A 144,179-nucleotide genomic window follows, 5' to 3' on the forward strand; every position below is an offset into this window, starting at 1 on the left:
ACAAGAGCGATGAATTAAGAAATTCCTGGGTGATAGAGGCAGAATTCACCTTTTACATCAGAATTTGGTATGAAAACTGTAAGAATGTGTTTATTTAGTCACTCGGCAAACATTGATTGAGCATCTACTAAGAGCCAGGCCCCGTGTCAAATTCTACAAACACAAAGATAACAAGCCTCGCCCTTTAGGAGTTACAGGAGAAAACATTTTGACAAGCAGGTAATAAAACATGGTAGGCACTGATATGGAAACAAACCAAGAATTTGGGAGCTTAAATAATCACTGTAAGAAGTGTTCTTCTCTCTCAAAATTTTACCTATTAACAATGCTTAAAATATAATTATATTTGCTTTCATTGCATTCTTTGGGAAAAAAGAAAATCCATCTGCTGTTAATGTTAATGAGATCAATATTCACATTTTAAATAGACTTACATTCAATTTAAAACAAGCAAAATTCAAAATCATAGAGCACTTTCTAAAAAGTTCAGTATAAACAGAATTAAATAAATATTAATTTCAAATAGCCCATCCTAGGAGATATTTACTCTTAAGGAGAATACTACATTTAATCCTTTATTTAAATAAAGAAACTTGTAGTCAATACAATATCCATATTTACTTATAGCATATTCCTGGATTTTCATATATTAGATTTGAATAGCAAAACCTTAGTGATAGGTCCCTAAGCAACATGAATTGTCTTTGTAGGCCCTGATTGCATGTGCTAGCATGATTAGAACAAAAGCCATTAAAAGCACTAATCCCTCTTGCCCTTGGGATCTGGTGCAACCTTTCATGGATCTGATCCCTGCTTAATCTGTCATCCTGGCTCCTGAGTAACTACATGGAACAGAAACACTGAGCACACATAGCCCCCTCTAGTTGTGTGGAACATATAATGTGAGCCTATAAGTCAATAATTTTCTTAAGTCCCTAGATTTGGGCTTCTTGTTACAGCAGCATAGCTTAAACTTCCATCAGCCACAGTACAATGTTGTCTAGAGCAATATTTCCTTGCTCCAGACACACTTGAGCATTCAAATATCATCTTCACAATCTAATTTTAATTAATTTAATTTATTTAAAATAAGTGTATTGATTTTTGAATGAAACTACACAACACATTTCCAATAAGTAGAAAATAACTGCAAAGCTATAACTCTCAGCACAAGGTGTTTCTTTATATACACATTCTTTACTATACCACCAGTATTGATCTAATGCAATTTTAGAAATACAAGTACAAAAAAGAAAGGCCTGGGCTTTGAAGTCCAATAAAATTCAGTTTGAGTTTCAGCTCTATCACCTAATTTATGTCCTCATGTAAGTACCTAAACTCTTTGAGCCTCAAATATCTGTTTTATATAATGGAAAACTATTACATAAAAAGAATTTAATTATTAAATGATAAATGGATATGAAATGCCTGGCCCATATTTTTAAGTGCATAATTCTGTGGATTTTAGTATCCTGACACACTTTTAATGTTCAGAGATACTAGATGTTGTTATTATTGATGCCAAAGTATCACTAGATTGTGAGCTCCCTAAGGTATTGTGTGTATTCATCTGTGAATACCTGTATCTTCCAGTGTGGTCCTTTGTACAACAGAAGTGAAGTAAATGCTCATTTAAATGTTCTGCATTATCAAAAGTTTCTCACCTTATCTGTAGAGTTTATTTCCATCCCTAATTGCATATAATCAACCAGTTTGTTGGTTGTCGTGGTTCTGCTATAAATCCACTGTGACTAGACTTTGGTCTGCTTCCAACTCATAGGCTAATCTTTACAAACTGCTGTCTTTCTTCAAAACAAAAGGAATACATATCTTTTCTTTTAGCTTGAAAATTTACTAATGATTAGCTGAATCTCAAATTTGAAGGTTTCATGAATGTAATTAGAAGAAAACTCCAGGTTTTGTTTTCAGAAACCACAAGATCATACAGTGTGAATTATAGCTCACTTTTTGTGAATACATTAGGAAACTATTTTGAGGTGTTTAAGCACTGAAAAATCTAAAATCAAGCCAACATGGTTTCAACCTTGAATCCACAATGAACAAGTTACTAAACCTCTTTAGTCCTTTGTTTGCTCATCTGTAACATGACCTTGTTAATGGCAGTCTCTACTTAGGGTTGTCACAAGGCAAATTAGAGAATGAACAGAGATTAGGTGGGTTTAGAAGAGGCCCTGGCATACAAGAAGAACTTAATATAATAAGTAGAAATGTTAGCTATTATTTCTATTTTGTACATCTAATAATTGTGATTATAAACATGTACATTCTAAGTATAAAGATTCATACTTTGAATTACTATAAACATTCAAAAAACTAAAGAGAAATCTTTAGGCATTCTATAAGTACCTCTGTTTACATTTTAATATTTCAATTCAATTTTTTGACTACCCAGGATAAGCAAAATTTTGCTGTGGTTAAAAAAAAAGAAAGTCCAACAAAAGTTTTGTAATAGGACTTACATGCTGCTTTTATTAAAAACACTGACCCTTCACTTGATCCTGCAGACATCCAATGGGTAACTAAAAGCAGGTGGCAAAACTGTCTACCTCTGCCTTTATTTTATATCTATCACCTTTTTACTTTAAACTTTGGGGCAGATTCCTGCTCAACTCTGTACATAGACATCTAAAGCTGATAATTTTTCCCTTCGAGCTAAAGGCATGAACACAAGAGTAATTAAGATGTTTTCATGATTGACAGGGACATTTTAATCAACAGATTGTCAACTACCAGCACTTACATGTCCTGTCACAGACCATTGGAACCTAGAAGTCTCCCGTCATTTCCCTAAACCTAAAGGAACTTGAACTTAGATTTCCATTTTTCCTCTTCTTCTGAGTCTTTCTCCCCTGCAGTTAACTGAGGTTCTAGGGACAGTAAGCCTTGCTGGCAGATTGTTCCATGATGAAACTGCCACCCAACCCAAAATAGGACCAGTTTGCACTACAACAGTAAATGAGGTTGCTCTGCAGATGAAGAACAATCATCTCATGATGGGGAATCAAATTGTCCCTCAAGCAATAGCAACTTTCCCAGAGCCAGCAGAAGTGACAAGAACCAGATCTGAGATAATGATCAACCAGACCAGGGCCTGACCAAGATGCCCACCTTGCCAGCTATTCAGAGCCCCAGGCATCCTGGCCTTTGTTCCCCTTTCTATAAAACACCAAAGTTCTTGTCAAACCCTAGAAGAGAGATCTTAGGTCACTATACCTCTCTAATTTTTCTGGTAGATCTTTTCCTACTTTGGCCACTCTTCATACCTTCCATTGGCTGTTGGGGCAAGTAGTCATAGTTGGTCCATTGGGACCCCCAGACCCAGGGCTTTTGCCCTAACTTTAGTAACAATTTTTCACTCTCCCAGGTCTGTTGTGGGTCCAGATAACAGACAGCAGGGCAGCTGATCTCCACAGGCTGGCTTCTCCCTCACCTGCTTCAGTTTCAGGGAACCTCCAGGTGACATGTCCACAGTCAATCACCATGGGAAGAAGAAGATAGAGTATTGAATCATCACTACTATGTAGTATTTCACTCAGTCACCATGGCCAAAGCATATTGCAAAGCATGCCCCCCTTAGGGCCCACAAGTGGGGAAAGCAGCCCACTCATCTGCTAGAAGAGGAGGGAAGTAGACACTGAGGAGAAAAAGCAATGTCTGACCCAATACTAAATTATTGTAATAATCACTCATGCAGTCTTTCAAGTTATAATTTTTCAAAACTCTTAATAAGAAGCTTTCATCAGGGAAATAGAAATGTAGCTCAATGGTGAAGCACTTGCCTTAGCATGCAAGAGGCCTTGAATTTGATCCTCAGAACCGCAAAAAAAAAAAAAAAAAAATGCAAAAAAGCTGTCATTGCATTACAAATCAATAGAGCACACATACAAAAACCCTTAGTAGGTGCTAAATGTCTTAAGAGAAGAATCCTACAAAAATATATTTTTTTAATTTAGTTGTACAAGATCATGGCATTTGCAGGGAAATGGATGGCATTAGAGCAGATTATGCTAAGTGAAGTTAGCCAATCCCTAAAAAACAAATGCCGAATGTCTTCTCTGATATAAGGGGGGTGACTCAAAATAGAGTAGGGAGGAAGAGTATGAGAGGAAGATTACCACTAAATAGGGAAGAGAGGTGGGAGGGAATGGGAGAGAGAAGGGAAATTGCACGGAAGATAGAAGGAGACCCTCATCGTTATACAAAATACATGTATGATGATGTGAGGTGGAGAAAAAAAAAGAGAAATGTGTCACATTAGATTGGGTAGACAGAGGTGATGGGAGGGGAGGGGAGGAGAAGGGGGGATAGGAAGGGCAATAGAATAAAATAGACACTAGTATTGCTGTATGTATATACGTGGCTGTATAACCAATGTGATTTTGCAACCTGTACACTTGGAAAAATTAGAAATTATACCCCATTTGATTCAAATGTATGATATGTCAAGATCATTGTATTGTCATGAGCAAATAATAATTTTAAAAAGATGAATGTAGAAACAAAAAAAAAATTAGTTGTAGATGGACAGAATACCTTTATTTTATTTGCTTATTTATATGTGGTGCTAAGGATCAAACCCAGTGCTTCACACATGCTAGGCAAGTGCTCTGTCACTTGTCTAAAGCCCCAGACTCAAAAACATTTTTAATTTACCCACAATTTCAGGGATTTATGGTGGCTTCTTCCCCTCATCTCCACAGCTCTGTTCCTTCCATCCTACATCTCTGTTCCCAGAAAATTTTTTTAAAAAGAAACTAATCAATGTGGGATTTAAACTCTAATTGATATGATCATATGGCTTGTTTTAGGCAGTGGAACAACCCAATAGGAAATCGCCTTCCCACAGGAAATAGGTGTCTCTATTTTACTGATTCCTTCCAACTTTCCTCCCTTTTCTTGAAAAATAAAAACTCTCCTTAATTTTCCTACTGCTTAAGCTACTTTGTAGCTTGTTTCTTCTTTCGCCGTCAAACTATTGGAGTGAATTCCAACCCCTGAGTCTTTTTGATCATTTTCTAATTTGTCCTTCCATGTGACTTTCATATCTCATCTCTAAATCTGTACCTCCCATCTCACTGACCCCCGCTATAGACACACTGAATTATTTGAATTTCTTACTTCACATATCAAAACTGCATATTATTATTCACATATTATAATCCCCCCAAGCCAATTATGTTCCATAGCTTAGTTAATATTTTGCCCGCATTTAAAACACCAATGAACTTTGAAATCTTCTCTTCTCCTAGGCCCAAATTTTATCTGACTTCAAGTTCTTTTAATTATTTTTATGAAATGTTCCTTTTGTGTATTCTTTTTTTCAAATTTTCATCACCATCATGTTTGGTGTTATGTTTAGGACCTCACACCTGGACCATTGACACTGTCTTCTAACTGGACTCCCTTTCTCTAGGTTTTTCTGCATCTTACAGTTTCGGCATGCCACCTGTATAATCATCCTAAAATACAACTTTTATTGTGTTAGTCTGTTACAGCTTGCCACTAGGACCATAGAGCATCAACACAAATTCCTTTTATTCATTAGAACTTTTATCTTTTGCATGAACTTCCTCCTAAATAAAATCAGGTTTTAGTCATTGATTTTAAGAAAGATCATCTGCTTTCTCTTTCTCTCTTTCCCCATCCATTGCCTCTACCTGGTACATGATCTCTGGTCTTATTTTAGATAAATCCCATCTGCCATTTGCAGCCTCTTATCAGTACCTCCAAAATCCTCAGAACCATGCCTGGCTCTGTAAATACAATAATATTTGTGTGTAAGAACTCACAAAACAGGGTTCCACAAAAATCACATTCATGTTTGGGTGATTTTTTATTGTTGTTTTGTTTGGATGCTTGTTGTTGTTTTTGTGGTACTAGGGATTGAACCCTGGGGTACCCTACTACTGAACTACATTCCCAGATCTTTTATTATTTTGAAATTGGGTCTTGCTAAGTTACTGATGCTGGCCTTGGTCTTGTAATCCTCCTGTCTCAGCCTCCCAAGTCATTGGGAGTACAGGAATGTGCCACTGAACCTGGCCCAGATGTATTTTGACAGTCAATATCATGGTACTTTTGAACTGTTGAAACTAAATTTCAGAGCTTTGAGGGGCCACATATACTCTTTACTTCCTTTAGCACTTGAGCTTGAAAACCCCACTCTGTGACATAGCTTGCTGATAACATAGTTTGTCTCATAATCGTTACCTATATATATTTTTTTAAATATCTTTATTTTATTTTTAGAGAGGAGAGAGAGAGAATTTTTTAATATTTATTTTTTAGTTCTTGGCGGACACAACATCTTTGTTTGTATGTGGTGCTGAGGATCAAACCCGGGACGCACGCATGCCAGGCAAGCGCGTTACCGCTTGAGCCACATCCCCAGCCCAACCTATATTTTTTTAACAAATATGTTTTGTTTATTTTTTCAACTAACTTGTGAATTTCCTAAGGTCAGCAAAATGTTAGATACAATTAAAAATTTAAATAGGGAAGGAAGAGTGGAAAACACTTTGTAAGTATAATTAGCCACAGAATTTTGAAAGTCATGGGTCTTTTCCCCCAAGTCCTGCCAGCACCAAGAGCAGGAAGATATCTTAAAGCAACTCGGGTACAGAAATGGTTTTATTCACTGGAGAAAATTTATAAACATTTTCTGTCCTCTTTTTCCCCCACTTCCACCAAATGGACAGCTTTTATTTTCATATTAATTGATGGATTCCTTCGGTTTTTTTACCTCAACTTAATCTGAATAGTCAAACAAAAAAAATCTATATGCAAAAGCATGCATTTGAAAGATCTTCAAATCCTAAATAAAAGAAGTAGTTGAAATAGGTAGGTCAATAGAGAAAAATGAGGAATGATGGTTTCAAAGAAAAAAATACCAAACTCAGTAGAGGACACAAAAAAGAATTTCAGTTGTTTATAATGGTTTGGAGATGGGAGAGGAAAAATGCCAGTATATTTTGAGAAAAGAGAAGGAATAGGAACATAGAAGTGATTGATTGAATGAATAAATTAAATACTATTATTGGGTGCTGACTGCCAGCCAAAATTTTATGCACCTTACATCACAGGAACTATTCGAGGCTGGTACAGTTGTTCTTATCTGAAAGATAGGAATCAAAGTTCATGGAATGTACCTGAGGTTACACAGCTTGTAAACAATAGCATCAGGATTCAAACTCCGATCTGAGTGTAAAATCTATATCCTTGGAACTAGCCTAACTAAGCTTAACAGAATACAATAAAAATAGTATTCTTGGTAGATGACAATTGGTATCATGCTTTAATTAATAAAGACTTGTAACTTTATTCAATGAGAAATAGAACAATTCTAACAATGTCACGAGACAAACAGAGTGGAATTATTCTAATGTGAAATGAACAAGAAGAGGGATGAGTGTCAGGCTGAGAACTGCAAGACCCTGGTAGAATTTTCAACCTGAGTCCTGACTTGAGATGATACCACAAAGGCAGGAAATGCTAGCTAGCATGAGCAACACTGGAGAGGGCTGTGGCCACAGTTGACGTTGTAGGGCAGCTCAGTCTTTTGGGATGATGATTCTACAATATAATTTAAAATCCATACAGTGTCTAGGCCATGCAACACAGGAACCTCGCCTCCAAAACCTAACTCAGAGGACTACAAAGGGTAGGGGTAGCTAGGAAGGAAGCTTGAATGAACAAAATAAAGATAAGTGCATTTACTTATAAAAGAATAAAAGGAAGGACTGGGAAATGTTGCTCAGTGGTAGAGCTTTTGCCTAGCATGCATAAGCACTGCCTAAGGGGAGGAAAACTTTGGAAAAGAATCAAAAACTAGTAATAATATAAATGGTTGGGGAAATACTAGGTAAACTATGGAACAGTATACAATACCATTAAAATGTAAATATAATTGCTTAGAAAAGGATTTAAAAATTGGTCAAATGCAAAAGTAATACATTATATGATAATTGTTTGAAGGGATAGCTATGCTTAACCTGATTTGAACATTACACTATGCACACATGGATCAAAACATCACATAGTACACTATAAATAAGCACAATTTTATGTATTAATTAAAAATTAAGAAAATCTTTAAAATTTTCAGAGTAATACATTAATCCTGAAAACACAATAGTAATACTACTAGTTTTGAGCAAATTCTGTTCTAAAAAACATGTGCTAACTAATTTAGAGCTACTCTGTGAGGTATCCTTATCATCGTTTTTATGTAGAAGAGAAATTTGATGGAGCTCACAGCACAGATGCCCAGCTACTACTACAGACATTAGGCAGGACTTGAACCCATAGATTCCTGCTCAAAAACCCAAATTATTAGCTTCAGTGGTGATGCTACAGCCATGATTATAAAATCCATACATAACCAATACAACAATGAAATGTATGTAAATAAAAATAAGAAATCTTCCTGAAGAGGAATTACCACAATTTGTAAGTGTAATGAAAGTAGACTAGAATATTAATTAATTTTGTTCTTACTCTATATAAGGCTCTGTACTAAGAGTTTTATTAAGTAATTCTCTGATAATGGTTATCCTTGGAGTGGGTTGTGAGGGTTTTTTTTCTAGATTTTTGGTTAGAGACACAAAGATAATTAATATTTACCCAACCACTATTATTCATATGTAAAAAGTAAAATTTGTACTATAGGCTCATAGAGACCATCATTCACAAACTAAGAAATTTAAATGACATAAAAGTAGTGAAGCATAAACACCATGTAGTGGTAGTAAAATTATTCCCCTGGACGTTGAAAAACAAAAAAATTCAACTCTTAAATTCATCACATATGTTTTAAAGTAGTAAGCAATTCATTCCATAATCTAACCTCTGTGGACTAAAATGGGATGAAGCATTTTAAGAGACTTGTGGACACTCAAATTTTCAAGTTAGATTTAGTTCCTCAGCATCTTAGTGGGTTGTGACAAAAAGACACATTGTTTTCTTTAGGATATGAACGTAGAAAATGAAACTTAAATATATACATGCTACATATTTGCGTGTATACACATTCGCATATTTTCCAATTAATCCACTTCATATGACCTACTAAAAACAAATCCCAAAGGAATAAGGCAATAAATGATGCCACTTCCAACTTTTGCAAACCACAGACTGTCACTGTAATGTCACATTTCATTTTAACCCAATTTCAAGATTATCACCCTCAATTCTCAAAGGTGATTTAAGCCATATTCATCCTTAAAAGGTTTCAACTTTAGTTAATGCCAACTTGGTTGATGCTTGAACATCACATACCTAAAATATTAGAAATGAATTAATGCAGCAGAGCAGCCAAAGGTATTGTTTTAAACAAAAGACATTTTCTTGTGTGACTTCTAAAAACTGACTTTTGTCTATAGACATGCTACATTATTGTGGTAATGGGCATCAAGAAAGTACCAAGCTAATGCCTTTAAAAATAAAATAGTTTAGGTGTCTTTATAACAAACACTGGCCTGGGTTGTGCATATTACACATACAAATTTTCAAAACATTCATATTACATACTATTTAAACAGAGCTTCTGTGATGGAGTATTGTAAGCAACAAAATTTTATCCATTGTTTCTAATACTATTTCAAATGGAATCATTTGAAACCTTGATTAAAAATGTATACCAGTATGTCAGGTCAGGTATTAAGGAATAGGAATATGCGTTTTATGACCCATTATGCAATTTTTGTTATTTAAGAAAGAGAAGGTAAGAAAAAAAATAGCTCATAGGTTTTAATATGACATAAAGCTTGCCACAACACCCATCCTTAAATTTCTTCTACCAAAAGGTTATATAAAGAAATAAAATTATGAAAAAAAATGCAAGAGCACATGGAGGCATACACCAGCATTATGAAAATCAATTTAAGAAGTGCAACTACAGTTGTCTTTCCTGGGTTTTTAATTATGTGTTTGTTTGCCATGGTGGCCTAATTTAGTCCAGAAGATGAGCCAACATTAAAAGCTGGTAGGAGAGGTAAGTAATCCCCAGGGTGGGCTGCTTGTGCTCAAGAGTTTAAAAGCTACATAGACAGAGGCAGGAGCCAAGGCACATTTGAGAAGGGGGTCCACATGACAAACAGTGAAGGGCGAGCAAATCAAATTTTTCACAATTAGTTGAACAACAACTGTGACAGGTTTAGCGCTTAGCATTTTCATTTGTGTGCTCAAATTTGGTTATCTGTCCTCTTTTATGCAAATGCGATGTGACAGGAGAAGCTGGGAGCACTGGAGCAGGCCAATCACTCACAACAGGGGCTAGGGCTGCTCGGCTGAGAGGCTGGGATTAAATGGACTGAATGCTGATGGATAAATGACATGAGCCGCGCTGAAAGCCTCATGAACTGATTTAAAACTTCTAAGGGAGGATGCTAAGAATATAATTATGCTTTATGCTCCAGCCTAAACTGTCAAAAATAAAAAGATAAAAGAAGAATATAAATTGTACCAAATGAATATTATCAGCATTCATAATTTAGCCAAACCCAATATGTTTATCCTACATTGGAAAATAGATAAGATTGCAAAGCCGTGTCCTTACACCACAGGCCTTAGAACCGAAGGAAAGTTTAAACATTTACAAGCAAGCACAACAGAAAGGAATTCAAGTCACCACAGGCCTCTTTTTAAAGGGTGCCATCTCCAATAAGACAGACATCCCCTCTGCAAAGTTGGCACAGCCAGTTCATTGTCAAAAGTATCTTTACTCCACTGTATTAAGAAGCCTCTATAACAAGAAACAGGTACAAAGGAGTGGCTCCTTTGATCACAGAGTCTTGAAACACAATCACCAGTACCTAAGAGACCAGAGGGACCATTTCTATGAATTTGCCTCCTGTTCCACCCACCTCTAACATTCTGTAATTGAATCAAATGCAAAGGGTCAAAACATGCTGGACCCTATTATCTTGTTTGCTTCACCTAGGTCTTATGATTCTATTATTGCAACAATTTCTTAATAGAATGCTTTACAGTGCTAGATTTCTTACTGGAGTCTCCTTCTGAAAACAGATATCTAAACTATTCTCAGTTCTTTTCAATATGACTTTACAATTTCTTTGTTATCACTATGTATGCACATATGCATGTGGCTTTCTGAGAAAACATCAGTGATATTAGACAAAAAGAAAAGGCCCATATATAAATATAAATATATATACACACATATATATACACAACACACACACACATATAAAATCATATACATAAAAGAGAGAATATAATCTTAAATCCGTTTTAGTAAAGGCAGGATACCAAACAGTACAATACAATAGGAGGAGAGGCAGAAAGCAAAGGTGGCAGCAAAGGCAAACCATGCATTTTGAATTATTGTGTTGTACCCACATTCAATAAAATAAAATAAAGACATTAATGTTAAGATAATTTTCCCAGTAGTTGATGTTAATAGATGTTAATGTTAATAGTTAATAGAATTTTTTTCATTCTATAAGATCTTTGACAAGATTTTCTACTGTAGACTATCTCTTAAAATTCATAATTGTTTACCACAATATTAACCACTATCGCGAGACTGTCATAAAATTCACAAAATACTTATTAGTGTAAATATGTATATAAAGAAAAAGAAAAATATTAATTCCTAATGAAAGATATTTGACCTTAATGTGCTGATATGTAAGAAATAATCAAACTTATCCTTACAAGACTAGAATATTATAAATAAAATGTCTGCTACTAAACCATTCTTATTTTATAGAAATATACATGTCTGTGTGTGTGTTTGTTATATACACCCATTTTATACAAAAATAGTGCACAAACCATAAGTGTGAACACTGGTGAAAGTTTATAATGTAAACAAACCTGTGTAACCATTATCCCTATGAAGAAATGGAGTGTGACCAACACCACACAAGAGTGTGACAGGCCCCTTTCCAGGCACTGAGCCCTCCAATTGTAAGCATCGTTCCAAGTTTCATCACAGCAGTGTGGCTCTGCCTGGTTTTTTAAGATTCATACCAATTGACTCACAAAATCTATATTCTATTGTCTGAATTGTTTTGGAGAGGCGTGTTTAATTTCTTTACTCAATATTACTAAGCCTTTATCTATATTGTTGTGTAAGCAATAGTTTCTTCTTTTTCATTGTATGATAGTTCATAGTGTGTACAGAATGTTCTACCATTGATGAACATTTGGGTTTCTTTCAGTTTGGGACTATTACAAATATTCTTGTATATTTCCTTTGTTTTTGCAAATATATTTTCATATCTATGGAATATTTATATACCTATGAGTGCCATTTCTGAGTCTTTGGATATATATATATATATATATATATATATATAATGCATATATTATATATATATATATATAATGCAATATATATATAATGCATATATTATATATATATAATGCATTATATATATATATAATGCAAATTTTAATGAACATGATCAGTAGATCCTCCTTAACAGTCTTCTAAAGTGCTTTTTATATAGTAAAGGAGTCTCACTATTCCCTATAAATTTTCCCTTTAGGATACAAAAAAAGAAAGAAAAGAAAAGAAACCAGCAAGGAAAAAAATGGCCAAAATTAAATATATATACTACACACATAACTGTAAGCAAAAAAAAAAAAAAACTGTAGTTAAATTGAAATTTTATGTATCCTAGCCCTGCCCCTTTGTATATGAAAAGAAAGAAGTGGAGGTTTTAACTGTGGACTCTGATGCAACCCGCTGAAGGAGTTCATTAATTGTACTGGAAAATTATCATTTATTTAATGACTTCCTAAAAAATGTGTCAGACTAAAACTAGATACATCCACCCACAAATCTTAACCTTATTTGGCAGACACAGCACTCATGCTATATCACTCAGAATATGAGTTACATTTTTATTCAGGATATGAGCCATGTTTTTATTCCTCTAACACATCTGGGGTTTTTGTTTGTTTGTTTGTTTGTGTGTGTGTGTGTGTGTGTGTGTGTTTAGGACAGAAGACTGATTGAGCTTCTAGTTTGTAACTGTGATTTTCCCGAGAAATATATGGACAGATACTTCACTGCTTAGCCAAAAGATGATCCAGGCTGATCTATAAGCTAATCATTGCCCTCTGACTCATCTGCTGCCAAAATAAATATACATAGTTTTAGAAGAAAATTCAGCTGCAACTCTTATCTACTGGACATGCCAACACATAGAACTCAAAGCATGAGCAACGAAACCCTCTGAGCGATGTCCAGGTCTATGCCAAAGAGATTTGCAATTACATCCAACCCTCTCCTTCCTTCCCTTCCCTTTCCTTCCTCCCTCCTTCCATTCTTTTCCTTCCCTCCCTCCCTTCCTTCCTTCCTTCCTTCCTTCCCTCTCTTTCTTTCTTTTTTGAAAATTTACCGGTTTTATTATCCTGGAATTTGAGAAAAGCAAAGATAAAAACAGTTGTTAGAGCAAACAATATCTGCCATACCTATCTAAACACACACACACACACACACACACACAAATACACAGCATTGTCAAATAGCACAGCATTGAAGCAACATTTTTTAAAAAGTAAGGACTCCTTTCAAAAATTATCTAAGAATATATCCAAAAGCACTGAAGCTAACAGATTATTAGAGCGACAAAAGGAAACATATACTAATCTGGGAAGAGAATAATCTAGTTATTTTACAAAAAAGGACCTAAATTCTAATTATATTCCTTTTTTACATTAATCATATAATAATTTGGAGTTAGAGAATTTATTAATATTTTTATATGTATATATTTAGTTATATGTGGAAATATAAAGGTACAGTACACAATAACTATAAAGTTTGGGGATATTGTTTCAAAGCACAATTAATATGTCAAACAAAACAATTTATGTATTATTATAGTATTACTTTCTTAATAGGCTATGATAACTTTTTAATAAGCAAATTAGGATTATATCCATCATCATGTGTCCATATTCATATTGGTAGTTTCATTTAATATAATTAACCACTTAATATTAGTCAGTACAAATAAAAGCTGTATAAGTCCATTTTTATGAAATGCTAGAATAGATGAAACTAATACATGGAGACAAAATCAGAGCAGTGACTGCTCCTGGTCCCCAATATCTTGTAAGAGCTCCCCGGGGAAAAGGAGTTGATTGTGGATCTCTTCCCTCCAAAAAGGTCCCAGTTCTGAGATTTTTCCTACTTCTCCCCAGAAATCCACATGTTATACACAAGGAGGGTTTTTTGTTTTCTCCTTTTTTTTTCCCTTTCATTATTTCATCACACACATTAATAGCAGTGTTTCAAATGACTAGCACACAGTCGCCTTGTCACTCAGTGGCTTCCATATGACCTTTCTTCTGGTGACAGGCTCCTCATGCTACTTTTACTCTGGCAGGCCCCTCTCATGGCAACTTCCTGTCATTCTCCAGCATAAAATTTATTTTTTTTAATTTTTTATTTGTACTTTGATATACATACATGGAGTATAACTTCTCATTCTTGTGGTTGTACATGATGTGGAGTTACGATGGTCATGTATTCATGTATGAACTTAGGAAAGTTATGTCTGATTCATTCTTCTTTCCTATTCCCATCCCCTCTCCCTTCCCTTCATTCCCCTTTGTCTAATCCACTGAGCTTCTATTCTTCCCTCCCCAACCACTTGTTGTGGGTTAGCATCCACATATCAGAGAGAATATTCGGTCTTTAGTTTTTTGGGATTGGCTTATTTCACTTAGCATGATAATCTCCAGTTCCATCCATCTACAGCAAATGCCATAATTTCATTCTTCTTTATGTCTGAGTAATATTCCTTTGTGTATATATACTACATTTTCTTTATCCATTTATCTGTTGAAGGGTACCTAGCTGGTTCCATAGTTCAGCTATTGTGAATTGAGCTGCTATAAACATTGATGTGGCCAAGTCACTATAGTATGCTGGTCTTAAGTCCTTTGGGTACATCCAGCATGAGATTTTTGTTTCAATCTCTATATCCCTGGAGAAGCTAGGTCCTCTCCTGAAAGACTCCTGACTTCTGGACCCCTTTCCAAAGCCTCACATGAATTCCAAAATGGGCCCTCTAGCACCCCTGTCTCAGCCAGTACACCCTCCTTCTCTCCCTCTGAGATTCCACTTTTGGTCAGCATAGTACAGTCACTTTCCTTCAAAACTCTCCCCTGAGGTCAACATCCGGGGACATATAAGTTTCCATTTGAAATGTCTCATCTCCTGTCCCAGGCAGTCAACTCACATTTCCAGACTCACATCATCTGACCACAGTTTCTCAAACAAATATTAGAATAATCATTAACACTGATACTTTCATTTTCTAGGTTCCAACTTAACCAAAATAACCATCCAAAATATAAATAAACTGTAGGTAGACATTCTGTTTTCAATAGTGTCAAAATGTTTAAATTATCTCTCAAGAACACATTTTTATTCATTATTGAACCCTCAGCTCAGCTGTCACCTCCTCTGAGGAATCTGCAGCAAACTCCTTGAGACAAGTTAGTCATTTCATTTTCTGGGTTTCACAAAGCATGGTAACATTTAACAGGTTGTATTATAATTACCTGCCCACACGTCTTCCTTCCCCACTGGCCATGAACTCCACAAGAGCAAGGACTATAACTTACTCACCTTTCAATTCCCTATTTCAATTCAATTCAGCAAATATTCAACACTCAGCACTGTGTTAATTTTAAAGTTACCACTTAGTAAATATTTCATGATAGAATGAAAGTACCAAGGAAGATAAATTTACATTATCTGAAGATACTTCCAAGGACACCCAGCTCTGGGGCCCCTTCTATTCAGTGAAGTCTGTCTCTGTTCTACTCATTTTAAAAAAAAAAAAAAAAAAAAAAACTTGCTTTCTATGCTTGCTTCAGCATTTCTCAGATGTTCAATTTTCACATAGGGATATGGGACTTGGCTCTGATTCTTATCCCAGATACCATATTTAGATGTCCCACCAAGATCGTTGCTGAGGTAAGCTCCTTCACAAAACACACCCCACATCTTTCTGAGGTGCATCTTTTTCTTTCTGAAGGACAATAATGGGTACCTGTCAGCTAATTAAATGCAATTAGTGCAAGTCACCATTTACAAGACACAGGTAAAAGGATTCGCAGCCTAGGCAGTTCCAAATCACCTGTCCTGGTGGGTCAGACATGTTGAGTTCCACCAACGCTGTTTCTCACTGTCCTATCCAAGCTCTGAGCACATTTGGTGTGAGAACATAGTGTCTCTAAACCAGGTCTGCCTTTGGATTCATGGAGACTTATAGATCAATGAGCAACCATAAATTAAAATTTAAATGAGACATGGATACAAATACCTTTTAGTTAATGTGACTTTTAAAAAGGGGTTCAATTAGATAACAGATGAAAATAAAGATGCCTTTAAAATTACTAACTCACAAGTTTTTCTCTGTGGTCAGATAATTTAATAGAGTGTTGGTTTCTATAAACTGTCTTGAATATAATATCCATTGTTTCCAGGATTTTTATTCAACAAGGAAAAGATGGCTAGTACTGTTAACTACACTTGTCTGATATCTTGTTTTTTATAGTTAAAAATGAGTAAATTAGATTTAACATCAACGGGATTATGTATGTGTTAGAGACATCTGATTAATTTACAAAGTTAAAGTGCTAAAACATCAACTGCTAAGTATAAAATCAAGTATCTTAACTTCTTAAATTCCACAATATATTTAAACATTAAATGTGTTTTCATAAATTGGTAAATGGAAAAAGATTTGAGATTGTTTTGTGTCTATGTCTTCACTAAAACAAGGTTACTGAGAGTTAAGATTCTATCAGGTATAATTTATATACAAAGAGTATAAGAGGTTTCAGTTGGGATTCAATTAAAGTACTGCAAAAACAAAGTATTCTATATTATTAAAGTGGAGTAATTTGTCTAAATTTAGACATTTCATAAGGGTTGTTTCAGAATGTGATTTTAAAAAGGGTCAACAGCTAGGAAAGAGCACAAGAAGGTTCTAAGTAAGGAAATATATTTTAATATGAAAAGTAGAAGAAAAAAGAAATGTTTCTGGATGAGAAAGTCTTTTATGTGATAAAGTAAAAAGTTGTAGAAAATCTAAGCAAGTTACAGAAGGTTTGTGGAGGGAAAATTTCAATAAGTGTGTGTGACTAAATTGGTTATTTATAATTAGCATAATTGGTTAAAGTTATTCAAGATTAATATTAATGTACTGATAAAAAAAATCTTAATTCTCTATGGTTAAAGTAACAAAGATTTCTTAAAATATTAACCTGCTCTTATCTATCAAGATAATCTCTTGTGTCTGTTAAGTTTTATTCTTTAGAGAAACTAGTCTTAAAGGAATTAGAGTTTGTACAACTCTGGTTAAACAACAACTTTTATTTTAGAGTGTTACACTACATTTCTGAGTCTGAATTTTTCTTTAAAAGCTAAACTTGGTAAATATAAAAACATCAGTGTAATTATAGTGCTACTACTGGCTTCTTGGTATAATAAATATATTCATATCTTCCAAGTATACAAGTCTTTAAAGTATAAGATTTAGAAGAACATTTTACCAAGCTAGTGTTCTATAAACTAAGGTTTAAAGTAAAGGTTTGGGATTATATTTCTTGGTTCATAGCTATTATAAAAACTCAATATGTTTTTATTCTTGTTAATTTAATTTTGTATTTTCCTTGTAAACTTTAACTGCTGTATTACAGAAGTACAACTTCTAATATAACAGCTGAGTTAATTTAAGATAATAGGCCATCATCTGTAGGACAGAGAATATGTAAGGCTAAATGCCAGTACTAATACAGACCCCAATTAAATAGAGGGGTTAAGTAAATGTAATGTTGTAGACATTGAAGTTAAAACCCAGTACTCATACTTTAAGACTGGCTTGTTGGATGTTTAAGACGAAAGCTTAGAGACTAAAGTTAAGGAAGTAAAGGGCCAAGAAGAAAATAGCCAATATTTGGCTCTTTCTCTCTGAGTCAGCTTGAACCCAGGGAACAAGGGGACTTTTCTAAGGGTTCTGTGACTCTGGGGCACATGACCTTCCAATCAGAGGGGTCACTGAGACCCTGAACACAGAAAGGCAACCAATGAATATGTTGCAAAAAAAGAGGAGATATTGGATATTGGAGAAGGGAGATATCTCTGATGCTTCCAAGGGAAGCCACATGGTCAAGGAGATGCTGGCTCACCCTGGCAGATGACACTAAAGGAGCTAAAAGGCTGCTCTCAAGTTCCCAAAAGTGACCGCCCTGAAGGAACTCAGCGACTCTTAACAATAGATAGGTACAAGGTCAATTGTTATAAAAGCAAAATATATATATATATATATATATATATATATAAAATCAAAGTACAGCCATATCTGGACTTTTAAAAGAAAAAGAGAAAAAGACAATAATTCTTTTAATGTAACTTAAGATACACACTTGTGTTAGGCCCACCAAGATAAGTAAGATTGGAGGCTACAAAAGAGAGATTTCTAGATGAGAGTGCCAGATAACTATCAAAAGAGACTATCAGAGTCAGAAGGGTTTTGTTTTTGTTTTTTATTTTAGTCAATTTAAGGCCTACAAATCTTCCTAACCTCCTACACACATAGACTTGATCTTTGCTTGCTAGTATGATCTAGTCCTATGTGACAAAAATAAAGAGATCTTTACTAAACATAGAGGTTATGCCAATAAAAAATATTTTACAAAAATCAGATGACATTAGCTATCTTAACTACATATTATGGGGACATCTGTGACATTATAAAAACTAAATGATAGGTTTACATTTCTGATAACTCTGGCAATGTAACTAATAGCCTTAAAGGTTTACAGTCCCAAATCCAGGCCACATCCTCCTGACCTTATTATGGATACAATTTCTTCGCTCTTGCACTTCCTGGTGAGAGATAACTGATATTCATTTATATGTTTCAGATGCTGTAACATTTATTTTAAATTAATCTTATTCCGGTATTTGTGTCTTTTTGTTTCTCTCATAGAAGCACTCACATCTCAAATGACTTTACAATCTGTTCTTTTCAAACCAGACTTTTGCCATGACCCCTTGTCTGATCCAAAATATTTCTAAGAAAGAAACCCAAACTGCTTGCCCCACATGGCCCCCTCTCAGCTCAAAACAGCAAGAACAGTAATCCTAATCATCCATTTGCTCCTACAGCAGTAAGGATTTCCTTTGGGGCGGGGTGGGGGTGGTGGGGGGGTGAGGTGGGAGGAGAGGGGCTAAAGCATGGTGGGAAGGGACAAAAGAGCAGTCAGGTAGGTAATGAATGTTTGGTTCAGGAAGATAGAGCTGATTCAAGAGGAAATAAAATGCTAATACCTCCAGAGCCCTTCCCTCTCTTCTTCCACCCTTTTGTCAAGATTACCTGCCTCCAGGGAATCTTCCCCCTTGCAAGTGGTTGTTAATAAATGAACACCTCCTAGGCTGCTCCCTTCCTACCTGTACCCCTGGGTGACTTTATTCCTGCCCTTAGATCACTCCATTTTTGGCCCACCTTTTGGTCACTAGTCACATAGGCAGAATGGGGGAGGAGAGAGCATGAGAACAAAGGGAATCTAAAATGTATAAAAGGGGCAGGACACCTCCACTTCTTTGGACACCCAGTTCTGGGGCCCATTCTCTTCAGAGAAGTCTATCTCTATTCTATCTTTAAAATAACATTTGCTTTCTACACTTTCAAAAAAAAAAAAAAAAGTCAATACTTCCAAAAAAGTTTTGGAAAAAAACTCCCCTTTTCATTCCTACTTCCAAAATCCATACTTAGATCAGAAAACTTCCAAGATTTTTTTCCAGTTAATTTTGTTTGTAAATTTAAAGGATAAATAATTTGAATTAGATAACACAGCACAAGTGACCTTAGAGGTAATCTAGTCTAGGGAGACAGACAATATATGGCACATGTAACCTCCTCTCTACCTCCTGCCCCCATACCAGACAGCACTAGCCGATCATGGTGTTCTTTCTCATTTAGCCCCACCTCAGATTTAGAATCCTCAGCACTCAACAGGCTGCTTTCAGGAGTTTCTGATAAAGATGAATTCTGCTTGCCAACCTTGATCTGGTTTCTTCTTTTTATTGCAGATAAGCAAGGTAAGATTCTGAGTGTTTTAATGACCTTGCTTAGGTGACAGAGCTAATTAGTACCAGATTGAGAAACTGATATAACTCCATTTTTGAAAATAAATAAATAACAGCAGCTTCTACCTCAAGGCCTGTCCTAAGGAAGGGGGCATGATCCTTGTCCTTGTAAAAACCCACAGATCACACCTAGGCACATACCCACCCTGCTGAGTTGTTGTCTGCAAATAACAGGAGAGATCTATAGTGCCAGGTGTCCCAACTCTGTTAGGCTAGGTGAGGACCCATAGCAACCCCCTAGCAACCACCAATCAGCATAAGACAAGAAAAATACCTGGGATACCAGATGACCCCCCAGTAGTTTACGGTGGGTTCAGCACATAAACTCCTCGTGGCTTAAACCAATCAGTTCAAAGACATCCCCCTCGTGCACTAACCAATCACCCCTACCCAACTTGTTCTCACCAGTGAATGTGCTAATCAATGTTAAGAGTTGTTGTTTGATTTTCCCCATTATGGAATGATTTGCTGTGTGACGTTGTGATGCATAGAGTATCCCCCCAAAACCTATAAAATCTCACTGAACAAAGGCTCACTCCCTGGGACCGCTACGACGACAGGAACAGTTGTGAGTCCAGGCTCGAGCTTGCAATAAAGACTCTTGTGTGATTGCCTCGGATTCGGCTCCTGGAGGTCTATTGGGGTCTCACAAATCTGGCATTACAAGATCACCTAAGATTCCTTCCACCAGAAAACACTTTAATTTTACAGCTGGCTAATAGGAATGAATACTTTAGGGAAAACACTAGTTTTGTTCATTATATGTATTTATGCTTTTTGTTCATTATATGAATTTATACATAAATGAATACGTTGTTATTATATGTAAACATATACTTTACTATATTTATATCATAAATATATTTATATATACATACATATAATAAAAATCATACTTTATATGAAGTATTCGTTCCTTTTAACCAGCTATAGGTTATTATAGATATATCCCTGTGTAATATATTTTTTGTGTTATGTAATACATACATATGTATTTTTAAGTCAAAGTCACATACTTCTGAAAGTGTGTCATAAAAAATAGTAAATTGCAGAAAAAAAAAAAAAACAGCCTGAAAATAGACAAAAGAAGACAAGCAAAGACCTTGGACATGGAATCACACAAAGTTTAGCCATTTGAGTGAGGATAAGAAATAAAATGAACTATTAGCAAATAACAATGACAGACCTTGAGAAAAGATGTCTGATTTCTGTGGACCAAATAAAAAGAGTTGCCACTGACTTCTGGTTTCTATTTGGGCTAGTTGTGTTCATTTATATCACTGCATGGTTTACAAGGGTTTACATGGTTTACAAAAATATGAAAACTAAGCACTGGCTCTTGTAACTTATATCTTTCATTTAGCTTCTTAGCATAACCAAGTCATGTCTAAAAAAATAAGTCATGGTAATTATAATATAAGCAAAACTCATTTTCTATATTATGTTTGTAACTTGGCTATTGACTAATTTTTATAAATTTTCACTGTATAGATTAAAATGATATTCCTCCACTGAAGCAGCACTGCCACCACACCAGTACAAAAGAAACAGGGAGGATTTCAGAATATAATGGTGGAATTTTTTAGACTGCTCAAATGCTATAGATAGTTATCTCTATCATTCACAATGTTGATGTATAAAAGAATATCTGTAAAAGAAAACAAGAGTTATATTAAGAAGTAAGTGTAAGCTTCTGTTTTCCTTTTCAGACCATGAGCTTAAAATTCTCCAAAGAGATGGACTTGTTTCTTCCAGCTGGGTATGAGAAAGAAACAGAGAAAGCTGAAATAAATTAAAGTCTCAGATTCCTTAGCCTCCTTTTCTTTGAGAAGAGAAACTGAAAGATATTCTCAAAGAATCAACACCCAGGATACCTCATTACCAGAAATAGACAGGCAAATGAGAAAAAGAGTAAAGAGAAAGCAACCCCACAGTCTGAAAATAGATAAAAGAAGACAAGCAAAGGCCTTGGACATGGAATCACACAAAGTTTAGCCATTTGAGGATAAAAAATAAAATGAACTATTAGCAAATAACAATAACAGACTTTGAGAAAAGATGTCTGATTTCTGTGGACCAAGAAAAAATAGTTGCCACTGACCTCTGGTTTATATTTGGGCTAGTTGTGTTCATTTGTATCACTGCATGGTTTACAAGGGTAGTAGACTCACAACAGCGGCACTGTAGATGTCCCTCTTTGGAGACAGGGGTACCAGAGCAAGGCATTAACAATCCTCTTTTGGCAACAATCACTGAGAGAAATGATGATGGCAGCCAAAGCAGTTATTTATCTAGTATCTCTCACACCCAGTAGGTGTCTGCAAACTATATTTCCCAGACTAACTTGACAGCTAGCTTCCAATTAACTTCTGCCAATGGAAAGCACTATTGGGAGATCTTAAGGTGGGACAGGGAAGAAAGGGAGGAAAGATGCTCCTACTTCCAGCTCTTGTGTGTATCCTTCCAGCATCTTTTATCACTTTCAGAACAACCACGTTTTGTCCCCTTAGAAGTCCAGGTACCAGTTGTGAATAGGTCCCTTTTCTATGACAGCTGTCTTCTATTCTTAGATTTTGAGAAAGCAGCAACCTCCCTCAATTACTTCTAAGCTGTTGTAAGTAACACTTATTATCCATTTAGGTAAAATGTTACATGAATTTATCACTGGGAGACAAGAAAGTAACACATATACATGCTTTGTTGTATGTGCATAAACTGAATAAAACATGCACAACAACCAATCACTGACAGACTGAAAGAAGAAATGAAATTGTTCACAGATGCTGATGCACATCTCTTATTTACACAGTGGTTTTTGGACTAAAGAGCTACAGAGAAGAGTGTTCTTTACACAATTAATTACAATTGATTTATGTGGCAACTAATTTTTGAACCATGGTATTGGAGTGCTGGTGTTAAGTAAGGAAACTATGGTAACTAAAATTCACAAAATCACAACAGTGTAATGCAAGGACTGCCCATATTTACTTCTATTGACTCAACTATTTGGGGGTTCAAAATTTCCTTTTGAATCATAATTCATTTCTTTCAATAAATGCATTTCCAGACAGACCTGATGAATCTTTTCCTTTTTCAAACAAACTCATAATAAAGATTTTCAAGGGGCTGGAGCTGTGGCTCAATTGTAGAGTGCTTGCCTAGCATGTGTGAGGCACTGGGTTTGATTCCCAGCATCACATAAAATAAATAAATAAATTAAATAAAGGTATTGAGTCCATCTACAACTAAAAAAAAATTTTTAAAAAAGATTTTCAAATAAGAAGAGCAATATGTTCCCCTCTGTTTCTCTCTTTCCTTGAACTGTTTACACCTTTGTTGGCACTCACTAAGTAAGTCAAGACCATTGACCCATTTATTTTTTAATTGTGGGCTACTCTACTTAACTGCCTTTGTTCAAGGATATACAGCCAAAGAATAGAGGTGAGTTGAGGGATCTGTAGATTGCAGTTGGTCTGGCACAACGTTTGGATGATTATTTGCAATTCTTAACCACATCCTCCTCCAGCCCTTGTAAATATGAGAATTCATCTGGATTCCATCCTTGGCTTTTGCTCTTTGCAAGCTACATGTGCTTAGTGTGGAATCTCATCTATACATATAGTTCCCAGATCTATATCTGCAGCCTAGACATCTCCCCGGGCTTCAGAAAGCACACATCTACCTGAAGGATATTTTCACTTTGATATCCCAAAAGGCCATGAAGATCAACATTTCAGAAATAAATTCAACTCATCCTCTTATTCTACAAATCCTTTCCTAACCCTGATTTCAGGATATCTATTACATGTCCATCAACTTGATTGTTCATCACAAAGACCTAGCACTTTTAAAATACCCAATGTCCTCCCTGTACCAATTCATACTCTTTATCATCACAATGATTGTTAAAACCTGAAAATATAATCAGTCCATACTTCCTCACTCTTATTCCTATCCTTCTGCCATTCCATTCCCTTTCTCCTTCTAACCTTTCAATGATTTCCCAATACTTCAAGATAAAGTTCAAACATTTAGCCATGCTCTGAACCTTCTTTCCAGACTCCTAATCTAGTTTCTTCTGTTTTTTAAAACACTTTACATTCTGATCTCTTCATGCTCCTTTGCCACTCCTCTGAATAATTATTTGCATAAATTAGTATTCATGAGAAATGTTTTTCCTAAATAAGATAGTAGAAAAGAGAATGGAATAGAGCAGAAAAGGAAAATTATGGAAGCGACAGCAAGATGTTTGTCTACCCATGAGCTTCAGAAGTTTAGGCAGAAAATAGAGTTGTGTTGAAAAGACAGATTCTGAACAGATGCTATCAATTGGATCCCAGAAACAAGAAACAAAGATTCACAGAGCTGGGGATAGGTCATTAACTTCTAAGATTACAGTACAGCTTTGGTGAACAGAAAATGTAGGCTAGGAAGGAACGTAGACACTAGAAGGACTGGGTGTACCCAGTAAAGCAGTGTTCATACTGAGGCCACTATGATTGGCCAGAAAGGCCAAAAGAAGGATCCTGATGAGATTGGAAAGAAGAATGTTAGGGGCATCCTTGAAACTAGATATTCTAGGGAATTCCCAAGTAAAACTTGGAAAAATGGTAAAAGGTAGGTGATATTCAGGACTTATGCAGATGAAGATTATGCAGCAAATTATATTCTCACTAGTTGAATGGAAAACTGAAACACTCTGATGAAAATTGTCTTGCTTCAATTGTCAAAATTAAAAATAGAAGGAAATGTTTTTCCTTGTCTTGCCTCTAGTTACAATGGAGGATGTGTCTTCAGTCCTATCTAAGGGCAAACCCACTAATTGTACTTTGAGCCTTTTCTCATCCATCTTTTTGGGTACTTTAAACTATAAATATTGTCCACTCCTCATAATGGCACACATTTCAGATGGGAGACACAAACATGATTAAGGCTGGTCTCTCTTTACCCTACCTGACTTGCAAACTATTACCCTCTCTCTCTACTACCCTTAAAAACCTTCTCAAACACAGGAAATAAAAGGGATACAAATAGGAAAGGAAGAAGTCAAATTATCACTGTTTTCAGGTAATATAATCCTATATCTAAAAGATTAAAAAAAAAACTCCATCAAAAGACTGCTAAAGCCAATAAACAAATTTGGCAAAGTAGCAAGTTACAAAATCAACATACAAAAATCAAACAATAACTTTCCTATATATCAACAATGAATCTGCTGAAATAGAAATCAGGAAAATAATCCCATTCACAACAGCCTCAATAAATACATACATACATACATACATACATACCTAAGAACAAATCTAACCTAGGAAGTGAAAGACCTCTACAATAAAAACTATAGAACATTAAAGAAATAAACTGAAGAATACCTCAGATGATGTAAACACTTCCCATGTTCATGGATAGGCAGAATTAATATTGTTAAAATGGCTATACTACAAAAAGCAATATACAAATTCAATGCAATCCCCATCAAAATACCAATGACATTCTTCACAGAATGAGAAAATATAGTCCTAAAATTCATTTGAAAGAATAAGAGACCCAGAATAGCCAAAGCAATTTTAAGCCAAAAAAGCAATTCTGGAGGCATCACAATATCTGACTTCATATTATACTACAGAGCTATAGTAACAAAAACTGCATGGTACTGGCATAAAAACAGACCTACAGACCAATGGTACAGAAAATAAGATGCAGAGACAAACCCAAACAAATACAGTAATCTGATCCTTGACAAAGGTGCCAAAAACATACATTGGAGGAAAGACAGTCTTTTGAACAAATGTGCTGGGACAACTGGTTATCTATATGTAGAAGAATGAGACTAGACCCTTAGTTTCTCTCATCTGGTGCACACACACACACACACACAATAAACTCAAAATGGATCAAAGAACTAGGAATTAGATCAGAAACTATGCAACTCCTAGAAGGATCAACACTCCAGCTTTTAGGCACAGCAATGACTTTCTTAATAGGACCCCTAAAGCTCAGGAAATAATGCCAAGAATTAATAAGTGGGACTGCATCAGATTAAAAAGCTTCCACACAGAAAAGGAAACAATTAGTAATGTGAAGAAAGAACACACAGAATGGGAGAAAATCTTTGCTACCATCTCTTCTAGGATAGGATTAATATCCTAGAAGATTATTAGCTAAAATATGTAAAGAGCTCAAAAACTTTACACCAAAAAATAAATAAATAAATAAAGAGGCAAATCAACTAAAGATATTTCTTAAAATAAGAAATACAATGGTCAACAAATACATAAAAAAGTGTTCAACATTATTAGCAATCAGGGAAATGCAAATCAAAACTACACTGAGATTTCGTCTCACACCAATCAGAATGGCAGTCATCAAAAATGCTGAAGAGAAAGTGGAGAAAAAGAAACAGTTTTACACCATTGGTGGAACTGTAAATTAGTACAACTGCCATGGAACCACCATATGACCCAGCTATACTACTTCTCCATATTTACCCTAAAGAATTAAGGGTAGGGCTGTGGTTGTAGCTCAGCGGTGAGCGCTCGCCTAGCAAGTGCAAGGCCCTGGGTTTGATCCTCAGCACCACATAAAAATAAAATAAACATAAAAATAGATATTAAAAAAAGAATTAAGGGTAATTAATTCTTTAGGGTAGCTGGGGCTGAGGCTGTAGCTCAGTGGAAGAGTGCCTGCTTAGCACGTGTGAGGCGGTGGGTTCAATCCTCTGCACCACATAAAAATAAATAAATTAAGTAAAAGTATTGTGTCTATCTTCAATTAAAAAACTTTTTAAAAAAAGAATTAAAGGCATCTTACTACAGTGACAATATGCCCATGTTTATAGCAGAACAATTCTCAATAGCCAACTATGGAACAAGCCTAGGTGTCCACCAACAGGAGAATGGATAAAGAAAATGTGGCATATATACACAATGGAGTTTTATTCAATCATAAAGAAAAATGGCATTTGCAGGAAAATGGATGAAATTAAATACCACCATGTTAAGCAAAATAAGTCAAACTCAGAAGGTAAGGGTCATATGTTTTCTCTCACAAGCAAAAGCTAGAAAGAAAATGGAAAACAAATCAAGGGGAAATCAGTAAAAAAAAAGAGACCAAGGGGAGGGAAAAGGGTGGGTAAAATGCTAAAGAGTAATATTGGCCAATTTGTATTGTTATATTGTGTGCAAGTACAAATATGCAACAACAAATCCCATCTATATTACAACTATAATGCACCAATAAAAAAAATGAGGGGAAAAAATCCCCCCAAAATAAAACACCTTGCCTATATTCTGTCTCTATAACCTTAACATCTTTTGGCCCCCATAGCCATCATTTTAAAAACAAACAAGCGAGAGCTAGGGATGTGGCTCAAACATTAGCGTGATCGCCTGGTATGCGTGCAGCCCAGGTTAGATCCTCAGCATCACAAACAAACAAAGATGTGTCCACCGAAAACTAAAAAAAATAAATATTAAAAAAGCAAAACATAAATAACAACTAAAATCAATTTCTTATCCTAAAATCTAGTGGATATTTTTGACATTTCATCTTATCTTACTTACCTTGCAATAGTTGACACTGTTTATCATTCTCATTCCAAAATATTTTTTTTGTTGTTGACTTTGTCCTGTAAACTCCCCTTTCCTGCTCTTCCTCCTACTTCTTTGGCTGCCCCTTCTATTTTTCCTTTCCAAAATAGGCTTACACTAGATTAAACAGAGTTTCAAACTCTATACTTGATCTCCAGAGACTCTCATCCTAACCCATAGATTGATTTCCATACGAATACATCTCAAGCTTTATGTCTCCACACTACAGCCATACTGGCCTTCTTTCAGTGCTCCAAACACATCACATTTGATCCCTCTTTACTTTTGCACAAATTATCCATCAAGCATACAATTCCCTCATACTAAACTCTAGCTCAACTTTCACATCTCAACTGAACTTGTTATGAAAAGTCTTTCCTTACATCATTTTAGGTCATGTTAATTTGCTTTACACCCCCATTTGCCATTTTCCAGTCTGAGGTCTTTTTTATTTTTTTAATTGGTTGTTCAAAACTTTACAAAGCTCTTGACATATCATATTTCATACGTTAGATTCAAGTGGGTTATGAACTCCCATTTTTACCCCAAATACAGATTGCAGAATCACATCGGTTACACATCCACATTTTTACATAATGCCATATTAGTAACTGTTGTATTCTGCTACCTTTCCTATCCTCTACTATCCCCCCTTCCCCTCCCCTCTTCTCTCTCTACCCCATCTACTGTAATTCATTTCTCTCCTTGTTTTATTTTTCCATTCCCCTCACAACCTCTTATATGTAATTTTGTATAACAATGAGGGTCTCCTTCCATTTCCATGCAATTTCCCTTTTCTCTCCCTTTCCCTCCCACCTCATGTCTCTATTTAATGTTAATCTTTTCCTCCTGCTCTTCCTCCCTGCTCTGTTCTTAGTTGCTCTCATTATATCAAAGAAGACATTTGGCATTTGTTTTTTAGGGATTGGCTAGCTTCACTTAGCATAATCTGCTCTAATGCCATCCATTTCCCTGCAAATTCCATGATTTTGTCAGTTTTTAGTGCTGCGTAATACTCCATTGTGTATAAATGCCACATTTTTTTTTTATCCATTCATCTATTGAAGGGCATCTGGGTTGGTTCCACAGTCTAGCTATTGTGAATTGTGCTGCTATGAACATCGATGTGGCAGTATCCCTGTAGTACGCTCTTTTAAGGTCTTCAGGGAATAGTCCGAGAAGGGCAATAGCTGGGTCAAATGGTGGTTCCATTCCCAGCTTTCCCAGGAATCTCCATACTGCTTTCCAAATTGGCCTCACCAATTTGCAGTCCCACCAGCAATGTACAAGAGTACCCTTTTCCCCACATCCTTGCCAGCACTTGTTGTTGTTTGACTTCATAATGGCTGCCAATCTTACTGGAGTGAGATGGTATCATAGGGTGGTTTTGATTTGCATTTCTCTGACTGCTAGAGATGGTGAGCATTTTTTCATGTACTTGTTGATTGATTGTATGTCCTCCTCTGAGAAGTGTCTGTTCAGGTCCTTGGCCCATTTGTTGACTGGGTTATTTGTTATCTTATTGTTTAATTTTTTGAGTTCTTTGTATACTCTGGATATTAGGGCTCTATCTGAAGTGTGAGGAGTAAAAATTTGTTCCCATGATGTAGGCTCCCTTTTTACCTCTCTTATTGTTTCTCTTGCTGAGAAAAAACTTTTTAGTTTAAGTAAGTCCCATTTGTTGATTCTTGTTATTAACTCTTGTGCTATGGGTGTCCTATTAAGGAATTTGGAGCCCGACCCCACAATATGTAGATCGGAGCCAACTTTTTCTTCTATCAGACGCAGAGTCTCTGATTTAATATCAAGCTCCTTGATCCATTTTGAGTTAACTTTTGTGCATAGCGAGAGAAGGAGATTCAGTTTCATTTTGTTGCATATGGATTTCCAGTTTTCCCAGCACCATTTGTTGAAGATGCTATCCTTCCTCCATTGCATGCTTTTAGCCCCTTTATCAAATATAAGATAGTTGTAACTTTGTGGATTAGTCTCTGTGTCCTCTATTCTGTACCATTGGTCCACCCGCCTGTTTTGGTACCAGTACCATGCTGTTTTTCTTACTATTGCTCTGTAGTATAGTTTGAAATCTGATATCGCTATACTGCCTGATTCACACTTCCTGCTTAGAGTTGCTTTTGCTATTCTGGGTCTTTTATTTTTCCATATGAATTTCATGATTGCTTTATCTATTTCTACAAGAAATGCCATTGGAATTTTGATTGGCATTGCATTAAACCTATAGAGAACTTTTGGTAATATCGCCATTTTGATGATGTTAGTTCTGCCTATCCATGAACAGGGTATATTTTTCCATCTTCTAAGATCTTCTTCTATTTTTCTCTTTAGGGTTCTGTAGTTTTCATTGTATAAATCTTTCACCTCTTTTGTTAGTTTGATTCCCAAGTATTTTTTTTTTGAGGATATTGTGAATGGGGTGTTTTTCCTCATTTCCATTTCAGAAGTTTTGTCGCTGATATACAGAAATGCCTTTGATTTATATGTGTTGATTTTATATCCTGCCACTTTGCTGAATTCATTTATTAGTTCTAGTAGTTTCTTTGTATACCCTTTTGGGTCTTCGAGGTATAGAATCATGTCATCTGCAAATAGTAATAGTTTAAGTTCTTCTTTTCTTATTTTTATGCCTTTAATTTCTTTTGTCTAATTGCTCTGGCCAGTGTTTTGAGAACTATATTGAATAGAAGTGGTGATAGAGGGCATCCCTGTCTTGTTCCAGATTTTAGAGGGAATGCCTTCAATTTTTCTCCATTCAGAATGATACTAGCCTGAGGCTTAGCATAGATAGCTTTTACAATGTTGAGGTAAGTTTCTGTTATCCCTAGTTTTTCTAATGTTTTGAACATAAAGGGATGCTGTACTTTGTCGAATGCTTTTTCTGCGTCTATCGAGATGATCATATGGTTCTTATCTTTGAGTCTATTGATGTGGTGAATAACATTTATTGATTTCTGTGTATTGAACCATCCTTGCATCCCAGGGATGAATCCTACTTGATCATGGTGCACAATTTTTTTGATGTGTTTTTGTATCCAATTCGCCAGAATTTTATTGAGGATTTTTGCATCTAGGTTCATTAGAGATATTGGTCTGTAGTTTTCTTTCTTTGAGGTGTCTTTGATTTCAGAATCAGGGTGATGTTGGCCTCATAGAATGAATTTGGAAGAGCTCCCTCTTTTTCTATTTCCTGAAATAACTTGAAAAGTATTGGTATTAATTGTTCTTTAAAGGTTTTGTAAAACTCTGCTGTATACCCATCCGGTCCTGGGCTTTTCTTGGTTGGTAGTCTTTTGATTGCTTCTTCTATTTCATCCATTGATATTGGTCTGTTCAAATTGTGTGTATCCTCCCGACTCAGTCTGGGCAAATCATATGACTTAAGAAATTTATCAATGTCTTCACTATCTTCTATTTTATTGGAATATAGGTTTTTAAAATAATTTCTAATTGTCTTCTGTATTTCTGTAGCATCTGTTGTGATATTGCCTTTTTCATCCCGTATGTTAGTAATTTGAGTTCTCTCTCTTCTTCTCTTCATTAGCATGGCTAAGGGTCTGTCGATCTTATTTATTTTTTTGAAGAACCAACTTCTAGTTTTGTCAATTTTTTCAATAGTTTCTTTTGTTTCAATTTCGTTGATTTCCGCTCTGATTTTAATTATTTCTTGCCTTCTGCTACATTTGCTGTTGTTTTGCTCTTCCTTTTCTAGGGCTTTGAGATGAAGTGTGAGCTCATTTATTTGTTGGTTTTTTCTTTGAGGAATGACCTCCAGGCGATGAATTTCCCTCTTAAAACTGCTTTCATTGTGTCCCATAGATTCCGATATGTCTGTATTTTCATTTATCTCTAAGAATTTTTTGATTTCTTCCTTTATGTCTTCTGTAACCCATTGATCATTCAGTAACATATTGTTCATTTTCCATGTGATGTAGGATTTTTCCTTCCTTCTTTTATCATTGATTTCCAGTTTCATTCCATTATGATCACATAAAATGCATGGTATCACCTCCACCCCTTTGTATTTACTGAGGGTTGCCCTATGGCATAATATATGGTCTATTTTTGAGAAGGATCCATGTGCTATTTAGAAAAAGTATATCCACTTGATGATGGTTGATATATTCTATATATGTCAGTTAAGTCTAGGTTATTGATTGTGATATTGAGTTCTATAGTTTCTTTATTCAACTTTTGTTTGGAGGATCTGTCCAATGGTGAGAGAGGTGTGTTGAAGTCACCCATAATTATTGTGTTGTGGTCTATTTGATTCTTGAACTTGAGGAGAGTTTGTTTTATGAACGTCGCAGCACCCTTATTTGGTGCATAAATATTGATAATTGTTATGTTTTGTTGGTGAATGGTTCCTTTTAACAGTATATAATGTCCTTCCTTATCCCTTTTGATTAACTTAGTCTTGAAGTCGATTTTATTCGATATGAGGATGGCCACCCCTGCTTGCTTACGAGGACCGTGTGCGTGGTATATTTTTTCCCAACCTTTCACCTTCAGCCTGTGTATGTCTTTTCCAATCAGATGTGTCTCCTGGACACATATTGGTGGATTTGTTTTTTTAATCCATGTTACCAGCCTATGTCGCATTATTGGAGAATTTAAGCCATTAACATTTAGAGTTACTATTGATATATGGTTTGTACTTCCAGCCATGTTTGATTATTTATCTTTTTTTTTTTAATTTAGTTTGTTTCTCCATGATTAGCTTTCCCCTTGCCCTCTGTCTTTACTGAGGTACTTCCCACTGTTGGTTTTGGTTATTGTTTTTCATTTCTTCCTCGTGTAGTGTTTTGCTCAAGATGCTTTGCAGTGCTGGTTTTCTGGCTGCAAATTCTTTTAACTTTTGTTTATCATGAAAGATTTTTATTTTGTTGTCGTACCTGAAGCTTAATTTTGCTGGATACAAAATTCTTGTTTGGCATCCATTGTCTTTCAGTATTTGAAATACGTTGTTCCAGGATCTTCTTGCTTTCAGCGTCTGTGATGAAAAATCCGTTGTTAACCTTATTGGTTTACCCCTGAATGTAATCTGCCTCCTTTCTCTTGTAGCTTTTAATATTTTCTCTTTGTTCTGTATATTGGATGTCTTCATAACAATGTGTCTTGGCATTGGTCTACTGTGATTTTGTATGCTCTGTGTCCTGTGTGCATCGACAATTTGTATATCTGTTTTCTTTTTTATTTCTGGAAAGTTTTCTATAATTATTTCATTCAGCAGGTTTCACATTCCCTTGGTTTGAACCTCTATACCTTCCTCTACCCGATGACTCTTAAGTTTGGTTTTTTTATGTTATCCCATATCTCTTGGATGTTTTTCTCGTGATTTTTTTACCAGCCTTTCTGAGTTGGCTAGACTCTTTTCAAGATGGTATATTTTATCTTCATTATCTGACGTTCTGGCTTTTACTTGCTCCACTCTGTGATACTCTCATTTGAGTTTTTAATTTGGTTTATAGCTTCCTTCATTTCTAGGATTATTGATTTTTTTATAATCTCTATCTCCTGATAAAGATGCTTATTTGCTTCTTTTATCTGTTTATGTAATTCATTTTCAATGTGTTCTTTCACTGTTTGAATTTGCTGTCTCATATCCTCTTTAAGATTCCATTCCATCTATCTAAGGTATTCCTTGAGTTCTTTATTTGGCCATTTATCTGATGCCTCTAGGTCCTCCTGAATATTTAGGCTGTCCTGCATTGTTTGTACTCCTTTTCTTCCTTGCTTTTTCATGCTGCTCATGTTATTTCTTGTTCTGTTTGACTGCTGAGTTACTGTTTACTCCTATAAATTTATTTGATGCTGTCGCCGCCAGTTTCAATGAAGTTATCTCCTCTGCCACATTCTGGTGACGTCAGTTCTCTGCCATGGTGGTACCCCATGCAAATGGCGAAAGTTCGTTCCCTTTGCCAGGTGACCGATGCAACGGGTGGGTCCTGACCGGCTCTCCCAAGCCCCGTCTCAATCTTGTGGCCACTATCTATGAAGGCTTGGTTGGTATTAACCTCTGCAGGTTCAGAAGGGCCAACCAGTTGTTTCAGTGGGATCATTTAGTGCTGAGTCACAGTGGTTTGTCTGCGAGATGCAGACGAACGGGAGCTTGAATTCAGCTGATCTGGGCTCGGTGTGTGTTCTGAGAGGCCCAGACTGTTCGCCCCAGATCCACGTCAGCTCAGCATTGCCTAGTGATCCTGAGCAAACCGCATTTAGACGGTTTATGACTCCCTATGCCCGTGCAGCTAAAGAGGTCAGAGACTTGATCTCTCCGCGCCCGCCGCCATGTTGGATCTCCTGAGGTCTTTTTTAGGCAGCAGGTTTGTGGGACTGTTTCATTTACTGGCCATAGTTATAGTGTAACCAGTGGAATAAATGAGTCTATGGTAACTTCAGAAATTCTCAGGTATGCAAACTCAGTTTATTCCTTGTATATATTTGAAATTCTTACTCTCAAGACCACATTCTTTTCAGGGAGTACACTTCCTTCCAAGGCAATACTATATCTCCATTGTAACTACTTAGATGTCATTCTGGCTTTGTGTACTTTTTGATTTTTGTTTTTCTAAATTAAACTAATTTTGAGATCATTTTAAATTCACATGTGGTTATAAGATACAATAGATATCCCATGTTCCCTTTACCAAGTTCCCTCTGATGGTATCATCTTGCAAAACTGTAGTACCATTACCACATCCAGAATATTGTCAGTGGTAACAGTCAAGACACAGAATACCTCCATCCTCATAAAAATCTCATTACTCTTTCATAATCATGCCTTCTTCCCTCCATTCTCTATCACCTCCATAACCCCCTAAATTATCACTTCTATAATTTTGACATTTCAAGGATGTTATATGAGAACTCCAAAAATTAGACAATAAGATAACTAACAACCCAATCAACAAATGGGCCAAGGACCTGAACAGACACTTCTCAGAGGAGGACATACAATCAATCAACAAGTACATGAAAAAATGCTCACCATCTCTAGCAGTCAGAGAAATGCAAATCAAAACCACCCTAAGATACCATCTCACTCCAGTAAGATTGGCAGCCATCATGAAGTCAAACAACAAGTGCTGGCGAGGATGTGGGGAAAAGGGTACACTTGTACATTGCTGGTGGGACTGCAAATTGGTGCAGCCAATTTGGAAAGCAGTATGGAGATTTCTTGGAAAGCTGGGAATGGAGCCACCATTTGACCCAGCTATTCCCCTTCTTGGTCTATTCCCTAAAGACCTAAAAAGAGCATGCTACAGGGACACTGCTACATCGATGTTCATAGCAGCTCAATTCACAATAGCAAGACTTTGGAACCAACCCAGATGCCCTTCAATAGACGAATGGATTAAAAAAATGTGGCATTTATACACAATGGAGTATTACTCTGCATTAAAAAATGACAAAATCATAGAATTTGCAGGGAAATGGATGGCACTAGAGCAGATTATGCTAAGTGAAGCTAGCCAATCCCTAAAAAGCAAATGCCAAATGTCTCCTTTGATATAAGGAGAGTAACTAAGAACAGAGTAGGGACGAAGAGCATGAGAAGAAGATTAACATTAAACAGAGATGAGAGGTGGGAGGGAAAGGGAGAGAAAAGGGAAATTGCATGGAAATGGAAGGAGACCCTCAGGGTTATACAAAAGAACATACAAGAGGAAATGAGGGGAAAGGGAAAAATAATACAAGGGGGAGAAATGAAGGTCAATAGGGGGGGTAGAGAGAGAAGGGGGGTGGGGAGGGGAGGGGAGGGGGGATAGTAGAGGATAGGAAAGGCAGCAGAACACAACAGACACTAGTATGGCAATATGTAAATCAATGGATGTGTAATTGATGTGATTCTGCAATCTGTATATGGGCTAAAAATGGGAGTTCATAACTCACTTGAAGCAAAGTGTGAAAGATGATATATCAAGAACTATGTAATGTTTTGAACAACCAACAATAAAAAAAAATAAAAAAAATAAAAAAATAAAATGATTATATGGTTTTTGTATTTCTTTAAAAAAAAAAAAAAGGATGTTATATGAATGCAATTGCACAAGAACCATTTGAGATAGGGGTTTTTTTCACTCATTATTATTTCTGGAGTTTCTTCCAGAGTATCAGTGGTTTGTTTATTTTTACTGAAGATTATTATTTCATGAATGGATAAACTGGTTTAAACATTCACCCACTAAAAGATTATCTTCAGTGTTTTACTACTATAAATAAAGCTCCAATGAACAATTGTATATAGAAATAAGTAAATGACCAGGAGTGCAAGTTCTGATTCATACGCCAGTTGCATGTTTAGTTTAAGAACTAGGCATACTGTTTTCCAGAATAGATGTATATAACATTTTCACAAGAAATCTAGTTTCCCTGCATCCTTGTCAGCATTTGGTATTGCCACTATTTTTCCTTTAGTCGTTCTGATGGGTGTGTAGAAGCTCTTATTGTGGTCTCAACTTCTATTTCCTTAATACTAATGATGTTGAACATCTTTTTACATGCTTATTTTCCATTTGTATATATTCTTTAGTGAAAGATCTCTTTATGTCTTGTACGCATGTTCTACTTAGATCGGTTGCTCTGTTTTATTTATATATTCTAGATACTAGTATTTTAACATATACTAGATATGTGGCTTGAAAATATAATGTCCAATTCTGTAACTACTTTTTAAACAGTTTCTTTAATTGAACAAAGGTTTTTCCCTAATTTTGATTAAATTCATTTTATCATGCTTTTATGAATCATGCTTTGGTCTCAAGTCTTAAGAATTTGTTGCTTATCTCGAGATACCAAAGAGTTTTCTTTTTCTCTAAAAGTTTTATAGTTTTAAATGATTCATTTTAATTGTTGAATAAGGTGAGACTTTGGTCAATTTTGTTTTTCGCTTAGGATGCCCAATTACTCCAGCACCATTTGTTGAAGAGGCTCTTCTTTTGGTTATTTTTGTACCCTCATCAAGTCAGCTGGAGAATGAGAAGTTATACTCCATTTGTGATGCATTAAAATGCATTGTACTGTCATGTATAACTAATTAGTACAAATTTTAAAAAACTGAATAAAAGTCAGCTAGGAATTTATATGTTCATTTCTGGGCTCTGTGTTGTTGTATACCTGTGCATCTATTCCTCTATCAACAAAGAACACACTCTTGATTATAATCTGTTTTGAAATTTAATGTATTGATCCCTCCTACTTTTTGTTTTAGCTGCTATTCTAATTCTTTTGCCTTTCCACTTGTGTCTACAGAAACCCATGTGGAGTTTCCATTAGGTATTTTGTTAGACTTGTACATTTTGGGGACAAAATGTTGAGTCTTCAATCCATAATAACACATCTTTCCATTTATTTATTTTTTAATTTATTTCATCAGCAATTTATAGTTTCTACAAGTCACACGTGGCTCATTATATTTATACCTATATCAATTTTTTTGATTGTACTTTTGTCTTATGTTTATTGCTAGTACATAAAAACACAATTGATTTTAGTATGTTTACTTTTTATCTTGGAATCTTACTAAACTCATTTGCTATCTAGGATTTTGTAAACAGATGATGTTAGCTCTAAATAGGGAAAGTTTTAATTCTTCCTTTCCAATCTCTGTGGTTTTTCTTTTCCTTATTGCATTAGCTAGAATTTTTAGCACTATGCTAAATTAACCAGCTGAGAGCAGACATCTTTCCTTTGTTTTTAGTCTTGGGGTAAATAGTCATTCATCATTAAGTAGAATATTAGCTACAGTTTTGTGTGTTCTTTTTGAAGTTAAAGGATTTATCTGCTATTCCCATTGTTTTTTTCAAATCATGGATACTAAATTTTGTCCAACATTTTTTCTTTGATTGGAATGATTCTTCTTTAGCCTGTTAATATGGTGGTTGATTAAATATTAAACCAGCTTTGCACCTTTTACTGCCTCGTTTTGATTTCAGTATAAGATTCATATAATGAACTGTGTAGTATTCATTCATTCATCTTCTATTTTTTTTCTGAGATTGTATAGAATTGTTAATTTTTCTTCAAGTCTTTGGTAGAATTCTCCAGTTAAACAATCTGGATATAAACTTTTTTGCGGGGAGGGAAGGGAGTTTTTCAATTACAAATTCAATTTCCTTAATGATGCCGAGACTAACCATCTCTCACTTTTTAAAAATAACAATCAAGTATAGTCTGAGGGTGAAGAGAGGAGCCCAATAACAAAATATAATAAAAACAGCTGTGTATCTCTTCTATTGAATGCAACCTGAAAGAGAACACTAGTGCATACCAGCTGCTCTGGTTAACTGCTCAACCCCTTGTTCAGCACAGAATCTGGAAGGATGTTATGGTAGGACATTGCTCACAAGGCAGCCCAAAAAGTACAAATTTGGAAAGTTCCGAGGTCCAACTGGCAAAAGCAGTGACAAGAAAGTTATGTTTAAGCATAAGCAAAATTCTTAGAGAACACTGAACCTTGACAATATGGTTTATACCTTTGTGTGAGAAAATAACTTGTGTTGAAGTGCTCTTGTAGCTGGGAAGATAAAAAGGCAACTTGGAGCTGGGCACAGTGGTGCTTGCCTGTAGTTCTAGTTTCTGAGGCAAGAAAATCACTTTAGCTCACCATTTGAGAGAGCAACGAATGAGACCCTGTCTCAAAACAAACAATAGTACCTTGGAACTTAGATTGCTGATCACCTCTCCCTTGAGTGCTTCCCCATGAACAGGAGATCCTAAAGAGCTCTTGAATGCACCTTTTTCTATGAAGTTTTCATGTCTCCTATTGGTCAATAAAGTTTATCAATTGGGAAAAAAAAAAAAAAAGAACAAATTGTGCTACTTACTTCTAGTTAGCCTTCAATCTAAATAGAACCTTCACAATCTAAATAGAACCAACACAATCAATCACTTCCTCTCATCCTTGGCACTTAGAAAGCTGTTCTTTTGTAAGCACTTTTAAGTTGGAGGTTCTCTCCAGTGAACATCTTGACAAAAAGACCTCTTTAGGTTAACAAAAAATGGGTAAGTTTCTATAAAATGTTTAGTATATGTAGTTTTAATTCATTTAGATGCTATGAATATGGTTTGAGGACTGCCACAATTAATAAGGAAATAATCAAAGAATATTTTTGTCCAAAATTACCTTTTTGGTTTTTATTAAATTACTTCAGACATAACCATTGCCAAATGCAAGAAATTTGACCTATCATTCCTTAGTTTATTAACTAAATATCAAGTTGGTAAGAAAGTACAGTGTAAAATTGGCACATTACCCACTAGCCTACTTTTGACAGTTTTCTAACTCCCAAACTGCAAATACTTCTTATAATTTCTAAGTATTACTTCTAGACACTTCTAATATCATTTTTCAAAAATTAGGTTTGGTAATGTCTCAGACACTACAAATATCTACCTGCATTTCCAGACACACTGAAAAACTAAATGACATCTCTGTGATAAATAAAAGCATTTTAATATCAAAAATGCTTCAAGAATATCAGATACTTGAAAGGCTTACTTTTTTTGTGTGTGATCTGTACATTATCTCCCTGAAATCAGAAGTATCAGTTGATCTCATTAACTCCATGTCCTAAAATTAAAAAAAAATCCTCAAACACACTGTATACTGTAAGAATCATGGTTCTCAGAGCACTGAATATAAAATATAATACTGTGTGACACTTTAATATCAGGTTAAGACTTATAAAAAGTGAATCAAACTGTGAATTGAAGAAAATGCTGTTATTATCACTGTATACCCTCAAATACTGGAATTCATTTCATATATTGTATATTATATCTAAAATGTGCCCATTCCCATTTAGATAAAAGCATTACTATCACAAGGACAGCTTGAAAAATATAGTTTGCTGGATATTATTTTCCTATCCTTGTATTTGAATACACTATCAGGTTAATTCCGCATCACGTACGACCACAAGAATAGGATTCTAATTAGTATGTTATGCTCCATGTATGTATAATATACCAAAATGCACTCTACTGTCATGTATATCTAAAAAGAAGATATAAAAAAAAAAAAGAAAAATACGGTTTGCAAGAAATTTTTCTTTCCAATAGGGTGGATTTTCTTTTCAAAACCTTTTTTAATGAAAGGAAAGAAAAAAAAAAAAAAGGAAAACTAGGTGGAACAATTATCTTCCCATTGTCTGATTGTCTTTTATACTCCATTTCATATTTATGTGCACCAGTATGAAGAAAACACAAATAGTTTTCAGGAAAAAAAAAGCAGTTTGAAGATTAAAGTATAGAGATTTCCTGGTTATGAATTCTTAATTGGTGACCAAATTCTTATAATATGGTATTAGAAATGGGAATTACAATCCTGATATTCCCACTATTTTATCTTAATAAAGATATGCCATACCTTCAACATAGACTACTCCAAAAACATTTTCTTAAAAATAAAAATGTCATAAAAAATTATTTAAAAATATGTAGTTACAAGAAAGGACTGCTGTGGTTCACAAAATCCTGGAGACTATATGTTGTGGAAAACATCAGTAACAGTTTCAATACTACATCACAGCTTAATTATTTTACTAATAAGCATAATATGATTTGCCATAATATAAACATGGAATAAATTCAATTGAGTTCTAAAATGTGCAAACTCAACTTATGCTATTTTCAAAGTTAAATTATGATAAGTACCTACCTAGATATTTGCATGTATTATCAGCTTTGTAAATGATAAAATGCAAAATTTATCAAGTTTTAAAAATCAGTATGCTCTGACTAAGCAATTCTGAGGATATATCACAAATAATCAAAGGTACAGATTTTCAAGGATATATTCATACATTCAAGGAATGGAAAGGCCTATCTACCCAAACTAAGAATTGATTACATGATTCATCTACAAATGATGGACTCTTAAAGATGGTATTAACTCTGCAATAGGCTACAAAATAAACTGTATAGTCACATTTTAAAAATGTCTAGTGATCATTTATAAATGAAAGGCTATTATACTACATCTTGGCCTTTTAACATTTCTAGCTTCTCTACAATGACACATACTACATATGATCTTTTAAAAGAACTAAAAAGGACAAGTTTGTTCTTTGTGAAAAAAATATATTTGGGTTTAAATGAAGGCTAACACAATCTTCAAATACTCTAAAGGCATGAATATATACACATACATCTGCAAATATATGTGTATATATAAAATGATTATATTGTTAAAATAATTTTACCAAGATTAACAAAAGTTCTCCATTTCACAACCGTTATCTCTTTAGATTTTTTTTATTGAAACAGTGAGATGAAAATGCATTTTTGCAGAGTTTTTATAAAATCCTTTTGATAAAATTAAATATGAAATGAACATGCTAAATGCTGGGAAAGTAAGCCAAATCAGATCAGAAGGGAAAAAACTTCAGGTGAAAATTCAGTTAGAGAAATTTGAAAGCTTTCAATGGCCTCGGGGATTGATACTTCACTTTTAGAAATCCATGGAATTCCTCCTTTGACATAATAGTATTTCTATACTTATCACTCCTAAATTGTTGGCCATAAATGAATAGAGAAAACTTCCACCAGTGAAGAGGCAGAAACTAGAGAGGAAAAGGGTAATGAAAATTTATGTATGCATATGTGAGAGGAGTTATTAAGCTATCAACACACCAGAACCAAAATTAAATTAAAAAAAATAAGAATAAGGGTGAAGAAGCAAGAGAAAATGTGGAGCCATTTCTTTGTACAGACAATTTTCAGAATTCTCAACTGTTAATGCCCATCGGGTACATATCTTTCTAGTTCATAATAATACAGCTGATGCAAGATGTAGGACAATTCTAAACGTTAACAACTGTTTTTAGTAAGACTATTTTATTTTAAAATTTTTGAAATATAAAAATAATAAACATTATGGATATTTAACAAACAAAACATAATTCAACTATAAATAATAAAAATGTTGACAACCCCACATAAACCATGTAATACTATAAACATTCTAAGCATACAAGAGTAGTTTCTAGTTCAAGTTTTGCCTTTTTTAAGTTCAAGTTTTATTATCACTTTAAAAATAAACAAAAAGCTGCTACAGCTTAACCAATTACTTTCGCTCCACTCAAAGAGCAGGGAATATTTTTCCCCATGCCAACACACATTCATGAAATGGGATACTTATGGGCACAGGTATTAAACACTGGAACAATCCAGTCTTCAGACAAGAAAAAACTCCTTTGGTGTTTTTAGATTCAGCAGTCCACAGAAACTAAGTTAAAACAAACCACTTGTTAAAGGAAATCTTGTGCCAGACAGTATGTTCTGAAGTAGTACCACTCAAAACAAGTTCAGGATTCTGAGAATCAAAAGTAAACATATATGAATGCTTTGCTGATACTTAACAATAGTATCTTAAGAACATTCACTAAGGTGCTGGAATAAAATTTGGGGACAAAACAAAAACTCTACACATCAATGCAAAACTTGTACAATGTAATAATACATCTCTTAATAACTCATCAAGTATTCTGCAAATAGTCAAGAATTACTCTGCCTACTGTTGAGTGAAAGAAGGCAACTTGAAGCAGAGTAAGATTACATAATATTTTAGTACTAGAGACGTTTTCCAATTGACATATGAGAAAACAGCCATGCTGAATACATTTTTTAAAATTTTAGTCAAATTAATAACCTTCTTATCAAAATAATCTTTTAGGGGAAGCTGGGCACAAATAAGTGTACAGTCATTCTGTACCATTTCCTTAACTTATGAGGTGTTTCAAATAGGCTGGGCTCTTTACTTGACTCAGCGTGAACCACTTTTATAATTATGCTGCTAGATTAGAATAAATCATAAGCAATCACAGATTAAAGCCTAGCAAAGTCTAGACAACAGGTTCAAAATGATTAATGAAAGGTTTTGTAGCACCAACGACTTTTTCCTAAGACACTTGAGGGGCCTGTATCACTTTAAAGTATTATCTTGTAAACAAGACCAAAAATATTCAGTTGATCTGTACTTTGAGCATAAATATTTATAAACTCTATTAAAAAAACAAATATAGCATGACTAGAGTGGCTAATAGTGTAAAATCTAAGTATATTGAAAAATATAAAGATATATAAAAGGCTTCCATAATGCAATCATGCAGAGGTAAACCACTTCATTCATTACATAAAAGTGATTCTGTACAGTTATCTACACATAGCTCCATGAGAATCCTATTTAAGAAAATTTAAAAAATGAGAACCTATCTTTAATCAACATATGAGGATTTAAATACATAACTGACCAACTGGATCTCACAGCAATTTTCAAAAAACACAATGATCTTAATGAGAATCAAATCATCTTGACTTTTGATTCCCATTGGCATATTCAATTTGCTTTAATTTAAAAGCAAAGGGAAAAACCATGACAAAGTTGAAGGTGGTAGTAAATGGTCCACATCCATTAAAAAAAACAAAACTTAAGAGCAAGTAGGGTCTCTTCAGAAGATGTTCTTTGGGTTCTAATCTAGCAGCTGAACTACTACTTTAGGGGCAGAGAGTCTTTCCTTGAAAATCAAAAGTACCAAACTAATCTGGGAAAATGTTTTTGAATTTCCGGTAGCTAGCTACCTGCTAGTTTGTAAATGCGAATGCCCCCGGCCCCCTCAAAAAAGTCAAGTTTAAGAAAACAAATGCCTTGTTAATAACTGTCAGAAGACTTTTCACAATATGACTTTTCCCTTAACCATGCCTGTGTAACCAATGTGGATCAAAACAGATAATATTATATGTTTATTACATTCTCTTCATTTTTTATAAGACAATCACGATGCATATTCAAGGGGAAAATAATGTAGAATAGTCAGCTTTGCACACAAAAAAAGTATGTCTGGATGAACTTAAAAAAAATGGTGAATAGAATCAGTGTAACTTCACTTTCCTAATAAAGACTTGAGTGCTCAAATGCCTAAGAATCTATGAAGGAATACTGAGAAAATTTTTTTAAAAATATTGAGTGTACATGAGATTTAATCATAGTCTTGGTAATTCTAAGCCATTGTTTATAAATAATTTGTATACACATTTTTTAAAATATGGAACGCTTCACGAATTTGTGTTATCCTTGAGCATGAGCCATGCTAATCTTCTCTGTATCATTCCAATTTTAGTATATGTGCTACTGAACCAAGCACTAAGCACTTTTTAAAGCAGCTGAAACTATATAGTCTTTAACAATGTTAGACACATTATACTATTTCCCTTTGCTCATCTTTGATCATCTTTTGATGTTTGATTACAAGTGAAGAAAACAGGAAAAGCTGTGTAAACTGGACATTTAATAGATCTCTTTCAATATTTATAATCCACAGATCATCATTTATTACTCAAAAAGAAAATTATTCTCCTTGTTTTGAAGAGCTAAGAATTAAAAAAAAATAATATTTGGGTAAGCGGTGCTGGCAATGAAGTATATTCATTAAGAAATGGGCAAGCATTACAGTGTGTAAAAATATCTCATTTGTTCAAAATTATTTTAAGTGACTCTTGTAATCTCAGAAATATATCTTAAAACCAAGAAAAAATTAAAACCAAACTATGCTTAACTTTTTAATTCATTTTCTTCATTATAAATTGTTCATGCTAATGAACACACACAGTATCATGGCTTTATAGATTTCCCAGACACAATTCTCAATTTGGCTGAGGTTGAATGTACTCATATTAGGAAACTAAGAGGCCTTGTTCCTTCTTTAAGGTGTTTAAAAAAATAGTGGCTATAAAGTAAGGGGAAAAAACCTTTATGAATAAGGTCACACAGAACACACATTCAGATACTTCTGGACTCGGGTGTACTGTAAAGATAAAATGCTAATTATAGTACATGTAAACATCTATTCAATTGATAAAGGGCAACAAAATGATAGGATGATATTATCATTAACAGTCGTCTCCGGACAGGAACAGGTCTTGCTCTTGTAGTCACAAAACTAAATTCAGGCAATGATGATCTCTCTCTGCTGAAAAAAGAGAAGACTATTAAAAAAAAACTTTGCAAGAAGCAAATAATTCTAAAAATTGAGTCACACCATAAATTGATCTCCAACTTTTCTAAACATTAAAATAATCTTTTTGAGAAAGGAATCATAATCAAAGTTGCAGACAAATTACACAAAGGACTAGCTTTGGACTAAAGTGATTTTAACAAAACTTCTCTACATCATGTTTCTTTGAAACATCAAGCTTCCAAAACTCACAGCACTATAACATGGTTCTGACTGAAATTTTCAGTTAGGAAATCTAGATCCTTATCAGGTTATATATTCATAGAGATGTGGGTAGGCAGAGAAAAATTTAAAAAACATGAACTCCAAGGTATTTTAAATAAAAATAAAAATTTTCTTTAAAGTAATTGCAAGGTGTAACTAATTTCCTTAAATTCCATTCAATTACCATTTCATTCTTTAAACACTCTGTATGATATAAAATTCTATACTAAGTACTAAGGTCAAAAAGAAATGCATCAAAATGAGACAGTGTCTGGTATACCAAAAAAGACTAACTTTGGATGATGAGAAGAAAAGTGAATGGATGAAATAAAGAAACACGAAGGGAGAGACTTAGGAAGGAGTAAATATAAAAATGTGATGTGAAATTAAGAGTGCTTTCAATTAATTAAGTAATGAGCACAAAATACTAACAAAGTGCAAGATATTAGGTGTTTTTCTACTAAAGAAGTATGATGTTTTCATTTGAAATTATTGACAATGGGAGTAATGTTCACCAAAATTTCTTTCTTCCTAGGACTTTTAGGTAGCTATCTTAGAAGACTGTTTCATTTGATAAGTATATAATGTCAAAGAGAAAAAAATAGAACTATTCTTTTCTAAAAATCATATACATACCTTAGAACTAGCCAGTTCAAGATGTTAACAAAAATAAGTTTCTAATATATGGGAAAAAGAAATTTTCCTTCTGCCTTACAAATATTTTACAGTGGTGATTTAATTCTACATTAAATTTCCATTTTTAATTTATAGGATTTTAGAAGTTCTGAAAGAAAGCTCAAAAAAGTGAACTAATTTAACAATCATACAGGACATCTGTTTTAAAAGGCTAGCAAACTTTTTATAAAAGGGGGAGAGGCTCATAAATACTTAGGTAAATTCTAGGAGAACTAAATCTAATTTTCTATAATTAGTCTGTATTATGTGTAAGGGGAAAAAAGAAAATATGGATGGATAAAATCTGTATGATACTCTGATACAATCATTAATATTTCAACATACCAAACAAGCAACTGCTTTTTTTTTAAAAGACCTTTATGCCCAATAGTTAGTGTTCCAAATAAGACTGGAAATACAGTGCCCCAAAACCAGTTTTAGTAACAAGATGTTTTCTTCTATTAAGTTCAGCTATACTTGTTATAAGTAATCAGCTAAAACAGTGAAGCCTTGTCTTTACACTACTGGTTGTTACACTGGATTATATGACGATAAAACAAAAGTTATGGAATATTCTCCATTCCTGCATCATAGTTTCATTAAATGTATGGGCATCAATTAAATACTTAATTTTTATAATGTTACAATTATCCAATAACACTTAAAACAACAACTGCTCAGAGACATAAAATACTGAAATATGTAAAATGACAACTCAACCATCCCTTGAGGTAATCCTAATCAATCTTTTAACCAGTAATATATAATTTTCCTGTTTTTTCTTATAAGCAGATAACCTAAGTTGCCCTTAATCCTTTTCCCATCCCCAACTCTGCCTGCAACAGCTCATATATGCACAGTAAAGCAAAAAACTTGTTAGTTGAATTATAGAATTTAAAAATGTTTCTACTTTTAGGTAGCATATTGTAAAAAAAAGAAAGTAAACTGAAATGAACAGAGGATTTAAATCCATATTTGCATATGAAGAGACTTTCTGCATTACAGGCAGATATTTTTATTTTTAAACCTTGAGTTTAGAAACAAAAGGAAAAGTTATAATAGGGAAATGGAAGTTGCTAGTGAATAGAGAAGTTAATTTTTACTTATTAGTAGGTTGAATGGAATTTGGGAAGTCTACATATAAAACGGTACCAAGAGATATTATATGTATTATCAAAACGACATCTAAGTTGTTTCCACTGATAAGATGATAGAAACAACAGCAACAACAGACATAAAGAATTGATTTATATATATTAAATTGTTTTGGAACACTAAAATAGCACCAAAGAAACTATACGTTTGAAAGGGATCTTAGAGATCATCTAGTCCAACCCCTTTCATTTTACAGACAAGGAAACAACCCTGGATAAGGTAAGAGACTTGTCTAAGGCCACAGTTAGTTGCAGAGCTGAGACCAAAAACTGTTATCTCTTAACACTTGTCCAGTTTTCTATACTAGGTCACCTTTGGATATAAAAAATTAGTGGGATGGACTAGATTGGTGATTCTCAGTATTTGCAATCACATTCTCTAATAGAAACTCAAAGGCTATATTACCTCTGATATTACAACATTTAACACTCCCAAATATTAATGCCTTACTAATTATTGTGGAAATTTCACTAAGACTGTAAGTATAAACCCTCTAAAGAGAAGTTTAACTGTATCCACTGTTTAGCAAAATGGTCTCAGTGACTGAAAAGACCATCAAAAGAAATTTTTGTAAAATTGATAAGAATTAACAAGGGAGGTAATTGTCACCCCATTACTGGAGATTTAAATATGCATTCATTCACTATATTATCCAACAAACATTTGAGTGCCCACATGAGCCAGGCTTTATGATAAGCAGTAGAGATAAAAAGATGAATAAGACATGGTCCCCTTCCTAGAGGAGCTTGTAACATATAACCAGATAAATTATATTACAACGTAAGTATTGTAACAAAGATATGAACAAAGTGCTGCATTAAAAGGGAGGGTAAAAGTATGAACTTCCTGATGACAAATAAATATATTAATTTTGTGCAGTATCTCTGAGATAAGAACTACCACATTTACTATAAACACAATCTCATGACTTATCAATAATTAGGAAAGAAGTAGTAATGTAGTTTAATTTTTTTTTTTTGGGGGGGGGGGGGCTGGCACAAGTGGGGACGCCTGTAATCCCAGTTACTCGTGAGGTTGAGGCAAAAGGATCCCAAGTTTAAGGCCAGTTTCAGCAACTTAGTTTGGCCTTCAGCAACTTAGAGCTAGTCTCAAAAACAAAACAAAACAAAACAAATAAACAAAAAAAAAGGTAGGGGGTGGGGGTTGGGAGGAATCTGGGGATGTAGCTCAGTGGTGAAGCACTCCTGGGTTCAATCCCCAGTACCAAAAACAAAACAAAAAGTTGGCACTGAATCAGAATGCTTATATTCAAATCTAGTCCTTCCACTCATGAGCCATGACTTTGGGTAAATCACTCCATTTCTATTAGCCTAAGTTTCCTTATCTGTAAAATGGGAATTAATGACTACTTAAAATTAATGAATACTTTAAATAAAAGAACATGTAAAAAGTACAACACAGAGACTGAGTATTTATAAACATACCCATAAAAATCCATAATAAGTAATATTTATAATTAAAACCATACTAATGTCTATAAAAGTACAATTTCTGAACCTAATGAATGTTGGTAATATTTAATCTTCATACTGTCAGATCAAACTGAAACATACTTGTCTTCTGATTCATTTAAAGCAACATGGGTAAAACATTTAAAATTCTAGGTTACTAGGAAATTTAGGCTAGGTGTTTCTGGTTAGCTGTTTATGGGCTGAAATAAACACAGCAGGTAATTTCAGGTACATTATAAGGGAATTTTACAGTAATTTTTGAAACATTGGGCAAAAATTTACTAATCAAATTATAAAGCCAAAAATCAGCATGGAGATTTAACTGGCCTTCGAAAGATTTACTTTCTTTATAATACCTGTTTGGTGTAAAGAGAAGAAACGTGAGCCTCTGCCAATTTGGCACCTTTCACGACTACTAAAAAGAAAAGAAAAGAAACTTACCTAATGAATCAGAATAGCACATAGTCAACATACAAAAGACTACATAAAAGTATATCATAGATATAAGTAAAGTTTTTGGTAAAGTAAGTATTTTTGACAACTGAAATCTGAGTGTGTAATTTTAAATATAAGCAACTGCAAGTCAAAACATTCCTACAAAATAGTATTACCATCAAGAAAGTACAACTTCAACCCAAAGTGTATGGGGAAGTTTAAAAAAAAAATAGCATCCATAAATGGAATTAGTTTTTGATTATAAGGTCTCCAATATGAATGAAAGTGATTTTTTAAAATGTGATTTTTAATATTATCTCTATAATCTCAAGAGAGGCAGAAACACTTGTAATTGAAATGATGGATTTTAAAAATAAATATAATAATCTCCTACCCCCTCATTCTACAAAGAATATATTTATTTCCTGAAAACCGATATATCAACTTTCAATAATCATGTTCACTTGCCAGAGAAATCCACTTAAAAATCACAATATTGTTGCAAATTTCAAAGATTTTTATACAAGTATAGGAAATGCACACTTAAAGTATCAGACTGGAACACTTACCAAACAGTGTTTTCCTAAAGTAGTATCTATAGTACATTTCTTTATTCATACATCTTCAAATGGTCAAGTTTTCTTTCATACATCCAAAATGTAAAATGATGCTTTCTTATTCACCAAATGTTAGCTCTACTTGAAGTCTGGCTCCAAACTAATCAGCCTGCTTTTAAATTTTAAGACATCTGTTGAAAATTTATAGGATGAAACCAAACTGAAGTGGTAGAATTTTAAACATTGGATTGTACATTATTGTAAAGGTATCATTAATCATTAAGAATAAGTGATTATAGCTTCTTTTGTGATAATTGGGGGGAAGGGTAGATCACCATCTGGAATGGTCTATTTATTTTAATTTTTTATTTTCTTTTTTTTCCTTTGTTCTTTTTCTTTCTTTTCTTTTTTCTTTCTTTTTTTTCTTTTTTTTTTAATCAAGGAACATTGTCTTGGACTTTTTTTTTCTTTTTGTCACTTTTTTCTTTTCTTTTCTTTTTAAGAGACCATTCCACTTTATTTTTAACATCCAGATGCATAAGGACTCATATGTAAAGCAGTCATACACCATTATTATTAAAACCCATGTGATAAAATACATACACAAGTCCAACAAAAGGCTAATACATAGTAAAGCCTAAGCATACTACTATGTAATATTATGAGTACATAACTTGGAGACTTTAGTTAGAGTACTATGTTATCTATTCATTTTGAAAACATTCATTAAGATTTTAAATGCAAATTCATTCCTTATTTGGAGTAAAACAAAATCCTCTAAATTATAACAAGTATTGGGTCATATTTTTTCAGACCTATTCATTAAATTACAAAGAACCCAAAGAATTCTGTAATGTTCAGTAGAAGTATGTAATAAAAACATTGCATATGTTCTAGTATGATGTCTTTAGCAATTGTTTACTGAAATAAAATGCAAACATCAATCTTTCAAAATACAGGATCAGAAGGTAGTTTTCTTCTCTTTTGTCTATTTGTGAAATCCATCTTCATCACATTTTACCAAAAAATTGTTTTTACAAATATGTAAAAGTACATTAGATAATACTAATGAAACACAGGTAGAGTTCTAGCATATGCCGATCAATGATCAGTCAAATCATCTTCTCCAAGAACGAGATTCATTGTCCTCTTCTTCTTCATCATCATCTTGAAGTAATGAGTCATCCACCAAAGACTCTTCCTGAAACTTTAGGTTAAAATGTATTTAGGAATTTACCCAACAAAAAAAAAAAAGAAAAGAAAAGAAAAAAAAAAAAAAGGTGACACTTTTAAACACTGATCTCTGAGTCGAATACAATAGGTATTTTTAAAGCTAGAACATTAAAGAAACAAAAGTAACTGTTATCCACTCAATTATTTCTATTCTGTTGCTTGCAAGAAACAAGCATCAAAGAAATACCAAATTAAGACTTTGTATATGCCATTTCTCCTGCATCTAACAAATTAAACCACCATCCGTACCTTCAAAATACTACTACTTAATACTTCTTTAAAAAAAGAAAACATTAGGTTTTTGATTCTAACTCTGAACACTAAATTAACTAATGGCTTGTAAAAATTCGACTAAATTATCTATTTCTTTTCTGCTATACGTAACAAACATTTTATAGCATTCTTTTCTTTTCCCCAATCCCTTCATAAAAGTTTCTCAGACTGCTGTTCCAGACTTTTCAAAATACCTAATACCAGGAGCTCTCCTGCTTTTCTCCCCATTCAATTCAAACTCATGGAAGGACAAAGGTATAATCTAAAACATAAAATGACAAATCATGTATATGAGTTTCAAAGTATACATTTTATTCTTTCATTTGACTATGGATATGTATAACAGCCTTGAAATGCTCTTCTAACAAAATGAAGTGCCATTATGAAAATCTAACAAAGGTAAAAAAAAGAATCATTTAGTCTCCTCACCTTACCTTTATTTCTTAACCTCTTAGTTTTCCCTACAGTTTCCTTTATGACTAGGCAAAACAGAGTTGCTTACTTTTAAAATTTTTGGTTTCAAAGTGTTCTCTCACTTCCCTGTTTAAGATGCCCACACCTTTCAGTCATCATATTAATCACTATTACCCAAGAAAAATGCACTTTTCCATACCTATTCTGAAGTTTGTGGTTCTGCCTAAAATACGTTTCTCACTATATTTCCAGCTCCAGAATCTGGTTATGGAAAGCTATGTTATCACTCAGGGTCCAGCTCCACTGTCAATACCACCCTTGAATATTCTTTTGGACAGAAACAATCTCTCCTCCCTCAGGGTTTTCACAGCACGTTTTTCAAATCTTTATTCAGCATATCAGACTGCCTATTATTGTAATTAGTTTCTCAGGTATCTGCCACCACCCTCCTTTCCAGATTATAAGCTCCTTGATAGGGACCGTGTCTTATTCATTCTTGTGCCTATCACAGAATCTAGCATATAGTAGGCATTCACTAATGAACTAAAACGATATGAATTACAAGAAAGCTGAAACGTTAATACAGCAATTGAATAGAATAGATATCCTAAAACTTAAAATATTACAAATTTCCTGTGGATAAAAACTAATGAATAATTATTGTCTTCTAAGAGTAAATGAAAACTAAGTGTATGTGTGTGTGCACACATAGATATTTAAATATATGTGTGTACACATACACATAAATTTAAAATATGACTTTCATATATTCTCTCTTTGGATTAGTAATCAATAATCCTTGTCATGAATCCAGAAAATTTAAAGTCATCTGCATTTTTCTGATATCCCCTGTCTGGAATATGGCTCAAGAACAAAAGCTTTATGATGAGATCACGGCCATTTAAAAAAAAAAAAAAAAATCACACTTTATATATATACTACGAACAATAAAGGGCAAAAACAAGTGGAAAAGAAAAACATACTTCCTCTTCATCAGGTTCAACATCTTCTGTTTCCACAGCTGAAATATTAGTTATGGGTTTATTCCATGCCAGTTTTAGATCCTGCCCTTTAAAACGAGCTCCATGAACTGCAGCCTAAAAAATTAAGAACATTGGTATATAGAACATTAATAATTTCTGAAAAAAATAAATTTTGTAGTGCCTAATATTTAAATTAAAATAGCCAAATTCAACTGTAGACGACTATCTACTCATTTGCTTTTTTGGTTTTACTATTTATTATTATAATTTGCAATTTACTTTTTATGGTTATTTATTTCTAAAAATCACCAGACTTGTGATTCAATAAACTTTACAAAAGAATACAACAATAATTTTTCATAACTGAGTAAAGCTATTTTACTACTGACCAATATTTGACCAGAAGAAATATATTTACAATACAATAATATAAAACAACAATCCCAAGGCACTTCAATTTCAAATTCTTGGCTGTAGTTTCTGAATCAATGTCTAATTAAAATTAATAGGCTAAGTGAATTTTATTGCATTTCAATTGTTAATTTAAAAATGACATGTATAGTAACTACTAACTAGAAGCCTTTAACAAATACAAGAAAAAGTTTGCATGTATATTATCATCAAATTACATTAAATAATCACGACTACCATAAAAATGTTTGATGTATAACTGATATAAATATAAACATCTCGATAAATGAAGTGAAAACCCTGAACTGTTCTACTGGAAAGAGCAGTATTTCCTACAAAGCTTTTAGAACTGAATATTATAAAATTTGAACTAAGGAAACAGTCAAGACTAAGTACTTGCTACATTAAGTGACTGGTTTGGAAACAGGACATTCAAATTAAAGTAACATGAATGAACATAAATCAATGTTAGCAGCATATTGAAATAACTCATAGTCACAAGATTTATAGTACAATCTCAAAAGTACAACATAATGTGAAATGTAGAAACAATTACATGTTCTGTGACTTGTGAACAGAGTTGTGTAATATTAAAGTCCCCAGGTATAAATTTTAAATCTGCACATATAAATTTATGATAAATTTAAAAGATTTTGTGCCTATTAAAATCCAGCTGCAAGTTTTTTAGTTCATGGCCTCATAACAATGTTACAGAATTAGAATTTTTTAAAAGTTACACAGTGCAAATAACTTCTGATTTAAGATAAAATTACATTTCCTCATCCCAATGCAAATACAGTCAATCTATATAAAGATGACATTTCTTTGAAATAAACTACCAAAGTACCAAGCTAAAGTCAGAAAAGATTTTTTAAAAATCTGAAGCAATATTTCTTTTCTTTTTGGTGGTGCTGGGGATTGAACCCAGGGCCTTGTGTATGTGAGGCAAGCACTCTACCCACTGAGCTATCCCCAGCCCCCTAAAGCAATCATTTCTACAGACTTTTAAAAAAGATATGCTATAAAATTTTCTAGGTCCTAAGTTTCACAGATGAATTCTAATAAACTTTTAAGAAACATCTACCTAAATCTCAGAGCACAAAAAAAGACGGAAACTTTCCAATTACTTTTATAAAGACCAGTAATACAGATTCCTGACAAAAATAATGCTTCTCCTAAAATTTGCAATCCAATCTTACTTTTAAAACTTGATTTAAAAAGGGAAGAGCAAGAGCCAGGCGCGGTGGCACACACCTGTAATCCTAGAGTATGAGGAAGGAAGATCACTAGTTTAAAGCCAGACTCAGCAAAAGTGAAGTGCTAAGCAACTCAGTGAGACTCTGTTTCTAAATAAAATACAAAACAGGGCTGGGATGTGGCTCAGTGGCTGAGGTCCCCTGAGTACAATCCTTAATAACTCCCTAAGAAAAGGGGGGAAAGAGGTAGAAGGAGGAGGAGAAAGGAAGAGAGAAGAGCAGATTTTAATGATTTAGCAAAGAAATATAAAAATGAGATTTATAACAGAAATGGTTAGTTCAATGTTCGGGAGCAATACAAATGGAAGGGAGGGGGACCTTCATAGCTTAATAAATAAATAAGGCATGGTAAAAATCCATTTCTGATCAAAAACCTCTACAGCTTTTAATAAAACATGCAAAGTTTATATTCTATCTTAAGATAAAAATCCAGCATCATTTGGCTGGGGATGTGGCTCAAGTGGTAGCGCGCTCGCCTGGCATGCACGCAGCACTGGGTTCAATCCTCACCACCACATACAAATAAAGATGTTGTGTCTGCCGAAAACTAAAAAATAAATATTAAAAAATTCTCTCTTAAAAAAAAAAAAAATCCAGCATCACACATAGTACTAAAAATAACAAAGCATTTTCATTCATTTCATGATGAAATATTACTGCTACTAATGCTTTTAACATTTTTCTGAAGGTACTAACAACAAATAATAAAAAGGATTAACTGTAGGGATCAAGATAAAACTATCTGAAAAAACAAAAATATCAAAAGATATTATTAAGATGGTATTTATATAGATGACCAATCTTCCCACATGAGAGATGACCAATCTTCCCACATACAAAACAGCAATAAAAAGATGCATTAGTGGTAGAAAATTTTACAAATAATATGCACTACACACTGTCTCTCCCCTCCCACATATATATATACACACATAGAAAAATCTAACTTATGGGATGGTGGTATAGCTCAGTGGTAGTACATTTGCCTAGAATGTGTCTGGCCCTGAATTTGCTCTCTGAATTTGCTCTCTAAGCTGTAATTTATGAACTGATTTCCTAACACAGTCCCACCTTACGGTGGTTTTACTTTCCAAAGTTTCAGTCTAACTTGATCCAAAAATATTAATGGAAAATTCCTGATAATAAACAATTCATTGCCATTCAGAGTACCATGATGAAATCTCAATTCTACATGGAAAGTGAATTATCCACAAAGCATCCACACTATATATACTACTTGCTCCAAGAAAAATCACATTTACATAACTTATATTACAGTGTATTATTTCTAATTACTATTGTAAATCTCCTACAGTAGCTATCTCATGTTTGGGGGGTGGGGTACAGTATAAATAAGGTTTGGCACTGTCTGAACTCTCAGGCATCTACTAGGGAAGGAAGACATTGATAGGTTTGCTTTGATAAGAGAGGGACAAACACATAAAGAATACACAAAAATCAATTATGAGAAATCAGTAGACCATTCAGAAAAATAATAGGCAAATGGCATTAAGTTAACAGAAATAGAAATAAATAGCATTTAAGCATGTGAAAACAGCTCAACTTCAATCATAGGAGGAAAGTTAATCAAAACTGAAATGAAAACTGGGCATGGTATCATAACCCTGTAGTCGTAGGTTCTCAAGAGGAAGAAGCAGGACAATCCAATATTTGAGGCCAGCCTATACAACAAAGTGAGACACTGTGTTTATTCAAAACAAAACACAAAACAAACTGAATGAGTTCCCATTTTACAAGATAAAACTGTTTGATACCTCGCTGTATCAAGAATGAAGACAAAACTACATAACCATGATTTTCTGTTTTGTTTTGTCTTTGGCAAGTGGTAAAATCATTATGTAATATACACACTATGGCAAGAGCATTAAAAGTTAATGTATGCGTATATGTATGTACACATGTGTATGTATAATATGTATATTTTTTTTATTCCCAGTTTTGATCACTGAAAAGGATTAGTGACTATAACATACTTAGCATCCCTAGTACTCAGACTGTGGTTTCTTTGTTTAATTAAAAAAAGAAAAGTTCCTTAGAAAAATAATAAATTCCATGCCTGAAGAGAAAAAGTATAAAGTGAGCCAAGAATACCTTTTTAAAATTAGAAAACAAGGACACTATTTAGACCACTAGAATCCTGTCAAAAAGATTCAAGAACCAATTTATACAGTTTATTGGGCAAAAATGGGACAATTTGAACATTAATAACTGAGAACAATGGATCAATAACCATGAAATGCTTAAAAATTATTATTAAAATATCAAGGAAAGTTAAGCTCTCATTGGATATTTGATATTTAAGAAATAACATATTTAAGCATTATATTGTTCTATTTTTTTTTTTACAGTTCTATTATTGAGACGTACACATTGAAATATGAACAGATGAAATGACATAGCTCCAATATAGGAAGGGAAATGTTGTTGTAGTGAATGAGATATAAGATTGGCTAGTAGTGGATAATTGCTGAAGCTCAATGATGAGCCTGTGGGAACTCATTTTACAATTCTAATTTCTATACTATGACCTACTAAAAAAAGTGTCTTCAAGCTAAAGCATTTTATTCATAGGCTTGCCTCCAGTCCTTTGACTATTTATGCATACACACATTCATTTGAGGCTTATTGCAATGTAGAAAGGAAAGCAAGCATACACACAACAGAAAGAAAAAAGGCTGAAAATCTGACAAAGGAGAAAGAAATAACTATGAAAAGTAGTTATGAGTTCCAAGTCTTACATGGAAAAAGTTTCTGGAAAACAATTTTTTGAATGAAATTTTAAAAAAAGGTAGATTATGCAAAATTAGACAAGTTTGTTTACCTTCTCAATTCTCAAGTCCTTTAGATTGTGGTTCCATATGGATTATACAAAATGAGCCTTTCTCAAGTTTATCTGACAAGAAAATTCTTTATTATGGGAGACTGTGCCAAAGCAGAGTTCTATGGAAACTGGCAAAAATTGTTCTAAGGTATAGGTGCTTAGGGGCAGGAGTTACTTTAAATGACCACGATGAATTCCATTCCTTCAACTCTGGAACTCAAGGCACATAGCCACTTTCTCCCAAGCTTCAAACCTAATGTTAATTAATTCTGCAAGCACAGTGCCCTTCATATACCATTAATAATTGTTAAGACAATAAAAGCACACATGAAAAATACTCTACATAATTTCATTTCTTATCTACTAACATTGTTCTTGCTATAAATTTACCATTTACTTAATGAATTTCATCAACTTCTGACTATTGATACTGTATTCTCTACAAACCCAATTCTGTACTTCTAATTTTAGAAGTTCTACAGAATAAGAGTTTTGATAACATTTACTCCATCTTGCCTTTATCCTGTTCCACTGATTTGCCAATCACTCCTCATATTAAAAAAAAAAAAAAAAGCACAATAATACAATAATGGCTAATAGAGACTTTACTATATATCAGATCCTAACTTACAGGTTTTGAATCAGTAAAATCTCACAACTATTGCAAGTTGAGGGATGGGTGTCAAAATGTGTGCGTAGAACAAGGTTCTTTCTTTTTGATATGAAAAACTATACTTCTAAGTTTGGGATCATGGGCTTCATCTTTGGGACTGATTCTTCTAAGACAGTAACTTAACCATCCCTTCACCATCTCATTTTGAAAACAAGAACCTAGTATCCTAAAAAACATACTGGTAAAATTGAGAGTATGAAAAATAACATTCTATCTAATCAGTCATGTGATGAGTCTACTTTTTTCTAAATTCTATTTGGGTACTTACTCATCTTGAATACACTGGCACAGTGATAAGTAGAAAGTAAAATAAAAAATAATAGTAATCACTTTCTTACTAACCAGAATCGAAGCGTAATAACTACCTAAACTTAAAATTTAAAGTATTCTGCTTATATTCTTTAAAATACTTCAATTTTTTTCCTGGGGAAAATTTTTCTCTTCAGATATGCCTGAATGACTCAATTATATTATACCTGTACTTTCATCTAGAACTATTATGTACCTATTGGCTTACTGAAAAACAAAGAAAAATTCATTTGCTCATCAACAACAATGGTCCAGAAAATAAGAAAAGAATATCAGTTAGAAATAAACACTAGCAAAAGCTGACAATTTTCTTTTCTTGGAAAGGCCTATCTTTCATATTGAATTTACATCTGCTTATATTTTTGGTATTAGAATTTCTTACATATATGATAGCAATAGTACATAACAATCTTTTTTAATTTTTTAAGCATTCTTCCCTGTCAAAAAAAAAAAAAAAAAAAAAAAAATGGCACTCCCTACCTCAAAAGCACTAATTTTCAAATTCCTAACCACTTTTGTTCCCTAATATCAAGAAATTTCAAAATTACTTTTCTCATCTGTATTTTGCTTGTATATGATCAGCTTCAACCTTTTTATTCTTTTCAAAGAGTGTTATGAATTTTTAAGAAACTTTTTAGCTTAAGAAATGTTTATGGTTTCACAACTTTTATAACTTAATACCAAATATTTATCATAGCAGTGGGAGTTATTTCTTCCAGCCTATTAAAAAAATCCAACTAAAATGGTATTTACACTGAACAGGTAACACTCTCTAGACATATGTAACTAAAACTTACTTATTCTGTTACTTATTAAAATTTCATATAATTTAGTCCTTAAGTCTTTCTTATATATTAATTCTTGGCTTTTAAATTGTTATTCAGTTTGGAAAATAAAAATATATAAAAATACCCCAATAATTCAAATGTATGAATTGCCAAGATCATTGTAATGTCATGTGTAGCTAATAAAAAAAAATTAAATTAAATTTAAAAAAATAAATAAATAAAAAATAAACACCTAAGGTAGAAAAGGCGATATCCAAGAAAGGAGTATGTCAATAGGGCTTACCAACAGCAAAACTTCCAGAAATTATTTTAAAAGGTTTTTAGTTTTTTTCTTATCCATGCAAATATTCAGTGATTAGTATGTATATATTTGTGCATTCTAATTATACATAATAATAGGACTCATTATGTCATATTCATACACACACACATACATAACAACTTTTTCATGTTTCATTCCATAATACCTTCCCTTTCTTTACCCCCTTCCCTTTCTCTGATCTACTTTCTCCTTTACTGATCTCCCTTTTAAATTATTATTATTTGTTCTACTTTACTGATCTCCCTTTATCATCATCATCATCATCATCATCATCATTATTATTTTGACTATCAGGATTCATTGTGGTATTTTTATACAGGTTCTTACTAAATCTACAAACTTGGTAATATCATTTTTAACCTCTTGTCCAATAATAATTATCATGGTTTTATAATATCGCTATTTCCTAGAAATTAAGAAAAACATAAAGAAATGTTACTCAAACAACCTATCAATGGACTTAAAATTATCACCAAAACTGACTTTGAAAGGGAAGCTTATTACATGGCTTGTACAGACCAATATCTTTCAGAGAAAACTTGATTAAAGTTCTACATTTTTCAACAAAACAAATTTGAAAGAAAATTTTAAACTCTCACAATTATAAATAAATGACTTTTTACTTGGACAAAAGGTCTTTACATGATATAAGACTCAAAACCAGATTTTTAAGTGTTAGGTATAACTTAGTGGTAGAGTGCGTGCTTAGCATAGATGACAGACAGGTCAATCTGCAATACCACAAATCCAAAAACAAAACCTACCTGAGAGTTCCCTAGATTTTAAAGGATAAAAACTCAAGGATCAGGGATTCCTATTCTATGAAATAATACCCTAACTTAACCACCCCTACACACCCCACCAGAAACTAGATTATTCTAGGGTTCCAGTAAATACGTTTCTAAGACTTAGCAGACTCACAATCTTAACACTTGCTATAATGCCCAGAGAGTAACTCCTACCAGGTTAACCCTCAATGATGCTCCATTGTGCTGACAGGGGATACAAACAGAATAAAACAAGTTAGAAGGTTTTTCAAACTGATTATTTAGATCACCATCAACCTAAAACTTTTAAAAGGCATCTTCCAGTTAACTGTCTGGAAAACTATCTTGTGTTTTCAGTAATGCCAAAGACAAAATAGTTACATTGTCTTCCACATAAAGAATATACAGGGCTAAAAAGGCTATTATGAATCTCCCACAGGTGAAGATAACTTCTGGTCAGTCTCTGAAAAGACCACTCAACATTAACAACTATACTAAGAGTACTCTAAAAACTAGAGCTACATATCATATCTTGAGCAAAAAGAAGTACTAGTCTATTTGGGGATATGCTAAGCTAGAGGCACTTTAGAATTCAGCCTGCTAGAAACTAGGAAGCAACAGATGAGAGATAAGTATGAAGGGAAGACATGGACTGGGCTTGTGGTTCAGTGATAGAGCACTTGCCTAGCACACACAAGGCACTGGGTTCGACAAATAAAGGTATTGTGTCCATCTATAACTAAAAATGAAATAAAAAAAAAAAGGGAAGACATCAGGATTATATTCTCTGGGCTTCTATCTTAACCCTTACAACTCATTCTGTCAAAGCAGACTTTGTTCTGGGAGAGTTAAGAAAGAATAATAATGGAAAGTAGGGTAGGATCTGTATCCTTAAAAAATATTTTAAAAGATTTCATGTGTCTAAAAAATATAACTTAACATTCAACTTGGTGACTATTACACACTCTTTCACTCTCTCTACATATATGTATGCATGTTCGTGTATGTATATATCTTCTAATTGTATAACACTACATGCAGACTTGCCTAACTGCTTTAGGACATTTCTTATAGCATGAGTTCTACTTCAAATATTCTACCTATTGTCAAACATATTTATTCATTAAATTTAAACATTCATTATATTAAACCTTAAAAATTATTAATCATTTAAATCTAAATTTTTGATAAATTACTTTTAATACTTACTGCTTCTGCTTCTGCTCTTGTCTTGAATGTAATTACTGCATGAAGTGAAGAGTCATCAATCTGACAATCTTCAATTTCACCATATTGCTTTAAATTAAAAAGAAAAAAGTATTTTCACCAAATAAATATTCTGGAGCATCCACAATCCCAATGACATTAAAAACATATATATCACCCAGAATACATAACAATCCATACTGGTTAATAGAAAAGAATGGTGAATAATTTATTTTAGTACTTGGTATTATAAAATAAAGGGTAGCCCTATCTTCCAATCTCACTTCCAATTCCATACTTTCCAGAATTTGTGAACAGACTTGAGGGATATTATTCTTTAAATGAAGTAACAATGGTCAAAGTCTGAGTTCCCGAACTGACCTTCCTCTTACATTTACTACTCCAAGCCCAGAACATGCTATATTTGTTCTTAAAACAGCATACTGGATAATCAAAATACTATGAATTTTTTGTATCAATCCCAATAAATGGGGGTAAAAAAGATTCAGAGAATTTAAGCAATCTTCTGAAAGTAATTAAGTCAAATACTAAGATGCGAATCCTGGTCTTTTGATTAGAAAGTTTAACACTCCAACTAACCATGTTTTCACTTACTATACATTCTGTTATCCTCTCTTACAAGACATTTAAAAGTTAAGCACACTATATTCTGCCTATTTTGGGTTTGTGGAATTTTTTTTTACCATATATAGGAGTAACTTTTATCATATAAAATTTATGTCCCTTATATATTAAGTTCTCACCCCTAACTAAAACTATAATTATAAATTTCATTAATCATACACGTGTGCGCGCGTGTGTGTGCGCGTGCACACATACACACACACAAATTCTGTAGAGCATAAGAGAATGGACAGTAGAGCTACTCAGAAACCAGTTCTGCTAGTTACTGTGTAAACCTGAACAAGTTACTTCATCTCTTCATGTTTCATCTTCTTCATCTCAAAAATGAGCATAACAAAGGGTGATTCAAATAACTCCTAATATAATGAATTGTTTTTTAAAGCATACGGAATAATACATGCTATAAAATAAATGCTCTAAGTTTTAGCAATGATTTTTATCTCCATTATTACTGGTCTCAGCAGATAAATTAAAGAAAGTAGTCTGTTAGTCAAAATCAAAATGTGCAATAGCCAATGGTCCTTTGATTAATGTTGGCTTTCTTTTCTTCTGATATATCTCATGTGTTTCAGTTACACAAGTTATAATGGAAAAGTTCAACTTTAGACCTGTATTTCTATGTAAGATTGGTAATTTGTAATGTGAAATATCACTAACTTTTGAGTAGAATTCAAGTCTCCAAGGATATGAAAAAATTTCCATTTAGGGATTTTGAATATTTCTCAAAGCAAAATCATCTTAGTCTCAGCAAAACACAATCATAATAATAAACTGAAGTTGTTTGTTTGGATTATTTTAGCATATTCATTGCTAGTTTCCTAATTAGCTATATAACTATATGCAAGACACTTAAGTTATCTGGATCTCATTTCCCTTGTGGAAGGTATGAAAGTGATGTACATAGCCAGGAAAAATTGGGTTATATTATCTCCAAATTCTTTTCTAGTTCTCTGATTCCTTTCCTTATCCCTTTGACTCCATCAAGCACAGGACTTTCCAGACTCCTCATCCTTAAATATTAATCATCCCAGTTATTTCTTAAACATACACCATTTCTTTTATGTCCCGACAAAATATGTTAGTTGCTTCAAGGCAGGAACATGACTATCAATACTTAAATCTAAATTTCCAAAAGGTTTAAAAAAAATCATAGTATAACTATATGCAAGTTGACCTATCCTTCAATATCTAAGCTTCAGTTCTACTACCTGATTATTTTTTTTCAATATTTTTTAAAATTTATCTTTATGTGGTGCTCAGGATCGAACCCAGTGCCTTGTTGTGCTAGTCAAGTGTTCTACCACTGAGCCACAACCCCAACCCCCTGATTAACTTTTAATGTTACATTATTTTCCATCATATGCCAGTGACAAAGATACTTACTTCGCTAAGTAACTAAAGTACTTACAGTGTTTAATAAATTGCCTGAATCTATATTATATTCACACTTTAAGTGGTTTATATTAAATCAATACATATGAAATCCTTGAGGATAAGCACTGGTTACCCTATAATGCTTAGTAAAACTGATGTTTAGTAAATAATTATTGGGATACCACTAAGAATCACAACATTTAAGATTAAGCAGCACAAAGGTGGGTAAAATCTCCATTCTACACATGAGACTAATGAATTCCAGAAAGTTTTAAGTTAAATAAAGGATTAGCAGGGACTAGAATATCCTTTTCCTTTCTTTTAATTTATCTATTACCATTGTATAAAACTCTTTTAAGTAACTAAGGAAATTTAAGATCATATCAAAATTTTGCCTGCTTCAATTCTTATTAGTTTGATCAAGAATACAATATTAATAAAGAAAATTCTATTCAGAAAAAAATTTGCTATGGCCCATGTAACATGTTAAATTTTCCTTGTAAGTAAATATCAAAACTAAATTACAAGACCTGGTGCGGCAGAACATGAAGAATAAACAAACAAAACAAACTACAGGATGTCTTTGTCTGAAACAACAAAGTTTAAATCATTCATTTCATACCACCTGAAGTCCTCCTAATGTAAGAATTTTAACATTCCTTCAAGATAATTTAAAAATACTATAGTTCCCATTTTATAAATAATTAACAAAAGTATTATGGATTTAATCAAATGCTTGTTCAGATCAACTAGTTTAAATTAGTCATGTCATTTTCATAATTTTTTATTTAATTTTATCGATCATCTACAATGATGATTATCAGTAACTGTTCTCTTGGGTAGTAAAATAGTACCGCAAAATGAGGAAGAAGATCTTCTCTATCACTCTCTGTAAATGCTGAAATCTCCAATGCTCTAGGACGATGATCCACCACAGCATGACCAGGCACACCACGTCCACGACCTCGACCCCTGCCTCGGCCATGAGTGGCACCTCGACCTCTTGAATGAATTCCTCTACCCCGACCAGATGAAAGAATCCCTCGTTTCGCAGCCTACAAGAAGTCAGATGCTCAGGTTAAACAATGCAGTCGGAACACATTGAATATGTTTTATCTAAAATGTCTGGGATCGAAAACGTTTCAGATTTCAAGAGTTTATCAAATTTTGAAATATTTGCATAGACTAACACAAATCCAAAACTTTCCTTTTTGGAGCATTTGGGGTTTCAGATTAGAAACACTCAACCTGTCTTAACATAAGCCAAGTGTTATACTCTGGCAGATGAGCCAAACTTTTATGTAACTTGACATCATATTCAAATAATGTCCTATAAAAGGATCACATAATTAAATTAGAGTTTTAAACTGAAACTTTTAGGGTAGTAAGTGAATTTAGATAACAAAATAATATTAAAGGTTCTGAAATTACTAAATGTGCCTCTTTTTCTTAATTCTTGCTAAACTGTCACGATATGGTACAAAAAGATCAGCAATTTGAGATTTCTTAAATGGCATACAGTGTTGAAGATTACTTCAAAAGTCAGGTTAATACACAGACACATAATATCCACATACACAATAAATACATTTTCAATATAACATTCTATTTCTTAACCTGTTGACTCAATGGGTTAATTACTAACGGATCAGATAGGTATAGTTATCTCAAAATCATAATTTTGATCACTTATTACTAACATCATTATAGGGCCAAGGTATTATACTAATTAATATTCTACCATAACACTCTGTATGAGTAGTGTATTATTTCTTCATTCCAGAAATATTTACCAACCACTTGCACTATGCAAGTCCTTATCCTCAACAAGTTCAAAACTTAAGAGGGATAAAGAGACATCAAACAACTAAGTTATCTAGTTATATTAATGAAAAGTGACTTTAAAAAGTGATGAAATACTTTAAATATTTGAACAGAACCACCTATGATGAAGTTTCTTGAAGGTGATTTTTAATTCCCTGCTTTATCCTCAGCACCTTCAACAGTAGCTGGCAGATTGTACTTAATATTTGTTCAATGAATCAAAGAAAAAAATGCAAGTGCGACACAAGAGTTTCAATATAAGAAAAGGCACCAAAGCTGAAAGGAACACTGTTTTCCAAACAGATAAAATTCAGTGCAGTTGCATCCAGGGATCAGGATCAGCTGAATTAGGGATCAGGTTAAGGAGTTTTATAGCTAGATTTTTAGGAATACAGTAGAAGAAAGAATGAGCTGGGAAATCAGTATGTCACTATAATAGTATCAGCAAGGAAGACAGAGAAGAATAAACATTTAAATATGGAAGTTAAAATGGATAATTAAATGGATATGGACATTGAAGGAAAGGGAGGAATCAATAAAGACTCCTATACTTCTAATTTGGGTAACTGTATAAATGGGGTTTAGGAGCAAGAGAAGCACAATTCTGAATTTACTGATGAGGATATTAGACATCCAAATGGAAATGACAAGCAGGCACAACTGTCAAACTTCTATTAGTGTAAATATTTTAGTTTCTTCATCTCAAGGCAGTTAATCTTTACATTAGCCAAAATAATCATCTAAAATCCAAATAATAATGTTAAATGATATAAGTCATGCATAGAAAGACAAATATAGTATAATTTCATTCATATATAGCATCTAAAAAAACCCCCCAAACTCATAAAAGCAGAACCATGGTTAACCAAAGCCTGTACTGGCATGGAGAATGGGGAGATGTTGATCAAAGGGTACAAAGTTTCAGTTAGACAAGAAGAAGTTGTTTTGAGTATCTTGCACAGCATAGTGACTATAATTGATGATAATGTATTATATACTTCTAAGAACAGATTTTAAATGTTCTATTTTCCTAAAAAAAGTATGCGAGGTGATAGATGTTACAGCAATATCCTAAAGTATGCTCCAAGGAATACATCTCAAGATGCTCCTTGAAATATAAATTTGAGTAAACATGAATTTTTAATTGTATTTCAAGATTCACAAATTAAAAGCCTCTAAGAAACCATATAGTCAGGTTAATATATTCATGCCACCAACACTAGCATGAACGGGGACAACACAATTTCTATAACATATAATATTTTTAACATAAAACTTATTTAAAATTATCCTGGGTAGGACATGATCAAGTCCCTAGAGAATGCAAATGTCTGCATGTTTAAAACAATCCTATAGTTTCCTCTAACTCTTGACAAAATACGCCTTTAAGACAACTCTGGTAGCTGCTGTTAAGTCTTTAATACCTATACAGTAGTAACTCAATAGATTTCTACTACACTGAAACAAATACAAAAACAAAACAAAAGTGACGACATTGCCAAGAAACTGAAAACAGCATTATACTCAGATTAATCAAAATAATCTAAAACAAGAAAAATTTAAACTGTCAAATGATGAAAATAAACCTGTAAATAATATATTAATGACTCTTTCCATACATTAGAATGTAATTCTAGTTTTTAAACATTTCTGGGGAAAATATTAAAACTTATTATGTCATATAATTACGATCAATTTTGCTAGGGGTTTTTCAAAACAAACCATATAATTGGGCTGAGGATGTAGCTCAGTGGTAGAGTGCTTGCCCAGCATGTGCAAGGCCCTGGGTTTAATCCCCAGTAGCCCCCACTCCAAAAAATAACCCTATGTAACTTTATTACAAGAAAGTGGTTTATTTTCTCTTTTAAAACATCCACAGCACCATCTATAGGCAAAACTTAAGCAAGCATGTTTTTCAGTACAGTTCTACCACTAGAAGTAGGACCTTTAGAGCAAGTTAATATGCCTATATATAAAAGAATATCTCCACAAGAATGTCTGAAAAGCCTTTAATAGTTCTTAGTCCTAGGGAAAAAGAAAGGCCAAAAAGAAATAAAATTCACTAGAAATGAAGAAATCTGAGCATATAGGTAGAACCAATGCCTCACCTCATTAAATAACATTTTTCTATAATAGTTTTGAAAAAACCTGTTGTCCTCTTTCCTCTCCATTTTAATATACCAACACATATGGCAGTCAATAATTGTTGACTAGATGAAGGACATATTATTTTCAGTTAACCACTACAACTACATCTGCTTATTTTAAGTACACTGTGTAGCTGTGATAAAACATACTTCCAGCTGTAATTCTGTATACTTTCTCCTAAGTTCAGTGACTTCTTCCCCAGCTTGCATCTTCTTATATAAATCCAATTCTGTGTCAAGTAATTCTTTCTGCATCTAAAAAAAATAAATATTTTAGTTAATAATAACTAATATCCTGCATGTATACTAAACTTTAAAAAAAAAGTGAACTTCTACATAGTTTCCATTTAATCCATACATTTCTTTCCTATCTCTATTACTAATACTCCAGTCCAAGCCATGGACCACCTCTGGTTAAAAATACTGCAAGCGTTTCCTCACTTGTTGCTAATTCTACACATTTCCCTACAATTAACTTTCTGTACTACAGCCAGAGTGAGATTTCTATGGATTGATATGTAGTATTTTCAGAAAGTAACTGTGAAAAAAAAAAAAAAAAACAAAAAAAAAAGTCAAGGTGCTAATAAACAATATATAGTATGCTTTTATGTAGGTAAGAATACACATACACACACGTTTGGGTGTTTTAGACACAAACACATACATGTAGGGGTAGGGGTGTGTGTGTATTTTATGTGTTAGAAGAATAAACCAGAAATGAATGATACTGCTAGGAATGGGTCTTCTATGTGTACCTTTCTATGCAGTTTGGCTTCTGAACAATGTCACTCGTTTACTTGTTAAAAAATAATACTAAATCAACAAGAATAGGGCCAGGGAGAGGGGATCCAAACTAAATAAAATCAGAAATAAACCTGTCAAATTCACAACACAATATATACAAGGAAGAAAAGTAAACTAGACCATACTTCTAATGCTACCCTGAGTAGAATACATAGATTTTGCAAAGAAAGCAAACATATTCAAAATTTTATATTAATTAAGTTAGTTGTTGGAAGTATTATTGTTGTAACAATTTTGGAACTGTTCTGAATGTCTTACAGATTCAGAATTGTCAATGAACAATAAATTAGTATAATAAAACCAAGTCATCACTATAGAAATAGGGGATAAAATACAGAAAATGAAAAAGGGAAGCATGTGGTGTTGGATTAGAAATACCAGTATGATGATTGTAGACATATATATACTACACACATACCAAATATAAATACTTTAATCAAATCTTGCTCACTGAATTTTCCCCTTTCCAATCAATCCATTCTATATGGTACTGATAGAATGTTACTTCTCTGTCATTAACCTTTTATATCACCAACTACTTATAATATAAAACTCAAACTCCTTAGTCAATCAATCAAGTAAATATATTATTTTGTCCTCAAGCTAACTTTTCCATAATTATTTTCTAATTACTGACTTTTCAACTAAAATGCCAAAGGATTCAAAAGATCAGTTGAGTTTACTTATTTGTATTTATTTACTTATTATTGGTGGGGTGGGAGAGAATGTTACATATAATGATCAGATAGATTCTGAACAATGGACAGTACCTAAAAATAAAACAGAATCTTGATATGTTTAATGTTTTTTAATAAACAGTAATATGAATAGTGCATACAAATTAAATACCTGAGTCTTGGTTTTTATACTTTTTGGAAGACAACGTCCAGGAGAAGTAGCTTTCACCTCATCTTTCAACTTGGTAATATTTTTTGTCAAAACCTCTAAAGTCTTCATTATTTCTGCTTTATCTTCAGACTTCATTGCTTTATTTTTCTCTAACTTTGAAATCAACATCTGCCAAATTTTTAAACAGAAAAATCTTAGAATATTTGCCCCTACTACTATTTGTAAACAAATACAGCAAAGTAAATATAAAAATAAATACTACTATTCTTAATTTAGTATTCATGACTAAGCTAACAACTAGCAAGTATCTAAAGAATGATTTGGTGATGCTAACTGTATCTCCATTCAAGTCTTACTACTGGTTTACCTTGTAAAGAAATTTATTACTGTTTGGCTCTCTTAAAACATGTTCAAAGTATACAACCAAAAAAAAATTTAATTCAAATCCCGGAAAAGTTTTCAACTTGAAATAGTATAAATTTCATTTTCTCATTCATTTGTTATTATGCTTCTTCAAATATTCTCACTCTAAATATAGTCAGTGAGCTGGGGGGTGGGCAGAAAATGTATTTTATGGCCCCTTTCATACAATGAAAAACTAGGTACAATGTACAATTACTTTTCTTTGCCACAGGGAACAATAATCAGTTACCCTGAGAATGATATCCTTAACATGGAAAGGAAATAAGAAGATAAGCAAAATAACATGGGGTGAAAGAAACCACATAGTATTGCAAGTTCTATGAGTTAAGATGGATTTAGTTTTGTTTTTTTTTTTTTAATTTTAATATTTATTTCTTAGTTCTTGGCAGACACAACATCTTTGTTTTGCATGTGGTGCTGAGGATCGAACCCGGGCCGCACGCATGCCAGGCAATCGCGCTACCGCTTGAGCCACATCTCCAGCCCGGATTTAGTTTTTAATGTAAAGCACTGTGATTTCTCTTTATAAGGTATACCCAAACTTAAATTAGTAAAGACATACACTTCTAATTAAAATGTGGTTTCTATATTTTCAGATGTCCTATAGCAACCTACACATAATCAAGAACTGACACTAAATAAATGTTACAAATCAGAGAAAAACTGCCCCCAAAAATGAGCAAAATGAATTCAATAACATTTAATCTAATACATCCAAAATGGTAAATTTCGGTAAAAATTTAAAGACATCATCAAATTTTTTTCTTCTCCATCTTTGAAATTTGGTGTGTATTCTACACTTAGATTACACTCAATTGCTAGATGTCGCTACTGCACAACACAACACAGGACTAAGAGATCCCAAGCCAGTAAAAAGAGGTACAAATCAACACTGAAATAAAGCTTTCATTTCATTAACTTTTGATCAACCTACTGTGCAGTAACACAGATGAATGAATACTATACTGTTTTAACTTCATGCTGATAACCATAGTTCTGTTTAACCCACACCCATCTTTCAATGTCTATTCTTCATCCTCAACACAAAATATTAATAATACTGATGGGACAAAATCATTACAGCTATTTCACTTTTATCATTAACAATTATAATCTGTTTCTCGGGACTAGTTAAATAGTATTAAGATAAAATTCACAAAAAATCATAACATTTGTAAATACATTTTACCAAATCTAACTTTAGCATTTTACCTTCTGTGTTTCAATGTGCTTTTCTAAAATTTCTTGTTTCCTTTTCCTTACGTCCTGCTGCAGTTTCAGTGCCTCCTAGAGTCAGGTATCAAAGATATCATTAGAATATTATTAATGTGATAAAATAATTCAAGAGGAGAAAAGTGTTTATAATTGTAAAAGATTGGCAACAAAAATTATATGCAAAATTTGGCTATGTAAAACTTCTATGTGCAGATTTCAAAGATTGTAGCTTAGCGGTAGAGTGCTCGCCTAGCATGCGCAGGGCCCTGGGTTCGATCCTCAGCACCAAATATAAATAAATGAATGGAATAAAGGTATTGTGTCCAACTATGACTAAAAAAAAATAAATTAATATTTAAAAAAAAGATCAATCAGGAACCTTTTATTAAGAGACAATTTAATATTCACTGCTACACTATAGAACACAGAAGTTCAGCCACAGCCAACATACATCTTTTAATATTATTTTGTGACACTTTTCTTATATGCAAATTTTGTTCACTATACTAGATGTACTTACCTGTTTTTTTTTCTGTGCTTCATTATTATCAACTGCAGGGGTGGAAACAAGTAAGGCTTTTTGTGCAGCCTTCAAAGCAGCTGGATTATACACTGTTTTTGTTAGGCCAGTAGATGTAGACAATACCTACCAATACAAATTCAATTTCTTAAAAAAAAAAGTATAAATCTTTAATAATTTCCTAGGTTCTACCCTCTATGAAACTCAGCTTTAATTTCTAATAAAATTTAGCAAAATTAAACTAGATGCATTATATACTTTTAATAACTAAATCACATTTGATGATCTGAAAGGAAGAGTATGAATGAAGAATAAGCCCTAAATAAAAATATTTTCAAATTATCAAATACTTCTAGGGAGTGGGGAGAGCAAAGACAAACATACAAAAATATCAAATCAAGAACAATCACTGCCATTACCATATTGCTCAGAAAATACTAATTGCAGAATACATTAACTACTATCTATAGTGACTAAAGCAAAAATAACACAAAAGCATGGCACAGGAAAAAAACCTTATGTTGTTCGGCAACAATTTAACACAATCATTTGCAATTTGCAGCTCTGAAATAAATGTATTCATTCTCCATTTGTTTGCTAGCAATATTCTCTGCTTAAACTTATTCTCTTTAAACACAATTTAGGTTCAGCATAACACAATCAAGACTTTCAAAAAGTCCTGATCATTTCTCTTTATATGAAATTTTATACCTCCAGCTATCAGGTAAAAATACTACAAGCTACTTTTACCTAGCACTGGACTCAGTAAAAATGACTTGATAATATGTTGATGTGTCTTTCTTCTAGTCTATACTGTAAAGGCCTTGAAACAAATATCATGTCTTTCTCCTCTTTGTCCCTGTAGTACCTAAGTCTTACTCATCAACTCATGAATGGTGAGGCCGACCATGGCTAAGATGAGACACCTTTTTGGGCCTTAGTGCACTCATTTATAAAATGAAAAGGTTCAATTTGATCGTTATCTAAAGTCTTTACAAATCTCAAAATTTTCTCCTTGAAGAGGAATTTTCTTTCTTGGTATATTGCTATATCTTCTAGATACAGACATTATCACAACAGTGCCAGGGCACATGGTAAATACTCAAAACATTTTTGCACCCAACTAAACTGACATAGGTCAAAGAGCACAACCTTTTCCACAACAGGGTTAATTCAAAATAATAAGAGTGTTTAGGCTACATTTTTCTTTCTTTCAAAAGCGAAACAGTTAAAAGTTCCCTGGGGTGGTTCTAAGGAAAGAGCCTAGGGATCTCCTCAGGTAGATCTACAACTGCTACAAAAAATAAACATAAAACCAACTGTGTGAACACTGTAATTTTCCAGAGGAAAAAATATTGCTTATTTTAAAGTCTTAAAGGAATTCATGACCTAAAAAAGATTAAGCCATATACTCAAACGGAAGAGTATCACTGAGAAAAATCATGCTACTTTTTACCTACCAAAACATTACCATGTGGGTATATCAGAGGAGTAGCAGCAAACTGGAGACCATTTTCTAATCTTTTATCATAAAGATTAGAAACTCATCACTATTCTAAGTGTATAAGAAAGTCTAATGAGCCTCTCAAATAAAAATGAAATATAATTACCCTAACTCTATATAGCATAATTTTTGTCAATTAAAGTTCTTAATGTTTGATATACCAAAATCTGATCGGTAATTTTCTTCAATCATTAAAACTAATACTCAGATGTTACAAAAGAATATAAAACAAGAGTTAACCTCTTTAGTTTGTAGTCTAACTTTGATGACCATTCTCTATAACTTTGAAGAAAAATTTCTTCCCTGCTATCTTACCACACCAAACAATGCCAAACTCCCTGATTATACAAAGGAGACACAATAACTTGGTAAGGGGAGAAACATAAGATAATATGCTGAAAACAGAGTCTAATCAAGTATATCTTTCTTTCTTTATGAAGAATACATAACAAGTTGAAAAGTTGTGAGCAAAGATTTCTATACTCTAAGTAAATTGGAAACACTGAATATCATAACCTCATTTACCAGAGTCAAATGTTCACCTCATGCCAAAACCAGTGAGAAACCTCAAAGCAAGGAAATCCATGTAATAAATTTTATCTAGCATTTCTTTAACTTCAGCGAACAGGAAATACTTCTTTTCAAAGTGTCCTTAACATATGATATCAGAGTAAAGAGTGTTGCTTTAAAGTGAATAAAAGTATCTGACAAGAACCAGAAGACTACTAATAAAGGAATCTTCTTAGTCCTAATTGCTTTGTTTCATCCAGTAACTTTCTTCTCTAAAAATATGATATCTGAAAATGTATTTCAATGAGCACAAAACTCAAGCACTCTAAGATATATGAAGTAAAGTGCTTTCTACTGTCATATATCACTAATTTAAAAAAACCCTGTAAAGTGCAACCCAATAGCAGAGGTATTAAAAGGTAAAAAATGTGGCATAGAAATAATGAATTATGATTATAAATACTGTTCCCTAACTGAATCTATTTGAATCTAGAGTTTAGATAGTAAGATATCTATATTTTCAAAAGATAAAATCATAAACAATGGCCTTTCCAAACAACCACACTGTTATGGTTTAGATATAAAGTATTAAGTCTGCCCTAAAAGCTCATGTGTGAGACATATAGAAGTGAAATAATTGGGTTACGAGACCCTTAACTCAATCAGTGTGTTAATCCCAATAATTATTAACTGGGTGGTAACTGCAAGCAAGTAGGCTGGATCACTGGAGGTGTCCTTTGGAGTATATATTTTGTCCTTGGAGAGTGGAGCTCCCTCTGCTTCCTGGATGTCATGTTCCCAGATGCTTTCCTCAGATACTCTTCTTTAATATTTTTAAAGTTATTTTTAATTGACAAACACTGAATACATATATTGTGTACATTTTTAAAAATATGTATCTTATAAAGTGGCTCAATTGAGCTAACTGCATTGCCTTACATATTTTGCTGTAAGAACACTTAAAATCTAATTCTCAGCAATTTTAATATAATACAGTTAACTACAATCTCTCTTATACTTATCTTTTGAACTTACTCATCCTATCTGACATTTTATATCCTTTGACCAACATCTCCCCAACTCCCAACTCCAAGGTAAATCACCACCCTTTTTGAGTTCAACTATTTTATATCCCATATATCAAAAGGATTAAAAGAAGCAAAAGGCTTAACAATTTTACAAGGAAGTACTTTAATAAATATCAAAGAAAAAAATGTATATAGTCAATAGTTGATTTTTGCTACAATAGCTTATTTCCCAGAAAGTTCAGCAAATATTTCCAAATAAATCATATTTTCCTGTAAGAAAAAATAATCCAGGTAATTATCCTAAAAAGGATGATGCACTAAAAAGTTAAAATTAAAAATGGCCAGTAACAGTTATGAAAGGAAAAAACCCAACAAAACAACATAAATCTCCCTAATCTTTTCACTTAAAGTAGGAAAACTATATTAAAAATAATCAAATTTAAAAATCAAAGGGTCACCAGGCACAGTGGCGCACACCTGTAATCCCAGAGGCTCAGGAGGCTGAGGCAGGAGGATCTCAAGTTCAAAGACAGCCTCAGCAATTTAGCAAGGCACTTAGCAACTCAGCAAGACCCTTTCTCTAAAAAAAAAACATTTAAAAACGGATGGGGATTTGGCTCCATGGTTAGGCACACCTGGGTTCAATTCCCAGCACAAAAAATGAATGAATGAATGAATGAATGAATGAATGAATGAATGAATCGAAGGGTCATGAAAACAACTGAATTTTATAGTTAGGCATACAGAATAAAACTTTTTCACCATCACATATAATGCCAGTTACTAAATCAACAGCTGAACTCTTGTAATGTTCTTTCAATTATACTAGACAATTTTCCTTGATACTAATGTTAATGTATCACAATACAAAGGGATCAAGACTTATTTTTTGACTAAAAAATATACTACTAAACTTGGTATCATAAATTTGATATCTAAAACTTTAATTTGAACACTTTAAGTTTAAAAAAAAAAAACTAACAAGGATGGTAAACACCCACCAACCTTTATTCTTCATAAGTCTCTGTAGACTAAGCAGAAACACTCAAACATCACTTCAATGATCAAATCTACTCAAATAATACTTAATACCAATTGCAATATCTTTATCAATTAGGTTTAAGTTTCCTCTCTCCCAGCCTTCTCACAAAAATGTAATCTTAGAATAAATAACAATTACTAAAGGATTAATGGTTATCATTTACAAGAAGGTTGTAAAAGTTTCATTTATATATTCATTCACTTTAACAATGACAGAGGATATTGTACAAATACTAGCTTTGAACTTTCTCCTGATTTCAATTTAGGAAAAAGAAATTAAAACCTTTTAAATAATATTCGATGATGGGAAACATTCTTCTCATCTTCCTAAGATTCTCTGGATCTTTGCCCTCTAAGGATTCTGAACCAAAACCCTCTATTGGGTAGAACAGAAACAACCAAGAATACAAAAATATTATTCTGCAAATACATTCACTGAAGATGACTATATATGTTACATTCTTTTAAGTAACTGTTTTCCTTAAGATTTTTGCTATTAATAATTTTTTCCACAAATAGCCTATTCTCATTAGTGTTGTTTTTTTGTTTTTTTTTTTTTTTTTTTACAAATTCAATTAGTGGTTACTATATTAGTATAATATATATTAATATATACTCTCAAACCCAAATTTTATTCTACTGCTAAATGAAAGACCTTAAAAAATAAAGAAAACCACATCAAAGCACACTGCTAAAATTTTGTGAAAGCTTAGTATAAACTTCAATTCCAGAGTCTAAATCTTGATATAAACAGATCCTGAATACAACTGGGCATTTAAATATCTCCAGAATTGCTCATCAATAAACAAGTATAGCAGATCTTACAGTGTGTTCTTTTCAATTCCTAATATACTTATTATCAAGAAGGATAAATATAATCAAAGTAAACATTAATAGAATAGACTAAAATACACAAAAATGGAGAGGAGATACACCACATGGTGGTTTCATGGAAAATGTTAGAAGAGATTTTTAATCTCTAAAGAACAAATAGAACTTAAGTTAGAAAGGGGGAAATGTAATCCAGAAAAATTACCACCAAAAAGGGGACAGGGGAGCAGGGAGGCAGAAAAGGGCAAGGTAAGTAGAAAAGTATTCCCCAGTGTAGAAAGGAAACCCTAGAGCAAAACAGAACCACAATAACTGAAATATGGATGAGCTGTAAATCAAGTAAAGTAATTTTGCTGAGAAATTCAAAGTTTCTATAATGAATTAACATTAAGTCTGACAACAGAATGGTGACACATGTAAATAAAGAAGGGAAATTTCAAGATGCCAGCTCAGACACTACCATTAGAGGTCAGGGACTCTGCAGAGAAGAGAAAAAGAAATGAACTACAAATACGATTACATGAGTTTTGAGGAGTTCAGACTACACAGTTTAGAAAATGAAAGTATCACCTAAGTAGGGAGTAGGAGAAGTTAATTTATGTGGGAAATAGTTCATTTTAGGCATGTTATACCTGAAATAACAGTGAGATGCCCAAGAGGAAGGTCTGATGTATAGAATGATATTCAGATTTAAGTTTAACAAAGTAAATGAGGGAAATAGTATACTTAAGAATAAGTGATGACAGCAGGTTAGCTATCTCACTGGATGTTTTGTTTACCTTACTGGATGTTTTTATTTACCTTCGATGTGAATTTCCTTTGTAATCTTCAGAATGGAAAGAGCCATGGACTAGAAATAGGAGACACAAATTCTAGTCTGGCTCAGCAACTAGATCAAACTATACAACCATTGTGCCTTGGTCTACTGGGGACTTAGGACTATTCAATTCTAATATTATGAGATTTCACATACCTCAAATAAAATAAAGATCAAGGCATTCACTCACACCTAAACAGAAAAAAATATATATCTACAGCAGACAGATCCATAAATGGTCTTAACATAATCTGCATTTAACTCCTCATTCAAAAAAAAAAAGAACTAATGTATTGCAAGGCTATATCAATAGCTGTTCGTAATAAACTTTTAAAAAATTACAATTATGCCATCCCTCATCCCTTCCTGTTTACAAAATAGTTTTAAAATAAATGATTTTATTTAATCCTCAGAAAACCCGGTGAGCAAGATGAATATTACCATCACCATTTTACCAATGAGTAAAAAGATTGAGAAAGGTTAAGAGCACTGCCCAACATCATGCAGTTAGTAAGTAAAGAGCCAGGGTTCAAACTCAGGTAAAATTCCTAGTTCATGGCTCTTACTATAAGGCTGCCAGAGTTTAACTAAAATGTATCGTGTCTCTAAAGAAAATAAATATAAAGAAAAAACTAACAAAAACAATGGAGCAGATGGAAATAGAGAGGCAAGTATTAAAATGCTGATGCAAAAAGTAAAAAAACGGTAGACTAATATTTTTCATTTTCAGCAAATGGAAAGCAAAAAGGTAGGAATAAAAGATACAGATACTATTAAGAAGCAGTTTGGAACTATGAAAAAATTAAAAATTAAGATGCCACCTGAAAACATTTACAAAGCCAAGACAAACACATCATGCTATTCTTCTTACCTTTTCAGTTGCTGAAACAGATGGCTTTGATACAAAACCCAACCTGTCCTTCACAGATAACTTAGTTACATTCTAAAAAAATTAAAATGGACATATTCAGTGTTTCCCCAAACATATATAAGTCTGTTGGGATCTTGAACATTCTGGTTCTAATACATACTGAGTCTATGAGTATACAGATACTAATCATAGAAACTGAGGCCTATTTAAGGGGGGGGGGGGGAAATATGTGTAGAAAAACAAAAGTAAACAGTATACAATATTAATCATGAAAAATTATGATGTAAAATAATGAGGTCTGAACCAGGTGGTTACTGAAGTCCCTTCCACTGATAGGGTTCCCTATGTTAACAAGTAGAAAGCACATTTTAAATTAGATTTGGATAATGAAAACATGCCTGCTTCTAAAGCTTAAAAATGTGTGTCCCATACTTAGCTAAAAGATGTCATCTATTAGCTAAGTAGGATACCACATCCTAACTCTATTTATATAGCAAATCCTGAAACATGGAGAAAAAGGAAAGCCAAGTTTCACAGACTGAGAATACAGAAACAAGAAAATTCCACTTAAGGAAGTGGCAAGGAAATGATATACGGAGAAGAGCATCCCAAAGTCAGGATTAAGTGATGCAAAGTTTTGAGTGACCTGCTTTAGTATGTCAAACAGTATATCAAGCGTACTTAACCTGAGGTATTAAAAGCCTTCCCTTCCCAAAAGTTTTCAGTTCAGTACAATTATCTCTGGAACAGGATTCTAATTAAGTAAAAAGATGATGGAAAAAATAAGATTAAGTGTACTAAATTTCACTCTTCAGGCAGTTTTGCAGAAATATATCCTTCACAAAGTGAAAAAGAAATCTTTCTAATCAACAAGTGATAAATAAAGAGAAGAATTTAAGATACAAATACCAAATAGAAAAATAAAGACAGTGAAAATGTTATGGTAAAAACTTATAGGTGGGATTCTAATCTGTAAAGATCACATTTCTGTGTAAAACATATATAGTAACTATAATGCAAGTCACCGAGGGAAACTAATTTACTAGTTAATCTAATATTATAATAGATAATTTATTAATAAATAATAGATTTATATTTGATAGATAAGACCTTCCATTTACCTGAGGAAGGTCTGAACTAGCACTCTGGGCTTCTGCTGGTTCAACAGTAGTTGAAGGTACCGGGCCCAGTCGCTCTTTAACTGACTGCTTCACAACAGGCAAAATGGGCTGCTGGACTAAAGGTGGCATTACCTCAGAAGGAGAAAAAAAATTTTAAACAAGCTGATTAATTCAGGAGCTTGGAAAGTAAAACTTTGTTATAAAACTGTACTAGATTATCCGTGCATAATAAGTTTTAAAAATGTAGCTTATAATCAAAACTCAAATGCCTTTCAATTTTCTTTATGCATGCACATTTTTTTTCCATGAAATGACTTATAAACTACAGAAAAAAAATTTATGGAATACATATATAGCTACAATTTACTTAGTGCCGCCTATCTGCCAGGACTGTTCCATCTCGTTCTCTAAACTAGGAATTACCTTCACAATTAAATGAGAGAACAGGCTAGAGTGATTAAGTAACTTTCTTTAGTATATATAGTTAACAGTAGTAAAGTCAGGATCTCAACTCAAGTCCCGCCCGATTCATATATATACCTCTGTTCTTAGACAATATGCTAAGAACTCTTGGGAAAAAGCATTCAATTTCACACAAATCTCTCTCGTTACCTTTGGAGAAGTAGTTTGTAACTGCTGGGTGCTTCCTTCTCTGTGCCAATAAACCTTAATAAAGCGATTATTTAAAACTGCTTCTGTACTCGATATTGCTTTCTTTGCTTCTTCGTATGTTGCAAATTGGATAAGGGCACCTTCAGGATCACCATTATATGCAACCTATGATTTAAAATGTTAAGAAAAGTGAATTTCTAAAGGAATCTGTTTCTTCATACAGCAAAATTCCTCAAGATGTCATACACTCTTCCTTCCAAGTAAGATGCCCATCTTTGTTTACCTTATATCTAAAGTATGACCATAGTCTACTTTTATTTCAGGAGAAATAGTAAATAGCCAAGGATTGTTAGTGCATTAAAAGAGACTCTTGTTTACCAGCAAAGCTGACTGCACAAATATTATATACAGACCCTTAAAACTATTTCTCTTTTTACCTCAAATTTTAATACAGACCAAGAGAAAAAATTTCTGTACATCAATGAATGTGATGGCAAAGACTACTTTGGAAGGGGTGATTTCCAACTAAATAACATAGAAAAAAACATCTGTACAATATTTCAAATCTGTAATTTTCACAATACTTCTAAGATCAGAAGAAAATAAAAAGACCTATATAACAGCACCATCAATCACATTTGACACATAGGAAACAGATTCAAAGAATGTTTCTAGAGATAGACTCATACAACTAATAAAAAAAAAAAAAATCCAAGATCTTCACTCCCAATTTCCTATTCTTGCGTAATAGCAGTATTTTCGAAAGTGTGGTATATAAGCCACAGGCAACAGCAGTAAAGGATCGAGATTAACAGCATGGTCTGAATCTCACTGCCTGGCTCAAATCCTGATTTGACTCTCACATAAGAGCAAGTAAGTCACTTAATCTTTCTGTGCCTCAGTGTCCTCTTCTATAAATAATAACAACAATACCCACTTATTAGTGTTGTTTTAAGAATACAGCAATAACACTTAAAAAGAGCACATATTCAATAAATATTAGCTAAAACTATAAAAATAATTTTAGGTGGCATTTTAATAATTATAACATTTATTAGAATAACATCAATTTTTAATTATGATAACAAGGGTACTTTTAATGATTTTGCAAAACATGTATTTTGTAAATCATAATAATGCAAGTACTATGAAGACACAGGAAAGGAACAACAAAAATAAGATATTAACCTCATTAGTAATTACATAAATGCAAACAGAAACAATAGGGAGATACCATGTTTTGCTTTGAAACAATTTTTAAATTAATATTACCAGTGTAGTTAATTTTGTATATCTCAAAATTATCTGTTAAATGCATTCAACCACAGAAGTTTGTATGAAAAAAGGAATATTCTGAAAACTTTTTTATGTCTAGATATAAATGTGGTAGAGTAAACTGAACTGCCATAAAAAGATACTGAAATATTCCAAAGTAAATAACTATAAATAACTACAGGGTAATGTACATACTATGGACCATAAACATTTTTAAAATTTTTGCATGTACACAGCAATAGGTATATAAAAACAATCTAGAACAGCAAATGATAAATTATAACAATTATATTATTTTATATGGGTAGAGAAATGTGTGGAAAACATCAAGTTAAAAAGAAAACATTTCCTTAAAATTCTGCATTCATTTCTATTGCTCTACTCTGTACATGCATTTTTTCCCCTCCATTACTTTTATACCTGTGCTTTATAAAAGAAAAGTTTCTAAAGATCAACTCAGAATGAGCTATATCCTCTAAAATTTATTTTATTAGATTATAAAACAATTTAGTTGAAAAGTAGGCATAAGGGGGAAAACAACACTTTCAACATGTCACATAAGTTAAATAATACTTAAAAATCTCCCAAGTTTTATATACCCAAGGACAAATTTTAAGTGACATCAAACATAACTTATATTGTTGTTTTTCTTAAAGAATGTTCAAAAGTGGTAGAGAAAAGTACATGTTTAAATTAGTTACAAATTATGACACTGGTTCCCAAAATTAACTGTTAAGTGCATCCAATCACAGAAATTACAGAAATATATTTGCTCAAATGATTTTGCTGAAATGATTCTGACAATATGATCTAGAAAAACTCAGGAACTGAAAACTACTAAATTATATTTTAGTAGAGTGATTATTTAACTTTGTGTCATCCTTTATTAGGTAAAATATTTATACTAATATCATCAATCAAAATTCTTGCCCTCCAGCAACGAAGGAGACTGAGGAACTTAACTCAGTAAGGCCATATCTCAAAATAAAAAGTCCAAAAGGGCAGGAGATATAACTCAGTGTATAAATCAACAACTTATCAATCAATCTTTTTTTTTTTTTTTTTCTCTAAAAGGTAGTTTCATTTCATGTCTGCTGTGGTTTGGATATGGGATGAGTGTGTCCCTTTAAGCATTCATGTGTTAGAAGCCTATATTCTTAGTGTAATGATGTTGGGACATAGTGTAAACCTTTAAGAAGTGGGGCCTTATGGGAGTTCTTTAGGTTATCAGGGGAACAGCACTTAGAAGGGTTAAGGAATTTGTTTAGATAGTTCTTGTGGATCTCTGAGCTCTCACAATAGCAAGCACGACTGCATCAGTTCATGTTTTGAGATGTAATCACTTCTTCTCACATGTATTCCCATTTCGTAATACCATCCACCCTTAGGCCCTCATTAGAGGACAAGCCAATGGCACAACCTGATCTTTCGGCCCCCAAAACTAAGAGCTAAATATGCGTCTTTTGTTAGCCTGCATCAGGTATTTCACTACAGTAACTGAAAACAGACTATTATAATGCCCAACTTTAGAATATTAACAAATTTCCATAATATTGCTTTATAAAAGTGGTTTTCTTATTAAGGTCCCTAAATAATTAAGCAGGGACAAGAGAATCATTTTATAGCTCTTACCTGTAAGTTAACCAATGTTCCAAATCGACTAAAATGTTCATTAAGTTTGCTGATATTATTTAATTCTGGAGGAACTTTTCTAAGTTCAAGTTTGGTATTTTCATTTCCAAACTGAACCTTCTTCTGGAAGCCTGGGCTGTTTGTTCTATTAAAATTTGGCCTATAAACAAAAATCAAGCTGATCAACACATTTATAAATCCTGAGCCCTATAAGTACAAAAGAATAAAGTTTTAAATATAAAACAAAAGTCCAAATTTCCCCCCAAAACTGAAAGTACTGAAAATTAATAAAAACTGAAGTAATTATCTTCCAAACAGCTTCTAAATTAATAGTGTTATCATCTTTCATGGTTCTGTTATTATAATACTTGGTTACTTTTTCAAACTTCTGATCTGCTCTTATTTAACATGCTCTTATTTAACATTTAACTCATACCCCAATTTAGTCAGTTTTCACAGATAACTTTTGTTCCATTTCTGCCAAAGCTAGTTTACTGAAATGTATCCTATTTAAAAACTTCAGTTAAATTTTAAATTTGGTTATTATTGGTTACTGGTACAAATAATGACCACCTCAACCTCTTTCCAGGTTTGTTTTTTTAATGTACATACAATACACTTGACATTTGAAAAGGGGACAAAAGTGTGACCCAGAGTGTACTGTTGGCCTTAAATCATAGAAATAATCACAAAGCCAGAACTAGAAACTATGTGTTTTTAAATATTAAAGCTCAAAAGCATGGTCCTCATCTCAGTTCACAAATGAAAATTTATAAATGACTCATGACACCCTCCCCAACATTCTGATTCCTTATACCTTTCTCTGAACCTTTCCTACATCTTAAATCCGGTAACAACTCTTTCTAGCTCTTAAAGAGAAATGGCCTATATGCTAAGATCTTCCCAGACCTAATCCATACCTTTTTTTCCTAATGATATGGTATTCATGACCACCCTTCATATACCTAGTATTAAAATATATGTCAAGTAAAGAGTAATCTCTTTTGGAGGAAGGGGAAGTAGATAGAAGAAAAAGCAATGTGGTTCTTAGCCACTATACTGCTTTTACAAGAAAATGCCTTTCTAGTACCAAACAATGAACTTTAAAATTTCTAGAAAAAAACCTTAAATTTTATTTGGGGATTTGCTTATAGAACAGAAAAAATGTAACATATTGTGATATAGTAATAATCCCAAAAATCTGTGTACAATATAATTCTCCAATTTTTCCTGTCAGCTTACTTATCAAACCAAGTCTTCTTTGTAGGAACTCCAGGCTCTCCGGAACCTATGGTTCTTTTCCTTGATTCTGAATCCACTACTATCCTCATACTGCTTTTATTAGGAGGCTTTTCTGTGTTAAAACAAAAGAAAATGAAAGAAAGTATAGATTAATATTTCAGTTTTTTATAGCTACTTCCTTAAATTTATATTTAAAAAGTTCTGGCTTTTTGTGTGTGTGTGTGTGTGTGTGCGCGCGCGTGCACAAGAACATAATCAATAATTCTCAAAAGCCAAATAAAAACGTGATTTGTAAGCTACTTTTTTCTCTAAATGTTTTTATTACTGCCGTATAGTATACATAATAGTGGGGTGGGGTTCATTTTGGCATAATTATATATGTATGTAATATAATTTGTTCCATTTCAGTCCCTAGTGCTTCCTCTTTCCCTCCTCTCACCTTCCTCTATTCCCCTCCTCTATTCTACTAGTCTGTAGGTCACTTCATTAAGGGTAAAACCCATGTCACCACTCCCATCTGCCATCACTTTCACAATTCCATATAAAAATATACAAATAAATCACCTTGAAGCAGAAATTCAGTTTTAAAGTCAAATGTACAATCTAAGATTTTAATTTACCACTGACTGAATGACCTTTAGCAGAGTTGTGAATGAACTGAGCTGCCTATCTAAAGAGGAACATTAATATAATGAAAGTTGTCCCCACTTAAAAAGGAAAATATTTGAGACTGAAATATAGTGCAAAAGAGCTATAAATATCAGCTATTTTCAATATTTTACACATTTCCTGCTAAAAGAGCCTTGGAACAAAACTGCCTTACTTTCTTCTAGTCTGTTCTACGTGGACTTTTTGCTTCTAGATTTTTCTCGCTGTCAACTAATCTATACAGAAGGAGGCCCAAAATCAATACTCTAGAGCCCGACTGTTTTTCTTTTTATCTTCTTCTACCTTTCTCATGGCACTGGCACTTCTCATCAACACATAAACACTTAATTCCACACCTCAAATTATTCCATTTTTACAAACAAAATCCTATAAAACAAATCTCCCCTTCAGCTACTTTCTCTTCTCTCTCTGTTAGTCCCTCCATATCTCATTCCCAGCCATTTCCTAAGAGAATTCTACTCTTGGCTAACTTTATTTCCTTACTACCTACTTTTCTCACTCACTAATCCTCTGAATGTTGACAGCTGCTTCCATTATTGCACTTAACTTGCTCATACTAAGATCAATGATGTCATAACTTGTTGCTTGGTCTATGAATACTTCTCAGTCTTCCTCTTACTTGACTTTTAAGGAGCACTTGCTGTTGTTGATCACCTTCCTCTCCTTAGATATTATCCTCACTGTATTTTCAGAAATTCCTACCCATTGCTTTTATCTTGTACCCTTTGGGCTTCATTTTTTTCAGTCCCTTATGTATCTTCCCCTATTTATTTGGTCTTTCTCCTCTCACTCTATGCAGTCTCTAGGACATCTTGTATCCATTACCATGGCTTCATTCATCTTTTTCAATGATTCTTGGGAGTAGGCTGTGTATGTGCGGCTGGCATGGGGATAGTTATCAGAAACACAAAAAAAGGGTTTTAGAACTTATATTCAGCCAAACTTGCAAACTTTGTTACAGCTTCTTTGATCTTCCCTTACCTTCACACTGTTACTAATATGACAGAAGATTAAAAGCCAATGTACTACATATTTGTGACTTCAAACATCTTTATTTTCTAGTGAGCTATCTCTCATGGACCTCATACTTCTAAATCCTACCTCCTACTGAATATTTCTACTCAAATAACTGATAGGCACAATAATTAAAAACTTCCAAAACTAAATTTATCTTCCTAACAAATCCGTTCTTCTCAGTGAATGATATTATCATTTGCCTAATTATCCAGGGCAGAAATCTGGTACCTAATTTTATCCTTTCCATTTGTTCTATGTTATACCCCACACACAAGTCAGCAAGTTGTAAATGTCAATTCTATTAAACCTATTTTAGCAATTCCCACTGTTATTACCCTAACCCAGATACTATCACCTCTACTACAGAATTCTTTAAATGCCTCAACTGGCCTCTTGACTCCCTCCATATCTCTTTCTTCCTATTCCAAAAACAAATTCTTTCAGTTTCTCAAAAATATCATATAAACAGTGCACATTCTTTATCTATTTCTTTACTCTAGTTGATTTATCTTCCATCTCCACAGAAGATCAGGTGGAAATCTCTGACTTGCATTAATAATGGTCATAGCGCAAACAGCAGTTTCTACACCCACTAGAACCATGACCAATTCTGCAGTGAGATTTTTAGTCTTATTCCTGTTTCCTATCTCCGGCTCACTGGCCCTTTTGGACAATCTTTGAGCTCTCCAATATTGTTTTTTCACTTGAATATGTTCTATATCTGAAAACTCACTAAAGGAGATGGTAGTGTTTTCCTTCCAGTAACTGAAATGGGTTTGTGCCAATTCACCTTTATTCTCTCACTCAGATTCCCTTTCATTAATATTTACTTAAAAGAAAGGTGTTAAAAATAAAGATGCAAGTTCCTCTTGGTACATAGTCAGTAAATGTGTATAATCCAGAACAGTACATTTGAAACCTAAATAGGAGAAAGATGAGAACATACGGATGAAAGAGAATACTGAAAAAAGACATGAAAACAGAAGTACAGGCAATCCTCAATTTAAATGGGCTACAAAGTCAGTTGTTTGGTACATTAATAACAATGTTATTAATGTAGAATATATCCATAAATTAGCTCACAAAAATAGTGCACAATGTAAAGAAGAGTACTAAAATAATCACTATGAATTACAATGTTTATATGAGAAAAGGCATTCAAGTTTCAAAGTAATGATGCCAGACTGCAAGACATTTACCTCTCCATCACTTCCTGTAACTTATAACTATATGCATTAAGAGTTGAAATTAACAAGAAAGAAATAGTTAAAATTACCATTAACTCCAAATTCTACATAGTAAAAATTATATGCAAGTGTTCTAATGGCTCTTCCTTCTTTCAATCACAATTAGAAATCAGTCTGTCATTAGAATGGGTCTAATATATATTAATCTATAGTGGCATATATTTATGCCATTCCAAATCAACAAGGTAAGAAAGACATGACTTGAAGTATCAAGAGAGCAAGGAATATTAGCATGAAGAAAAGAAAGTAAGTGTTAAATAGTGACCTAAGGAAGGAAAGGGGATTTCTATAAACTAGTCAGACAGGAGAGGCATGCAGAAGATGGGTAAATATCACAAATAGCTACAATTTTAAATGTCTACTTTTCAATTATAACAATTTACATATTACTACACAGAAACTATCTTTAAAATCTTTTTTCTACTGTTGTTAATGGTAATGGTAATTATTGTAATGCCTTGAGGTGAATTTTAAAGACAGATGTGAGAATATAGGCATATATATTAAATATCCTCTAATCTCAAAGAGAATATAAATTTGAATTAAAATATTCCTCACACTCCCATCACAAGAGGTTCTTCAAATTTAAGAAAGATGTTCAGAATCTGATTGATAGCTGCCAATGAACAAATAAAAAGCACAGAGTATAAGTAACCACAGTTTATTAAACCACATTTTAGGCAACGATTGTTACTTAGGTTGAACTTTTATTCACAACCAATGAGCTTTGATTTTGTTTAGTCTGGCTAAGTAAGACAGAAGAAAAGCCTGGAATACACTTGAGGTTTTAAAGTTAATTCCAGGTAAACAGTCTCTATTACTTCTGGTAATTCCTTGGTTTTCCTGTATCAAATGTTATCGGTAGCAAATGTTTTTCTTTCAAATTAGTGTGAACTCTGTCCTTCCTCTAAACTTACTTAACAATTTATACCTCTAGTTTAGCACTTTTCTTGATGCCCTGGCCTGTGATGGGATCAGTCTAATTTTTAGAAATTTTATCTAAACGTTTTTAAAAATGAGTCACTTCCTAACACAATTCCTGCTGCTTAAAAATATCATAAGCAAACCTATACAGGATTTTAACATTTCAAAAGTGAACAAAAATAAAAATATACATCAGCACAAGTTTGAAAAGATAATTTCATTATCCAAGTGAGGACAGAATTAAGGAATTAAAGCATTACTGTCAGGAATTTAAATGAACCAATTAAGACTACAAATTGAATAAAATGTAAGAAACTCCCCCCCAAAAAAGCTACCTGAGAAAAACATACTTTTGGGAAATTTCCCTCTTTAACAGAATAAAGGCCCCTATAATACAGATACAAAAGTACACATTTCCTTTTTTCTCATGTGAGACCAAAGGATTCAGGCAACAAAATCACCATCCCTAACTCAACCCAAATAACTGCAGGAGTAATTGTTCTTTATAAATGATTTCCCACTTTGATATCATAAAAATAAGAAGATTCAGTACCTCTTGGTGGTAAATCCATATCCCCTGATGTTAGTCCTATCAAGTTAGGCCTTTGTGCATGCACTCTGTGTCTATACATAGGTCTGGAAGTGTTTGTTATGCTTGGGGCTTCAGGATTGTAGCCATCTGTGTCATATGTATCTGGTAATACAAAAACTGTAATTAAAAAACAATTATAAAACTCCATGTGGTAATTTTTAAAATACTGATAATAGAAAAAGTAACTGGATAACATTACTAACATAAAACTTAACATGTTTTATATTATTAAAATGAAAAGCTTTATAGAAAGTCCTAAGAAGAAAACTGGCAATTTTCTTAATAATTATACCTGAGGGATTATTTGATATATATTCACCAAGAATACATTGTATCCTATTTTATTTTAGTAAGAAAAACTGTCCTGAGACAGCATTGAACTTTCTAGAGATTTTTAAATTCCTCATCTAAAAACTCTGCTTTAAAACTATATTACACTATGAAAATAGAGGGCCAAAACTGCACCTGCAGTAAAAAGAGAGGGTGGAGCAGGAGGAGGTTGGTGATGAATGCCAGTTGTTACTACAGTAGGAACAGAACTGGTTGCAGAGTTTGGGGGAGCATCCATGCCAGATGGCTGCAAAGGAGGAAGTGGAGGTGGTGGTCCTGTCAAAACCAAAGAATAAGAAATATCATCTGGAAGCAAACAAATAAAATAAATTATTATATATCCAAACATGATATTCTCATTTATCAAACTGTAATCTTCTACAAACACCAAAATCTTACAACTAGTTTTCTATGGCACATCATCCTTTTAACGTATTCCAAAAGAGGTTTGCTTTAAACTATAAAGGACTAAAGGTAGATGGGATATATCAGTGACATACATAATTCACAAGGTCATTCCAAACCACAGAAAAGTGTTTGGCATAGGATGCAACATGTAGGTATATTCCAAATAAGAATATATTGCTTAATTTCTATTAGGCATCTATGGACATTCTTTAGATGCTTTTAACAAAAGCAAGTATCAAACTATTGACTTTATAAACAGAGTATAAACAAACAGATAATAAACACAGACAAACAAACATATCTTCTGACCTGTTACAGGTGGGAGACTGGGTGGTAATGGACCTGGAGGTGGCACTGGGGGTCTGAGATTCACAGGCGGGGGTGTAAGAATTGGTGGAGGTGGGGGGAGTCCAGGAGGAGGTGGTCCTTCAACAACAGGAGGCTGTGCTGGGAAAGGCAACATGCCAGGAAGATTGACATCTTCTACAACTACTGGGTCACTTCCATGATCAAAAGGGCACATGTCTCCTCTCATACAAAAACCCTTTTCTGTGAGGAAAGTTAAAAAGAAATGTGAAAAGCACGGGAAATATAAATTGTCTCTAAGTTAAGAAAACTAAAATACTTACAAGGTGACTGTTTTAAATATTGGGCAAAAATGTAATTAATTAACCACTTCACATGAATAATCTGCACTTTTCCAGTAATATAATCAAGTGAAAATACATCTAACATATACACTTAAAAAAATCACCAGAATTAAAATAAGTATACCCAGTTAGCAAATAACATAAAACTGATATAATTTCTAGTGTGTTTTTCTTATTAAAAACATATTCTTCATTTAAATCTCTTGTTTAAAACTAAAAGAATAGTGTGACTATGGTTTTAGCCCTACTCATAAAATTTTTACACCAAATCCTTATAAGTCTTCAATTCTCATAAAAGTCTCATATGTCAAGATCCTTTTTACATTTGAACAATCACTCATATGTAAAGAAGTCAGTTTTGCCAAAAATGTTTTAGTAGCCAATTTCTTTAAAAATAACTCAGTAGATATTTATTCTTATTTGGTAAACTTGAACAATATATTAAGACTTACATACAAATAAATACTATTTTTAAGCTGATACTAAGTTATCAGAGGTGACTGATCAAAGTACAATAATATTAGGGAACTTAAGAGATGATAAAAACTGATTTCTGACTATTTCTACTACCAGAAATTAAGTGTCTGAATAACTATACAACTGAAAGAAGTTAGGAAGCTGAAGTATTAATTTAATACTTTATGAAACAGTTGAAAAACACTTACCATCATAGTCTCTACACCTTTTCTTTGGCATTGGTGGTCTTACAAAAGAGTTATGGTCCACCTGGTCTTCATGAAATTCAGACCAACTTTCAGTAGTGTTATTACCATGATGAGTGGGTGCAATTACGGTAATGGTGCTGCTCAAAGTAGGTACAGGATAGTGGCCAGAAGAGATATTGGGTACCGAAGACACTGGAGTATAATTATTTTCTAATGGATCTGCTCTATCCAGGTCGTATTTAGGTTTTACTAGATCCCTTTCTGCAAACAAAATATAAATGACTTATAAAACTACACCCTATTAAAAAAAAAAATGTACAAGATATAAGAAATATTTTTGCTAAACATAGAGAAAGTTTAAATTTTGCACAATCCTTGTTTTATTTTAAAAACTATTCAATTAATACACACTGTTCCAAGGTAAGTTATTTCAATATGAACTAAACTATAAAACTACCTGAAAATGCAGTATTTAATGAGTTTTTCCTATGCATTTTGTTTATACAAAAAACCAAATTTGTTATTTCCTTTATTGCAATCCTAGTATGTATAATTGCAGCCTATAAAACAAAGTATTTAATAAAAAGTATGGCTATTTTTCGTGTGATAAATATTTTCTTATTATCCACCTAAAGATATGGCTTTTTTATAGTGAACACAATATTTTATAAAATAATAGAGCCAGGGATGATAGTATACACCTATAATCCCAGTGAGTCTGGAGGCTGAGACAGGAGGATCACAAGTTCAAGACTAGCATCAGCAACTTACAGAGACTATGAGCAACTTAGTGAGACCCTGTCTCAAAATAAAAAGGAAAATGGGCTGGGAATATGGCTCAATGTTAAGTATCCCTGGGTTAAATTCCTGGTAGCAAAAGAGGGAAAACAAAGGAGTTCATATTAAATATAAAGAAAACTAGGCTGTATATGATTCCAAGCAAGAGAAAATACATTAAAGAGGTTAACTGGCAAAATGTGTGAAGAACCTAGTATACCTACTCACAGAAGAAAAGGCTATAAGAAAAGAATAAACAAGTTCAGGGCTCAAACAAAGCACATTAACAGTATTAAAAGTAACAAAAATATAAGTTTAAGTATTTTATTCAAAGATGTTTTAGTCAGATATCTCTTTCAATAGTATATACTGGGGACAGGGAGGGGGATCACAAGTTGGAAATGACAGTTTCTTGCAAATATACACATCTGAAATAAAACTTTTAAACTATTATAGTTCTGAGGTATAACTGATAAATAAAAATCTAAATGTAAAGTATACAATGTAAAAAGTTGTGATTCATGTATATACCTCTGAAACCACCACCATAATCAAACTAAATATACTCATTACCTCCAAAATACACTCATAGTCCCTGGTAATCTGTAATCCATTCTTCCCTACTTCATCTTAGGCAATAATTATTTGCTTTTTGTCATCAAAGCTTATATTTTCTAAAATATATATATATATATTATATACACACATGCACACACCATATATGTATATATACTTACCTGTATTCTTTCACTCAACAACTCAACATAACTACTTTGAGATTGATCTACTTTGTTAAATGTATCAATAGTTTTTTTTTTTTTTTTTTTCCCCCTTTTTATCCATGTTATGGTACAACTATGTGTTTATCCAACTACTCATAGACATTGGGGTTGTTTCTAGTTTTGGCTATTACAAATGAAGCTGCCATGAACATCTATATGCAAATCTGTGTGAACACATGCTTTCATTTCTTTTAGGTAAATATCTAAGAGTGGAATGGGTGGGTCCTTTATTAGATGCACATTTAACATTTTAAGACTCCGCCAAAATGTTTTCCAAATAGCCACTTAAGTAGTCTACATTCAAAGAATGAATACAGTCTTTTGCTGTAGATATCCTGCTAAATGTACAGTGATAATTATGGTTTTAACTTTCATGGAATAAACTTTTAAAGTAATCTGTTTTAAAATATACACTTAGACCACAGAATACATCATAACAGACAAAAATAAAGATAAAATTGGCAAAATGTTGAACAATTTTTAAAAACCCATAATGTGAATTTTTTTCACAGTAAAAAAATGCTAACCAAAAAATATATAAACTTGTATTATTTACCCCTGCTTCGTGTTCTGCTTCTGCTTCTAGTCCTGCTTCTATCTCTATCTCTGTCGCGAAGCCTTTCTTTACTCCAACTCCGACTTCGACTCCTGCTGTAACTGCGACTTCGCCCTCGTCTTCTATTGTACCGGTCTCTGTATGAATCTCTTCGAGGAGGGTTTCGATCATAATCTCTTTTGCGAGAACGATCATCTTTTTTCCTCTCATCACGACTTCTAGAGATATATGATCACTTTTATGTAAATAAAGCTAAAGTGGACAGGGTAGAAATCTCTAAACGCAAAAAGTTGCATTTAATTCTTGTAACATCATTTTTTTTATCTCACCATCATAATACAAGTATGGGAACTACCAGAAAACTTTTAAGTACTCTAAAAATGTTTAAAAGGAAAAACTTTTTTAACAGCATAACCTTAATCTTATACACATCTACATCTACACAATTAGTCATCTGTACATAAAGGCATCTATACCTGTCTTTACATTACATACAGTACAAATAGTCTTATACATATAATCAGGCATGTACTACATGTATATACTAACACTGCTGAAACCATAAGGGAAAAATTAATTTAAGCAAAAAGTAGTTGGATTCCCCTGCAATCTGAAGTTAGAAATAAAAATAATAAACAATAAATAATAAATGTCAAATATTATTCTCAATCTTTCCAAGCTATACAAATATGATCTAGATTTTTCTTTGTAGAGAAGGACCTAGTTATACTTTCCAGGATAAATAAAAGAGTAGACATTACTTGCCCTTATGTAAAAGATAATCAAAGACTATACATTCTTATAAAAGACAATCTCAAAGTCTAAACATTGAGTATGATTTAATGAAATCACCTATTTTCTCTGTATCGGGAACTTGACTGGGGAGGACTGTGATTTAGCCTTCTGGAAAACTTCTTCTCTCGCTCTTCTTCTTTTGTAATCTGATATTTTTTAAAAAGTACAAATTTAGCAACAATTATTCATTGTGATATTACTATTTCAATAATTTATGATATTTAAATTAATTTATATAATATAGGAGCAATATTTTCCTCTCATCATGACTTCTACAGATATATATGGTCACTTTTATGTTAAAAAAAAAAAGCTAAAATGGATAGATATGCAAACAATATGCAGATATGCAAACAAAATAAATTTCACTATCAAATATAATCATTTAACCATAATGGAGTCTGCTCAAATTTAAAGTATAGAGTAAAAAAATTCATGTTTATCTTAAATAATAGTGGTAAGAAAACAAATATTTAATTGTCCTCATTTTAATATAATTAACAGAAAAACACTTTACAATTTCTTTCAAAAATCTAACATACATGCTATGTTTTGGTTTCATAGATTTAGTCTTATACCAAACACATAGAAGAATATAATAGAATGCATAAAAACTAACCAAGTATTAAAAAAGAAAATATTTGAGGACTGGGAATGGGTGCAAGGCCCTGGTTCATCCCTAACACAGGAAAAATAAAAGGAGGGGAATGGTGAAGAGAATATTTGAGAAAAATATGTATAGAGCTAAATAGTTTCTCACTGCATCCTGTCAACTATATAAGGAAACATTCCCTTGATCAGTGCTACTTTTTCCAGATTGTACAGCCCAGAACACTAGTTTCACAGAATATTAATGTATAATAAGAAACAAAGGAATTAATACTGAGCATAGTTTCTACAAATGTGTCAGGGCTTAAAATTACTCATTTGCATGAAGAACCCTGTTCTGATTCAAGTAATCTATAGGCAGGATACACATATCCCAGTTAATACCACCTTTTTCAGTATTCCTTTGGATAAAAACGTCTATCAAAAGTGTACCACTTGAATAAATTAAATGGAAATTCTACCATTAGACTAAACTAGGTGAATATTTTATAATGCTTTCAACAGTTTACTTCTTCATCAAGTACTTTTCTCTTCCCACCTACTCCAACTCCCCTCTCAACCCAGATTAAAAAAACTGCGAACTAATACAACCGTCCTGGTGCACTTTTCCTTTCTATTTGCCTCAACTGTCCTCTTGCAAGTAATTTAAGTTGGCAGCCATATTCCACAGCACATGCTCGACTGAAAATTTTTAATACACCACAGCATTTTAAACCCAAATTGCCACCTGGAATTATGATAGTTCTAAAAGATCAGGGATAAATATTCTCCACAACTGGCCAAGTAAAAAGTATTACTGCATCAATAAACTTAAGACTGTTTTATCGCTAACTTGCTTTGGAAAAAGACTATTTCTTACATCAAGGGCCCATTATTTACTAAAGTTTTTTTAGAGACAGCAAAAATCTGAAACCAACCCAAACTTGTATCAATGAAAAAAGCTTAAATTATTATATATATATTTATGTGGCACAAGAAATTGCCAACAAAATATGTAGGTCTTTTCCTAATATATCCCACACAATGGTAGGTATGAAAATGCTCAGTTACAAAATTACAATTCTTGTCTTCCCCTGCACATAGAATTGACTGGGATGTTTGTGTGTAGGTGTAACTATATATAAAACTATACATACATGTAAATAGCTTCTGTATGTACACATGTATATAAATATATTCAGAAAGACAAAAATACACTTGAGAATTATTACATAATATATGTACATATTATTACATAATAAACTATATTGCTTATATCATCTAGGAAAAGAATAGGAAAAAATACACAACCATAATTCCCTTGTGTTTGACTACCTTAAAAATACTTCCTTACTGGGCTGAGTTGTGGCTCAGTGGCAGAGCACTCACCCACACATGTGAGGAACTGAGTTGAATCCTCAGAATCACATATAAATGCATAACTAAAATAAAGGTACTGTGTTCATCTACAACTAAAAAAAAAAAAAAAATTTTAAATAGTTCCTTACTAAGCAAATGAAGGATAGAAGCAAACAAGTCTATTGTCATTCTAATTGTTTTCATAGGACACAAATGATGAGACTCCATGTTTTTAAGATATTGTGCACAAAAGAGTTAAAAGCAGGTCTAGACTGCTATTTTCAGGAGGGCCTGGCTTATAAGACTGGTCCTTGGCTGGTGTTATGCTTTGGATCTGCAATGTTCCTCAAAAGTTCATGAGTTGAAGGCCTGGTTCCCAATGTAGCAAACAGTCAGAGGCTAAGACTTTCAGAAAGTGATGGGATCATAAGAGCTCTAACCTCTTCAGTGGATTAATCCACTGTTGGCCTCAAGATTTCAACTGGACTGTTAAGAGATGGTAAAAACTATGGGAGATGGGAACTAACTGAAGGGAGTAGATCTTGGGGGCATGTGCTTAAGGACCATATTTTGCCCCCAGTCCCTTCCTCCAGTTGTTTCTTCTTTGGTCAGTATCTTTCCTTTGCCACATCCTTCCACCATTATGTTCTGCCTTGCCTCAGACCTAAAGCAATGGAGCCAAATTAATAATGGATTGACACCTCTTAAACTGTTAGCCAAAATAAATCTTTCGTCCTCTCAGTTGTTGTTCTCAAATATTTTGATCCAGAAATGAAAAGCTGACTAATATAACTGACTTCTGCAACCCTTGATTTTGTTAGGGTTTCCACCATTCACTGATTAAGAATGACTCACTGGCCAGGTACAGTGGCACACACCTACACGTAATCCCAATGGTTCAGGAGGTTGAGGCAGGAGAATCACCAGTTCAAAGCCAGACTCACTCAGCAACTTAGCAAGACCCTGTCTCCAAAATAAGCAGCTTAGCAAGACCCTGTCTCCAAAATTAAATGGTTCCTGGAATTAGTGGTCAATTAGTGGTTTAAAAAAAAAAGGCTAAGTCTATTTGTGGTAACAATATGATTTATGCCCAGTACCTACTTTCCTTTTGGGAGTATAGAATCTTGGTACATACTAGGTAGAGGGTGCCTACCACAAATAAAAACCCTGGGAACGGAGTCTCTAACCAGCTTCCCTGATTCACTTACATCATCACAACTCACTGTAGGGGAATTAACATATCCCATGTGACTTTAAGGACTTTGGAAACTTTAGTCTATATTCCACCAGATTTCACCTAATACACCTTTTCCTTTTACAGATTTTTGATTTGTATTCTGTTAAGAAGTCACAGCCAAAAGTATGACTGCATGCTGAGTCCTACGGGTGCTCCTGGTAATATCGCCAAACAGAGGTGGATCTTGAGGACTAGTAACACAAAGATACAGAAAATAAAACTATTGTGCTTAAAGGACCTGTAAGGGATAACACAAATTCTTACCTCTTCTTTTTTTATATCTTTTTCTTGGTGCTGAAAAAACTCTACCTTCAGGCTTCCTGATGATGGCTGCTCTGGAGGAGGTAGATAACTTTTTGTATTCACAGCATCAAAAAGTTTTTCCACAAATATCTGTGTCTCTAAAAAAATAAATAATTAAATAAACAAACTAGATTAAAAGACATGACAAAAATTTTGCACTCTTACACATCAGACCTCCAATATGATGAAATATATCTTGACTTATATAAATCTAGAAATTATAATAAAACCAACAGCTTCCCAATCATTATATAATAGCCATGGTGATAATGATTTGTTTAATCTGTTTTCAAGGTAGGAGAGACTGGAATGGCTACAGCTTCTGGGCCAATCACTTCCCAGTCATGAATAGTCTATTTGATATAGCCCACCCACTATGTAACACAAACACTATTACTATCTAGATACTGACAAAGTGTAAAAGTTGAAAAGCAACATAGCTAGAAAAGATTCAAAGTGGTTTCCTAAGTGATACTAGTTTTGAATAAACATTTAGTCATTTTCTTAATCTTTTAACCTATGTCAGAAAAAACATCAGCATGCAATGAGCATATTCCTGTAATCCCAGAAGTTCAGGAGGCTGAGGCAAGAGGATCACAAGCTCAAAGTAAGTTTCAGCAAATAGCAAGATCCTGTCTCTAAATAAAATATAAAAAAGGATTAAGGAGAAAACTTGGAATGGAACCACCATTTGACCCCATTATCCCACTCCTCAGCATATACCCAAAGTTAGCATACTATAGTGACAATGCCACATCAATGTTAATAGCAGCTCAATTCACAACAGCTAAGCTATGGAACCAACCTATGTGTCCTTCAACAGATGAATGGATAAATAAAATGTGGTACATATACACAATGGAATATTACTCAGCCAAAAAGAAAAATAAAATTATGGCCATTTGCCGGTAAATAGATGGAAATGGAGAATATCATGCTAACTGAAATAAACCAGTTCCAAAAAACCAAAGGCCGAATGTACTCTGTGATATGTGGACAATGACTCACAATTGGGCAGAGTAGAGTGGAGGTTCACTGGATTGGGGGAAATGGGAACAGGAAAGATAACCCAATGAATCAGACATAACTTTATTATGTTCCTTTATGAATAAACAACCAGCGTTAACTCCACATCATGCACAATCACAAGAATGGGAATTATACTCCATGTATGTTGATGTCAAAATACATTCTGCTGTCATGTATAACTCAAAGAATTAAAATTAAAAATTGTTCTATATATTTTTTTAACTCATTTTTTAGTTGTAGCTGGACACAATACTTTTATTTTATTTATTGTATGTGGTGCTGAGGATTGAACCCAGGGCCTCGAATGCGCTAGGCGAGAACTCCACCACTGAGCCACAACCCCAGCCCCAAAAATTGTTCTATATTTAAAAGGATTAGGTCTCAGTGGTTAATTGCTCCTGGGTTCAATCCCTAGTACCAGGGGGAAAAAAAAAAAAAAAGAAAGAATGAGCATATTAATGAGGAAATTTCCATTTTAAAGCTATGGATATAATCAGAAACAACACTGTTTAACTGTTACAATTACAACCTATCTCATACTAAATTCCTTTAATGCTCTATGAATAATCTTACTATAAATAATTTATTAAAACAATAACAAAATACTAATTTTAAAATCAAAGATCTTACCTTTTTGAAGAAATACATCCAGCTGATCAATACATAATGCCTTTAACTCTTTTTCACTTTTGTCTTTCTTTACCAAAGCCAGAACATATTTTGCTAGGGCTGATGGATCTGCATCACAGCTAAAAAAAAAAAAAAAAAAAAAAAAGGAATGTTGAGGGTCTGGGGTTGTGTCTGAGTGGTAGAGTACTCATCTAGCATGTGTGAGTCACTGGGTTCAATCCTCAGCACCACATGAAAAAAATAAAGGTACTGTGTCCATCTACAACTAAGAAAAAAAAATTCTAAAAAAAAAGAATGAAGAAAATTTAGCTATAAATAACAGCACATCCTATAAATTTTAGGTACAAACTGACTTATAAGATATTACAGTTGTAAATTAATATGTGTAAAAATACTGCCTCATACAAGGCACTGAAGAAATATGATATCCTTATGTTAAAACACCTTACATATCATAAATTCTATTATTCATACAAGAAATGATACACATAATAGAGAAATCAGTTTGTTAAAAGGGTAGAGAAGAACTTTATACAGTTTGTTACCATTTGTTGGGGAGGAGGAGAAATCAAGTATTCAGATTGTTTACCTTTGAATAATTTATATGATTCAAAGGACAGAAGGATTAAAAAAAAAAAAAAAACTAATAACTATGGTTATTTGTGTCAGGGGAGTGATGGTGAGATCCAAGAGCAGAAAAGACAGGAAGGAAAGTTTCTGATGAGTGAATCATGTTCAAGATTTAACCCTAAATTTCACTGTCCGAAGTCTACACTTACAACCACTACACTAGACTGCTTACAAAAAGTTGCCCAGAAACCAGACCTCCATTTTTCACATCTAGTTGGTTTATTTCAGTTAGCATGATATTTTCCATTTCCACCCATTCAACGGCAAATGCCATAATTTCATTTTTCTTTATGGGTGAGTAGTATTCTATTGTGTATATGTACCACATTTTATTTAACAATTCATCTATTGAAGGACACCTACCTCCTCCTTTTATTCTCCACTTTTCAGTTTAATTTTCAAATATTTAAAACAGTCTCTAACCAATTTCTCAATCTCCTATATCTTTCCTTTTACCATCCTTCTAACTCATGGGCTTGGTGAAATCCCAACCTCTAACTGCCACCATGCCCAGCTGGCTAACTACTTTTTAAAATTTGTTAAGAATTCAAAATATAAACTAGAATCAATGTTTATAATTTCATATCTAAAACCAAAACAACTTGCACTTGGGAGGCGATTTTTTTCAAGTTATAGATGTCATTCCATCATTATTTCTGTATTCTGAAAACAAAGAAAAGGTATGTACTTGGCAGATTTGAGCAGAAAATAAACTGAACCATAAAAATTTTAATGATATACCAAAATGTTTTGATTAGGAATAGAAAGGCTAAAGATGTCCTACTTTTGTCTTAATTAAAAGAACCAATACTACATTATCTGAACGTCTAGTAATGATAATCTGCTATGAAAAGCATTTAAATTTACCTATCAAAAGAAAATCATACTCAGACAGTAAGGGGTTATTAAAAGAAATAGTCTCCATGGCAAGCAAGACTGTTAAGGAGATATTTTGCTATACTAGTTGCCACTGCTACTAACAGGTTTGTGATGTGAATGACACAAAATGTCTCAGAGCTAAATTATTTCCTCCACTGAAAGTGGGACTAAAATCTTCTTACAAACCATAAGAAAGAGGGCAGGGAAAATCAATTTTTGAAAATGTGACATACTTCCTTCCTATTTAGGAAACCGGTTCTATTTTCCCTGTGTACTTTTTAACCACCCCTGCAAACAATCATAAAATCTCCCATTAAAGAATGATTCTGACCAAACTGCTTTAACTCTCATCACCTGTTGGGGATACAGGTGGGAGAAGAAGAGTAAAGAAAACAAAAATTTAAAAAAAGAAAATCAGAAACTACAAAATATGCAAGGCAGGACACCTTACTTACCAACCACATTGGTAGAAAGCAGGCAAAGGGGGAATACCTTAACTATTTAGTGAAAAATATATTAAAATAAGATTAAAGTGTGAAACGGTAAGGGGGAAACATAAATCATAATGATGCAATAAAACAGAGAGAGAGAATAGTGCGGCTCTCCCATGTAGAAGAGTGCTATGGCTTGAAGTTCTAGGTACCACCTTTTATATTTTTTTAAAAAACAGATTCTTAGAAAATGCTCAAGATGGTAAATAGATGTCATTATTAGATGGCTTATGAGGGATTCTCAGCCTAGAGAATAGAAATGTCAGAGAGAACTCAGTAATCCTGCAAATAATATCCTAGCTATCACAAGGAAGAAGAATTACATTTATTCAAATGTCCTCCATGGGATATAATTACAAAGAGTAAATAAAAACAACAGATTTTTGTCTTAAAAATAGATGGACTTTAAAAAAAAAAAAAAAGGCCCCCCCAAAGCAAAATAAACTGCCTAAAAGTACAATAAACTACCTGAAAGAGAATTCTTCATTATTAGAATGATTTCAAGTATAGACTGAAAAATCCTTGGCAGATAAGCACTGGACTAGATAGCAAATGCCCCACAAACCTGAAAGAGCATAATCATTAGATTTAATTTTGTTCACAAGATATCATGCAAACATATGAAATATCCCTTCTCATTACCAATCTACCTAGCTATATGTATGTGAAAAATAAAAAATCTTTAAAAAATTACACTATAAATCACATACCATAAAAAACGTTTTACTGAAAAAATGAAAATTGAAAAACTAATTTTCTTAACTCTTAGAATCTGGGCCTATCATGGATCATTTTCATCTTCACAAAGTTTGAATAAAATAAAATAACTTATTATGTTTGGCTTGGTGGTTATCTTCCAATATTGCATTCAATACTCAAATACTTAATATACACTCAGTATGGCAGACATTATTCTAGATACTGAGGATATAACTTTGAAAAGAATAAAGTACCTGTCCCCACAGAATTTATATTGGGGTTGAGAGGACACACATATACATACACATATTTATGTAAATAATATGTACTGTCATATAGATAAGTGCGCTCTATAGAAAACTAATTCAGGGCAAGATAATGCATAGAGGAGGAGGAAAAACTAGAGAGAAGAAAGGAGAGAGGGAAGCAGGGAGGGAGGAAATGAGTGAAGAATTACAATCTTAGATGAGATCATCCAGGACTGACTCTTGACAAATTGTTTTAAACAGAGATCTGAATCTAGGCAGGGATTGCAATGAAGTACAACAAGATGTTTTATGGGAACAGTCCAGACCCAGTGAACCCAAGAGAAAGAGAGTCTGAGGCAAAAGCCTATTTGACATAATACAAGGAAAGAGATTCCGGTGAAATGGAGCAAAATGAGCATTCACCAACATTTAAATTTCGAATCTTTCATCTCTCCAAGGATTTCAAATTAATTGCTTCAGTGAACTTTGACAAATTAAACATCCAGATCACCTTAAAACCATTCACATAATGATTTAAAGGCATAAAAATAAAACTTTATCAATCTTTGAATATGCCATGTGAAGAATACAACAGATAAGAATGCCATTTTTATTTTGGAGGTTCACCTTCTTGCATAATTTTAATAAGCATAGGGGTGACTATCTAAGAGGGTTATTTTTCTTCCAGCTATATATGAGGAAGTATACAAACTAAATAAATTTGATAAGTCAAAGTAATATAGAATATCAAATCCTATAATAAAATCTCCCCCAAAGAACTGGATTTTAATATTGTTTAAATAACATGAATCAAAGTGCCCCTAGAAATAAGGGTTGCAATTTTTCCTAATCTACTCATCATATAATTGTTTTAGTTTATGATTTAGGATTTTTCAAAACAGTAATGAAACAAAGAAAACTATAACACTCCACAATAATATTTCAGGAGTTTGTTTTGCTCAAGTTTCTTGGAGGCTTTAGAAATTCAGTGGAAGATAACTGATAGAATTTAACCCCAGCTTCCATTTTCAGTAATCTTGAAAAGAAGGAGCTGGAGGTGGTAGTGGGAATTAAAAATTAAATTTAAATATGTTAACTCAGTAACTGAAGAACACGGATATACACCCACATCTGTTCCTACCAATTTTTCATTTTATATTCATGAAGAATACCTAATTTGCATCAGTCATAATTCTTTATTCTGTACTTATGATTACTTTTAAAAACCCAAATTTCAAGCAACAAATATGATACACACACTGAAATTTTTAATTGCTGTAGTTTATTGTGCAGTTTCATATAATCCAAGTAAGGCAAAACAAATTGATTGTGGTTAAGTGTTAAAGTACATGTTATTCGTTAAGAATTATTATATGCTCAGTTCATTCTACAAAATAAAATTACCACCAAAACATATTGAAACATGATCTGAACATAAGAATCACACAATCCACTTAATTTCCTCCCACCTTTCTTTACAAGAGGGGATCTCCAATGTTTTCTCAGATTCCCTTTACGTAAAAATTAGAACTCCAAAGAGCTTTTAGGGCTATAGCTATCAATATTTATTATATTAATAATGAAAGTGAGAAAGTTTTTAATTCCTTTAAACTAACAACCAATTACAACTTAGCATGAATATTATTTTCTTGAAGTCATCAAAGGAAGTATTGCTACAAATAAATGAAAAATCCAAAAGCATCACCAGCTTTAGGCATAGCTATTATCTAGGAGTTCAAATGATATACCAGGATACTACTTTGCTTTCCCTTTAGAGCATTTCATTTTTAGACCACAGAGAAGCAACAATAGACCCACAGCTATGTTATTCTCATAGCTAGAGAAAAGAACCTATCATTTTCTCCCTCAGGGTCTGTACTGGCCCATACTGAAAATGACTCAACCTCCCAGTCTGGGTCATATCCCCTCCGCAAGGTCAGGGATAAATAGAATTCCAAGACTGACCACCTCACTTAAACTAGATACTGTACTTTTTACAGGGGTTGAGGGAAATCCTATATTTTATAAAACAAAAGATTTTTTACAAGAATTATAATATTTCACATTTTGTTCAAATACCTTTAAATGTCCTGTTAATAGAAGGCAGACCAATACTTCTGCATTCCATCTGTTGTGACACTGTTTGGAAGTACATGAAGAAAATCTGGTCCTACACAGATTTATAGTTAAAAAAAAAAAAAGAAAGAAAGAAAAATGGGAACCTCACGGGTGACGTTAAAGTGTTTTAGGGAAACCCTAGGAGTCCTCACATCACACACGAGAATCACTGCTTTAAAAGTTATTAAGACATTTGTCTAGTTCCAAGACAAATTAATATCTTCACAATCTCAAAGACCCAATAATCAGATCACAAAATCAAAGTAAAAGTTTGTACTGTTCAGTGCAAAGAGCAGTAACCCAAATAGCAAATTAAGCACATATTCTCGTGGGCATAACATCATACCTCTCTTAGCTCTCTTTTTTGGGGGGACTAAACCTAGGGGCATTTAACCACTGAGTTACAGCCCCAGCCTTTTTTTTTTTTAAATATATTTTATTTAGAGACAGGGTCTCGCTGAGTTGCTGAGGCTAGCTTTGAACTGGCGATCCTCCTGCCTCAGCATCCTGAGCTGCTGGGATTACAGGCATGTGCCATGATGCCCAGCAAAAATCTCTTGAAAATTGGAATGGCAATATGGAAACACACAACAAAATTCCACATTTAGATATCTGTTGGTATTTTTTATTCTAATTCATAGTTGAAGAAGTATTTGAGTTTTCTGGGAAAAGTATGGTTTCCAATAGTCATCATTTTATTTACATTCTACCTAGTTACAAAATAGATCTCAGGTAATCCATCCCTTCTGTTATTAAAAGGTGACATAAAAGACTAGTAATATTTTCTTTCATGACCAAGCAAAGGCAGAATTTTCCAAGAGAAAGAGCACCAAGGACTACAAATATAAACGATCATTCTATTGTATAAACTAGGCCAAGTCAGTTAAACCATTAACATCTATTTCTTAAATATTTAAAAATAAAACAACATACTGGCTAATGTTGTGTGGTAGGCTACACCTAACTTCTAAGTCTTTTTTAATATTGCCAACAAAATTTTCTAATACTGATAATGATGCTGAATATTTTCCTTTAAAAAAAGTAATTATAGACCTTTTTTGATTCAGAAATCTCAGGACTAAGTAATTAATCTTTAGTTTCTTCATCTGAGGAAACAGCCGTTTTGTCAAATTAGAAATAATTGTAAATGTGCTCAAGGAAAGCTTTTTTTTTTTTTTTTTTTTTCCTTTTTTTATACTGGGGATTGAACCTGGGGGCACTTTACCACTGAGCTACATACCCAGTCCTATCTTTTATTTTGAGACGGGGTCTAGCTAAGTTGCTCAGGGCCTCACTAAAGTTGCTGAGGCTAGCCTTGAACTTGAGATCCTCCAGCCTCAACCTTCCAAGTCTCTGTGATTACAAGTATGCACCACCATGCCCAGCAAGAAGACATTAACCTGGTAAACATAATAACACAGGTTCAAGAATTACTGAAGAATAAATTACAATAAAAATTTTAAAGTTATAAAATGTCTATACTTACTTCTAAGAATATGCTTTATTTTAAATTCTGGCTGCATTTTAAGTAATATATTTGCTTTCGAGCTCACCCACTTAGTCCTAAGCCATATTGTTGGCCTTTCTTTGAAGAAGTCTGGTATTGTTTAAGAAGAAAACAAAAGCATGGACTGAATCCCAAAATACCTGGGATTTTTAAATTTCTAATCTGGCATTAATTCTACTTATTCACTAAGTATATAATCCTGGGTTAGCATTTTTACTTCTCCAGACTTCAGTTTACATATTTTTAAAATAAAAACACTAAACTACAGCATTTGAAAAAGTGGGTCATTTCAAGGAGTAAAATGTTAAGCTTTCCCCATCAATGCACCTCTTCTGTTTTCTGCTCTTCCCATCCCTAATAACTTTTAGCTAATTGAACTTTAAAATTCAGTATACTGTTAGAATCTTCAGGGGCAAAAGAAATTTTTCCTTTTATGTCTTTTTTCAAGAACCATATGATGCCATTTTCTCAGCATATGCAAGCAAATTTTAAAGCTCTGGGAGGGATACATAACAACTAAATTCTACTAAATAGAAACATTTTGTATATTTCCCCTAAGTTGAAGACCTAAAGATCTATACATATTTCTACCACTGCTAAATTGTAACTGTTTTATGTTTGTCTGTTTCCCCTCAAGGGGATTCTAGGTAACTATGTCTGCCTTTTTTCCTAGAACCAACCACAATCTACTAATTACCAACATTACACAAAAGGTCATATAGAAGTAGAGACATAGCAACCAAAACTCAGAAAAAGCATGTCTTAATTGATGTCACAATTAGGACAAATGTATAAGTGTACTAATGAATTCATAAATCTGTCACAGACACAAAAATGTAAATAAAAATGCCTCTAACATTTTGACAAGTTCCTCTTCCTTTGACAAGTTGTCTTTTCTTCCTATATCCTGACTGCTCAGACTTAACCTCCTGTGCACATTTAGCACATATTTTCCAAGATTACCACCTTCTCTCTTGCTAAGTACCTAGACTAAGTACCACCTACAAAGTCCAAGTTTAGTTATTTCACAATTCACTCCTAAACTAGAATGATCAACTGCTTGCTAAAATTGTCTCCACAATACAAGTTAAAATTAAATTATCTACACACCATAAGCAACATTCTTGAAAAAATATCTGATCGAGTTGCTTCTACTTTAATCTTCTCCAATTTTCCAAAATATCCAAATTCCAGCATGGCAGTAAAACCTCCTCTTAATCTGAAATCAATAAAGACTATGTGGATTCAGAAGCCTCTTCTTAGTCCTAATGAATACAGGTGGTTCCTCAAAACCTCATGTATCCTCAAAGAACTTAACTTTTATTTCAATTTGACCTATTTAATCTCATCAGAGGCACCCAAAAGTTAACAAAATTCAACCTGAAAAATACCAAACACACACACACACACACACACACACACACACACACACACACACACACCTCTTTATATACTAGTAATAATTTTATGCAGCAGTTTTCAAAATCAGATCTACTTCTTCCAATCAATATGCTATTATGGAATTAAACTATTTAAAATGGTAACTTAAGTACTTGAGATCATGAAAGAACATAATATAAGCATTAAAAGGTCAGTTTTCCATTGCTAAATCAAATACCTGAGATAATCAACTACAAACAGTTTTGTTTTAGCTTAATTTTAGAGGTTTGGGCCTATGGCAGCACATCATGTTGGAAGCTGGAAGCAGAACAAAAGTATTCATTTCATGGCTAGGAAGTGAACAAGAGTGAGGAAGTGGATGGGGTTCCACTATCTCCTTCAAGAAAACACAGCACCTTCAATGACCTAAAAATCTACCAGGAGGACCTCTCAATAACACTAAGTCTGAGGACCACAGCTTTAACACACGGCCTTTTGGGGAACTTTCGAGATTCAAAGTATAGCAGTCATGCTGACAATTTTAAATATTCCCCATAAAGTCATAAGTGATAGCAGGCCATGAAGTACCTGTTATCTTTTAAACTCATACAAGGAACAACAAATAAATGACCTCCTGAACTGCATATCAATGTTTATGTGAAATTTACAGTCACACAAATTTTTATTTACAACAACTGACTTCATTTAAATTTCATAATTTTTATATCAACTTTTAAACTTCCAACAAGCAATGGAAAATAAATAACTGAAGAATGTATGTATAGCAATAGAGAGTATAGGATATCAGAATTCAAAAAACTACAAAAAACTCAAAAATAGTCTAGAGTTTATAATGACACATTCATTACATTATGTCCAGTCACTTTTTAAAAATGGCTCTTTAAAACCATGGGGAGGGGTTAAAAATGCAATACGGGACATGATTAAGTAAGTTTATCTGGACTAATAGGTTTAAAGAAACAAGAAAATACCTGGCCAAGCTTCCAAACATCCATTTCCCCCTCTTTTTGTGGTGCTTAGGGTTGAGCCCAGGGCACTCTACCACTGAGTTACACATCGCCAGTCTTTTTTATTTTTTATTTTGAGACAGGTCTAGTTAAGTTGCCCAGGTTGGGTTGAACTTGTGATCCTCCTGTCTTCGGCCTCCCAAACAGCTAGAATTATAGGCCTGAGCCACCTCACCCAGCTAAACATCCAGTTCTTAATCCTAAAAAAACCCTCCAACAATATTAGATGATTTCTGGCAATCAATTCCTACTAATGAGAACAAAGTGTATACACACATGGAAAAATACAGAGGAAGATGTATATTTATAGAGTCAAAAAATAGGAAAACAACCTAAATGACAGGAACAAAATAATTATACAAACTGTAGTATGTCCACACAATGACACTAAATTTCAGGCATTTTAAACATAAAAACTACATGTTATACTAAAAGTCCAAAAGAAAAAGACATTTCAAGCCCTTCTGCTATATTTGCTACCTTTTCACACTGTGAAAATTAATTTAAGAGGCTAGCATCCGCTATAACTTGGATGTCACCACCATAACTCACGTTAAAATTGTATCCCCATCATGAGGTAGAACCAGGCGAGGTCTTCAGGAAGTAATCAGAATTAGATGAAGTCATGAGAGTAGAGCTCTAATGATTGCATTAATGAGCCTATTCGGACTTGCTATGTGCTGCTCCATACCAACTGCCTTGAGACTTTAGACAGTACTCATCAGAAAGAAGAAGAAAGAAGGCTCTCACCGGATATGGTCCCTCAACCTGAGACTTTCCAGTCTCTGGAACTGTGAGAAATAAATTTATTTTCTTTATAAATTACCCAATTTGTGTTACTGAGTTGCAGCAACAGAAATGGACTAAGACTGGTCACAGGTCATACTGTAAATACAACACTATTCAAACAAATTGCGTATGTTCACTAAATGTAACACTATGGAGACACTGGAAAGAATAGGATTCTACTTAATAATATACCCCTATGGCAGGATATGCAGTGTTACCTGGAATATTAGTTGCAGTAGCATGGGCATAATATGAGCTAATAAATTTTTTAAAATTATCTACTTACATAAATATGTAATAAGTGTGTGTTAAGTTTTACATGTTTATGAGTATATGTGAGAATAAGAAAAGGGACATAAGACTCACTTTTAGTTTATATTTTTATACTATTTTAATTAAAGTAAGCATGTATTATTATCAAGTAAAAGATTTAACAAGAAACTGTTAATCTGAACTAAAAATAGTATTGACATTATTATAATAATTATACATTACTCTAACAATGAAATACTACTCAACAATAAAATAAAACAAAGTATTTGCAACAGTATAAACCTTTTAAACATTATTTTTAAAAGAAGTCTTACACAAAAGAATACATACTCAATGATTCCATATGTAAGAAGTTCTAAAACAGGCAATACTAATATATAGTGGCAAAAAAATCAGAATAGTGTTTTCAGGCAATACTAATATATAATGGCAAAAAAAAAAAATCAGAATAGTGCTTTCTTCTAGTGACAGGTGTGGTCACAAGAAGGAGAATGATGAAAACTTTTCAGGGTGATGTCAATGTTCTTTACCTTGATGGGAGACTGGGTTACAACAATGGATGCATTTGTTGAATTCATTAAATGGTACACGTAATATCTATCTGTATATTTGATTGTACATAAACTCTAAATTTTAAAGAGAAAACTAAACCAATACTGAACTGTAATGATATACATCTTTGGGGTAAAGAGCACTGATGTCTACAATTTACTTTTAAATGAATCAAAAAGGACACAGTGACATGTACACGAAAATGTTAATGGCAGAATCTAAGCAATGGGTGTATCACTGTAAGATTCAAAACATGTTTCTTATACATTTGACTTCTCATATACTATAATCCTGTGGGGGGAGAGGGTTAAGCAAAAATAGGCAGAAAATTCTGAAAATGAGTATTATTAACAGGGAACTAATCTTACAGGGAATTATAAATCCCCCCAAAATAAAAGTGTGGTATAATAGACATAGATCAATAACACATATAGAAAGTTAGAAAAAACCCAAATGTACATAAAAATTTATTATAGAATTAAGGTAGTCTCCCAAATCATTAGGAAAACACATATATTATGCAGTTAATTGTATAAGGATAAATTTGTACACATGTGAATATAATAAGAGAGCTGGATCCATACTTCCTACACGCCTCTTTTAAATATATTTCAGGTGGGTAGAAGACTGAGGTACTAAAAATAAGAGCACTGTCAGGGGTGATGATGCATGACTGTAATCCCAGCACCTTGGGAGGCTGAGGCAGGAGAATGACAAGTTCAAAGCCAGCCTCAGCAACTCAACTAGGCCCTAAACAATTTATCAAGATTGCAAAACAAAAAATAAAAAAGGGTTGGGAATGTGGCTCAGTGGTTAAGCATTCCTGTGTTCAATCCTCAGTATCAAAAAAATTTAAAGACTATAAAGCACATGGATGATACCACTAGGACTCTCTGAAAGACTATTTAATCTCTGGCTCAGTATGTGTGTAGTATGCCTATCATTTATTAAAGTTCATTCACTGTGATAAATCAATCGGTACATGGGCAACCTGGTAAGCACGATTAATGATAGCTATCAATACATTACCACCATCATCAATATCCTCATCTCAGAATAGGAAAGGTTTTGTGTAGCTTATAAACAAATCCAGACTCCATGAAATAACTCCACTCTCTATATTAAAACAATTTCCAAGCCAGGCATGGTAGTACATACTTTTAGTCCCAGCTACTTGAGAGACAAGAACAGAAAAGTTGCCTCAGCCCAGGAGTTTGAGGCCAGCCTGGGCAACAGAGTGCGACTTCATCTCCAAAAGGAAAGAAAGAAAAATTACTGTAAGCAGAATCAACATATATGTCAATATGGGGAAGAGAAGTTGCAATCCATATAGTAATTTATCTAATATATGAAAATCCCTACAAATAAAAATTTTAGGAAAGCAACAATGTAACAGAAAAAAAATAGAGTAGGAGGAACTGACATGAAAAAAAACATACAGATAGATGAAGCAATTAAAAATGTCTCCCAACATAATTCATAAAACAAATGCACATTAAAACTACAGTAGACTTTCCACTTCTGGATGGATGCAGAAAAATCAAAAGATACCATTCCCCTCACCCTAACTACAAAAACAAGTCACTTAAGATGGGAAACTACAATATTTTTTAAAGCCTCAAGAGCTGAGAGGACACACACATACACCTAACAAATGAACTAAACTCTAGAAAGCAACAAATCTTGCATTAGAGAAAAGAAAACCCCAAACCACGTTTTTTTTTTTTTTCATTCCTGATAAAAAGTCAAGAAAAATCTGCCACACATGGAGTATCAACCAAACTTTAAATTATTTTTAAGTCACATACATATTGGCTATTAAGATAGACCAGAATCCCCACATCCCTAAGTCACAATCACTACATCTACAACCACTCATCAGCACTTACCAACTAAAACTTCTGCAGTAGTTCTAGGAGTAGTAAAGAAGAACTACAAGAGATCACTTAAGAACATAGTTTTGAGATCTATAGGACAATATCAAAGAATCTACCACACAAGTAACTGACTGAAATCTCAGAAAAAGAGGAAAGAAAAATGAGGCAGAAAAAAGTTTGAAGACATATGACCAAGACCTGATGAAAACTGATTAAGGACACCAAAACAGATCCAAATTAGCAAACCCAGAAAGAAAACACTCTCTCTCTCTCTCTCTCTCTCTCTCTCTCTCTCTCTCTCTCCTGAGCCACCACAGTCAAACTGCTGACAAATAAAACAAACTAAATCTTAAAAGCAGCCAAAGGGGGAAAAATAGATACATTACACAGATGAACAAGGTTTAAATGACAAGTCTGCTTCTCACCACAAACAACAGAAGACAGAGGCAACGGACAACATTATAAAACAGCTGAGAAGTGAAAAACTGGTGACCAAGGTTCCCCCGGAAGAGGGAAATAAGACAATAAACTAAACATAAAATAAATAGATTAAAAAAGAAACAAAAATAAAAATGTGAAAGAGAAAAAGGAAACAACAAAAAAACCTAACAACATTCTTTAGAATGAAGAAAATTGACAAACTATTAGAAAAATTGAAGAAAATAAAAGAACAAAATTATCAACAAAAAAAGTAAAACATAGTAAATCCTATAGTCATGAAATGAATGACTACAATGTAAACAACTTTGTTAATAGTTTTAACTTCTAAACAGAAAAATTCTTGAAAATGGCACATAAAGACACAGAATACCTATTAAAGACTGATTTTGTGTAATCAACCAACCTTCCCAAAACCAAAAAACTTCAGTCCTAGATGGCTTCACTGGTGAAGAACACATATAACTAAGAAAAAAATAATAATAATTGTAAAATTTTTCAGAAAAATAGGACAGAATGATTCTCCACTTTTTTTTTAGTATTAGCAAATCAAATCCAGCAATTGTTTTTTTTAAAAATAATACACCATAATCAGGAGGATGTTTTTTATCACAGTAAATGCAAGGCTAGATTAACATCTAAAAGTCAACCCATGTAAATATACCACTCTAACAGATAAAAGGGAAAAAACACAATATGCTCATTTTAACAGATGCAAAAAAAAAAAAAAGATAATTTAACATATTCAATACCCTTACATGACAAAAACAGCAGTTAAAAGAGAATTTCCTCAATCTGGTAATATACCACTTGCAGAATATGTGCCAGGGAGGAAAAAAAAACAAAAGATTTGTAAGACCTCGACACAGAAAAGGATAAAATTTGCCCGTATATTGGTAAAATTTCTCAGAAAGAATCGTAAGTAACAGATCTCAAACACCCCACTACTTACACAAACCAAAGACACTAAATATAATCCTAAATTAAAAATAAGCTTCTAGCCGGGCGCAGTGACATATGCCTGTAATCCCAGCAGTTTGGGAGGCTGAGGCTGGAGGTTAACAAGTTCAAAGTGAAGTGCTAAGCAACTCAGTGAGACCCTGTCTCTAAATAAAATACAAAATAGGGCTGGGGCCAGGCATTGTAGCTCAGTGGTAGAGCGCTTGCCTAGCAAGTGTGAGGCACTAGGTTTGATCCTAAACACCACATAAAAATAAATGAATAAAATAAAGGTCCATGCATCTAAAAAAATAAACATAAATAAATAAATAAATGGTTTCGTACCTATCTGCAACTAAAAAATAAAAAAGAAAGAAAAAGAAAAGAAAGAAAAATACATCTGGGGATGTGGTTCAGTGGTCAAGTGCCCCTGAGTTCAATCCCCGGTCCCCCCCCCCCAAAAAAAGGCATTTAACAGTTTGTAAAGTGAAAGGCATTTTCTTACATAAATAAGGTAGTAAGAGAGTAATAAACCTAGTAGGAAGGGTTTACTGTATCTTGTTTCTTTTATTCATTCCCTTTTCTTGGGGATAAGGAAAGTATGATGAAGAAAAAAAATATTCCTGGAAGTCATTTTTCTCAAGCTTGAGTTATGTCATTCTCAGTATGTTCACATCACACATGAGAATATCTTACTTTCCACTTTACTAATAATACTATCACTGTCTCTTGATTTATACATATAAAATGATTTTGAGAAGCACTATAAAAATGCTGAAACAAAAAAAAATGCTAAATTTAAATTTAATTAGTCAGGAACTCACAGTGAAAAGTCAAATAAGAATGTAGCAGTAAAATGTGGTCATAAGATTCAACTTATCAAAAGTTAAGGGGATGAATGGGTAATAAAAAGCATTTTGGCCAATAATTAATTGCAAAATATTAACTCTTCTACCAACTGTAAAATTTATCAGATCAACATTACTGAAAGCAACTCTTTTTTGTGCAGCTCTATGAAAGCAGCAATCCTGAACATTGTACCATGTAATACTTTACTGAGTAGATATTAATATTCTTCAATGTCTTCCCCCCACAAAAACTAAGTTACCTGAATAACTTTAAGCTTAAACATTTTCTCCTCTTGAAGGTACTATGAAGTAAAAATAGAGAAATAGGTCCACAGATTATTTAATCTGCAAACTGCTCATATAAGTATTTCTCTGAAGCAAAATTCAACGTGACAGAGAATGGAAGCTGAGTTCCATCAAGAGTAAAAATGATTACATGAGAAGAAAAAAAATAGTAGGAATATAAGTAGAAAGATAATTTAAGCAGATCATTAGATTCTGTAAGCCAAGCTAAAAAGAATGCAATTTATTATCTAGAAATGCTGAAAATCTGGATTAAACAAAAGGATATTAAAAAGGTTGGAGCCAGATGCTGTGATATATGCCCAAAATCCAAGCACCTTGGGAAGCTGAGATAGGAGGATCACAAGTTCTAGGACGGCCTCAGCAAGCTGGCGAGACTGTCTCCAGAAAAAAAAAAAAAAGAACTGTGGAATGTAGTTCAATGATAAAACATCCCTGGGTTAAACCCTTCTACCAAAATAAATAAAATAAAAAAGGTTGGGTATCCACATCAAAAGAACTGGAAGGGAGAAAGACCAAAGACAGGAAGATTTTGTTAGAAAACAAATTGTGCTGGTAGACAAAAGGAATATGAGCTTCCTATTAAGCAATGTCACTAAGAATTGTTAAAAGAATGAGATAGGACCTGATGATTAAGTAGGGGTACAAGAAATGGAGGGAAGAGATGCCAAAATGTAAAATTTCAAGCCTGGATAATCTGCAGAAATGAAATGAAATGAAGTGAACCTAGAGAATATTTCTTTTCAGAAATGTAACTGAATGTTCAGGTGACAGATGCAGGCAATTGGAAATAAGAGCTTAAAGTTTTGAGAAGTAGTTTAGTAAACATTTATGTGAAAAATAAATGCCCACAGTAGAAGTTCTCACGGGGAGTCCATTAACAAGCTCTGAAATTTGAAGAAAATGTTTAAGTATATTTATGCTCAGGAAGGGAGTCTTTAATCATTCTTTGGATCTTAAGCACCAATGGCAGATTATTAAACAGAAACCATCTATAGCAATTATCTTAGTCCATCTGGCTGCAATAATAAAATATTCCAGACAGGGTAATGTTTAATGAACACAGACTTTTTAGCTCCCTGTTCTGGATGCTGTGAAGTCAAAAATAAGGGCATTAGAAGGCTTGGCAATTCTGATCCCAAGGCAGAGCCTAGAAGAAAGGAACACACTGTTCCTCACAGAATGGCAAAGAAGCAAAAGGGGGTTATAAAGGCATTAATCCTACCCATGAAGACAGTCTTTATGGCCTAATCACCTCTTAAAAGGTCCTAATTGGGTGGCACACACCTGTAATCCCAGCAGCTCGGGAGGCTGAGGCAGGAGGATCACAAGTTCAAAGCTAGCCTCAGCAGCTTAGCAAGGCCCTAAGAAACTCAGTGAGACCATGTCTCTAAATAAAATATAAAAAAAGGCTGGGGATGTGGCTCAATGAAACACCTCTGGGTTTAATTTCTGACACCCCCCAAAAAAAAATAAAAAGTCCCACATGTTTATGTGTTATATGAACCATTAAAATTTGAACATGAGTTTTGGAGGGGACAAAACACTCAAACCACAGCAGAAATGAGTAAGATATCAAGAGTAAAAATGATTACATGAGAAGATAAAAAATCAATGTAATGACTTTGAAAAATACAATTCAGAGTCAAGAAAAGAAATTAAAGTCCATAAGACTAATTCAAAAGAAAGAGAGCTAAAGTATCAGGGATCCAAGCAAATAGGAAGTTAAATACGAAGTTAAAAAGGCACCATCAAAGGGCTGCAGGTATACCTCAGACACATAACCCTACATTCAATACTCAGTACCTCAAATCATCATTAACATTGTCTGATGTTACACACATAGGTCAAAGAATATAAAAACTTCAGTCTTTTTTTTGTAGTTGTAGATAGAAGGCATGCCTTTTTATTTGTTTATTTTTATGTGGTACTGAGGATTAAACCCAGTGCCTCACATGTGTAAGGCAAGCACTCTACCACTGAGCTACCACCCTAACCCCTAAAACTTTAGTCTTTACATTTGGTAAACAAAAATTCATTGATAACACTGAGGTAAGCAGTTTTGGCTGAATATGCATGGTAAGAAATTATATTACAAGGGATTAAGAAATAGGGCAAATAAGCAAAAAGTATTGGATTTCACAATTTAACAGTGAAAGGAAAATGAAGCCAGCAAAAAAGTGACTAGAAGAAAAATACAATTTTATTTTTGCTACTACTCTTGTTGAGTCTTTCTTCTTTATGGAATAGAAAACTGACTCACTTGGCCAAAAAGAGCCAGTAGAAAGGGAAAGATAAAAAGAGGTCAACATGATCAAAATTTCAGAAGGAAAAAGATCATTTTGCAAACTCCAAAGAACACTTATTCCTCTAAGTTAGGAACAAAATAAACTTTAATGTGGTGAGAAAGGTATACTTCATAGTAATAATTGTGGATAATGGGGAAAACACCACAAAAACTCCAAGGAAGTTTCATGATTAATCTCTGCTAAGGATCAATAACCACTATGCTTTAGAATTTTTTCTTTTTCAATAAAGTTACTAGGAAAATAGAAAAGTAAAAAAGTACATATAGAAATTGAAAAAAAAACCCACTATTGTGTAGTAGTAAATTAAGAATAGTCATGGCTCTAGAGTTAAAAAGCTTGAGTTCAAACCACTGTGAAGAAGTATCAACTGTGCTTCAGTGCCTCAGTGTCATCTTCTGCAAAACACAGGTAACAATGTCTAATAAAACCTGGAATACAAAACATTTAAAAATGCATGCAAATGTCAAGATGGTAGTGGCAGCAGTATTAGGAAAGACAATACAAACAATAACAATAGTAGTGTAACCTATTAGTGTTTAATCAACCAGTATGTAAGAAAGAGGGAAAAGCTAGGTTCTTTAATATATGTCTCACTAAATCCTTGCAATTACAGACAGAAACCAGTAAAATTCTCCTTAGTATATTCAAAAAGGACAAGTTAATTTGCCTAGCACTCAGCTAATAAATGGCAAAAGTGAAATCTGAATATTGATCTATGTAGTCAAAAGGCTTCTTCTCTTTCCACTATACAATACTACCTCCACAGCATCTCACAAAAGCAAAAGAGGAGGTATTCTATTCTTCCCAACTAAACTCCAGAATCTGAGCACAACATTAAATCTATCCTGCTGTTTTCTGAAAAACTGAAGAGTCTGATTACTACATCTTGAGGTGTATTTTTTTTAAAAGTCTATAATATGATTAAAATGTGGACATTTAGTGATTGTAAGCCTATAAAAAAAATCTTTAAAATAGAGCAGAAAAATTTTTATATTTAAAAAACAAACAAAAAAGAACAAAAGAGTTTAATTTTTTTGTCCAAGGACTTCACATGAATGTTAGAGGACAGACCAACATCTAGGTTTACATTATTATTAACAAGTATGACTAAGCAAATGCTTGAGACAACAAATGACATTTTAATATCTACATTTTCAATAATTTAAAAACAAACTTAAAACACTGATCCAACTACAGAACTCATAACCAAATAAAATACTTACAAACTTTTATTTCATGCTAAAAAATGCAACCAGGCATTCACCCAACCTCATCTCCATCAATCTGAAAACTCACCTGCCCTAAAACCTTTCATTGGCTTCCCTCTATCCTTCAATAACATCCAAAATTCTTAACATGACTCAACAAAGTACAATGTGATCTGGCTCCTCTCTCTGGAACTCTCTACTACTATTCTTCTTTTGCTCTTTTTTCGATTTCTTTGAATCCCTCCAAGACACCTTTTTTCTCTTTTTAGGACTTCTGTACAATCTGTTCTCCCAAACCTTGAGAATGGCATGCTTTCATGGGTCTCTGTTTCCATTCTTTTACCCTAGCAAACTACTCTTCATCCTTCCAAGTTGAGATCAAATGTTAGTATGCTAGGAAGGCCTTTCCTTACCTCCCCATGTATTTTCACAGCATTTATATATTTTGACTTTAAGAAAACCCCACAATTTTGTAATTTCTTGTTCAACAGCTGTCTTCCCTTCCAAATGGTAAATGATATGAAGACAGTCATTTTGTGTCTTGTTTCCTAATATTTCCCCAATATCTGGCACACCGATGAACACTTGAGTAATAGGTCAAGTGCTCAATTAAAATTTGCAGAATTAATCATTTAAAATCTGTGATAAATCCAAAACCATAAAATACTAATATAAGTCGCTTAAAAGTTCTATATAAATCTCAAGTTATATCTTATCCTTGGTTTTTCCTATGCTCCTCTCTCAAACAGGTGTAGTTTTTCAATTACAATGTTAAACTGAAGCCAAAAAAAAACCCCATTGGATAACAAACTAAAGTTAGAAACCACTTGTCTTAAAAAGAATTAGGATAAGTTAAGTCATCATCTAAAAGAAATGGAACTAAAGAGACAGCAACACAAGTAGTTACAAATAATCTCTTTCAGGTTAATGAAGAAAAGGGGAACTGACAGTACAGCTGATTTGAAACTGAATACTCAGTTGTTCAAATTTAAAAACTGAATGTTTACAAAAAAATGGAAGTTATATCAACCCAAAACATTTTCCAAAGTTTTCTTTTAACTTCTTATCAAGTGCTAAGCACATATCAGGCAGTGTTCTATGATTTTCTTTATATATATTATTCTCCCCATTCTACAGATGAGGAAACACGGGCATTAACTTATTGAATATGATACAGCTGCTAGTTAAGTGGCAGAGGTACAAGCCATTAGGCCCTAGAGTTCTTCCCTCTCAACTCTTATGCTGTGCTCTTTACATTCCACTGCAATAGAACTACTTTATTTTTTTATCTTTGTTGATTTGGGGTTTTCTTGGGGTCCTGGGGATTAAACCTAGGGCCTTGAACACACTAAGAACATGGTCTATCACTAGGCTATATATTCCAGCCCCCTGAAATACAACTTCCATCTGCACTATTCCACTCAAATGAAACTACTTTGCCAGGATTACCAATGACCTCCACCTCAGATCTAAGGGCCACTTATCTGCCTCTATCTTTTTTCATCCACTCTGCAGTTTTCTATCAAGTTAATGATTCTCTTCTGTCACACATTTGTTCTTTCTTTAGTTAACATACAGCCCAGTTTTTCTACCTCAGTTCTAGGCCTCCCCTCTTCCCTAAGCACGCTTCCTAGGACATCTCCCACAATACTATGACTTTATATATCACCTGCATGACTACAAATTTCTCTAGTGCTGACCTGAGTTCTAGAATCATATATCCAACTTCCTAATTGACATCTCATTTAGGTGTACAATACCTCATACTTAATAATCAAAGCCAATCACTTTTCCCTCCTCCCCCAACCTGTTTTCTTTCAGCCTACTATAGTTGCTTAGACTAACTTCTTTGGCATCATCCTTGATTTCCCTTTTCCTCATTTCCCATAGCCAATCTATCAGCACATTCTATTAGATCTACTTAAGAAATATATTTGGTTCTTTCTGTCTCCACTATCTAATGCAAACAACCACATCTCCATCAGAATAGGTTCCTTCATCTCATTCTTTCCCCCTTAATCTCCTTTAAACAAAGCAGGCAGAATTAAATCAGTCCTTGCCTGCTTTATATCTTCTAATATCTTTGTATTACACTTTAAATAAAATCCTGATTCCTCATCATGGACTAAAAAATTCTATATGACTTGGCCCTGCTACTTCTCCAACTTCATGTCTTTCCACTTCCCCATCACAAAATACCTTACAGCCACAATGGCCTTTCTCTTCCTTGGAACACAACAGGATCATGTCTGCTACTGGCTGGGCCTTTGCATCTGCTCTCCATTCTGCAAAGAATGGTCCTTGCTCAGACTTTCACACAGATGGTTCCTTCCCCTCTTGAAATGTTGCTAAAATGTGACCTATTCAAAGGCCTTCTGTCTGACCATCCTATGTGAAGTAGCCCCAATTCTAATCACTCTTTTACATGATCCTCTATTATTACAATGGTCATAACACTATTGATACTATCAATATCTGAAATGGACCTATTCACTTGTTTATTACATCCTGTAGCTTTGAAATTTAAAAAGCTCTGTTCCCAAAGCCTCTCACAGTTCATAACAGCTTAATAAATGTCTTAAATTTCCCCTTTGTATTTTAATTGCTGACTGTAAACCAACCAAATCCGATAAAGCACTCAGTCCATGATTTATTTTGTATTAACAGGTAAGTGTTTAAAACACTCCTTAAAATTTCCAACAGAAGACATTTCGGAACTCTAAACTCACCCGTAAGCCCAGGCCACTTACAGCATTCCACTTAAAACTAATATTCCAGATGGATGGAGACTGAATTTTCTCCCACCTCTCCAAGTGAACGAACGTGTAGGCGGGAAAAGGGAATTTTACTGGGAATCCTAGCACCTGTTACATCTTCAATCAGTTAAGAGAAGTGGTGCAGATGAGCCAGACAGCACATGGGAGACGTGGCCTTTCTTTTAGTGATTGTATTTAGGTGAAACATGAGATATTTAACTAGAACTGTCCTAATGTCTAATAGAGGCCACCCATTTCATTTTTAAAAAAGTGAAATAGTCTTAGGACAGGAGATTATGCTCGAATTCACTAAAAGAAAAAGAAACGGATTTTGAGGCCCTCAGAAAACGTGTGTGCGAGGAGGCTGAGGTCGGTCTACACATAACGGGAAAACGAGAGACACACCGGTTCAAAATTCAGCTCCCTGATAAATAAAGCTCAGCTCAGGCTCTCGGCGTTATACTTGGACCTGGACGCGAGAGTGGCAGAGGAGAAAACAGCCCTGGGACCTCTGATCACCGTTTTGGCCTCCACCGCAGGCACTTTGGGGAAACACCACAGATCTGAGTGTCTGCCTACCCACCACAGCTATCCCTGCAAGGAGATATCCCCCGGATACTCACATGGGTTCGAGAGTCTTGCTGAGCCAGGACTTGAGTGCCTCGAAGTTTTCAATGATCATTTTAGAAACCATCCACAGGGGCCCCGAGGCCCGTCACACTCCTCCGCCCGCCCAGGTCGCAGCCGCTACGGCCGCCGCTGCCCCCGCCCCCTCCTCCGCGCGCCGCCCGCGCGGGCCGCGGTGGGAGGCGCCGGTGGCAGGTTCCCGCGAGCCCCGATCGGCGAACAGCTCCGCGGAGGATCGCCGCAGGCCGCGAGTCCTCGGGGTGCTAGGAGCTCCCCCTTCCCGGACCCCGGCCTGGGCTGAGGCAGCAACGGTTTGCCCGGGCCCTCCCCCTACCCTACTCCCCAGCGAGTCTTCCCGAACCGGGAGCGCGAAACGCGCTTAGACCCGGGCTTCCTCTCAGCTTCGGGACTAGGTGCTTGTTGGCAACGCAAGAGGCAAAAGTAAAGAAAGCGAAGACGAAGGGCAGCTCAATGGGAACGATTCGGGGGGTCTTCCCGGCTCCCAGCACCCCCAAGAAGATGGCTGCCGATAAATCTCGCGAGAATTAATGAAGTCTCGCGGTGACTCCCGGAGACTGCCGGGAAGAGACGTAAATTCCGCGGAGTGCGCACTGGACAAGTAGGATGGTTTGGTTTGTGCGTGTCTGCGTGGTTTGCGTGCCTGGTTCCGTTTTACCTTGTGGCTCTCTTAAAGGCTAAAGACGAAACCTGATTACGAGATCCGAGAGGCAGAATCTGCGAGACTTTCAGCTCACCCTCGGTGTGAGGGCTGTCGCGTGTCAACTGGAAAGAATAAGCGGGATGGAGAGCCCCTTGAGAGCGGTGTGCTGCGCATGTTTACCTTAGTAGCCTACCAAAACCTTATACTGTGTGGTGTGGACAAGATTGGAAAACACGGGCTAGTCTAAGCTAAACCACTAACTCTCCAAAGGATTAGTGTCCTCTCCAAAATTACTCGACTTACAGACAAAACCGTAATGACCTAGGGATGCCCCCAAGACAAAACTTGAAGTAACTTTGACAGCTCTCGGATACTTTCCAACCACCTGAAAGATAAGCCGTGGGGTGTTCCATTTTAAAGTAGAGCGGATTTCTCTATCTCAAGAGAAATTACCTTGTATCAAAAAAGAGAGCTTTCATATCACATCCCCAGAAAGTAAATTTCCCTTCAAGTTTGATTCCTGAGTTCTATTTATTTTATGCTCCCGTTAAGACTAAATGGAACTTTGCAAAGGGTCTAAAATTCATGAACTATAATTGAAATGAAAATATTCACAAACTGAAGACACTTAATAGACCAATAAAGTTCTGTATGGGAGACCCAGTAGTAGACGAAATTGTCCTTATGAACTCTGAGTTTATAATTTCCTAGAATGAAATGCCCTTAAACATTAAGTAAAAAAAAAAATATATCAAGTACAAAGCTAGACATTTATTCTAAAATATAGAATCTAGAGTAGAATGAAAATTAGAATCCAGCTACTGAATAACCGGTGTTAAGTGATTTAGATAAGTGAAATAAGCCAGAAACAGAAGTACAAACATTCATGATTTTACTTACATGAGGTTTCTAGAGTTATTGTAGTGAGAGAGAAAAATAGAAAGGTGGCTCCCAAGAATGAGATATGAAAAAGGAGGCAGGGAGAAAAGGACATCAGTTATTTTTCATTGGAGATAGCATTTCAGTTTGGGATGATAAGAGTTATTATGAAGAGGAATGGTGTTGCTGTTTGCACAACATTTTGAATATATTAAATGCCATTGGATTGTATAATTAAAATGATAAGTGCATATGTTATAATAAAGTTTATAATTTTAATGTTTTTGAGAGAATGAAATCTTATTTTATTTTATAGCCTTTCCACTGACTTCACCAATATTTTCAAACTAGTCACTAACTGTTCCATAACTCTGGTTCTCCACACAAGCCTTTCAAACGTCTATCAAATACCAGAGAATCCAAGTAAATTGCTTGCTCATGTTATTTCCCGCAAAGACTGCCTGCACTTCTTTTTCTAACTGCTCAAACTTTTCCCATCCTTCTCTAAGACCAATGCTACTGTCATGTTTTAAGGTCTTTTCTGGCTCTTCCTAAACAATAGCAATAGTTAATTAATCTCTGTGTTTTAAGCTGCCCTCATATCAGTTCATCTTCAATTGCCATCATCGTCATTGTCTTTAACAGCAATAATTCTAAAACTTGGCTCTAATCATGTCAAAAAAGAGAGCTTAAAATTTTCATCATCTTCCACATTGTCTTCAGGATAAACAGAATTTTTAACATCCTGTATAAAGCCTTTCCTGTATCAAACTCCTTCCTAGTTGCCTAGAAACTTCTCTCAAAAACCTTTCAGCCTTTTTTTCTAGTCATCCTGAACTAGTTTAAGTTCCTTGAAAGAACTGTGTTCTCTCACTAAACTGAGCCATTGCAAAATGTTCCTCTCTTTCTCATTTGAAAGATTCCTACTTACCTGTCAAAATTCAGTGCATATAGTCACCTTCAAAAAATCCATCCCTGACCTTCCTGCTTTAAAGTGATAGTCCTTCTCACATCAGCCTGTGCTTGCTTCTATGAATAAAGCCCTCATTGTTTTAATAATTATCCTATTATCTGTTTCTTTTGACTATAACTTTAATCCTCTACTTCAACATCAGCCCCTGATATATAGAGTCAGTTCTTAATCACAGTAGTTGGGTTCCATAGACATCTGCAAATGCTGAATTAGCAAATATGGAACCATTTCTCCTAGGGAAAATGCAGGGTTAGATACCTGTGAGCCTCTAGTCACATTTTTGTCAATTGGTCAACAAATAATCATGATTTCTGTGTTTCTGTTTAAAGCATCTTATTTAATATATATTGGTGATTTATTAACATTGAACTCATTACACTATAACTCATGCCTAATCAAAGCTTATGTAATGCATGTATTTTTCTCTATAAGAAACATTACAGCCTTCTTGCATATAACTAAACAGCACTCCAGAATTATACTTGCGGATCATTTTAAACAGTAAAATTATCAACAAAAAAAGCACAAAATTTTGTTTTTAAATGGTAATAAAGAGACTGAGAAGGGACACTTGTCTCCAGTATGGGAGTTAAAAAAAGAAGGCAAAGGATCCCCTTGTTCAACCTCAGCGGGGAACATGAACATTGGGTGACTCAAATTTTTCACCAAATATTTCACAAATACAGAATCTGCAAATAATAAGGTTCAACTATATTTTTTGAACAACCAAGGGAAACCCTATCATTTCCATTAAATCTTTCCTGCCCACTATAGGTGATAGCAATCTCTTCAGCTAAATCCAAAGAACAGTGCTTGCTACCAGTCCCTGATTAGTCATTGTTGTTCTCTAGCATGCTGTTCCTCAAACATCAATTATTGATCCCACATTATGTCACTGGTTCATTTTCTTTGATATTTCAAAGGTGGAAAAATAGCTAATGTAATAATTGGTACTACTCAAAGAAGACAAAACAACCACCATAGACTACTTGCTCTATTCAGTAACATGAACATTTGAAATGTTCAGTATTTAGTTAACCAATTATCATTTTCCAACACATCATGCTCTTTGAAAGGCCTGTGAGTTTGTTCATACTATTCCTTCTGTCTGGGATAACTTTCCTTGTTTCTCAAATGCCATTTCCTCACTGATAACCAAGGTATTTTCCCCCTTTGTTCCTGGCTGTATGAGTTAAAACATTTTATTTAGTTTTCTCGTCTTTCTCAGCTCCTTAAGGACTCAGACTCAAGCTTATTCTTCTTTGTACTTCCTGCACTTAACACAATATCTGAAAAAGAAAAAAGTTTATTGAAGGATATATGCTTCATTTTAAATAGGAAGGAAACAGAGTCTGGAAAAAATATTTAGATTGGCAAGATAATGATGTATTATCTAGCATACCTGTATTTCTATGTTTTGTTTTTGTTTTTGTTTTTGTTTTTTACCATGAGTTGTCTTCATCTTTTAGCTTGATTCCAGGAGTATTTTCTATGGTATTCTTACCTCCTCCTTATTTCTTCCAGTTTTCTGTTCTAAATGATAGATATAGTAGTACTCTCTGTAATGCTGTTGGAATATTGTTTTAAAACTCAGCCACATGAAGCAAAATAGAGACAAGAACATTTCAGGCACATATAATAGATTTGTGGGATGTTCCTGAGGTAAAGAAGATCCAGAATCTTAAAGAAGGCCCGAGAGGTGGGAGGTATCAAGGTTGGGGAGGGGAACAGCTGTAGGTCAAGTTAGAGGGGGAAAAAAGATCATGTTAAGATTTTTGTACTGAATTTTATTTAAAATAAAATAGCCTCTGAAGGATTTTCAGTGTGACAAAATCAATTAAAAACATGAGCACACTACACAGAGAACTTAATTAAATTTGAAATTTTAAAAATAAAAACCTAAAGGAGGTAATTGTCCTTTAATATAATAACCCAAGATTTTTATTTCCCTAGAAATAATATCAAGGTTATGTTACAAAGCAAATGTATTTTCTAATCTGAGAAGGCAAAGAAGAATAATGCTTGCTGGGGTAAGGTATTGTTAAACCCCTACGCAAAGAAAAGAACACCAACTCCAATTTTAAAGCAAGCTTGTATTGGTGTATACTGGAGCTGGCCCAAAAACCCTGAGCTAGAGATCAGTACCCCAGCTCTCCAGGAACACAGTTTTATAGCACAAAAAGTTGCAAAATGGGGGAGTCTTGAGAACTACAGATAACAGGATTTTGACAAGCATAATACAAAGGCAGATAGTAGGTTAATGATCTACATGGCTTAACATTTCAAGGTAGGGAATAAATTTAGATCTCAACACCAGAATTTATGAGGCGCCACTGAGGTTTCAGAGAGGGTTGTTATCTGGTCAGGGAAAGCCAGGTATGGGTGAGTGCAAGGCACGGGCAGCAATTCCAAACAAGTTTAGAAATCACAGTAATTTATAGTAAAACAGAAATTAACTTTTCATGATTTTGTGCCAAGGTGGCTCCCAAATTTAAGATAGAATTAGGCTGGGTTCATAAGTATGTCATAGGTAGGAGATGCTTTAGCAATTGTCATTGATACATACTGGGATCAGAAGACCTACTGTCATTTTCCCCTCATAGAACCAGGGCACTTCTGGTATCAAAGAGTTTGGGGATAATCACCAACTCCTCAGTGGGCGCTCTATTCATATCCATAATTAATTATAATGATTCTATCTCCAGTGCAGAGTTGTTGTGGAAATATTGTATGTGGATATGGCCATGATGAGTAGTAGTAATCAAAACATAAAAAGGATAAAGATTCATATGTACATATATTGCATATTCATTACAAACACCCATTTATATATAAAATCTTGTACAAATTGCCACAAATAATGAAATATGATAGTGTAAATCTTAGTGTGGGAGAGGCAATATAAAAACTGTCAGTGAAATGATGTGATGTGTATGATCAAAGTAATTCAAAATGGAGTAAGGGGAGAGAGTATCAATGAAACAGGATTGACTACAAGTCCATTATTGGTGAAACCGGATAATGGGAGACTACACTTCTTTTAGCTTTTAAATGTGTTTGAAGTTTTCCATATTAATAAAAAAAATATTCTTTAAAAAACTTATTAAGGCAGGGAGACCTAGAAAAACAAAAAGATCTGGGAATGCCTAACAGACTGGCTAGACCATGAGAGAAGAGACTTCGCCTATCTTGTTTACAGCTGTCTCTAATGACTAGAGAAATTTGTAGCACTTAGTATATTCTTAATAGACATGGAACTAATGAACAAGAATAAAATGTGATCCTGGAGGAGAGTCTGACATCTCAGACTGAGGGGCAAGAACTCTGGGCTTTATTCATCTATCCTACAACATATGGTATTCTATTAGCTGTTGTAAGGATAAATACTTCAAGAAAGCTACCCCCAAGAGAAAGACGATTCATAAACTTTCAACTTGGGGTTCCATAACAAGTAGGTATTAACATGCATATATATATATATATATATATATATATATATATATATCCCTACAGAGTTATTCATAAGGTCTCTATCATATTTCATTCCTGTTTATTTCAACAAATATTTATTGTATAAGGTGCCTTCAACCTGTGAGCCAAAATCAGAAGAAAAAATAAAAAGCACAAAGTATATACCCTATCCTCTCATTCTCTAATTGGAGTGGGAGAAGGAATAAATATTCATTTGAAGAAGTTTCACCTCTGCATGCTTTTTTTGGCTCCTTAAGTAGCCTTAGGACAAAACTGTGTGTACAAAGGTAATGATGTAGAACCTGTATTAGGGCTTTTGAAATTTACATCCATTCTTTTGGGGACCAGAACCTGAACAGAGAAAAACATCCAATAAAATTGGAATAACAAATATCAGGCACAATTAAATATCCTTATGACACAATCTCTTGAGTTTTGTTTGTTCATTTGGGGGTAGTAGGGATTTACCCAGGGGTAATTTACCACTGAGCTACATCCCCATCCCTTTTTAGTTTGTATTTTGAGATAGGGTCTTATTAAGTTGCATAGGGTCCTGTTAAGTTGATGAGGCTGGCCTCAAACTGGCAATCCTCCTGTCAGCCTCCGGAGATGCTGGGGTTGCAGGTATGCACCACCATTCCCGGCTGAGACACTATCTAAATTTTTAAAGCTGCACCAGCATTGTGTGAGTATGGAGCACTTTTAATGTTACTAGTTTGAATTGTAGTATGTATTAAGTGTAAAATATGCACCAGATTTCAAACACTTAGAAACAATAATGGCAACAATAAAGTAAAATATCTCAATTTTTATGTCAATCACACAATAAAATGATAATACTTTGAATATGTTCGGTTAAATAAAATATACAATATTAATGAAATTAATTTTACCTATTTTTTTGTTTGTGCCTTGGTTTTATTTTTTTAATGTGACCAATAGAAAATTTAAAACTATATGTGTGGTTCACATACATTTTTGTTAGTGTTTTTCTAAAATGTAAGAATTTTTTTCCTCTCCTTTGGAATAAAATAAAGAACTCAGTGTACAAATAGCATAATTCCTAGTTCTCCTGCTATGTACTGTTTTGGTATGTTTTAGACCCCTTCTATAAAAGTAGTGCTGAAAACACCATTGGCATTTGTTCAGTTTGGAAAGTTCAGGTATGACAAGACTCAAGTTGGGAAGAATATGTGCAAGACAACCTGCCAATACGGAAGGCAAAGAGAAGACCACTGTCTCCCTTTGGTGAAATACCAAATAAGGATGGATACTTACTAGCAGATGAATTATTGCATGGAGATGAACACCCACTTGTGAAGAAACCAGAGCATGAATATACAGACAGAATTTGTATTTTGAAGTATCAAACTAAACATGACAAAAATCAGACAGAAGGACTTTCCTACCTGTATTTTACAGTTGGTATTATTTTTGTTTTCAATTTTAAATGGGAAAGCCATATAATATTTGGGTGTATAAGACCTGTAAAACCTTAATCTCGTCCTATAAACAGTCCATGCTATCCTCCATTCTATTCTTTTTTTTTTTTGCTTTATTTATTTATTTATTTATAATGTGGTGCTGAAGATCGAACTTAGTGCCTCACACATGCTAGACAAGTGCTCCACCACTGAGCTACAATCTCAGCCTCTCCATTCCATTCTTTATACAAGTAACCCATATGTGTAGAACATTTACCATACCAAACCACACTCTTCCCTTAACTCTTGATCCTTCAAGACTTATCTTCAAAATCAGCTTCTCCAGGAAGCCTTCTCCTATGGGGCCCAAGTTGAGAGTATTTATCCCTATTATAATGATGTCATACCAGATTATTAATATTGGTCTGTCTACCACATTAACTTCCTTGAAAGGGGAGGCACTGAGGAATAAAATTGACTAAATTATTGTTGTGTTCATTATTAATATGTAATAACAAATCCCACTAATTATAATGTATCAGTAAAATTTTTAAACTTTAGAAAAGATTATATTCCTTGAAGGGAAAAGCTTTTTTCCATACACAATTTTATTTCCAGAATCCAACTTATAATACATATTATGTTTTTAAAATTGTCATTTATCACTTCTTTTCTTCTGCAGTAGTAATGATGCTCATGTTATTTGACACTCGTCTGTCTTTGAAGATGCCACAAAGCGGAACATTAGTCCAGAAAAGAGATTTTTTTTTAAATAGCCTTCCTTTGATATTTGTCATTTTCCAAAGAACAACAACAACAAAAACTGGTTTTCAAAAAGAATTACAAAGTTTTTTTGTTGTTGAATTGATTTATATTTTAAGGGGCTAGAAAGGTAAAGGAGTTTAAAGCTTATCTATATTCATATTTCTAAGCCCCTGGTAAATGACTATCATTAATGGCCCCCAAATCTGTTTATATTTCCCATATTCATGACTTTGAGAGGTTTCCTCCCACACTGATTCTAGACTTAGCAAAGTGATATATTTTGGCTAATCAGATTAAAGTAAATATGATGTTATAAAAATAAATGTGATACAAGCAACATCTTAAAAAGTGATTGCACATTAGGGCTTGTCATCTCAGGAGCTTGATGGAGATCTACCATGTGAAGGAGTCCCAGCTAGAACCAATCTGCCAATCACCATTCACGTGAATGAGACAAACCAAAACCCCAACCTGCCCAGCCAGCCTAAACCAAAAGAACTCCCCAGTAACTCACAGAATGGTGAGAGGTAATAAAATGTTTTTAAGTCACTAAGTCACATTAATTGATACATAGCCCAAAAAACACAAACCGAGGCTTGTGACACAGCTTTTAATTTCACTCCATCATTAATTTATTAAATACTCAAGTTGATTTTGTTCCATAAAAAGATTCTTCTTTTGAACACAACTTAAGTAACTCATAATATCAATGGAAATGTTGAACAAGACTTCAAGTCAACAGGAACCAACACACACCCCAAGGATCATAGCAACTAAAATTTATCTATTCATGGAAATTTTCTGTAGAATTCTCTTGCATTCAAATGATTCAGTGACAATCTCCCACCCAGGGAACCTCTGCTCAAGACTCAAATTTATGGGGATAGAGAATCTAATTGACTGTGCCTGTCTCTTTGACCAAGAAAGAGGGATTTATTACAAAATGAGTTAGAAGATTATTTGGCATGCTAAAAGATGTGACTTTAAAACAGTCAATATTTTAACAAGAATTAAATTGATTTTTTCCTTTAATATATTAATCCATGTTTGCACATCATTTTTCAGACAGTAAATATTAGTTTAAGTTAGAGTGGGAGCTTCAAAAGACAAGTTTAAATCATAAAACACAAAAATACTCAAAACTAATGCAAGTTGCCATTGTATAAGATTTACTAGGAGCTGATGAAGAAATAATGAACTTACAAGGTTTGAGGGGTTTTTCATTAACGTTCAGATTCTTTAGATTTATATTGTGTTCTGTTTCCTTTGAGTTTCCATGACTTCTACAGTCTCCATTTACCTCTCCCTCCAAACATTTCTAATACTTAAATGACCATGTACTTATAGTAACATGAATTTTTTTTTGCAAAATAGATTTTAATCTGTTTTAGGGTAAGAATTGGGTTTCCTATTTCTTTATATCCTTGAATATAATTAGCAATTCACTCAATAAATATTTAAAATTTTAGATAGTGTATCAGGGATTAGGGACAAACTAGATCATTATCTTCATATTTACAGAAGACAAAATTGACAGAAGTCAAGTAGAATGACTTTTCCAAGGTCACTTCAAAAGGTGATAGAAGAAACAAGTTACTCACTATAAGATCCAGAGCTACAATCAATTCAGGATTTGTTAATTAATAGAATGCAATTGCTATTTAAATGAAAATAGGCTGAAATAAAATGTTAAAATAAAAACTAGCCTCACATTTAAAATATTAAAATAAAAACCAAGTGCATGACTGAAATTCCAGCTACTCCAGAGGCAAACGCAGGAGAATTGCAAATTTGAGACCAGCCTGAGCAATTTAGCTAAATCCTGTCTCAAAATAAAAAATGAAAAGTGCTGGGGGTGTTGCTCAGTGGGAGAGCATCCCTGGTTTCAATCCCCAATGCTTCAAAAAAGAATTAAAAAAAACAACAACACCTAACCTTACAAAGTTAAGATCAAATCACATTACTATTTATGCATCAGTTTCTTCAATATTTTATCTACAAAAATATGAATATACAGTAAAAAAAATTTAAGCGAATGCTTTTAATGCTGGATGCAAATGGCAAATGTATATTTTGGTAGTTATGAAAAGCAAAAAACACAAAGAATTTGGTCTTTTTTTCTTTCTTTTTTTTTTTGTTTCAAGACTATGCAAGTATATATTTACTGATTGACACAAATGGAAAGTAAGGATTTGCCAAGCTACTAGTGACTGAGAATACTTCCTACTCTACATCTGGCTGCTGGAGGATTTTCATGATCACTGTTTGAGTTAGCTTTTGCATCATTCCTTCTTTCTTTTTTGCATATTTTCCTATAATTTTAATGTTGCAATGAGTATTTTAAAATTGATTGATGGTCCAAAGGCATTAATACAAGAAATGTTGGCCACTCTTTATACTTTGTTTTTGAAAAATGTATAAACTAAAAAGTAAAAAAAAAAATTGTTATTCTGTTTTCTCATTTACTGTATGCCTTTAAAACATTTTCAACTAACTTTTAATGACTTTATTTTGTGGCAATAAAAGATTAATAATGTCTTTTTTTAAGTATATACCATATAGGATATTCACGAAATATGACAACTTATAGATAACTCTCTTCCATTTCCTCACAATTTCAACTCCTGTGTCTATCTTGAGCAAGTCCTGGCCAGGGCCTGTGGGAAGTGACTAGAAAATGAGACTTTGCACTGTGTTGGAGATCCTGGTGTGAGAAATTTGGCTAAGATTTTCTCTCCCCTGAACTCAGAAAGCAAGGGAAGAACAGTAATGTTGGCTTCTGAACATCTTGAACCCTGTTTGGAGTTTAGTTTTAGTGATCTCTGGACAGACACCTTCCTTCAACAAAGTTAGTATGTGCACTATGAGTTCCAAAGCCCAATAGTGAGAACAATGAGCATTCCTTACTTATGGTAGATATCTATTACCATTTAATAAATTATTCCCAAAGCTAGTGGCTTAAAGCAACAAACATTTATTATATCACAGTTTCTGTGCTTTAGGAATTTAGGAGTTGCTTAGCTGAAAGGTTCCCACCCAAGGTCTCTGGTGAAGTTGAGGTCAAGATGTCTGCTGGGGTCACAGTCATTTGAAGCTTTGCCTGTGACTGGAGAATATGCTTCCCAAGAGTCATCAGTTCCAAAGCACATGGGGCCTCTTCATGGATGTTTGAGTGTCCTCATGACATGGTCATTGGCTTCCCCAAAAGCAAATAATCCAAGAGAAAGCAAGTCAGAGGCTACAAGGTTTTCATGGATTAGCCTTGAAGTCTAACATTACTTCCACCACATTCTATTAACTAGAGTCTTTAGGTACAGTCCACATTTAGGAGGAAGAAAATTAGGCTTCCCTTTAGATAGAAAATGTATTAAAGAATTTGTGGACTTGTTTTAAAACCACAGCACTGCCCTTAAGGATGGGCAGGTACTAAGTCAGGGATTTCCCCCAGAAGCCTCACAGAACTGACTGTGTTGGGGAGGAACCAGTGGCTTTCCTCTCCACTATAATACATTTTTTTGGTTAACATGAGACAGATTATGAGAAAAACATACTTAATTGTGTACATATACACAGGAGTAACACAAAATATGAGATTCAAAGAAGGATTGGGTAATAAAAACTTATATACCATCCCACGCTACAGACAGGAATAGAGCCCTAGGGCTTCTGGAGGTGGCAATAACACAAGTTATGAAACAGAAAGAACAGGAAATACATGGTAAATAAAGGTTGTCTTGTTATGCAGGTAAAAAGTCAGTCAGGTAATAAAAGTTATCTCTGAGGAAGCTTGGAAGAAGAGAATTGTTTGGGCATGATATCAACCTCTCCTCTCTTCTGTGATCTGAGTTAATGTTCCCTGGTTAATAAGATTTCTAGGGAAGGAATCCATGAATGCTGAGTTCCTTTTAGAAGATCCTTCTTTAGGCAGATAAGGGGCACTCATAGAGAGTCTCCATCTGAATCTGGTTATCCAAACATCCTCAGTTCAAGGCCTTATATTTTGGGATGTTATTTCCTGAATTCTTTTAACTTTTTGCCTGCCTATTACTATCTCTGGGGGTAGTACAGGTTAAAATTTAACACTTGAAATTCTAGAAAACAAATGGTAAGGATATGTGTACATGTACATAAATTTTACTGATGTAAAGAATGTGTAACCCACGATTTTCAAATGACAATAAAATATATAATATCCTTTTATATTAGCCTTGAAAGTCTGTTACTTCTACCACATTCAATTAATTAGAATCATTAGGTATAACTCATACTTAAAGGAAGGAAAATTAGGCCTCACTGTTAGATGACTAATTGGTTTTCACAAAATGTTTTAGTTGATTTTTCTCAAAGCTTGTATCTGTAACATTTTCTGCATGACTTTATTACATCTAGGCAATCCACAAAACAATAAATCAAATTCAGCTTTGTAGCATGTGCCAATTTCCGTGGTGTCAGTGTTCCCACCACAGGTGATTCCATGTACAATATGACTTCACTGAGTGTAGATTTGGAAAGAGATGTTTACCATTCAAATACCATAGATAGATATAAATAACCTGAGTATAAATAATCATAAAATTAAGTACAATAATTAGGAAATGATAAGTTTTGATTTTTTATTAGCTTGCTTTTAATATAATTAATGCAATTTTTAGCTTATAGAAGTTAGTTTAAGAGTTGGGGCTGTAGCTCAGTGGCAGAGCGCTTGCCTAGGATGTGTGAGGCACTGGGTTTGAACCTTAGCACCATAAATAAACAAACAAATAAATAAATACGTGCATTCTGTCCACCTACAACTACAAAAACAAATTTTAAAAGTTAGTTTAAATACATTCTGGGTGTAACAATTAGATTGCAAAATTCTTGAAAAATGACCAATAAGCTCTCACGAGCTGATAAAAATGGGTACCTGCACAACGCTAACTAGAAAGCCTGCTGCGTTCTACCACGTGTGAAATTTCCAATATTTATTTATTAATTTATTTGTTGGTACCAGGGATTGGACCCAGGAGTGCTTAACCACTGAGTCATAGCCCCAGTCCAACATTTTAAGAATCAAATTTAAGCTCATCAACCAACCAAGAAAATTATCTTATGTAAGAGGCTCTGATAGGTTGAGAGAGGAGTTTCGGTTAGAATAAAAAGAACAAACAAGGGGAAAATAAAATTTTATAAAAAACAAATAAAATCTGAATTGGTTTTTTTAAAGCCATGCTTAAGGAAGTTTAAGTACAACATAAAAAAAGTTAAAGGAGTAGATAATGGAAGGAGGGGATGTCCATCATCCAGATACAAATCAGTGATATGGAACATAAAAATAGAAATCATAAAGTGAAAACAAGTAGTTGAAATTTTGTACTTTATCATAAACCACTGTGTCACAGATTATACTGTCATGACAATAAATTAAATAATATAGACGTTCAGAACTATATAAATCATTGCTTAACTGCAAATATTTTATATTCTTCCTACTTTCCATATACACACATGGTATTTTTAATCAATGAAATATTAACATAACATACACATTTTATGGTTCCTGAAATTTAAAAGTCATAATAAATTTAAACACCAAAATCCTTCTGTCTGTATTGTGGTGTATATAGGACATTTCGCTGCACAACACACTTATGCAATACTTCTTTTAGTATTCTTCCTTGAAGTGCTAACTTCTCTCTGGGTTTACCTGCTTCTGATACCTTCTACTTCGTTCAGGATTTAGGCACTTGTTTTCTAAGCAATTTTTTTTTATCCTGAAAGTTTAACAAGGATTATGATGATGATGATGATGATGATGATGCCAGTGCAGAGAATTAGGTTTAGTGAACAAAGATTGAATCAAATGGTCCAGGCAAATACAACTTTAATATTTACATTAAAATGCTAATTTTTCTTGACAATATTAATGGCATATTAGCATAATTTAAAATTTATAGAATTATGAAAAATAGTTTAAAACTGTTCTTCCAAACATTGGCAAAGGCAAAGTCAATTAATGGCGTGAACTATGTGCCAGTTTTGTTTCTGAATAAAAACAGATTACACTCTGATATGCTACTACAGAGCCAGTAGAGGGAGCTCCTACTTTTTTGTTGTGTTTTTTAACTTACTAAAGAGAATTTTCTTTTAAAACCTATAGGATTTTGAAAAATAGTGTCATGATTTAAATAATAAACTATATTAGTAGACAAAAGATTATCATACTGTTGGCCAAAATAATAAATTCATTACTATATAAAAAGATGCCAATGTTACTTATTTTGTTTAGAAATGGCATATCCTTTTATTTTCCTAGTAGCCTTTACACCAAAAAAACTTCTTTTGACCAAGATTAGTAACTATTGAAAGACAGACTAAACTAAAATGAAAAGTTTGGTGCTATAAGCAGAAAACATAATAGATAAAATATGACAAATGTGACATATTTTAAATTTAATTTTTAAAAAATTAAACTAAACACATAATTTCCAGAATGTCATATAGTAGAAATCACACAGTACACAGCACGGACTTCTCGTATTTAGAAGTACATGTATGGGGCTGTGGGTGTAACTTAGTGATAGAGCATTTACTTAGCATGTTCAAGGCCTTAGGTTCAGTCCCCAGAACTGAAAAAAGTAATAAGTGTTTACAGTTCCTCCATGGTTCATTTCTTTCTAACTCTATTCCTCATCTGTTGCCACTTTCTTCCTTGAAGTGCTAACTTCTCTCTGGATTTACCTGCTTCTGTTACCTTCTATTTCGTTTGGGATTTAGGCACTTGTTTTCTAAGCAATTTTTTTTTTTAATCCTGAAAGTTTAACAAGGGATGATGATGATGATGATGATGATGATGATGATGATGATGATGCCAGTGCAGGGAATTAGGTTTAGTGAACAAAGATTGAATGTAGGAAGCTCCAGCTAACAGACTGAATGATGGTGGAATGAAATGAAACAATGATAGAATAAAGACAAAAAGTTCAGAATCTCTACATGGACACATTGGCAAAGCAGTGATGCTGAACTGCTACAATTGATTTACCAAAAATATGAGGAGGAGGCTGGACCTGGTGACACATGCCTGTAATCCCAGTGGCTCTGGAGACTGAGGCAAAAGGATAGAGAGTTCAAAGCCTCAGCAAAAGCGAGGCGCTAAGCAACTCAGTGACACCCTGTCTCTAAATAAAATACAAAATAGGGCTGGGGGAATGTGGCTTAATAGTTGAATGCCCCTGAGTTCAATCCCCAGAACAACAATAACAAAAAACAAAAATTATGAAGAGGATGAGAAAGGAAGTTGAGGTAGTAGTGGCCAGCATTATTCGAAGCTTCTCACCTACAATGCATAATTGAGGCAAAAATAAGGGAACTACACACATATATGTATATATGTACACATATATGTTTTTGTATATATTTTCTTTTTTCTCTTTTAGAAAATAGGGTCTTGTTTTTATGTTGCCAAAGCTGGCCATGAACTCTACCTTTTAAACAAAAATATTCTTGTTCCAGTTCTACTCATACTGCATCCACACAAAATAGACCCAGGCATTTTGTGACATACCATTGGAGTTTGAGTATAGAGATGTATTACATCAATGAGGAATTTCGTTAGTTATTAGCAATAGAGAACTAACTCCAGTGATTTGAACACTTGAGGGTTTATTCTTTTACATAAGAGAAGTTCAGAAGTAGGTGATCCACACTGGCATGGGGTTCCAAAGGGTAACAAAATTTAAGGTCTTCCTATTTATTTCTGTCATACTTTTTTAAATACACGATTTCCACTCTCAAGATCACAAAATTCCCACTGGGATTGCAACAATCACGTGTCCATTTCAAGCAAGAATAAGCAGAAAGTTAGGGAGCAAAGGGGCTCATCCAAGATTTCTGTTAATAAATCCCATCCTGTAACTTCTGCTGATATCTGTTCAGCCAATACTAAGTTACACAGACACATTTCTCTACATAACAGGTCAAGAAGTACATTTTTAAAGCTGAGATGGTTGAAAAAAATTGAAATTATGTTACTAAGGATGAAGATAAGAATGAATATAGAATAAGATACCATTGTCTTTGCCTTATATGCCCAACTATTTAATAAAGAAAAAAAAAGAGAGAAAAGGAAAGGAAATATATTGGCCCACATTACCAGAACTTAGGCATACCCAATATAGGTGATTAAATCATTTGAAAGTTGCTCTTTTTCTCTCAGGTCCACTTCAGTTTGGAATGGAAACAGGTTTAGAAATACTCTCTTCTCATGGAAGCATGGTAACTACTTGAAAGATAAAGCTTCCTTTCCCCTAGTGTAGCAATCCCATTGGAAAGATATCATCTGTTTCTTACCAATTTCATTATGAGCCAGGGCAGAGACTTGTGGTCCTTGGTGTTACATGCCCATTCCTAAGCCAATCATTGTGTAGATAAGATGTGCTGCTCTGATTAGTCAGATCATGGAACTCATTGTTCTAGATGAGTCCCAACTACAGCATATGAACTAAGTTGGGAGAGGCATATTTTCCTAAAGAAACTCAGCCATACCAACACCAGAAAAAGGATGAATATTTAGATGCTAAGCAAGAAAAGAGAGGTTAAAAACATGGAAGAAAAACAGGAGATAATGTCAGCCTAGAAATAAAAAGGCAAAAATGGGAAAAATACTAGAGATTAAGTAAAGCCCTGGCATGATATCCTATTGTTTTAAATAATATTTAAAAATACAATGTCTGTAGTGAGAAAGAATGCCACAAGCCAATGTGGGTAATACTTTGAGCTTTGGCAAAAGCATTTAAGTTCTAACATAACAACCAAAATATCAATAGGACGATTTGCATAAGTGTACTATTTATAGGGATATTTATTTGTGGTAACTTCTTTAATACCTAAATCATGGAGATTCAAAGAGATGCACAATCATAAATTAATCCTTTCAACACTCTGTAACATAAACCCTGGGAAAAAGATTATGAAGAGAATAGGGCACAAAGCAATGATGTGGTTTTTTCCAAGGTCATGAATTGAATCAGCGGCCAACCAAAGCTGCTGACTCCCAAAATATGACTCATTTTTATATTTCCATACCTTTTTTTAGTTTATCAAAATGATTGGTCTTTTTTAGCATTGGGGGGTAGGTGATTGGCAGAAAATGAAAATGGCCATATGTTTGAAACTCAGCATCATCTGCCCTAGGGAAATAACAAACAAAAGAGGAAAGCATAAATTCTCAAACGAGGAAGCAAGTAGGGCATAACAGAAAAATCTATGAAGAAAAAATACCAGTAGCTAAAAATAGCTGATAATGGGGTATAAATTGAGGTCTGACAACTTTCGAAGTTCTGTACAACAGTAAGGACACTTAAGACTAAGTACCTTTTTTTCCCCTCTTTTCACACAATTTTGTACTGATGGGAAAAGTTGCAAGAAGACAAAGAATTCCAGAATAGCCTGAATCCAGTTCCCCAAATGTTAACTCTTATTAGTCTCACATTCTTCTTTCTCTTCCATTGATTCATTCTGTTTTCTGTCTCTCTGCGCGGGCACACACACACACACACACACACACACATTTTCTGAGCCATCTAAGAATAAGTAGATACAATGCCACTTTCCTGCTACATACTCCAGTATATATTTCCTAAAACCAAGGACATTTTCTTATGCAATCACAGCATAACTATCAAAATGAGAAAATAATTATAATTTTGTGGGTTAGCTCTGTGTCCTCTATTCTGTACCATTAAAATTACAATTTTCTTATATCAGACAAAGGTGCCAAAAACATACATTGGAGAAAAGATAGCCTCTTCAACAAATGGTGCTAGGAAAACTGGAAATCCATATGCAACAAAATGAAATTAAACCCCTATCTTTCACCATGCACAAAACTTAACTCAAAGTGGATCGAGGACCTAGGAATTAAACCAAAGACCCTGCATCTAATAGAAGAAAAAGTAGGCCCTAATCGTCATCATGTGGGATTAGGCCCCAACTTCCTTAATAAGACTCCTATAGCACAAGAATCAATAAATGGGATGGATTCAAACTAAAAAGTTTCTTCTTAGCAAAAGAAACAATCTGTGAGGTGAATAGAGAGCCTACATATTGGAAGCAAATTTTTACCCATCACACATCAGATAGAGCACTAATCTCTAGGGTATATAAAAAACTCAAAAAGCTAAACACCAAAAAACACAAACCCAATCAATAAATGGGCCAAGGACCTGAACAGACACTTCTCAGAAGAGGATATACAATCAATCAACAAATATATGAAAAAATGTTCATCATTTCTTGCAATCAGAGAAGTGCAAATCAAAACTGCTCTTAAGATTTCATCTCACTCCTGTCAGAGTGGCAGCCATTATGAAGACAAACAACAATAAGTGTTGGCGAGAATGTGGCACATATAGCAAAAGGGACACTTATACATTACTGGTGGGACTGCAAATTGGAAAGCCAATATGGAAAGCAGTATGGAGATTACTTGGAAAACTGGGGCTGGAACCATCATTTGACCCCACTCTATAGTTAAAGGACTTAAAAACAGCATACTACAGGGACACAGCCACATCAATGTTTATAATAGCACAAGTCACAATAGCTAAACTGTGGAACCAACCTAGATGCCCTTCAATAGATGAATGGATAAAAAAATGTGACATATATACACAATGGAATATTATTATTCAGCAATAAAAGAGAATAAAATCATGGCATTTGCAGGTAAATGGGTGGCATTGAAGAAGATAATGTTAAGTGAAATTAGTCAATCCCCAAAATACAAATGCCGAATGTTTTCTCTGATATAAGGAGACTGATTCATAGTGGGTAGGGAGGGGGAGCATGGGAGGAATAGATGAGTTCTAGATAGGGCAGAGGGGTGGGAGGGTATGGGAGGGGGCAGGGTGTTAGAAAGGTTGGTGTAATGTGATGGGTATCACTATCCAAAGTACATGTATGAAGACATGAATTGGTGTGATACTTTATACACAACCAGAGATATGAAAAATTGTATTGTATATGTGTAATATGAATTGTAGTGCATTCTATTGTCATTTATTTAAAAAATCAATAGAAAATGAGAAAATAACATTGATACAATACTATTAGAACACAGCCTTTATTCAGATTTCATCCATTTTTCTAATAATGGCACATATAGCAAAAGAATTTTAGGGCCATGCATTAACATTTAGTTTTAATGTCTCTTTACTTTTTGATATTAAGAAAAATCTGAGGCTCACTTTGTATTTCATAAAGCTGACTTTTTAAAAGCATATATGACAATTATTTTGTACAGCATCCCTCATATTGAGGTTTTTATAATGTTTTCTCCTGATTAGATTTATGTTTTACACTTTTGACAGGAATAACAGAAGTGATGCTTTGTTCTTCTCAGTGCCCCATATCGGAGACACATGCTGTTGCTTGGTACTATTATTGGTGACATCAGTCCTGATCGTATATTTGGCTAAGATGGAGGCTGTCATGACTCTCCATTTTAAATGTATTATATACTGTAATTATATAATTATAATGCCCATTATAATTAATCAATGCCTTGCGAAAAGTTACTTTTAGCACATATAGCAATATTAGTATTCCTCATTTACACACAAGTTTGAGTATCCACTTTTTCTCCCAAGTTTTTACCCTCTGCACCAGGCATACTATTTTTGCTTGCCTAGCATATATTCTCCATTTTTCTTGCATCAGCAAGCTGAGTTTCCTTTAGGAAATGAAACTTGTTTCTAAAATGTCAGGCCATACTAAGTGTTGGCATAGTTCTAGGACTTTTATTATAGACTATTTCTTGTAACCCCTAAAACACTACGTTCAATTACATTCAATTAAATAGAGAGGCAGAATACAATTTCAAATATTTCTTTTCTTTTTAACCCTTTGGTACTGGGGATTGAACCCAGAGGCGCTTTACCACTGAGTAACATAGGTCCTTCTTATTTTTTATTTTGAGACAGGATCTCACTAAGTTCCTTAGAGTCTCACTAAATTGCTGAGGCTGAATTTGAATTTGCAATCCTCCTGTCTCAGCCTCCTGAGCCACTGGGATTACAGGCATACACAACCATGCCTACTTCTAGTTCAATATTTCTAACAATTAGCTAAAGATTATAATGAGACTGAGGGATATTAATGGGGTAGTGATACAAATATTCTCAAAGTAACTCATGGTGATGGTTGCACCGCTTGATGACAATACTAGAAATCATTGACTTGTACATGGAGATGGATGAATTTGATGATATATAAGATAAGTATATCTGTTAAAAATAGAAAATAGAAAAAAGTTGACTAAAGGAGATGATAAAATGATTTGAATGGGTTGTGGCTCAGTGGCAAAGCACTTGCCTAGCATGTGTGAGGCACTGGTTTCGATTCTCAGCATTGCAACATAAATAAATAAAATAAAGGTCCATTGACAACTAAAAATATATTTAAAAAAAGCAAAAGCAAATGAATGTTATGACTTAGCTATAACAATTTACATCTAAAGAAGGATTTGTTTTTGTTAACCTTTTATATCATGGGCCCCTTTGGCAGTTTGATAAAGATATGGGTCCTCATTAAAAATAATATTTGGAATATATAAAATATATTTTATAAATAAAATCAATTACATTGAAAGTTATAAAATATTATTTTTGTAATATAAAAACAAACTTTAAAACTGTGAACACTTAAAATATTGGCAAGTCAAGGTTAAGTTTTAATTTTACAGCATTTGTCATTGTGAAGGCTGTTGTCACTCAGCATAAATAAGAACAGTTAGTTTTGGGAGGGCAATAAGCACATCATGTGAGATGTCCAGTTAATGTTCAGTTTTATTTGTTTTTGTTACAAGTGTTGACAATCTAGATTCTTAAAAATATATTACCATAAATAAAATTAAAGTTTCCATAGCCCACTTAACAAGAAATGTGTAGATTCTCTCAGGGAATTGTGTTTTAATTGGTTTGGACTACTACAGTGAATTAACAGAGGCTGAGTAACTTTAAAAACAAAAATGTATTTCTCACAATTCTGGAGACGAAGTCCAGATGAGGGTGCCAGCATGGTCAGGATCCAGTGAGATCCTCTTCAGGGTTGCAGAATAAAGATTTCTTGATATATCCTTGCAAGGTGGAGAGCAGAAAGAAAGGAAGCAAACCTTCTTATACCGTCTTTATTTATAAAGGCACTAATCCCATATCTGTGGGCTCCACAGTCACGATATAATCACCTCCAAACTCATTCCTTAGTATCATTATATTAGAGGTTAGAATTTCAACATAAGAATTCCTAGGGGACACAAATATTCAGTCCATTGCAAATAACAAATTCTGTATATCTGCTTGAGCTAAATTACTATTTGAGATTATACAACTTCATAATCTGGAGGTCCAGAATTGTCCTCTAGTTGGCCAGTTGCAGTGCATGAATGTCTGTAGATGGGGAAGCTGAGGACTAATACCAAGTATTTTTGAAGGAAAAATAAGCACAAATAATATTTTCAGATATCTGCAACAACTTCATCGTGATATCAAGTCTGTGTTTTCTATTGGTGGCAAAGTCACTGTGTCTAAGATTTTTGTCAGCATTCATACCTGAAGGACATTCAAATTTTCAGTTAAATGTTACTGAAAATAGCTTTGTAATTTCTTTTTTACATATTTAATTTCAAGGACCCTCTGGATTCTATATATTGACCCTTAGTGCATAGACTCTAGGGTTAAAATTCCTCCAACTAAACAAATTTATGATCCTCACATTTTTCCTATTTGGGATGATTACAGAATCCTTGAGACAGCCTAAATAAACCTATAAAGCCAGAACATGTTATGAGAAAAGGGAATGCCTAGTTTTATCGGTGTCAGTTCTAAACACTTGAAAATAGAATCCTGACTCTCATCTTCTTTCAGTATTCTTCTTCATAAAATGTGGTCTAAATACTTAGTGCTATTTAAAAAGTGATGATGAAGAGACATCTCTTTTAGTTCTCTCTTTTCTAGGCATTATTCCAGCCTGGTGTTTTTCTGCCTCATCACTTGTGTTAGGAAGGAATTGATATCCCATTTCTTGGTCTTTTGTCCAGTTTGGGGATTTTTCTTTTGCATTCTCATCTAAATTTTGATATTGATTTCTTCTTAAATTCATTGTAAAAGTCACTCTAACCTGTTCTTAAGTAGTTAATTCTTTCCTATTACAATACTTCTTTAATCCCAAATTATGAATGAAGCCCTTTACTTCTCTGAAATAAAAATATTAGACATAAGTTTTCTGTTAGTCATATAATAATCAAAAGAAAGATTTCTGGATCAAATAGGGAATTAGGCTATAATAAAAGTTACACCTGCTGTAAGTCAATTCCATGCTTCAATTCAAATTTTGCCAAATAGGGTGCTTTGTGTTTCTGAGCTTTACGTAGAAAATGAATTTTGCTGACTTATATTATATCTAAGGTACTTTTCACCTCTAAAAATTGAGTAAGTCATAACTGTATCAAACACAGTCACTAGTGGACAGTGTATGCTATTGCAGTCCCACCCCACCTTGACCTGGCTGGCTTGCCTATCCCCTAGCTTTTACGAACCTTTGCTGTTAATAGCTCAAAGCTGTCCCCCATCTCAGGAGAACTGTTCTTTTCTTTTCAATAGAACAGGAGACTGGAACAGTCACCTCTTGAGGATTACAGCTTTCATCTAATAATTGACTGACACAGGGCACAAGTTAACCCTCTTCCCTTAAGGAAACCAGAGTTCCCATGGACCTACTCTGAAAGTAGTGTCCTAATAAGATTGCATCCTTGCTAAACTCTCACACACACCATGCACTTTTCCTGAGATCAATCCCTCAACTAATCATTTCAACAAGAATCCCAATTTCAAGCACTCTTCTAAGGAACTTGATAATTATCTAGAGATGGGGATTATCTATCAAGATACTTGAGAAAACTTGGTTAAGTAATATCTTACAGTAGGTATTCAATAAATCTTTGTGGACTGACTGAATGAATAGAGTTAGTCTGTTAATCATAAAAATTATAGTCAAAGACTAGAATGCATCACATAGTTTTTTTAAAAAAATATTTTTTAGTTGTGGATGGACACAATACATTTATTTATTTTTTTCATTATGTGGTGCTGAGGATTGAACCCAGTGCCTCACCCATGCTAGGCAAGTGCTCTACCACTGAGCCACAACCCCAGCCCCACATCACATAGTCTTTAGCAATAATTATATATTGGGAATATTTCTTAGAAAGTACTATAAATATGGCTATAGATATTCCTCTGACCCGTTCTTATAAAATTAATTTATTCATTTCCAAAAAGATCTTTCCCCAAATGCTTATTAATGTTCAGAAGAGGATTGGCTAACCCTAACCACTAGCCCAAGTGATCAAAGTAATGGACTTAGTATTTACGAAGAAAAGGAAGGCTGACATCTCATATTCGCAGAGCTTGGCCCTTTGGATTAATTATTTATTTCTAATATAAGGGGATACATTATCAACTTAATAGCAATACAGTATTAAAAATGTATGAGAATACAATGTAGTAAGTGCTCAAATGTGAGGCTAACTTTCAATTATTCAGTGTTAGAAATGAGTAATATAGATGAGTGGGTTGGAACAGATTATACAGCTTGTATCAAACCACAGAGATCAGACAAAATTTTCATTTATTAACATTTCTTCTATTAACTAATATCCCAGAGGATTTTTTTTGTTTTTGTTTCTATTTTATTTAGTGGAAAATGCAGCTGTGAAAGTTTCAAAACTTTTTACTGGAGTAATTACAAATTCTCTGTAATTACTCCTCCAAACAAATATAAGAGCAATTCCCATTTTATAAGAAGAGTACAAGTCTGAGTATCACAAGTTGGATGATAGCTCCATTGGTGTCTGGACCCTGTTATCCACTTGGTTCTCGTAACCATATCCCTGGTATGATCTTTTAGTGGGTGCCCAGTTGTTAATGAGTACCTGTTTGGAGATCATTAGTACATTATAAACTAAATGGTGTATAAGTTTTACTACTTTTGCTTCTGTATTATGATTTCAGTGCAGCTGAATTGGAAAAAATATTGCCTCCCATTAAACTTTCTCTGAAATTGAACTACATTTACAAGTTCTTGAGGGGTATTATAGTCCAAACAGACATTGCAAGATCTGTTTTAGCCATATGATGTAAACATTCATTTTTCTGTTTATTAAATATAAGGAAATGTATCTATGAAAATATGAGTGAAATGAATGTTTTTGTTTTAGCATATTGTAGGCATTTTTAAGCTAATGTCTATTTATTTTATTTTTTTTAATAATTTATTTTAATTAGGTATTTATGACAGCAGAATGCATTTTGATTCATTGTACACAATTGTAGCACAACTTCACATTTCTATGGTTGTACACGGATGTAGCGTCACACCACATGTGCAGTCATACATGTACCTAGGGTAACCATGTCCATCTCATTCCACCATCTTTCCTGTCCCCATGCACCCTCCCTT

General features: G+C 33.7%; 1 protein-coding gene and 1 non-coding gene across 9 annotated transcripts; both read right to left on the reverse strand.

Annotated features, from left to right (window-relative positions):
• Positions 1-41,015: 41,015 nt before the first annotated feature.
• On the reverse strand, positions 41,016-120,047 carry Rbm26 (RNA binding motif protein 26). Of its 8 annotated transcripts, none has more exons than XM_046447275.2 (22): positions 119,506-120,047; positions 97,611-97,729; positions 95,913-96,049; positions 92,522-92,610; positions 91,670-91,887; positions 89,555-89,815; positions 88,549-88,788; positions 87,967-88,137; positions 87,463-87,618; positions 83,053-83,164; positions 81,811-81,970; positions 78,904-79,068; positions 78,292-78,423; positions 77,171-77,242; positions 70,569-70,694; positions 70,046-70,120; positions 68,411-68,578; positions 66,908-67,012; positions 63,641-63,841; positions 60,771-60,857; positions 52,194-52,307; positions 41,016-44,747 (listed from the first exon to the last, which is right to left on the reverse strand). In XM_046447275.2, the coding sequence occupies exons 1-22, from the start codon at positions 119,574-119,576 to the stop codon at positions 44,724-44,726; spliced, it is 3,003 nt and encodes a 1,000-aa protein (XP_046303231.1). In that variant the 5' UTR covers positions 119,577-120,047; the 3' UTR covers positions 41,016-44,723. The 8 variants fall into 8 exon arrangements, with proteins under 8 accessions (XP_046303231.1, XP_046303182.1, XP_046303215.1 ...); XM_046447226.2 differs by lacking the exon at positions 41,016-44,747 and adding an exon at positions 49,135-50,497; XM_046447259.2 differs by lacking the exon at positions 41,016-44,747 and adding an exon at positions 49,323-50,497 and having other exon boundaries at positions 87,967-88,107.
• On the reverse strand, positions 43,818-43,922 carry LOC124095373 (U6 spliceosomal RNA). Its single transcript, XR_006852454.1, has one exon. It is a non-coding gene; the product is annotated as a U6 spliceosomal RNA (small nuclear RNA).
• Positions 120,048-144,179: the final 24,132 nt, after the last annotated feature.

The sequence above is a fragment of the Marmota monax genome, unplaced genomic scaffold (assembly GCF_021218885.2).
Source record: "Marmota monax isolate L192 unplaced genomic scaffold, Marmota_monax_Labrador192_F-V1.1 WCK01_AAM20220418_F8-fsc00043, whole genome shotgun sequence".
NCBI lineage: Eukaryota > Metazoa > Chordata > Mammalia > Rodentia > Sciuridae > Marmota > Marmota monax.

Bases quoted from the DNA above. Each gene is read 5' to 3' on its own strand.
- Rbm26 (XM_046447226.2), bottom strand. From the start codon at position 119,576: ATGGTTTCTAAAATGATCATTGAAAACTTCGAGGCACTCAAGTCCTGG. The intron at 92,611-95,912 runs GTAAGAATTTGT...AAAAAATATCAG, and splicing joins AAGATATAAAAAAAGAAGAG to ATTACAAAAGAAGAAGAGCG. The intron at 91,888-92,521 runs GTGATTTCATTA...ATATATCTCTAG, and splicing joins TCCCGATACAGAGAAAATAG to AAGTCGTGATGAGAGGAAAA.